Genomic DNA, 144,179 nt, shown 5'->3' on the forward strand with positions numbered 1-144,179 from the left:
TAATGAAAAATATTTTTTATTATTTTATTTTTTAAAATATATTTTTTAAATCATATTTCTATAATTATTAAAATATTAAAAATTATTTATAATTAAAGTATACTAAACTATTTATTATTAAAATTATTAATACTCAAAAATAATTATATTTTTATAATAATATTTAATATTAAAATATTATATTAATATAAAAATATTTAAAATAAAACTATTTATTGTTCTTTATATTATTTATTAATATATTATATTACTAGTATATTATTTATTAATAATATATTATTTATTAATATAATATTATTTATAAGTAAAATTATACTAAAAAATATTGATAAATAATTCTACTCAAAATAATTCTTTTTTAAAAATATATTTTCCCTTTTAAATTGATAAAATAATTTTTTTAAAAATAACTTTATTTTTTGTTGACTATTAAATTATTTTTTATTGACTAATTAATTTTTTGTCAAATAATACCTTAAAAAATACAAAATTTATTTTTTAAAATCGTTTTCTACAAAACAAACGAAGCCTAAATAAACTTTTCAATTTTTTCAGTTACTACTTTAGGTATTCACATCTCTAATCTCATCCTTTGCCCTGTCTTTCTCATATGAATATAAATTATCGCTCCCACCTCTTTTCTGTTTTCTATGTTTCTGGAATATCAAGCTAAAAATAAAGGAGATGGATACAGATTTTCTTTGATTCATGTGAGAAAAAACTGAAAAAGCCTAGAGATGAAAAATCAAAATCTGTTTAATATTGAGCTTTTAGGATTTTTGCTTTTCTCATGTGTGTATATATATATATATATATATATGTTGTAGAATAAATTGAAAATTGTAATCAAATTTTCTTTTTAAAAAATTGCAATCGAAACAGTGAAGTCTGTAAAACTCCATTCATTCAGCCCACATCTAAGAAATTTCTTCCCAAAATCTTTTTTTTTTTTTTTTTTTGCTTAAGTTTTTATACTGGCACTCTTCCGAGCTGACCCGTCAGTCAGCCAAACTCCAAAAGTTCAACCCTTCGATTAGGCCAGGTATGAGAGTTGTACCCGTTGTGGCTGCAATGCGAGCAGCAAAGCATCATTTTCAAGGTTGGGTAGGTTTTTTTTTTAATCAGATCAAACAGGAAAATAAAAAGATAGATATGAATCAGATCTTTGAGAATTCGGATCCGAACTGATGAGAGTCAGGACTTCGCTTTTGAAGAAAAGAATTCTTTATTTGACTCCTCCCTCCGGCAACGTTAGCAGATGCGAGAGAGAAAGAACGACAGACAATATCCATATATCATGTTTTTATTGCAGAAGAAATAATATGATCTGGAGCTTCGTGGTTTTTAGCCTTTTATTTGGTAAAAATTGGTGTGACATGATATGCGTTTGGTGTGGGGATTTGTTTGTTTTCCCAAAATTTGGGAGTTGACATCAACATGAGTCCGCCGTTCTGCAACCATATTTTGTTCTTCTTTAACAATAAATTTTAGTTCTATGTTGTCTCTCCATTTTTAAGACAAAATTTTAAGCAAATAGTTACCAAAATGAAGCAGATATTAGTTTTGAATTATATTATTTTTCTTTTAAATACATCGACGCTACCCAGCTGTCGCACCTCACCAACCATGCAACCTAGGCAACACCCACCTCTGCCTTATTTTTCGCTATAATTTTAACAATTCCCTCATTATTTAATGCTTAGGATTTTTGTTTTAAATTACTTTATTATGCATCTAAATTATGGTTATTGGCAGTACCAATTTGTTATGTTTAGATTCCTATCCAAAAAGATTTAAGGTTATTTAGATGTTGTTTACATGCAACATTTAACTGGAATTTATGAAGTGATACTTGATTTTCTTCAAGAGATCTTTCAGGCTGTGGGCAACATGATTTGATATATCAAGAGCTCTCGTTTCTCTAAAAGCTAATCCGTGAGTTGATACATTACGAATTCTTGCCCCTGATGCTATAGTTTTGATAATTTTCACTTTTTTTAATTTCTTTTGGGGTTGTAACCCAATTACATGTTTGTATATAAAATTATAATTCTTATTCCGTCAAATCTTTTATATTATCAATTTTACTCTTTGAAGTTTGAAACATTTGCATAACACTTGGCCATTATTATTTAGATTAAACGCAAATATCTGTAAAAGTTGAGTTTAAAATCTGTACCCCTAAGTTCTGTCTTTGAAACTATTGACTTTCGGTTATGATGTCTTGAACATATGCCGATTTTAAAATACTAACATATAATCTTTTGTTTATGTTTAAATGCCTTGAACATTTTTTTAAATGCAAACGTTGATGATTGTTCAAGGAGGTTAAAGTTGATTTTCAATGACAGGCTTCTTTGAGCTGTGCGACAAGAAAGAGTAAGACTTTTGAAAAACTAAAGAGGCATGTTTGTTTATGCTAACAAGTTTGTGTTTATAGCTCTTTGTAAATCTGAAACTTATAGTTGGTGTGTTGGTTTGTTCTGGGATTAGTTTACTTATAGATCAATTATGTTTTAGTTAATGTTTCCACTACAATAAAAGTCCAAGAGGAAATGAGAACATTGCAGCTTATAGAATGTGCAAAATTATATATCAAATAATATTTTTTTTCTTTTCAATTTGTGTCCAACTAACAGGGAAGCCATTCCTTGGCAACTTTACAAGAGCACAGTCAAAATACTCTTGACTTAAAGTAATGAAGAGAAGCCAATTTAGATTTTTTATATTTGGTGCAAGTCTACTAGTCGCACTATTCGCTTCTATAGATTAAGTAACTTGAACATAGTTTGCATGGTCAACTTCTGGATTGTATGTGAACGTGCGGAGGTATCATATGTTAATTAATGTCATTTTAACTTATGAGCAATTACTTGACAAGGGAATAGAAATGAGACATTTGTTTTTTTATAGTGAATTTTAGTTATTGAACAATCACTACACATGGGAATAGAAAACATTCTTCTTCCTTAATTCTTTTAAGGTTTGAAGTAGTCATTTCTATTTTTATCTTTAGTGTCATTCTTTCATGTTTTAAAGTTATTAGTTTTGGTTTTAAGTTCTGTTACAACTCTTTAAGTTTAGTTTTCATATTGTTTTTGGTAATTTGACTTTTGTTTTAATTTGTGCTTTAAAAGAAGTTGTTCATCTCCTGTTTTTGTTATACTGCTTGTGATACTGTGCAAGTCAACCTCAACATGCAACCTTAATTTTAACATTAAATATTCATTAACTTTTAAAATTATGCTCTCTTTTTTTCTTTAATGTGATTGTTTCATGTTTTAATGCTATTATTTTTGCTTTCAAGTTTAGTTATAATTCTTGAAGTTCAGCTTTTATATTTATTTTTGTAATCTAATATTTTTAATGATCTGATTTTTAAAGTTGTGCTTTCTGCTTCATGTTTTAATGCAATTGTTGCCAGCAAAAATCAATTAAATTACTCCAATTAAATACCATTATTTCATCACTTCAATAAATAATATGAGTATTCTGTCATCACAAAAACATTATAAGTTTATTGTTGATGTATGAACAGTACAAGTTTCTTAAGTTACTCTTTACCTTGTCATGACTATAGATTCGATTTTGAATCTATTAATCATCCTGCCTTAAATTACTGCATGGGAACTGTCCATAATCTTTCTTTTTGTGTTCAAATGTTAGGTTTTGCTCTGTAGTGAATTGTAAATATAATCATTGATCCCTAATAAAAATATTAAACCCTAAATTTTAAAAATCTTAAAACTCTATATACAACTTTAATTTACTTCCGCAGCAAAGCACGGACTTTCATTTAGTAAAATAAAAAATAAAGCCTCTAATATGGTATAAACCTTTGGGATATTCTAAATTATAATTTATTATAAAAAACTAACAATGAGATTTAATAAAGCTAAAAGTTTAAAGTTTTAACACTTATGATTCCTTTTTTGTTTTATATTGCGATTTTCTATGTAAAATAAATGCAAATTCAAATTCCTACCTTTCCCCATATTATAAATCCCCTTGTCCAACAACCTCCAAGAAGAACTAACTCTATCCGAAACTCACAGCTCACCGTACCAAACTATGTCCATTTCCATATCCACTCAACATCTTCGAGGTTTGCTTGGAGAATTCCACTCTAGCCCCACCTTTTCAAACACCAACTCCAGCAGCTTCTCCGAATCCTGAAAACCACCACAATTCTTCAGATCCTTACACCGGTAATAACAGCTTCAATTCAAACATTGTTATGGTTCTGTCAGTCCTCTTGTGTGCCTTAATTTGCTCACTGGGACTGAATTCCATCATTTGGTGTGCAATATGGTGTTCAAGTTTAGTAGCCTTAGAATCCGGAGCCAGGACCTCAGCTGGGTTACCAAACACAGGGGTCAAGCGAAAAGCCTTTAAGACCTTTCCAATCGTAAACTACTCTGCTAACTTGAAGCTGCCTGGCTTGGACTCAGAGTGTGTCATATGTCTACCAGATTTCACAGCAGGTGACCGCGTGCGGCTTCTATCAAAGTGCAACCATGGATGCCATGTCCGGTGCATTGATAAGTGGCTAAGCACCCATTCATCTTGTCCAAAATGTAGGCACTGCCTCATCGAGACATGCCAAAAGATTGTTGGCCGTAGCCAGACAAGCTCGTCAGAACCTCCTCCAGTGCAAGAAACCATTGTGACTGTAACACCGTTAGATCCTGAAGGTTTGATACATAGTTACAGATGAATTAGCCGAGTCAAAATTTTTTGTTAATTGTATCACAAGCAAACCAGAATTCAGCTCTATGCCATTAAAATTAGCACTAGAAAGATATAGATAAGCAGCCAGAATACCATTCAAAAAGAAGTTATAAATTTGTGCATAGTTTGAAACTTGTTTCTTGTTTTCATCTCAAGTAGAAAAATCAAGTAAAAGAGATGAAATGATGTGATTAAAAATCTGTAATATTTTCTCACATGTATATATTCTGTCCCCAATAGATTTAGCAAATTTCAAAAAAAGAAATCAGCAGATTAATAAACGAAGGAAAAAGCAAGTGAAAGAGCTGTGGTAGCTCACTGTAACTTAATGAGAATGAAAATCACTTAAACCAGCAAGTCTTGAAGGTGCACCTGGCCAATCAGTTTAGTCAACTAACAAAGTTCTTTTGAAGATGAAAATTTAAGAAATGGGCACATTATAATAAGAATGCCTTTCACTTTATTATTTATTATTATTTATTTTGTTCACTTTTTTTGTGAACAATCATATACTTCAACATATTTCATTGTCTGTGGTTAATTACTAAAATATCATAAATCAAAACTTAACTAAATTGGTTCATACAATCACTCCTAAAAATGAATATTCAACAATTTCTAGATTGAAGATTTAAATTTCAATACTTGCAACTCATTTCTCTATTCTTAAATTATCACCTTTTTTGTAAAATAATAATAATAAGGCCATCCCTAAAAATTAATTAAGATAACACCAACTCAAGCAGATCCCACAAAACTAATTCTAAACATGTGAATGAAATTTGACTTATTTAAAACACCTGGCAAAGAGGATGAATACTTTCCTTTGGAGATCCAAATACGTCATAAGTTGAAAAAAAGAAAGAAACTACAATTAAAACAAAATATCTTGAACAAATAATATAGAGCATAAAATTAATGGAAGTTGAAAGTGAATCGACTAATATACCAGTTTCAAATCAGAATAAAATTGCAGCAAAAGGTGGAATTTCAAATTTTTTATAGCATTCACATCAACCATCTCGTAGCGGGAGCTGACTAACAACCACACTAGCCCGGTCAACAAATTTTGATTTATTTAGGAATGAAAATGATATATTAATATTCGTAAATTATTTAAATTTAATTTGAATAAAATTTGAATTCAATTTAATTATTATTAAATCGAGCTCAAACTTGAGTAATTTAATTTATTGATCAAATTAAATCAAATATTTTTATATTCGACTTAAGTAATTCACGCATTTAATTAAATTTTTATATTTTAATATAATTTTATTATTTTAATAATAAAATATTAAAAGTTCGAATTCAAGTTCAAGCATAAATAATTGAACATTTATTGAATATAAAAATTAAATTTATTTTTAAATATTAATCAAATATAATTGAACGAGTTCAAATAACTTGATTTTTATTTTGTGTCAAATTCAAATTAAAAAAATAAAATTTAATCTAATTTGAGTCAAATTTTTAAACTTTAGATTTAAAATCGAATTTAACCTCGAACTTAATACTATATTAACTCAAATTTAATCAACTATACCTTTACTTAAGCTTACTGGCACAAGTTATAGTTTCAGAAGGTGGGCCATTGACGATAGGCGCGAAGCTAAGGGCACAAGCAGACGCAATCTCTGCAATTTGGATGATAATATAATTTTAGAATATGACCCTTATCTACACTAACAATTAAAGTTGCCTTTTTAATTTTTGAAATACTAATTTAAGGATAGTTATTTAATGTATTTAAAAAGAATTCAAAATGAGATTTGAAGACAAAAAGTATAAGATTATTGTATTGTTTACAGATATTGTTTATTTTTAAAAAGAGTTGAAGGTTATTTTTTGAGATAAATACATTGAATTGATGTGGTTATCTATTAGTGTTATGATAAATCATTCATGTGTTCAATATAAAATTAGTCCTTTTCGGTTGATATATGAAACAATAAACTTAACTTTTTGTATGTTATTTTATTTTTTATCACCCATTAACTATTGTTCATTTATTTATTTAGTTCAATTTAAAAATCCGAATCAAATTTAAACCAAATTTACTATTAGATATGATAATTTTAAATATGATATAATAATATAATATAAAAATGATACAAAAATATTTATATATGAGTTTAGTATAATCGTATTTCATATTTTAATCATATTCATATGATTAAGAGACAACATCATTTGTGTTGTATTCATATCATATTCATGTTAAATAGTAATCACATGATTATAAGATAAGATTGTTCATTTAAGCATATATAACTTACAAACTATAAAAATTATTTTAATTTATTTCTTAAATAAATTAATTATCATATTTATCGTATCATTTAAATATTTAAATAGATTATACATATTTAATTTTAAATTTTTTATTTAAATATTAATTTAAATGATTTTTTTATTTAAATAAATAAATTAATCATTTTTAATCAGTTATTTATGTCTAATCATGTCTTGTCATGTTTCTTAGGTTATATTAAATAAATTAATTTTAAACATATTAATCATATCATTTCGTGTGTAACATGTATAATAAACGTATCATATTTGTATTTAAATTATTTGTATCATTTAAATATTTTTATCCTGTTTGACACAAAATACGATATGATAATACAAATTATCAAATCTATTCACTATTGAAAAGCCTAATAGAAATTCAAATCAATTATTTTTTATATCTTTATGTCTTAATTCATCTCGTTACATTTAACGAAAAATCCTTGATTATTTTTCTTTTGCTTTTTTTCACAACCTTAACTCAAACATCACAAGCTTCTACCAATAATTATTGATGGAAGCCACTCGATAAGTCTAGCTTAATAAATCTCGTCCACAACATCTCTTTACTTTAGTAAAATAGGTTTACTCGTCCCCGGCTCATCGCTTTAGAAAAATAATAAGCTTTTCATCCCGATTAGTCTTGAATAATTAAAGCACAATTTTGAAAAGACAAGTAAACAACGATAATAAAATCAGATTTTTCTTAAATTTTTAAATTATATTAGTTTATAATTATATGATTTTATATTTTAAATTAATATGCTTTTTTTATTAATTTACATTAATTTGTTAAATTATTTTAATTTAATATGCACCTTATTTTTTATATATTTGTATTAATCTATTATACTATTTTAATTTAATATTTTTATTTTATTTATTTATTTATATTAATTTATTATATTATTTTAATTTAATCTAATGCTTTCAATGTGACAAAAAAATGAAGAATACAATAATAGTATTTTTATTTTTTTAACTTACAAAGTAGAGCATTAGCATCCCTTTAAAAAAGAAAAAAGTAGAGCATTAGCACTGAAGGTTTTCTGACTGCAATGTTGTGAGTGATAAATATACGTAGAGCATTAGCATCCTCTCAAAAAAAAAGAACAAAAAAGTAGAGCATTAGCATTTAAGGTTCTTCCGACTGTAATGTTCTGAGTGATAAAATATACCGACGAGCAAAGCTTAATGTTAAATCTATATTTCCCAATTCCAATACCCCCAGAACAAGGCACGATAAAGAAAAACTCCAGCTTAAGAGGAGATCCTAATGGATTAGGTAATACAATTGTTACTACAATCACAAAGTCCTGAATACCTAGAAAAATGGTACATTGGGACCCCCAGAGTCCATACCAATCAAGGCATCGTCAAAAAGGGGCAGCTGTATATACTAATTACCATGCTGAACATCATCCAAACTGAAGATAAAAAATGTAATAGCATTGAAAAGAAAATAGCTACGCATATGAAATACCAAATCTACTTGTTCCCTTCATTCTTTGCAACTCTTATTTCATCGGAAGAATAAGCATTCAAAAGAAACAGTGACAAAATATGGATGGCCAAATGAATGAGAGTGGACCACGTTCCATCAATTTACATTTATTGGGTCTGAACCATCCATCACATTATCCACCTACGAAATTTATGAATTCTGTGATAGCAAAATGCATCTTCTAGTAAACAAAACTGATGGTGATGTTAAATTACATTACAGATTAAGGTCCCATTGGGGGTCACCGAAGATAGGCACACATACTCTGGCCAATTAGGGTCCATAACTTACTGTGTTTATCAAATTAATTTCCATCATTATAAATGTAGAACTATGTATTCCCTTCAACATTTCAACTTAGACGGAAATCTACATAAAGAGTCGGGTGGAGATGCCAATAACAGTCCAATTGATGATCAAATCATTTCCTCTTCTTGCCTCAATTGCAGCTGCTTCAGGTTATAGCTTCAAGCATGGTAATTCATAATACATTCCAAATTTACCCGCACATTAAGGCATGCAGGCATTTTATACACAAATGTATTGCAAAAATGAACTGAAAAGAGACCAAAATAATTACAATAAAAATCCTGTTTTCAATATTGATATTAAATTCATATTCAAACACACCTTAGGCATGCAGATGCAGATACACAATCCATTGTAACGATGCACATAAAAGAGACACCAACAAAATTGCAATTAGAATAATATTTTTTTCCTTTTGCCTGGATACGAAAACCAATGGAGAAGCCTCACTGCATAAGATGGCATACTGCCTTGGAATTAGTACCAAATTGAAAGCTCAAGCTAGAGAGGAGATACAATAAGGTGAAGTCAACAGTAAACTTTTAGCATATAGAAAAATTATCAATCCAGATCGTCAAAGTTCAGCCCAATTTGAATAGCTTTCCCTATATGCCAATATGCTGCAGCACGAAAATAAGTACATAATACCAGTGAGATTGATTGAGTTTATTGGGATATGATTTATATGTGAATAAAAAATTTACATCATTAAAAAATTTGAATGAGATGTTATATATATGCATGAAAGATCTAAAACCTTAATAGTTTAAGCTTTTGGGTTCAAGTGGTGTTCAAAATGTATGTATGGGCTCTCTGGTGTGTTTTTATAGGCTCCAAGTGTGGTTTATTTTCCTAACAAATGATATCAGAGTCAAAAGTCATAAGTTTAAGTCCTAGTAGTGTTGTTGGAGGGAAGATTGTTGGTAGATCAGAGGTTGATCACATCCATCAACTCCATGTATTTGAACACCGATATTAAAAATGTTCAACTTGGATGCAATAAATATATGATAATATGCATATGTGTTGAGTCAACCTGAAGTATAAGCTTGAGGGAGTACCGAGACAATCTAAATGGTAAGGTTGAATGCTATGGTCTGGCCCAAAAGTGCATTAAAGATGTAAAGTTATCTAACTCAAAAGGAAGTGTGTTGATTGGATTTGCTTGCACAAGGGAGCCGATGTAAAATTTAATCAGAACTTACAAATGAATGGAAGATATTGTTGAGATATGATTTATATATGAATAAATAATCTTACATCATTAAAAAATTTGAATGAATGATTTATCTCCTCAACGGAGTATGCTAGTGGCGGTATGATTGAATCTGTGGAAGCAATACGGAGGTTGCAGGGCAATACGAGTCAAGCTCCGGTTCTTCGACAACTATAATGGAGGGATTTCATAAAGTAAATTGTAATGGACTGGGTTAACATCAAGTTCTCAAACAGTGATATGAGATGCAAATAGTTTCACAGTGAAATGAAGACCAGAGTAAAAACGCTTTACAAGCACAAGATCACACCATGCTGAAACTTCTGACTAATGATTTAAATTACCAAAAAATGAACAACAACAAATGCACACTGGAATTTTATACCTCCTAAGCTACTGAAGTCCGACAATTTTCTTTCGGATGATTATGCGTCGCTGCTACGTACAGGATAACATCCAAATCTCCAACCCAATGAGATAGGAGGCTTGATAGGATAGCTGACAGAGGGCACAGCGGCATGGCTTGGCCTTTCGTTGCTAGCGAAGTGATTGTTTTTGTAACCACGGAAATTTTGGTTCATAAAAACACCAGCTAAAGTCACTTTATAGATAATGTTAGAAAATTTTAAGAAAGAAGGAATTTCGAGAGGCGAAGAACACTTTGTTAAAAGTTATTATATTTATAGTATATAATAAAATCTAAAAGTTTTCAAATCAAATTAGTGAAAATAGTTATACATAAATATTTATTTATAATAAATAAACAAACATAATTTTTCTATTCAAATAGTTATAATCATTTATGTAATTATAATTTTCAACTCAAATAATTATAATCATTTGAATAATTATAATTCTAAATAATTATGACTATTTACCATATACCCATTCAAAAATAATTATTTTTATTCAAACAAATTTATTCATAATATGAATAAATAATATTAATTTTATTAATATATCAAAAAAGATTAATATCATAAATAACCCTTTAATTATAGTAAAATGTTTAATGTAATATTTTAACTTTAAAAATTTTTAATATGATACATAAATTATGAATTTGTTAACTACGTGATTAACTTTAAATGATGATACGTGAATGACAAATAACCTTCTAAATATAATATTAGTTAATAAATTTACAATTCATATACCATATTAAAATTTTTTAAGTTAAAATATTATATTGAATGTTTCATAATAATTTAAAAATCATTAATGACATTAAACCTTTCAAAATTTTATTAATAAAAAATTTAAAAAATAAATTTTATAACCAAACAAGCCCACTTTAATACTTAGACCAATCACTAAAGATAACTAAATAGTCTCCAAAGCTGAGTTAGTTAGGGGTTGCTTGATAAAGAATCCAGATAAAATTAGGAAGCAAGAACTAGAATAGCGAGCTTGTCAATAACATTAATAGGCAATCGAACATGTTGTCATCCTTTAGTTAATTACTATTATTATCTTTTGCCAAAACAGAATCAATTGTGAAAAAGAAGAGTGGAAAATCATAATCCCCAGAAGTCAATCACCCCCGCATATGCATTTAACAAAATTATGAATCGAACCTGATGGAATTCCACCATAGGCAGAGTGGATCAAGGCATTGAGCTTTGTAGGGGACAACTAAAACTATCTAGATAAGAACATTCTTACTCATTAAAGAGAGATTGTCCATTTAAAAAATTGAAATATTAAAGAAAGGAAGCAGAAGGAGGCTAAAAAGAGAGAGAAGCACGAAAACATCACAAGGTCCACGAAGGAGGAATTGAGGGAAGGTCACGTGGATGGAGAGAAACATGAAAGAAAGAGAAGAAACAGCAGCAGCCATCGAAATTCAGATTGAAAACTATAATTAATTGAGAAATTAGGACATCAGGGTCCCCTCAGATTTTTCTTTAATTTACATGTTTCTGGCCGCTTCCAGTGTATAGTCATTCATTTCTTTTTCTCTCTTCATTTCTCTCACCCCAAACCAAAGCCCTGAGCCAGTGGTTGTCGCCCCCTCCTTAAAACAAATGGACGTTCGCGAACTCACTCTTCCATAATATAAGCGCCTGCGGTTTATATGGGCCTTTTCTTACACATGGGCTTTCTTTTTCTTCTATTTTTTTAGTATTTGCAGGCCAACTCACCAGTTTTCAGCCCATACACTGGATTTAAAAATGATATGAAAACAAAAATATTATTTGTGGAAAACCAAAAATAAATATTACGATTATCACTCTTCTTAAAAATTTTACAAAAACTATATAATGAAATTTTAAATTATGTTAAACTTGGCAAATCATACTCTACTTTTTTTGGCAAGTGATAATTAGGGCCTAAAATTTGAGATAATCAATATGTGTTATTTTCAAGTAGACAAAAAAAAAAAAAAAAGCAATCCATAAAATAATTGTTTAAGCTTTTTATTTTAAAAAAAATAATATAAGCAATAATATTAGAGAAATTATAAAATATAATAACATTAAATTTTTTTAACTTCATGAACAAAGCTAAATGATGATGCATTTTCTTTAATATATTTTTAAAAAATTAAAAAAAAAACTAATTTAAAAATAATGGATATGTGTCACAATTTTAATACTGTTTACAAAGTTAAGATAATGATACATTTTCTTCAGTATTTTTTTAAAAAATTAAAAAAAAAACCAATTTAAAAATAATAAACATGTGTCACAATTTTAATCATATTCATGAAATTAAAAAATTTTCACAGTTGGTATATCAAATAATTTTTCATAATATTAGTTAGTAAAAAATGGAACTTGTAACAATATTCTAACTTATGTAAACAATATATTAAAATAATTGCTAACATCCAACCATATAATGGAAGCTTCATGGACCAAGGCATGGTGTGCCACTAAAAAAAAGAAAATGTCACTTTTTTTTTTCCTGATCTCTGTGGAAGAAATGTCTTATTATAGTGCGGCATAGCTACAAAGGAAAGGCCAAACTTTAATCTGTTTAATTTAGTAGCTATATTAATTATTATCCTCATTTCTTGCTTAAAATGCATCGCTTGTGTATTTTAGGGCCCAACTACTTTTCCAACAACTTGATAAATTTAGCACATGTAAGTGTCACGGACCTAAGGGGGAGTCATGAATCCCACATCGAACATAATAGGAAGGTCCCTGGGGTATAAAAGGGTTCACACCATCTCCGCCTTGTGAGGCGCCTTTTGTAGGACAAAACCGTGAGGCCAGGGGGGGCCAGAGCGGACAATACCTCACAAGGGTGTGAACCGTGGCGGAAGGCTGATCTGGGACGCCGGAAGGGTGAATGCCCGGGTCCCGGAGCCGCGCGGGTTCAGAGCTTAAGTCTCGACCCGTGACAAGTGGTATCAGAGCCAGCCCTAAACCGTTCGATCCACGCCGAGCGCCTCGAGGGAGGTAGGCAGGGTGGCCGGCCTCCGTGACGAAGGCGTCACGAGGTTGGGTGCGGGAGAATGTCACGGACCTAAGGGGGAGTCCTGAATCCCACATCGAACATAATAGGAAGGTCCCTGGGGTATAAAAGGGTTCACACCATCTCCGCCTTGTGAGGCGCCTTTTGTAGGACAAAACCGTGAGGCCAGGGGGGTCAGAGCGGACAATACCTCACAAGGGTGTGAACCGTGGCGGAAGGCTGATCTGGGACGCCGGAAGGGTGAATGCCCGGGTCCCGGAGCCGCGCGAGTTCAGAGCTTAAGTCTCGACCCGTGATTTAATAGTAATTTGAGCATTTTATAGTAATTTAATAGTAATTATATTTAAAAAGGAGTTCCAAGATTAACTTACAAATCTTTAAATAATAAATTTTAGTCTACAAAATTAAATTTCAGATTTCAAAGTGTAGTTACGCGTGAAGAAAGTTATAGTACTCTCACAGTATCCATCTAAATGATGATATCAGTTTGATTTCAAATTATCCAAGCTTTAACCATATTTATGATTTACCAAAATATTTAATATTAAAAATTAATCTTAAAATTACTTCAATAATTTGGTAACAATTTAAGATAATTCTCTCACCTCAATAGTATTTATAGAGACTAGTGTCTCATTTTGAAAAGGTTCTGTTATCGGATTTATTTAAATTTTAGTTAAAGAAATAATTAGTAACATCTTTCAATAGTTTGGTAAAATTTACTTTAATATAGATCTTTCAATAGTTTGATGAGATTTTATTATAAGATTATTTTTAAAAAAAATATTAAATCTTTTAATAGTTTAGTAAAATTTAATTTAAGATGCAAATTTTCTAATAGTTTAGTATGATACAAAATATTTTATTAATAATTTTTTTTAAATTGATTTATGAAATTTTCCAATAATTTGATAAAATTCATAAAAAAAATTAAATTCATAAAAAAACATTCAATAATTTGGTAGGATTCATGAATTCATTTTTAAAAACATTTTTATTACACATTTATTAATTATTATTTTTTTAACAAGAATGAAATTTATGAAAGTATTTAAATCATTTAATTTAAAAATAAGTAGAATACTTAATAAAAAAAAACAACTAAAATGAAATAAATAAGAAAATCTATAAAATAAAATAAAATAAAAATGTACATGAAAAATAAAATGAAAAAAGAAAACCTGCGATCGAGTCGGGTCCAACATACAAGTCATGCGCAAGTCAACAAGTTCACACGCGAGTCATTGTTTGTTCAAAACGCTGTCATTTTAATGTCGTATAAAAACTCAAATTCTGCTTCTTTCCTCAAAAACCAACTTATTCCCCTATCTTTCTGAAAATATTTCTCTGACCTCTTTTTAACCTCTCATTAGAAACTTTAAAGTATCCTAGATTTTGACCAAAAATCTCATTTTTACACACCGTGAAATTCAAATAGCTGTTGAAACTTCAAGTTTTTCCAGAAATAAAATAAACTCAGAAATTGACCGCCATGAATTTTACCTAAAAATTCAAACGCCACCGAAAAGTTCATCCTAAACCTAAAAAAATCTAATTTTTTCTAGAAAAACTCATTTTCTTTCAAATTTAAACCAGAAGATCTCAAAACCAATAGTATTGTCCAACAAAAATCTCAAAAACCAACAAAAAGGGGAATCATACCCAAAAACTTAAATCGGGTTCCCAAAAAACAAACCAAACTCAGAAAAACTAAGATTTCAGAACCAAAATCCAAAGAACTTCCTTTAAGCATTGAAAAAATATTTAGACAACCAAAATCTAAAAGCCCTTTCCTTTGTGTTGATCAATTCCAGTTTGTAAAGGGATTTAATTCCCTTTAATTAAGCAAGCATTAATTCACTTTCAATCACCAGTTTAATCCTCTAAGATTAGGTTTTAAAAATGATTCCAATCAATGCCTTGATTTTATATCAAATTTCATGTAAACAGGATTTTAGGATTGATTTCAAATATCCCTGATTTCATTCTTGAGATTTCTGACCCTTTTTTTATTAATAATAATAATAATAATAATAATAATAAAAATAATAACAACAACAATAATAATAATAATAGTAGTAGTAGTCGTAGTAGTAGTAGTAGTAGTAGCAGTAGTAAATACTTGACGATCTCGAAAAGACCTAAATCGAGAAATTGATCATACCCAAAACAAAAATAGGTATCTATAACTGCTCTTCTTTACACATCCTTGTGAAACAAGAATGATGCAAAGATCTAGATAACCAATTTATTCGAGGCTGAAAACTGAAGTTGAATTAGGATGTGAGAATAGTTGAACTATGTCAAAGTCGAAAGTAATCGAAGTGTGTCAAAATACGGCAATAAAGATGATTGGGACCGAGCTTCAAGTCAAAAAATTAAAATGATTTGGATTGAACCAAGATCGAAATGAGTGATTGGGATTGAACCGCAGATCTAAAAATAAAATGATTTGGACTGAGCTAAGATCAAAATAAAGGATCGAGATTGAACCGTAGGTGTGAAAATAAAATGATCTGGACTAAGCTGAGATCAAAATGAATGATCAAGATTGAACCGTAGATCTAAAAATAAAATGATCTAGATTGAGTCGAGTCGAAATGAATAATTAGGATTGAACCGCAGGTCTAAAAATAAATTTTAAATTTTTTAGCCTAAAATCCAAATATTCACAATTTGAAAATTCAAATATTTGTAAGGTTCCATAATAGAAGTTGAAAATCTCAATACTCCAAGTTTCGCAAAAAATTCACAAAGATTTCAAAATTCGTAAAAAGTCAAAATTCACAAAGGTTTGTAAGAATTCCAAGTTTAGCAAGAATTTTTATTTCGTAAGAATTTTCAAGTTTGTAGGGATTTGCAAACTACATTTAAAAATTTACATTCAAAAGATTTAAAGTTTCAAATAAAAAAATTCATAGATTCACATAAAAAATTGCTCACCTCTAGAATTCAAAGATTCTTATTCAAAAAATTTTGGGATTCACATTCAAAAAAGCTCATTTAAACCAAGGTTCTAGAACTTTAAAAGTTTGGAAAATTTTTCTTATCCAAAAATGAAAGATCTTCCTCATTTGAGAAATTAAAAGTCAAATATTTTTTCCCAACAAAAACAAATGTCATGTTAATAATGCAAATGCCTTCTAAATCAATAATCTAGATTCTCACTAAATGATGCAAATGCAAATGTCATACAATGATTCAAATATACTCCACAAGCATGCCCCAATCATGATGCAAATGCAATTATCATGGATTTAACATAATGCATTAATACAGATGTTACTAAATCAATGCCATGAAATTACAATTGTTGTAGCAAATTTCACAAGACTCTACCAGCTCATATATTCCTTCTCAACTTCTTGGCATTAACAATATCAAAACACATCCCTTCTTTCGATCCATGTTATTTTCTTCATCTAGTCCAACTCGCAAGTTATGTTGACCAATATATTATTGTTTCATTACTGAGTCATTTCACTTACCCTTTTCAAATCACCTTCTCGGGCGTCTTTCATTTTTTCATTTTAGATATTTTTCAAAAAAATAGAAAATATTTATGAACATTGTCATTTCTTTATTTACCATAATTCTAATTAATGATAAATATGATATATTTCTTTGATTCATTAAGAGGATGTACATTTGATAAATAATAAGAAAAAAATGTCTTTATAATCGAAAAGAAATATGGTCAATAACAAATCAAAGGTGAACAAAGGTAAAATATTATGATTGTTCAAATAAGATATCAATATCCAAAATAATAATTATTTAAACAATTTTGAACTCTAACTCAGAATCATTTTTAAAAACACATTCCATCAATATCATCGATTTTTAAGCCAATCATCATCCTCATTCCTAAGATCCTCACATAAAGTTATTTTTTCAAGTTTTCATCTTTACTTAAACTGCCCTTTTAGGTTTCAATTTAAGTTTTTTTTTTGTTTTTTTGCTTTTGTTTGTTTTATTATTTTTTTCATTGTTTTGGCACACCCCTTTTCTAATATATTCTTTTCATTTCATTTTCCTCATTTATCCATCAGTAACACTTTAATCAAAACTCAAACAATCCAATGGCAAATCTACCTTAGTTTAATTCATGATTATCTAATTCAAATATTCACGTTTGATCAAAATAGACTTTTAAGAGACGTAAGTAGGCTAGAGTAAGTGATTATGAAAAAAATAGATGAAATAGGCCCAAATTGTATTTAAAGGGTAATCAAACCAATGATCATTTTTTTATGTAAAGCACCTTGATATTTTACCCCTTCAATTTGTTCTTTGTTTTCTTTTTTTCTTTTTTTTTTCATCATTTTTCAAGAAAAATTTGAGCACCACAGGACTTTGCCCCTAAAATCACTAAGGATAAACAAGCTTTTCAAACCTTGTCTCCAGTTTAGCGGTGACCCTTGGTTAGGATTCCTCAAAAAAAAATTTTAACAGGCTCAAATAAGATAGCAAAAGATAATTTTACTTTTTTTTAAAGGATATAAGGATGGCCATTTCTCATCTTGAACATGAATTTTCTCAATGAAGAAATTTATTGACTAAAAATAAACTTGTTAATGAACAATTGCAATGATCACGTGTTGCATCACTTTTAAAAATTGTTAGTAGATTTATCTTTTTTTTATTTAGCAGTTTCAATGAAACAACAATCTCAACTTATCAATCAAATCATCATGAATAATGTTTTCAAAATCGAATCATCAATTATTTTCATAACTGTCTGAACAATCATTATTTGAAATCAAAAAATGGATATAAGGAAAAGATGTGAGAAGGTAAAAATATGTAACGATGATTCAAACAAAAGGAGAAATGATATAAAAATACATCAAATTTGTCACTTTTATTAAAATGATGAAAAATAAGATAAAATCTAATTACATAAAAGGGATCTATATTTTCAAGAAATCATAAAATGATAAGCAATTTCAATCAATCTTTCCAAAATCATATCCTTAGATGATTAGGCAAAGAGTTTTTACAAACATTTAGTTTTTTTGATTCGTTAAAACTCACTAAGCTTGCTCGAATTAAACTTTGCACCTTATGCTTAAAAGCAAGGCATATTTTTATGGAATGACTCATATTCTCATTATGATAGTCACATGTAGCATTAATATTATATCATTTGGGATAGGAAGGTTTTAATGAGACTGGGGATACTAGGTCATTCTTGACCAACTTTGAAAATAGCTCAATAGGTTATGGGAATATAATCAATATAAGCTCTCTCTTAGTTACCCTTAAATCTTCTTAAACTACTCGTTCAATTGTAATGCCTTAAAATTGTTGTATTAACAAAACTAGGTCTATATACAGATGCTTGAAAAACTGGTTGATAGGGACCTAAAGTGATGTTATTCATGGTTAGGTAATGGAGCTGGTAAGAGAGTTATGCAATATTATTGGCCACTAGATAGTAAACAGGATGAACATATGATAGATATGGAATATAACTTCTGGATTGTTACCCCTCAAAACTCACTGCTTAGGTTTCATCCTTTTCTTTCTTAGGCATCCCACCTTTCTTGGTACTACTAGCCTCTCTCCCCTCAAACTTGCCACTCTTGATGACATTTTTAATAATCTTCATCAAGATCACCATATCAATAAAGTTCTTTGTAGCATTTCTTACGATCATTTTTTTTTCAGTAAGAAGAACTTAAACTTGAGCAATCATATCCCTTTATTATTGGGTATTTTTTTGAAAGATTTTGTTATCTTTTTCTTTATGCTTTGTAAAAAAAGGTAATCAGAGGCCAAGTTTATGATGTAATGATACTGATTAATAAATGAACGGATCAGGTCCTTTCATGTTCGAACATAGGTCATGTCCAACTGAACATACCATCTTGCAATAGACCTAGTAAGGTTGTTTTAGAGCACATGCATGAGTAGCTTTTCGTCACTAGAGTGAGCAGCCATTTTTTGACAATACATAGTGACATGCATGATCAAGCACCTAGTACCATTGTACTTTTCAAATTCAAAGATCTTATACTTGGTGAGATTACAACATTTGAGACTAAACAGAGGCCAACTACATCCATAGAGCCATAAAAGTCTACACCTTCGATGGCTCGTAGTCTTTTCTCTAGCAAGTTCATCTTATGTTTAGACTTTGAGTCCTCTAAACTTTTAACCACATTCAATCTCAACTTTTCATTCTATTTGAGGTCATCTGAGTTAGGGACTATGACTAACTCTATTACCTTTTCAGTGAAGATAGAATTAGCAAAACTTTGAAATTACCTCTGAATTAGGGCATATGGTATTTCTATGTAAGTGTACCTTACAAAAAATATGAACTGCTATGGTGATGTGCCTTGAATTGATTAGGCTTGATATGAACTGTAGCCAAGAAGATACAGAGGGTTAACAACATCCTACAAGGATTGGTTTTTAGGTTTAGCCCGTTCCTCTACAGTTTTCCTTTTGTTCAACTTGCTTAGCTTTTTTAAAATTTTGCTCAACTCTCTTTTAAGCTTTTATTGGGCCCTCACCAACTTCTCAATGAAAATTGCATTGTCTTATTCCATTATTCTAGCTTGAGCCAAGGTATTATACTTGTGGTGAGTTAGTCGAGCTATCCTTGAACCATAATTCTCCATAATTAAGGTGTAGATTTAAAGTGATGTTTATATGACCATCAGATTATGAATGAGAATGAATGCAAAAAAAAAATGCATGAATGTAATAAAGAGAATTTACTACATAACAATTGTTATCAAAGAAAATCTTTATTAAATTAAAAGTTATTTTTAACCAAATCCAACATTACATCCATGAAAAATTTAGAATTTACTGAGGAAAGAAATCTATAACTCGTCAATACTGGCTTTGCACTTCATTAAGATAACCTATCAATTCTTGACCATGTGCTCCTATTGGTGGCACCCTTACTTTCCATTTTTCAATCTTTTCTACCATGTTCTTGCCTTTGTAAATAGCCACAGTGATTCGATCAAGCAAAGACTCTAACTGGTCATGTTTTCTCACATATGCTTCCTTCATTTGCTCACATTTTTCAGTCATAGCCCCCATCTAAGCTCTAATTTTCACCACCACTCCATCCAGCATTTAGATATGCCTTTGTGCTTCAAAAAGTGTTTCATCTTTTTTTTTTTGTAAATTTGCTTGCAACTGTCCATTTTCTTTCAAAAGTTGTGCTAGTTCTTAATTAATAGATGACCATATTATGTTAAAGTCAATGAACAAACTCTTCCAACCATCATTTTCTTATTCAAGTGATTAAAATTCCCTATTTAGCCTTTTGTTTACAAGCTTCAACTCTTCAAACTCTTTTTTTCAGGCTAGTAAAAGATTTTGCTAGGCTTTTCATGGATGTAACTGGGACTTTCCTTGTTAAAATTATTTGTGGCAAATATTCCTTATGATAAATCTAATGATGTAAATGCATAGTTAAAAAAATGGTTAGAAGGCATAAAAAATAATATATAATACAAAGATCAACATATAGGATTAGTATAAAATATGTATATACTCAAAAAAAATAATAATACATAAGCTTACAAGTAAAATAAACATCCAATCATGTGTCCTATTGAAGATTTTCTAACACAAGGGAAGGAATGGTTCTAACTTAAGTTTGGGCCTTTAAGGTTTACTTATATGCTAGGTTCAAAAGTTTAATAATCTAAAGGTTTTCAAATTGTTCTTTATATCATTGACCATTATAGACTAATAAAGCACCCCAATCTTTACCCATTATAGGTTACAAACGAAAAAAGTTTAATTTGAGTGGGAGTATTTTGCTAGCCCATAAGAGACATAAAATCTCACGAAAATGTAGGTACTTTACTCCTTCCTAGGGGATAGACTCGAGTGTAGAGCTCATGTTATGTGTGTGTAAATGAATGATAAATATATGAATAAATAAATAAATAAATATACAAATAAGGAAAGAAAAAAACTCAAATTTATTAAGTTAGGCTTGGATAACATAAAATTATTTATTGGCTTGACTCTTGATGTTCCCAACGGAATCACCAAACTATCATAATATATAGATTCGTAGACCTACCGCTAGACATGGATTAAAATAGTCACCAGTAATTTTTTTTTAGGTGTGATTAACCACCTAATCAAATCTATCCTATTTAAATAAGAGTCCCAAGATTGACTTAGGTATCTTTAAATAGTAGATTTTAGTCTATAAAACCAAATTTCAAATTTAAGAGTGTGATTACACGTGAAGAAGGTAATAGCACCCACATAGCACCCACATAGCACCATCTAAATGATGGTACCAGTTTGATTTCAAATTATCTAAGCCTTAACAATATTTATGATTTACCAATATATTTAATATTAAAAATTAATCTTAAAATTACTCAAATAGTTTAGTAGCAATTTAAGATAATTTTCTCATATCAGGAATATTCCTAAAGACTAGTGTCCCACCCTGAAGAGGTTCTATCGTCAAATTCATTTAAATTTTAGTTAAAGAAATAATCAGTAAAATCTTCCAATAGTTTAGTAAGATTTGCTTTGATGCAGATTTCTCAATAGTTTGGTAAGATTTTATTATAAGATTATTTTTTTAAAAATATATTAAATCTTTTAATAGTTTGGTAAGATTTAATTTAAGATGCAAATCCCCAAATAGTTAAGTATAATACAAAATATTTTATTAACAATTATTTTTTTTGAAAATTGATTTATGAAATTCTCCAATAGTTTGATATAATTAATAAAAAATTAAATTCATGAAGAAACATCCAATAATTTGGTAGGATTCATAAATTCGTTTTTAAAAATATTTTTATTACACATTTTATAATTATTATTTTTAAAAAAAAATAATGAAATTTATGAAAGTATTTAAATCATTTAATTTAAAAAATAAGTAGAATACTTAATAAAAAAATAAAACAAGTAAAATGAAATAAATAAGAAAAATCTATAAAAAATAAAATAAAAATGTAAATGGAAAATAAAATGAAAAAATAAAAAGGAAAACATGCGATCAGTTCGGATCCAACACGCGAGTCATGCACGGATTAACGGGTTCATGCACAAGTTAAGGTTGTTTAAAACGCTGTCATTTTGATTTCGTATAAAAATCAAAATTCTACTTTTTTCCTTAGAAGCCAGCTTATTCCCCTCTTTTTTTAAAAATGTTTTTCTGACCTCTCTTTACCCCCCACCAAAAACTTCAAAGTATCCTAGATTTCAGTAAAAAATCCCAGTTTTTGGCACTATAAACTTCAAATGACTGCCAGAAACTTCAAGTTTTTCCAAAAACTAGATGAATCCAAAATCTGACTGCCGTGAATCTCACTTGAAAATTCAAACATCGCCAAAAAATTCATCATAAACCCAAAAAAACCCAATTTCTTTCAAATTTAAACCAAAAGATTTCAGAACCAATAGTACATTCCAACAAAAATCTCAGAAATCGACAAAAAGGGGAATCAAGCTTAAAAACTCAAATCAGGTTCCCAAAAAACAAACCAAACCCAGAAAAACCAAGACTTTAAAGCTAAAATTCAAAGAACTTTCTTTAATCACTAAAAAAAATTCAAATAACCCGAATCCAAAAGAAAGTAACCTAGGACCAATCCAAAAGCCCCCTCCCATGTGTTGATCGATTCCACTTTATAAAGGATTTAATTCCCTTTAATTTAGCAAGCATTAATTCACTTTTAATCACCAGTTTGATCCTCTGATATTAGGTTTTAAAAATGATTCCAGTCAATGCCTTGATTTTATTTCCATTTTCATGCAAACGGGATTTCATGGTTGATTTCAAAGATCTCTGATTTCATTCTTGAGATTTCTAACCCTTTTTTAATAATAATAATAATAATAATAAATTATTATTATTATTATTATTATTAAATACTCGACGATTCTGAAAAGATTTGAATTGAGAAATTGATCGCACCCCAAATAAAAATAGATGTCTACAATATTTACTTATATATTTTAAATTTTTATTTTTGTTTTATTGAACTTGAACTCGAGTTTAGTTTTGAACTCTTAAGATAAATTATTGATATTCGAGTTTAGTTGAATTAAGCTTAAGTAACTTGATCATTTTTCAAATCAAATTCAAGAAAATTAAAAAAATAAAGCTTAATCAAATTCAAACTTGGTACTATATATGAGTCCAACTCAACTCAATTATGTCCATAATCAAATTTATCACATTTGTGTTAAATGAAAAAATATTTTATATAAATACATTTAAAGAAATCTTCCACTGACATTATAATAATGCCATTTTGATTATTTGATAAGGAGTTTAAGTGTGTCCAAGATTATTATAATTCCTTTTATCATAATTACAGAAATATTTATCATCTCATAATTGGTCAAAATTATTATAATACTATCTTATTATAATTATAAAATTTTCTCTCTTACTATAATTTATCAAAATTACTATAATGACTTTCTTATCATAAGTAACCAAAATTATTATAATTTTTCATCTATTATAATTAGACCTAGCAATTCATGTCACCATATTATGTAAATACTATATTTGTGTCATGTTTTGCATAAAAGTCGCATGTCATAGTTTGTATTAACATGAAAACATAAAATACAGTTTTTTTAGTTTTATTAAACCTATATATGGTTTTTCTATAGTTTCAAGCCGTGTTATTTTCTTATTCTTTATTCGTATCGTTTTCATATCTATCACCATGTCATATTTCAAATTGCTAGGTCTAACCATAATTACGAAAATCCTTTTGTGATTACTTCCTAGGAAATTAACATGTGATATTTTATTTAAAAATTACTATAATACCCTATTAAATTACGAATTAAATTTTAATATAATATAAAATTAATCACATACTAAATTATTAAAATATCTTTTCTATCACTTCATAAAAATTTAATATGTGACATCTTATTTTAAAATTATTATAATATCTTTATTAAATTACATATTAAATTTTAACATAATATAAAATTAACTACATATTAAATATTAACATACCCTTTCATTGTTTAATAGAAATTTGACATGTGGCATGTTGTTTGAAATTTACTATAATATCCCTATTAAATTACATATTAAATTTTGATATAATATAAAATTAATTATATATTAAATTATTAAAATATACTTGCCATTATTTTATGAAAATTTGACATGTGGCATTTTATAAAAATTTCCATAAGATCTTTTTAAATTACATATTAAATCAATTATATGAAACTTAACTATATATTAATTACTATAATAAAAATAATTTTAAAAAATATAATGTGATAAATATAAATTAAAAAACATAACAAAAAAATTAAATTATTTTTTAATTTGTTTTAAATATTTTTACAAAATGTTTATAAACTACAATAAATTGAAAATCAAAATTTGATCAAATGATTAATAAAAGTACAACATTTAAAATATAGTATAAAAATTAACTAAAAACTATAATCGAGGAAATACTATATATTAATTTTAATACTTTTATAGTGTTTTTATTTATTTTATTATTTATTATTTATATATTAAAATAATTATAAATATATTTAAAATAATAAAAAAATTCATAAATAATAATAATAATAATAATAATAATAATAATAAATTTTGATAGAAAAATAGTTCAGCCAGCATACCGGGGTGACTATTTATAGTAAATAAATTAATTCACTAAAATTTAAATTTAAATTCTAACCAAAATATTTATGTTTTGCATAAAAAAGAAAGAAAAAATAACCAGATTCAAACAACTTTAAAGTACTTTGTTTTTCAACTTCAACATTGTATTATGGATGAATATTATAAATGATTTCTTAATTATAAAGTAATGTCTAATATAATATTTGAATTTTAATTTGAAACTATTTTAACCACATAACTTTAAAAAATTTTAATGCGATACTTAAATTAAGAATATAATACATACACCTCTAATATAGTTAGTTTCAAATAGTGACTCATCAAAGACAAATAGTTTTTTAAGTACGAAATTAGTTAATATATTTATAATTCATATATTATATTAAAAAAATTTAAAATTTAAATATCATATTAAATATTTTATTATGATTAAGAAGTTATTTATAATGTATTCCTTGTAGTATAAACTTACCATCTTTTGGTAAAAATTCCATTAAGCCCTTGCTATATTAAGTTCTCCTCGATGCCCTATAATTATAAACTATTTTAATAAAAATTTTAGCCATTTTATATAAGGTCATCAATTAAGAGTCGAAACTAGACTCTCCATTCCTTTTAGTATTTGATCAAATTGCATAAGAAACTAGTAGTAAAAAACTTATATTTGTGAGGTTAATAGTATTAGTAATTCTTAAATTATAAATTAAATTCTATTTTGATCTCTAATTTTTTAAAAAATTAATTAGATTTCTAATTTTTCAAAATTGTAATATTTTGGTCATTTCTTCTATATAACAGTCTAAATAGACTATAAGTGCCAAGTGGCACCATGTTGATGGCATCAAGTGGCATTTTACATGGAAGACAAAGAGACCAAAATAAAATTTTACTCAAAGTTTAAAGATCAAAGGCACTAATATCTCAAATTTTTTTACATTTTAGATATATTTTATAAACTATTAAATTTAAAATAATATTTTTTATTTTTTATTGTAATATAATTTACTAGTTAGTTTTTTTATTTTAATAGAAAATAGGTTTTCAAATTTTAAAATTGAATTAATATTTTCAAAATCCTTTTGAAAAAAATCCATATTATTTTAAACAATTAAGTTAAAATTTAAATATTAGTTTAAAAATTATTTTAAATTATAATAGTTTGAAAATATATTTGAATTACAAAAAATCAAAAAATTTTCTTTAGTTATTTTTATTTTTTTCCTTTTTATTTTTTATAAAATATATTTTAAAATGGAAAAGATATTTTACATTTTTAAAATCAAATTGATTTTTTTGGATAGAAAATGAATAATATTTTTAATATAAAAATTATATTTTTTGTTTTAAAAATGATATGAAATTTTTAAAAAGGAATATGAACATGTTTAACTTAATTTTAATTTTTAAAAATCTATTTTCTATTAAAAAATTAACTAATAAATTTTATTATGATAAAAAATATAAAATATTATTTTAAATTTAATATCTTAAAAATATATTTAAAAGATAAAAAAAATTCAACATAATAGTATTCTTGATTCTTAAACTGTTAGCGAATTTCTATTTTGATCCCTTCTTGCCACTTGAGAAGCCAACTAACTTATATGATATCAACTTGCATTTATTGTTAATTTAGATGGTTTTATATATGAAAAATTAAAATAAGACTTCTTTTTTTTTTTTGTAATTAGGGATCGAATTAAAGCTTTTAAAAATTAAGAACTAAAATAGAATTTAACTCAAAATTTAAAAACCACGTGTGTTATTAACTCTATTTATTATATTGTTTATTCTTATTGGTTTTTTTATTCCATTAATTAGCAACTTTGGTATATTAAATGTTAGAAAATATTTTCGAAAATATAATTAAGTAATAAACTTAATCATAAATGAGATCCATCAACACAACCAAATTAAGAAAGGAAGTAAACCCAAAAAGCAATTACTCCAAAAAAATTCCTCAATCAATTTCAAAAGATAAGAAAAACATAAACCTAGAATTGAAATACTCCTTAAAAGCTCAAAAACATAAATAAGCAATTGATAAAAGGTTTCAAACCCAAAACCCACCAATTTTCAACATACTCGAACTTGACACAATACACAAACAGCAACAGCCCATAGTAATTAATCAGAAACCACAAACACAAAACAACAACTTGAATTCAACAAACAATCCAATAGACACAGACAAAAATTCATCAAGCAGTACCTAAGACCAAAAACAGTAGAAGCAATATGGTAGCAAAAAATTACAAAATAGGGGTTTTTAGGATTCTTTGAGAAGTATACATTTTAAGACTTTGATTAGATTAGAAAAGGAAAAATAAAGAGTTTGTGACTAGTGGTAACCAAATCTAGTGGTTTTTAGTAATGGTAGTTAATTTTGATTTTAAGATTTGAGGTTAGTTTTAGAGATTATGGGCAAAGAATAGAAAAAAAAATATTGCCATTAGTGCAAAAGATGGAAGGACATTAGTGGATGACAAGAGCTAACGACTATGAAAATGGTGGTGACTAGATATGTCAATTTTACCCATACTCAATAAGAAATTTGACTTTTTACCCAATAGGGATGAAAATGAATATTATATTATGAGGATGGAGATTGGGATGAGTATGATTTTAAAATTTTTATCAGGTACGAGGATGGAAACGAGTAATATAGTACTTGCTTCATACTCGTACCCATACTTTACATATGTATTTAGTAAATAAATTTGTTATTAAATATTATAAATTATTATTTTAAATATACAAAATAAAAATTAAAAAAGTTTAAAAAATACATTTTGGTTTTTATTTAAAAAAAACTACAAATACGAGAATTACCCATTTTTATTAAATACTCATGGGGATGGATATGGAGATAGATTTGAAATACTCATTCGGTATGAATACAGAGATGGGTATAACAAAAAAAACTAAAAATGAGGATAAAAAATACTTTACCCCCATTATACCCTATATATTGATATCTCTAATGGTGGCATGTCAGTTCTTGGATTTGGGAAAGCTATTGATTTAAGCAACTTAGAGAGAAGCTAACAATTTTAATTGTAAAGAGAGAAGTTGAAAATACAAAATGAAGCAAAAAGGTTGATTTTAAGGCTTTTATGATAAAAGGAAAATGATAATGTTTTGCCCTAAATAATCCCTAACCCGGGTGAAATCCTTTATCTAATATGAGATCTTTGCATATATTCATCCTTGACCAACTTTTTGTTTTAGTTTTTTTCACATGATTTTTATTGTGACATTATTCCATGATTTTGACTATGATAGTATTACATGGTTTTATTATGATTTTTTTAATGATATTTTTTATGATATTTTTGCATTATATTTTTATAATATTTTTATGATATTTTTTTATGATATTTTGTACGAAATTATTTTGTAAATAAATAAAAGGGAATAAAATTGGCTTCTTTGTCATAAGATATTTAATAGATCAAACAACAAAATCATTTTAAATGAATAACAATTTTATCTTGAATAATATTAAGGTTTCTTTTTTTTTTTTATGAAAACCTAAAGATTTTTTTTAATATTTAAATATTGAATTAATAAAAATATTTTTTGATTAAAGCTTAAATAAGATAACATAAGACTAATTTGATACCAATTTTAGGCATTGTGAGGTGTTAAAATTTTTTCTACATGTAACCGATTCTTGAACCTTATTCTTTTAAGTTCTCTTAGTTAAGTTTAGGATAATATTAAAAAAATAAATTCACTTAAATAATTAACAATACCTAATTAAAAAAATTAGTGACGAATTTATAATTTTTGTATGTAATAATTAAGTTCTCAAATTTAAACATCATCATCATTATTATTATTATTAAGGTTTAAGATTTAGGGTTTACCCATGCTCAGTGCTCATTTCACAAATTTAGAATAAAGCAATTCCTTTTTTTTTTTTTTTTTCAACTCTATCATAAGTATTTCAAGCTTTGTTTGACCCTAATTTGCTAATTGAACCATTTTAAGATTACATCTTGTATCCATTTGACATATACGTTTGAATGATTCACATAAGAATCAAGCTTTGCTTTAAAAAAAAAAACCGTCTTTTTCATACCATTTGCACTAATCCTCATGGATGAATAATTCTTTTTTCAATTTGTAGAATAGAATAATTCTATTTAAAAAAAAATTGAAGAAACAAGGTTAATTCTAGCGCACAAATTATAGAATCCTTAGGTGCATTTGGAATTGTCCTCCCATGAGCAAATAAAGCCAAATATTAGCATTTGCATGTATTTATGTATATTTTTCAGGGAGCTGAAATTTATTTATTTTTTAATACAATGAAAGTAGTAATTTAAAAATAAAAAATATTATATGTGTTAAAATTTAAATTTTATATTTATTGGATATATATTTTTTAAATAATTATATGAATAAATTAGATTAAATTCTGAATTGAAAATTTATTACTTTAGCATTTCATAAAAATGAAACTAAATTTAGATCAAAAATTGAAAAATAATAATTTGTATTATAAAAAAATTAAAAAGATTGAACTTACTGATAGCAATGTAAAAGAAAAACACAGCTTAAGCGAAGCCAATTGAAGCCGAGCAGCAGTGCCGGCCAAAAAACTTCTCATGAGATGCTTTAGATAAAATCCTGACCCTAACAAAACGGAGAGCGAATATATAGCTTAAGCGGATAACAATAGAAGCGTAGCCTGAGGTTTAATCCAACGGTCGAGATTAGATCAAAATCCCTAGGCGAACTAGTGCAGAAAAGGTATTAGACAGTCAGGTCACTCTATCTTTTGCTCATGCTGGTGGAAATGATTCCCTTTAGATTTCCAAATTCTTTAACTTGTACTATTAATTTCTTCCTAATTTCATTTGCATTTCAAAAGTTTCCCCAACTCTCCTTATTATTATTGGAGTATACTCTATAAATACCCGTGTCCTTTCTCTCCCTTTATTCTCCACTTCCGTTTCCACCACCAGCAGCAGCAGCACCACCACCACCACCAGAGAAGAGAAAAGAAAGGGAAAAGAAGCGTCGTCGTTTTCTGCTTCTTCTTCCACTCTCTCTGAAACTCACTTCATTCTTTTCTTATTCAGGTAAGTCTTTTTTCTTTGCTTTTATTTTACTTCAAATCCACCGATCTGTGGATTTTGATGTTTTACCGATGGTGGAACTGAGATCTAGTGTTGTAGAAGTTTCTAGAACGTTTTAGAGAGTTAGATTTAGCTCGATCTGCTTCTTCTTGTATCTGAATCTTTACTTATTTTGATCTCCTTCATTACATTTGCCATTTCTTTATAGATCTTACGGGAATATTTGTTGGCCTTTATTTTGAACTTGATCTTCTTCCAACTTGTAGTGATTAATGCCTTCTTTGTGTAAATTGAATGCTTTTTGACGTTTTTTTGAGGTTAAGAAAATGCTTTAATCTTGATCTTAATTTCTATTTTGATTCATTTTGTTGTCCATCGGATTACACAGTCGCTTGCTTAGATGCTCTTCAAATGAATGTTGCCTACGATTTGAACTGACTATGTTTGGTTGCGCAACTGTGATAGAAAAATTTTCAGTTTTTTAGCTAGCTAGGATACTGAACAGTTTTATTTTCTGTGTTTGAAGAAATTAATGTTGACTTAGAGTGTTTCTGTATTTTCCATATAGAGAAACTAGAACTTGATTTGTCGAAGACTTTCATTTGACTTGTTTAGATAGATGAAAGGGCATAGAATTCCCGTTGATTGGTGATTTTGCTGTACTCACTATCTAATTCTTGTTTGTAGTATTGTAAAAGATGGCCGATGGTGAGGATATTCAGCCCCTCGTTTGTGACAATGGAACTGGAATGGTGAAGGTTAGTTGATTTGTAGACATGAGTTATATTCTCCATTATAGTTTATTTCTTTATGAAAATTGTGTTACTTTATTGTGGTTGATCTGATTTTATTTATCATGCAGGCTGGTTTTGCTGGTGATGATGCTCCCAGGGCAGTTTTTCCCAGTATTGTTGGTCGGCCCCGACACACCGGTGTCATGGTTGGGATGGGTCAGAAGGATGCCTATGTAGGAGATGAGGCACAATCTAAAAGAGGTATCCTTACTTTGAAATATCCCATTGAGCATGGTATTGTCAGCAACTGGGATGATATGGAAAAGATCTGGCATCATACATTCTACAACGAGCTCCGTGTTGCTCCTGAGGAGCACCCTGTGCTTCTCACGGAGGCACCTCTCAACCCAAAGGCCAACAGAGAAAAGATGACTCAGATCATGTTTGAGACCTTCAATGTACCTGCCATGTATGTTGCCATCCAGGCCGTTCTCTCTTTGTATGCCAGTGGTCGTACAACAGGTTCATTAAAACAGAAACCTCTTTGAAATTTTCACATTTTTATAGATCATCTGTAATCAAGCTGACACTGAACTATCTCCCTATCGGAACAGGTATTGTGCTGGATTCTGGTGATGGTGTTTCTCACACTGTGCCAATCTATGAAGGATATGCCCTTCCGCATGCCATCCTCCGTCTAGACCTTGCTGGTCGTGATCTCACTGATTCGTTGATGAAGATTCTTACTGAGAGAGGTTACATGTTCACCACCACTGCTGAACGGGAAATTGTCCGTGACATGAAGGAGAAGCTTGCTTATGTTGCCCTGGACTATGAGCAGGAACTGGAGACTGCCAAGAGCAGCTCTTCTGTTGAGAAGAACTATGAGTTGCCTGATGGACAAGTCATTACTATTGGAGCTGAGAGATTCCGATGTCCAGAAGTCCTCTTCCAGCCCTCTCTCATTGGGATGGAAGCTGCTGGAATCCATGAAACTACCTACAACTCTATCATGAAGTGCGATGTGGATATCAGGAAGGATCTCTATGGTAACATTGTGCTCAGTGGTGGTTCAACTATGTTCCCTGGTATTGCAGACCGTATGAGCAAGGAAATCACTGCCCTTGCTCCAAGCAGCATGAAGATTAAGGTCGTTGCACCACCTGAGAGAAAGTACAGTGTCTGGATTGGAGGATCTATCTTGGCATCACTCAGCACCTTCCAGCAGGTAAAATATTTTTGCTTATATATGGCTTTTGTTTTGCTTTGTTGTAAGTTGGTTGTCCAAGACTGACATTCTTGCTTTACCTGTTGCATCAGATGTGGATTTCCAAGGGTGAGTATGATGAGTCTGGTCCGTCCATTGTCCACAGGAAGTGCTTCTAAGTTTTATTAGTGCTTTGATGGTTAGTTACATTTTCCATGGCTTTTTTGTGTCCTGTGTCAAATGAACTCAAAGTCTGGTTGATATGGGAAAGTGTTGAAGTTGGGGATCATTGAAGGAGGGTGTACTTTGATCTTGATGTATTATATAAGCCTTCCATCTGTTATTACTACTGATGCCCTCTGGTGTCACTGCGATTGAGATGATGGCCCTTTGGATACGGTGGTTGGCAGACAATTGGTGCTTAGTTCCTTCCTTTCCATGCATCTTTCAACCATGTTTCTTAATTGGATGCTTGTAGTTGGAGAGTGATTGTGATGCTTCTTTCCTATATTTCCTTTAATTTCATATTTGAGGCTTTTTTTCCCCCGAGAACATTAATGTTAATAGCTATTGTACGAGAAAATTTAAATTAGTGTCAGTTTGCGGTCATAAACTTTTGTGGAAATTATATTTGATACCTGGTTTTGGAATCTTCTTGTGAATCATTATTGGCTGAATGCATCTGGTGTAATCTGTTTGAGGATTTCTCTTTAATTGTGGTGAACGTGGTTTCTTTCAATGCATGCAACAAAATGACAATATGTCAATTCGGTTGTGATTATGCATATGTTGGTCCTCCGAAAATTCCCAAGTTTAGGTGGTGAAGGTGAAAGTGCGCCTAGAATTGGTTGCTATCTTTTTGTTTTGTTGCGTGCATAGCTTCAAAGGCATCTTTTGGGAAACTATTGCCTAGTTCGAAATTGAAGACGTCAAAACTTGAATCAGGATTGAGTTGGCAGAGCAGTGCCTTCATTTGCGGACTGATCACATAATTCAAGCCGGTGATTGGCATGGCTATACAGGTGGAGCCCATTGTGACTTACATGATGACAACTAATATTCCTTTGTATGGTCGAATCGTTTGGTTGCTTCCTGGGTAGATGATGTCTTTCTGTCTATACACCATTCTTTTTCTTGGCACATGCTCCTCAAAGGTATCGGTTATTTTTCTCATGTTCGATAATAAACCAAGGAAATCCGTGGAATCAGTCACATTAAGACAGTAGGATGGGATTGATGATTGATACGGAAACACCATCTTCAACCTACACATTGCAGATGAGCAAAAAATGACCATATTGGCTAAGCAGAGATGCTTTGAATCAAAGTAATTTAGGTGACTTCAGTCTTGCAGTTGTAGTTAAAAAATGTTAAGTTTGAATTGAAAAAAATATCGTTAAAAATTTTAACTATTTGATATTATTGTGAAAAAAATACTTGAGAGTAATTAGAATGTAATATTTATAAAATAATAAAATATTTAAAATATATAAGTAATATAAATATATTTTTTCAAATGTATTTTTTATTATAAAAACATCTCTTGAAGAATTTTTTAATTTGGGCTAGCAAATTAAAATTTTAAACTAAAAAATTATATATATATATATATATATATTGTTATTTAACGTTAAGGTTTGGTCAAAAACAATTTTTAAATACAAAATCTGTTTGGTTTTGAACATGAATGGGACAGTTGGCAAGACTGGATAAACGCCTACATTCTAAGGTAGCCAACTATATATTTATGGTTAAACGCTTCAATTTAAGATTTAATATTTTAAATTTTTTAATTAAATATGTTATCTTTAATTTGATTTAATGTAAGATTAAATGTTCTCGAGCTAGTCCAAAATAGGACTCCATCACAATGGTGTTATTCATGTTCGTTAAAACAGAGTGATATCCTTAATGGACGAAAAAAATAAAGGTAAAATTGTATTTCTATCATAAAAAATAAAATGGTTGTAAAATAGTTATATTTAATAAATAAAAAATAAAAAATAAAAAAATATTGTAAATAATTGAAAAATAAAAAATAAAAGATAAAAATAAGAAACTTAAAAATATAATTATCAAAATCCAATCAAATATTAAATCATTTAAAATTTCGAATCATTGGGTTAATGGTTCAACTATTGAGTTAATTGTTGGTTCAACAAAATATATTATAAAATTATATATTTTAAAAATTTAAAATTTACAATTTTAACTCAAGTTATAGTTTAATAGTGCTACCATAAAATTATAAATCTTAAAGTATATTATAAACTACAAATTTTAAAATATAAAATTCATAAAACAATTAATTATTGTTAGAAATTAAATTACTTAATATTTTATTAAAATTATATTTTATATTTTAATAGTTAGAAATAATATTTATATTTTAATAAATATAATAAATAATAACTAATAAATAATTATAAATAATAATTATTATTTATATTTATTAAAATATAAATAGTATTTATTAATATATAATAATTAATCTTTAGGTAATAAAAAAGAAATATCTATATATAAAATTAATAAAAAAGAAATTTATATATTTATATGAAAATTAGTAAAAGAAAATTAAAATCATTTTTATATTTTTTATATGAATGTAGATTTTTTTATTAATTTTACACAAACATTTTCTTTTATTAATTATTTTCAATCATGATCAAATAATTAATAATTTTTATTACCATTTTATTTTTTATTAATTTATATATTATTATTTTTATAATTATTTTTTATTATGGTATCAATTAATAAAATTTTTTGCTAGATCCTCTTTTTTTGAAAATTACTTATTTTTACATATATGTAAGTTTTTTTGCAACGTATTATCCACATGTCTCAAAATATGCTAACATATCATTCACATAAAGATATAAGGGCTTTGATAGTAGAAAATAAGAGTTGAGAGGTTTATTTAGATGAAATAGTAGTATAAATATTTAATTAAATTATTTTGAATACTTGAAGGATTTTTTTTTTCTCATATTTTACTTAAATCTATTAGTTGATATTGAACCTATTCGGTTAAAAAAAAAAACCTCATAATTTACTTGTTTATTATATAAATCACCAATTCACAATGATTTAAAACAATTTAATTGTAAAATTAATTTTACTAAAAAATCGGATCAATTTTAACATCAATTCAATCGATTGAATCCACTGCTCAATCCGATTATAATAACTATGCTTAAAATGACTAATCACCAAATTTTACTTTCACAACTGTGTAAATCAAACATAAGAACCAACAAAATTTAACATAACAAAGATCTATAGATGTGGAAATGGTAAGTATATAAGTCACTAATGTCCCTAACACACACCTATTTTAGTCGATTGCAAATTTTAAGTTGGTGAAAACAAAAGAAGTAGTTCACTGTAAAAGAGCCAAAGGAAGAAACAAACAGCTATCCAAAAACTTTCAATAAAAACTCATCGAAATTCAAATTACACTTGAAATATTTTCAAATTTCATCCAAATTTTACACCCATAAAAGTGATCGATCATTAATTAAAGAAAATCTAATAATAAAAAAAAAGACTAACCTGCTCTACTAATAGAGTTGGGGCATACCAATCAACAACAAACTGAGAATTGTCGAGTGTTTGCTGGATTCGACTAAGGTTACACTAGGATTGGGTCCCTGTACTGGAGGCTGGAGCATCAACCAATTTGCTCCATCAATCACTGAAGTTTTTTTTATGGAAACTTGACCTCATTTGTCTCATTCTGAGCCATCCCCACAATCCTCACTAGAAAACAACCACACAAAAAAATCCAATAATTCAAAAATAACCCAAATGAAAAAGAACCAAAACCCAATTCAAAAATACCCTAAAGTTTAATTGTGATAAGAAAATGAAGGGAGTTTTTTATTTACTAAAATTGAAATTGGGTTTTCAAAAATAGAGTTTCGATGGTTTCGACAAAAACCTTTATTTTCTTTCAAACCCATAATTTTCTACCCATTAATCTTCACACCAAGATCTAAACCCAAATTAATAATGCCATTATTGATTCTCATCTCATGCCATTCTCATCATGCAATCGGAGGGTTTTAGACAAAAAAAAAAAAAAGATTTGAAAAACTTGAGAGAGTGAAATTTTAAAAAGAGGATGAAAAAAATGAAAGTGATATAAAAAAATTTCATTTAAAGTTTTTTAGTCAGATTTTTAAATTTTTCATTTTTTTGAACATGTATTATTGTTAAAGAGTTAAGGGAGAATGTAGTTTACACTCGTTAAAAAGTTTTAAATAGAGCAAATTCGAATGTTTAAATTTAATTTGAGCAAAATTAAAAATTATATCCTTAATTAAGAATTGATCTAAACATTATGTTCCAAGTTAAATATTTAACCTATATTTCGGCATTAGGTTACTATTGTTTAAAACCAAATTTGACCTATTTAGGCATTGACTAGGAAAATAAAGAAAAAGAAAAGAAAAAGAAAAAGAAAAAAGTATAAAAAAAAAGATTAAAAAAATAAGAAGTAAAAGAAATAAAAGATTTCAATCCACGTCAAAAAATTGTTCAAAAAACTGATACTAATGTAGTACAAAGACATAAAATGATAAAATTTTATTTGATGATAAAACGGTAAAATTACATATTTTAAATTATTTCAATGATAAATGTAATCTTTACTATTTTTTCATTTTTTAGGGAATAGATATAATTAAATTGAATAACTTAAGGTTCCTATTGATATGAGGTTATTTTTTTTATTATCTAAAATGGAGAGTAATTTAGTCATCATGTTTATTATTAATTCGAAAACTTTATGTAGCAGTAATCTCAGATAAAAAAATGTAATTAAATTATTATCTTATGAGATGATCTAAATCTTATTTAAAAAAATAAAAATTTTTATTATCAATGGAGAGTGATCTTCAAAATCATTTTAGAATTAATTTATTTTCAAAGTGATACCTATCAAAATATGTTTTATACTCAGAAGATTTTTTCCATGCAATACAAAAAACAATAATTTAAAATCATTAATGATTATTTTTTAAAAATTTATTGGTAATCAATAATATTACATCAAATATGATAATGCAAGATTATTAATAATTAAGTCATCTTAATAATTTTATTATCATGATAATTAGATCATCATTGTGATCTTAGAACTAATATCAAATACAAGTAATCATGAGAATCAAGTGGATTGATATTTTTGAAAATTAAGCCCAAGATTAATTCATATAATTCATTCCATGTACGATATATTTTATTGTCAATTATACAATAAGGTGCTTTTATATTAATATTTTAATATTTTGCAATACATTCTAAACTAAAAAAATCAAAATATATATTATTTATTAATAAAATAAACTTTTTTCAAATATAATGATGAAGATAACAAATAAAATCTAAATTTAATATAAATTGAGGTAAGTCTATAAACTTGATTAAGTGGGACAAGATTTAAATGAAATTTTTTAAGTGAAATTTTTAATTAAAAAAATCCAATAAAAAATAATAAAAAATTCAAACAACTGTTTAATATAGTTTAATTACTTTTTTTACTTGTTTTATGCACAAAATTTTTTATTATATTTTTTATAATTTAAAATTTTAATTCATACTAATTTTTATATTATATATAGATAAATAAAAATATTCTTAATCATCTATAATTTGTAGTTTAAAATTATAAAAGTCGTCTATATATAAATTATTATAATAGAATTTAAATAAGTATTATAAAAGCTTTGAATTATAAAAATAAAATTATATACAAACCTTAATGAGAAAATAAATCTCTTATTTATAATTACATACATTATTTTAGTATGAAAAGTAAGATTTACATATGTGATATATCATGAAAGATTTTTTCATAATTGATTTTGAAGCTTTATCATATCAAATTTTTGTGATGAAAATCTAATTGTTCTATCTTTTATAAAGAAGAAAATATTGATTGCGAGAAAAACTTATAAATATATATTTGATAATTATTTAATTTGAAAATATTTTAAATTTTTAAAATTGTAGTTTATCCAAGTTTAATTTTAAATAAAGATAAAAAATGTTAATATAATTTTAAATTTAGATATATCTATAATCTTAAATTGATATAAAATATCTTTTTCTTTTATTTTAAATCATAAAAAAATAAAAAGGTAAACAATTGGTAAATAACAGTAGTTCAACCATAAATTTTATTTATTTAAATTCATGTGAATATTAATTTATATGGTACATGAATTTTTTGTAGTTCCTAAGATTTAGGAATTTAATTTTAAAAAACTATTTGAATTTTGTATTTTATATATATGGATAAAAGTGAGATATGAGATATGTTTTTTCAAGTTTAAATTAGGATAAAACTTAATTACTTTAAAAGATTTAGATAAATGTAAATTTTAAAACTTTAAAAATTTTAAAAATTAAATAATTGATTGAATAAAATCATTTAGAATCATCTTATGTGTCTTTATATATGTTATAATATAATATGATATATGATTATGTAAAAATTATTAAAAATATACTTATAACTCAAATTTGATTAGTAGTAAAAATTTAACAAAAATATGTATTTAGAAAATATATCAAAACTTAAAAAAAAATTTAAGTTTCGCATAATTGGATGTAACAAAATTTTAATTTTAATTTTTATTTACGATTTTAATTTACTCATTTTAAGCAATTTCACAAACTTTCATTAAAAAAAAAAATAAATACTTGATGAAAATCTTTACCGCCCAGTTCGTCGACTAAGTAGTCGGTTGTTATTACTATTTTTTTTTTTTCATTCCCTGGAAGCTACGATCCAACTGACTTATGAGCCAACTTTAAAAACTCGTCCACGTTTTCGAACCCATAAAGCTATCAATCTTCTTCATCTCGTAGCGATTCCAATCGAAATATCCAAATTCTACCATCTAAGTACTTGAAATTTGACAATTTCTGACTAAATTCATTACTTCTCTTTATTTTTGGGCAATATTTCCTCATTTTTAATTTTTGGGTATTGATGTTTTTCGTTTGTTTAGATGTTGGGAGAGTCCTTGCGGAAGATACGACCTGAACTTTTCACCTTTTCAAGCTACGCTCCTACTGCTACAAAAGAGGTATTATCTTCCTGATTTGTCCCTCCATTTTTCTGTTTATAATTTCATTATTTCATGTACTGAGCTAAGGGCCATTGAACAGAATTAGGGAACTGAGAATGTTGTAATAATTTTGTTTCCCAGCAGATGCACCATGCTCTCGCCCAATTAACATCCAGTTCATCTGATGTGCAAGAAATCGTCAGTACCCCAAATATGAATTATTACGGTGACCAGATCTTTGAATTACGTAGATTTGAAGTTGTTCAAACTTTGAATAGTTTAAGGAAACAACCTGATAAGACTTTGTCATTTTTTATCCAATTGAAAGAAGATGGATTTTCTCATGATGTTTGTACATACACCGCTATTGTAAGAATATTGTGTTATTGTGGTTGGGACAGGAAATTGGACTCATTGTTGTTGGAAATCATTAGGAAAGACAAGTGTTTGGGTTTTGAAATTATGGCTTTGTTTGAAGCTCTTGAAGAGGGGCTTGAGGGAGAGGACTCAAACCTTTTGGTTCGATTGTCCAACTCATTGGTGAAGGCATATGTTAGTGTTGAAATGTTTGATGAAGTTATTGATATCTTGTTTCAAACTAGAAGGCGTGGATTCGTTCCTCATATATTTTCGTGTAATTTTCTTATGAATCGTTTGATTCACTGTGGGAAAGTCGATATGGCTGTAGCTATTTATCAACAGTCGAAGAGACTTGGATTGAAGCCAAATGATTATACTTATGGCATTCTAATTAAGGCATTTTGCAAAAAGGGTAGTTTGGGGGATGCTGTTGACATTTTTCGAGAGATGGATGAAGCAGAAGTTAGACCGAATGCCTTTGCTTACACAACTTATATTGAAGGGCTTTGTATGAATGGTAGGACAGATTTGGGTTATGAAGTGCTTAAAGTGTGGAGGGAGGCAAAGATTCCTCTTGATGCCTTCGCTTATTGTGTTGTGATTAAGGGCTTCTGTAATGAGATGATATTGAAAGAAGCCGAAGATGTTTTATTTGAGGCAGAAAAGCATGGGGTTGTTCTTGATGTGTTTCTTTATGGTGCCTTGATAAGAGGATGCTGCAAATGCGGGAATATAATAAAAGCTTTGGCTGTTCACAATGAAATGGTGTGAGATGGTGTCAAAACAAACTGTGTGATTGTGACCTTGATTCTTCAAAGCCTGTGTTAGATGGGCCTGGATTTTGAAGCTCTAAATCAATTTAAGGAGTTTAGAGACATTGGGATATTTCTTGATGAGGCTTGTCATAATGTAGTGGCTGATGCTCTCTGCAAGGTAGGTAAAGCGGAAGAAGCTGTAGAATTGCTTGATGGGAAGAGAGGTAAACAGATTCCCCCTGATGTTATTAACTATACCACTTTGATCAATGGATATTGTCTTCAAGGTAAACTTGAAGATGCATTGAACTTGTTCAAGGAGATGAAGGAGAATGGTCACAAGCCTGATATTGTTTCTTACAGTGTCCTTGCTGGAGGCTTAGCTAGAAATGGCCTTGCACGAGAGGCAATCGATCTTTTGAATTATATAGAGTTACAAGGTTTGAAACGAAACACTGTCATACACAACATGACCATTAAAGGCTTATGTATGGGTCGTAAAGTGAAGGAAGCTGAAGCTTTCTTAGATACTTTGGCAGAGAAGTGTTTTGAAAATTATGCTGCCTTAATTGATGGTTATTGTGAAGCAGGCCTCACAAAAGAAGCCTTTGAATTATTTGTTAAGCTGTCTAAGCAGGGATTTTTAGTGAGGAAGGCTTCTTGCTCAAAACTCCTTAGTTGTATTTGCATGGATGGTGATAATGACAAAGCTTTCATGTTACTTAAGATAATGCTCTTTTTGAAAGCTGAACCTACCAAATTAATGTACAGTAAACTTATTGGTTCATTTTGTCAGGCAGGAAATTTGAGAAAGGCCCGGTTGTTGTTTGATATTATGATTAAGAAAGGGCTAACACCTGATCTAGTTATTTACACAATAATGATAAGTGCCTACTGTAAGGTGAATTTTTTGCAGGAAGCCTTGGATCTTTTCAATAATATGAAGGAGAGAGGGATTAAACCTGATGTTATCACTTATACAGACAGCCATACAAAAATAAATTTAAGGTCTCTTTCTAGTCCTGATGCGACAAAAAACAAAGACAAGATAATAAAGGATGCTTCGACTTTTTGGAGTGAAATGGAGTGCATGGGAGTAAAACCTGATGTTGTTTGCTATACTGTTTTGATTGATCAGTACTGTAGGACAAACAGTCTTCAGGATGCAATTAGGATTTTTGATGAAATGATTGATGCAGGATTGGAACCTGATAATGTGACGTATACGGCTCTTATATCTGGCTTTTGTAGAAAAGGATATGTAGGGAAGGCTGTAACCCTTGTTCACGAAATGTCAAGTAGGGGCATACAGCCAGACACCTCTACCATGTCAGCTTTGTACCATGGTATCTTGAAAGCCAAGAGAGTTGTGAGAAGTAAGGGCCTCTGTGAGTTAAGTGGTTGATTTATCTAAAACATTTGTCCACTCAAATGTTTCAAGATATACTGAATTGTAGAATGCCACTGAGTGCTTTTCACTGTATTTTGTCTTGCAGAGTAGAAATACTCGTACAAGGCATTTGATCTCATCTGTGCATTGAAAGTGTCCTATTATTATGTAGCAGGCCAACGAAAGCTTTCTCAGTATTGTTATAACATCTAAATTTGAGGATATATCGTTAGATCTTGACTTAAAGAGTCGCCACTAATATTTTTTTTTTTAGATGCGATTGGCTACCTAAGTAATTTATCATCTCAAGGAACACCTAAGCTTGACTAAGGGTCCCTAAAAAAAAAGTTCGAGTCTATTAACCAGAACAGGGTTTGGGAGTTCGGTTACGAGTGAGGAAGGTTATAGCACCTTCATAACGCCCATCGAAAGATGGTACCAGCTCAATTTCGTGTTATTCATTAAGCTTTAAAAATTTTATTAAGTATTTAATTATTGAAAATTATCTTTAATTGACTTCAATATTTTTGGCATAAAATTAAGAAAAATTCTTTCACCTCAAGAGTATACAAGAAAACTGTTGTTTCTCTTACAGATGGTCCATCGTCAGATTATTTAACATTAAAAATTTTTCAAGAAAAGAAAAGGATAAGAAAAAAAAGGAATGATGATTAGACTTTTGATATAAATATTTTTTTTTTGTTTTATAAAAAACTTATGCTTTTATACAAGAAAAATTGATACTTTCAACTTTTCCTTAAAGCATTTTAAGATTTTTACTTTCAAAGAAAATTAATACTTTCAATTTTTTCTTAAAAATGCTTTTTTTGAAAATTTTAATTTCAAGAAAAATTGATACTTTCAACTTTTTTTTAAAAATATATTTTTAAAAATTTTAATTTTAAGAAAAATTGATACTATCAATTTTTTTCAAAAATATTTTTTTTGAAAATTTTATTTTCAAGAAAAATTGATACTTTCAACTTTTTAAAAAAAATATTTATTATTTTTTTGAAAATTTTATTTTTAAAAAAAATTGATATTTTCAATTTTTCTTCAAAAATATTTTTTTTTGAAAATTTTATTTTTAAAAAAAATTGATACTTTCAACTTTATTTCAAAAATATTTTTTAAAAAATTTATTTTAAAAGAATCATTGAAAAAATTTGAAGAATGCTTACTTAAATAAAAAAATAATTATAATTTAATCAATAAATAATAATAGATAAAGATATAAAAAAAAACTTTGATACGACTCGACTCGATTGGATTGGGTGCGACTCCAAAAATAGGAACGATTGAGCTGCTCGATCTACGACTCAACAAGGCTGAGTGTACGAGTAAACAGGTCGTGGTGCTGCTGGTCGGGTCAAACCAAAAGAAAACACGCGGATCCTGTTGGGTTCTTAGCTTAAAATGACATCATTTTTGGGCTATATAAAAGGCAAAAAAAATCCTTTGGTCCCCAGATGTTCCTTTCCCTTTCTCTCTCTTTCTTTCAATTTTCTATGCATCTCTCTTTAGATGTGAAGAACACCGATGGAATTCTCACTGATTTTTGGATTTTATTGCCAGAAACTGGGTTTTTTGCCAAAAAAGTTGTCGAAAAACTTAAATTTCACCTGAAAATTCAACGAAATCTAGAATTTTCCAGAAAAAAATCTCAAAAAATTCAAATAAATTTTCTAAAAAGCTTAAGACCATTTCTTAACCTTCTAAACACTTTTTTTTTCATCGTTTTCTTTCTGTTTTATGATTTTTCTTTTTTTTTTTTTGTTTTGTGTGTCTTCTGGCCTTATTTATAGGGCTTCAATTTGAGAGCCCTAAACTAGATGGAATTTCCATCCTTTCTGACTTTTAACTCCAAACCCTAATTTAATTTAAACTCCTCAACTCAGTCTTTCCCAAATTAAACCACTTTTCTCGTTTTTTCAGCCTTTTCATTTTTAATTAATTTTTTTATTTTTTTAACAAAAATCAAAGGTAGACCCCTAGACAGATTGGGGTGTCTATAGCTGCCCTTCTTTGTGCATTTTTTGTGAAACAGGAATTGTGTAAAGACGTAGACAACCCAATCAACTTAACACATTTTTTTTTGTTTTTTTTTTTTGTTTGAAACAGTAAACAAGCTCCTCTTAAACAAAAGTTAAACAACTTTTGAAAATAAATTACTCTTCTAAACAGAGGCATTACAACTTTAAAAAGTAAATTACTCCTTTAAATAGAGGCACCATGACTTTGAAAAAGAAATTGCTCTTCTAAACAGAGAGACCACGACTTCGAAAAAATAAATTGCTCCTACAAAGGCATCACAACTTTAAAAAAATAAATTGCTTCTCTAAACAGAGGCACTATAACTTTGAAAAGTGAATTGCTCCTCTAAATAGAGGCACCACGACATTGAAAAAATAAATTGCTCATTGGTAATCATGTACAAAGGAGTTATGGATCGTGTCTGAAAGAATTTTAACAGATTATGCCTGAAGGTCTTACAAATCATTCTTACTATTGAGAACTATCCTCTTTCAAGGATTAAAATCTTACCTCACAAGTTTATTCTTAAATGAGAATTTGAAACTCTTTCAAAAGTCTTCACATCTATCTTCTTCATGTGGGATCTTGGAACATCCCTACACCAAACCTTTTCAAAGGCAATGTATGCTATGCACTAGATATTTAAAAATGCAAGGTATGCTATGCAAATGATGGTTAATTAATTCCCATTCAATTGTAGTACTCAAGTTTTTTAAGCTCTTTTCTTGGGCTCCGAACCCTTTAATCTTCAAAGACCAAATCAACGTAGCTCTTAACCATCTCTTTCATTTAATTCTCATATTCTTTTTGTAAGAAATATTTTTTCAAATTCAATGTCCTTATCAGGAGTTGAACATTTCACATTTGCCTTTATCATTCTTAACCTTTCTAATGTAATGTAAAAATCTTTCATGCTATTATTCATTTATTAATCATTATTTCAATCTCAAAAAGCAAGAATGCATTCACACATTTCTTCTATTGTAAGGTATTAAAGAGAAAGGAATAGGAATGGTTAGGCAATAACCAACAAAAAGAGAAACACAAAGAATGAAGTGAAATGTTTTTTATTGGCAAAAATACTGGCAAACTTTGGCCAAGAAAGAATTACAAAGATAGGTATGGGGAGACAATGCCCAAAAATAAATAATCAGACAATCATGATAACACATCTTGAAGCCTTTTTGAAAAACTCAACCACACGATGCACTTAACAATATAGAGCCCCTCGAAATATGCTAGTCTCTACGCTAATGAATTTTTAGATTTGATACTATATTCTCTTTATCTAAGCTACCTTCTCGGGTTTTCAACTTAAATAAATCCCCTTAGACTCAAATCGCCTTCTTAGGGTTTTCGCATTGAGTCTTTTTTTTTCAAGCATAATACTTCTTCACAGTATAAAAATTTATAGGATGAGGCAAATCATCTCCATCCATTTCAACTAATATTAATGTTTCACTTGAGAAAGCTCATTTTATGACATATGGCCTTTCTTAATTCGGAGTCAAATTTTTTCCACTATCATGTTGACTCGGGAGAATTTTTTTCAAGACCAACTCTCCTTCTCGGAAACAACGAGGTCGAACCTTTTTATCATGAGCCCTCATCATTTTTCTTTGATATAGTTGACCATGGCATAGCGCTATTAATCTCTTTTCCTCGATGAGATTCAACTGCTCATAATGCTCTTGAATCTATTCAGCTTCTTTCAATTTAACTTCTTTTAGAACCCTCAAGGATGAGATTTCTACTTCCACTGGCAATACAGCTTTTATCTCATAAATCAAAGAAAATGAGATTGTCCCAGTAGAGGTACGCACTGATGTTTGATATGCATGCAGCACAAATGACAACTTCTCATGCCAATCTTTATAGGTCTTGATCATATTTTCAAGAATTCTTTTTATATTCTTGTTTGCTGCCTCAACTGTCTTATTCATTTTTGGTCGGTATGATGCTGAATTATGGTGCTTGATCTTGTACTGAGTACATATTTCTTGCATCATTTTTCTATTTAGATTTTTGGCATTATCTAAAATAATTATATCTGAAAGTTCATATCTACAAATGATTTCTTTCTTTATAAATTTACAGATTATAGATCATGTCACACTTCCAAATGATGCTGGTTCTACCCATTTCGTGAAGTAGTCTATCATTACGAAAATAAACTTATGCCCATTAAAAGCTTTTGGGGTAATAGGACTAATGACATCCATGTCTTACATAGAAAATGGCTAGGGTGGTGCCAAAACATGTAAAGCAGATGGTGGAGTATGAATCTTATCAGCATAAATTTGGCATTTATAACATTTTCGAGCATAGTCAATACAATCACTTTTCATCATTAACCAATAGTACCTTACTCTCATGATCTGTCTTACCATTATATGTTCATTGGCATGTGCCTCACATATTTCATCATGCACCTCATCGATAATTTTTTTAGCCTTGGCTTTATTTACACACCTTAGCTAGTCTTCAGATGACCTATTTTATCATTCTCAGTTGCTTGGACTAGGTATTGTTAGTTTTTAATATACTGTAAAATATCATAATACCAAGGTTTCTCATCTTTCTCTTTTTTACATTAGAGCAATTGACATATAACCTGATGGGCTGAATGTCAACGCTATCATTAATTCGAACCATTGCTGCTAAAGTAGCCAAGGCATCAGCAATCAAATTCTTCTCTCGAGGTAAATGATCAAATTGAATATCTTCAAACTACTTGATCAACTCTAGGATATACTTGCGATATAGAATGAGTTTCGAATCTCTCGTTTCCCATTCTCTTTTTAATTGATATATAACTAGAGCTGAGTCTCTAAACACTTTTAATGCTTTAACATTTCTGTCTATAGCAGCCTATAAACCCATAACACATGCCTCATATTCAGCGATATTATTTGTGTAATTAAAATTCAACCTCGTTGTTATAGGGTAATATTTTTCTTCTAGAGAAATCAAGATTACCCCAATTCCATGTCCTAAGGCATTGGTAGCTTTGTCAAAATACATTTTCCAATGGTTCTCTTCATACCCTTCTTTTCCAACTGGGAAACAGTCATCAGATAATAAATAACTTTCTTATTTCGGCTAGACTCATATTGTTGCCTCAGTACACATCCCATTGAATTCTCGTACACCGTCAGATATAAAATTAGAGGTCTCTCTAGAATAGGCGGCACCAATACTAGAGGATTTGACAAGTATTGTTTAATTTTTTCAAAAGCCATTTGACGTTTTTCATTCCATTTTCCAAGGTTATTCTTTCACAATAGCTTAAATATGGGATCACACTTGTAGGTAAGCTGAGATATAAATCGAGAAATGTAGTTCGATCTTCCTAGAAAACCTCAAACTTTTTTTGGTGTGCTTGGAGGTGACAAATTTTGAATGGCTTGTATTTTATTTAGATCGACATCAATCCCTATTTCACTGACCACAAAACCTAGCAACTTCTCTAATCTTACTCTGAATATGCATTTGGCTGGATTTAGTTTGAGTTGAAATTTTCTCAACCTTCTAAATAACTTTCTAAGGTTGGTGACATGATATTCACTTTCTCGTGATTTTACAATCATATCATCTATATACACCTCAATCTTTTTATGCATCATGTCATGAAAGAGTATCACCATGGCTCTTTGGTATGTTGCCCCAGCATTCTTTAAACCAAAGGGCATGACTTTATAGCAAAACATTTCCTACATGTTCGTGAAAGTGCTCTTTTCCTCATCGTCTTTGATCATCTTTATTTGATTATACCCTGAGAACTCATCCATAAAGGAGAACACCAATTGCTTGGTCGTATTGTCTACCAGTGTGTCAATATGAAGTAAAAAAAATTATCTTTTGGGCTAGCTTTATTCAAATTACGATAATCTATACACATTCACACCTTTCCATCCTTTTTAAGAATTGGTACAATGTTGGCTACCTATTCTGGATACGTGGCCACTTGTAAGAAACCTGCATCAAATTACTTTTTCATTTCTTCTTTGATCTTCAATAACATTTTAGGTTTCATTCACCTTAATTTTTGTTGAATTGGCTTACATTTTGACTTCAAAAGCAGTTTATGCTCTATTATTTTTGTACTGAGCCCAGACATATCTTGATAAGACAAGCAAACACATCTACAAATTCTTGAAGTAGATTTTTTAATCGTTTTCTGTCTATCGACGAGAGCGACATGCCAATTTTAACCTCTTTCTTATTCTCATCATCTCTTAAATTCACCAACTTAGTTGTCTCCTGATGAGGCTCAATTGATTTACTTTCTTGCTCAATCAATCCCATTAGGTCCAGAAGGATAGCATGTTCTTCAAAATCATCTTCATTATTAAGTGCATCAGTGTTAATTGATTTTTCAAAATTAATCCCTTGATCATTATCATGATTATTTTTTTGTTCATTTAAGCACCTGAAATTGAATGAAATGAGATATGTTGGCGAAATGTATGAAAAAATAGAAAAAGAAATGAAAGAACTAGAAAAAATGAATAAAAATGCATCATTCTTAATTTTTATTAAAATAATAAAAGATAAATGGCCCAAACAAGAAAGACTATCCCAAGGCCTTAGGCATAAGCTATTGGGATGTTTAATTACATTGAATTGGTATCAAAGATAGCAGGCATTTCAATAGTGCTCTAATTGTTCAACTCATAATTTGGTTGTCAAAGACAAACCCGTGTTTCCTTCTCATACCTATTCTCATCTTCGATTGCATGGATGAACAACTTAGCAAATGTCTTTTCCATGCTTTATTCTAAATCTTCCTTTGTAGTTAGGTACATGAATCCTCTAGGCCTGAGGGTCTCATATAAGTGTGAGATGATCATTGTCGTTTTGTTGGCTTATCCTCCCTTAATTTCTCAATCTTCTGTTTCATAACCAAGACCCAGTCTCTCCCTGTTATCCATTGTCATTGAGGGTTCTTTTATCCCTTGTAAGTTTTTACCCAACCCCGCTCCAGAATACCAACCCTTATTGATAACTTGGCATATTACTATCTTTGAAAATGGTTGGTTTTTAGGTCCTTCATCCATAAAATTAACTAACTCAAAGGACTGATAAGAGCATTCCATTGCTTCTTCAGCAGCTTCCACATACGAAGCATTTAATGGCTGAGTTACTAACATGTCTTCTTCTCTAATTACTACTACCAACTGACCTTCTATATTAAACTTGATCCTTTGGTGCAGGGTAAAGGGAATAGCACTTGTCATGTGAATCTATGGCATTTATAGCAAGCAACTATAATATGTGAGGATGTCCATTACCTAAAATTTTACATTGAAAGTACATGGCCCAATTTGCAATGACATCTCTATATCTCTCAAAACTTCTTGCCTGGTCTCATCAAATGCTTGGACAACTATTTGGCTATCCTTCATATGTGAGTAATCAATAGGTAGCCTTGCCAAAGTTGACATAGGCTTGATGTTAATAGCAAAACCATTATCGATGAGGACCTTGGCTATAATATGGCTCTTGCACTTGATAGTGATATGCAGAGCCTTAGTGTTTCCTCTTTTTTTTAGAGAAATCTCATCATCACTAAATGAAATGTAGTTTGGCATGACTAGGTTTCCAACTAAGTGGTTCATATATTCAATAGACACATTATGTGCCATATATGCCTTGTTCAATACTTTCAACAAAACATTTCGGTATGGTTTTGAATTCAATAATAGTGACAATAATGAGATTCGTGCCAGTATCTTATTTAACTGTTCCACCACTGAGTATTCACTGTGTTTTATCAATTTTAAGAATTCACAAGCCTATTTTTCTGACACCAACTTTGGGCAATCCTTTTTAGGTACCACTTCTGGGTTATTTTTTTCTTCACATTCCTTGGCTTTTTCTTTTCTAGCCCTCTCTAGCATTTTTTAAGTATAGCATCTTTCACTTCGGGTAATGCCCCATACACCAGTTATATTAGTGGCATCAAACTTAGAGACATTTTTCTTTTGCCTTTGGACTATTGTGTCATAGCCATATTTTCATGGCATAGCCATATTGCTTTGTAAAAAAATGGAGTAGGGACTTTAAAGGTTACAGCCTTGGGGTGAATTTATCTATGGTCAGCCTTGGCTTATCCCCACAGTAAATTATTAATGGCCTTAGAAATAGTTTCAATGACGGGTCAGTCATAAACACTTCAGCATTCTTTGAACCTTCCCTTTCTTCATAAAATTCAATCTGATATAAATTTATGAGCTTTTGCACTTTCTGACAAAACTACTTATAGGCGTTGATAGAGTGGCCAAATGCCCTACTATGATACTTACAGGTTTCACCTGTTACATATGCCTCATGATAAGTATATGAACTTACTGGTTGTGTCATATCAGTCTTTCATAAAGCATCAAATAGTTAGCTAGAGGTGTCTTAATATTTACCATTTTTCTCTTCAAATAATGCTCATATTCCTTACTCAGAGCATTCATGTTATGATTATGCAAATGATTACCACTCACATTTGGGATAGTTACCCCTCTTATATCAAAACTAATCATTTCATCTTTGATCAACCATTACACTTTATGTTTCAAGACAGTGCAATTCTCAGTGGAATGATCAGCAATCCTATAATGATAGTCATAATGGGCTATAGGATCATACCGCTTAAGATAAGGGGCTTAAGTGACTCTAATTTGCTAAGAGCAATCAGATGATTGTTGTAAAGCTCACGATATAACTATGTATAGGTCATACGAATTGGATTGAATATAAGTTTTTCGTGAGTAGTTCGTTGCTCCCGTGAACCACCCATTGGGCTAACCGGACGGGTTTGAGGTATTGGGATAGGTTAAGTATTAAGATTGTATGTGGTATTTTGAGGTCTAAAAAAGGGTTAATATGTTTGGGGGTAAAGTGACTGTGGGATTGGTTGGTATGGGTAAGGGAAAACATTATTCACAGCAGAATAATATGGAGAATATCCTTATGGTGGGTAGGATTGATAACCTTTGAACTATTGTCTATCAAAGCTCACAACTTGAGTTTCAGTCTCCTTCTTCTTTGGGGTTCTTTTAGTAGATGCTTCCCCTTCCTCTAACTTGCCATTATTAATGGCACTCTCAATAATTTCTCTCAAAATCACCATATCAATGAAGTTTTTGATTGCATTCCCTATCATCTTTTCATAATAGGGAGATTTTAAAGTGCTGACGAATAACATTGTAGTTTTTTTTTCAATTAGTGGAGGTTACACTTGAGAAGCTACATCCTTCCACCTCTAGGCGTATTCCTTAAATGACTTATTTGCCTTTTTCTCCATATTCTATAAAGACAAATGATCAAGAGCCAAATTCATGATATGTCGATATTGACTGATGAAGTCATGGGTTATATCGCTCTAAAAATGGATGCGAGTTCTGTCCAACTGAACATACCACCTAACAGTGGAGCCTGTAAGGCTATCTTGAAAAATATGCATTAATAGTTTTTCATTATGCACATAGGCTACCATCTTCTGATAGTACATGATAATATGGGTTTTTGAGCACTTCGTACCATTGTATTTCTTAAATTTTGGTACTTTAAACTTTGGAAAAACAACCACATCCAGGACTAAGCAAAGCCCAACAGCATCATCAAAACCATAAAACCCAATTCCTTCCATAGCCCGTAACTTTTTTTCAAGCATACTAATCTTCAAGTCTTTCTGATATTCAACCACTTTTAACTTTTTTTTTCAAGTCATCCAGATCAGGAACTTGGATCTAATCTACTACTTTTTTAGTAAAGACAGGATTCACATAGCTATGATAATGCCCTGGATTTGAAACTGATAGCATTTCAGGGTATACAGGATATATGAACTACTATGACAGTATATCCTGTGTGGACTGGGCTTGTTGTGGACTAAAATCGAGATGATATAGAGGGTCGACCACTTCTTATAATAGAGGGCCTTGTTGGCTTGTGTTATCTTTTATCCCTTTTTCCCTTGTTTAACTTGTTGAGAGCATCCAAAATCTTACTCAATTCATTCTCAAGCTTTTTTTGTACCTTTTTTATTTTTTCAAGTTGATGTGAGTTTTCTTGCTCCATTTGTCTAGCTTTGGCTTTTATATTATATCGGTGGATGGGGTTTTTACTAGATAGAGCTATCTTTGAACCTTGAATACCATATCTTAGAATGAGCAAGTTTATATGACTATCTCATGATTATTTTGTTAACTGTAATGAATGGGAATGCAATGAATGAAAATGCATGTATGCAAAAAACATTTACGATAAGACAGTGTTCAACCAAAAGATTTCATTTATTTCAAATAACTTTGTTTACATAAAATTTATCATCCTAGAGTTATAACCATAGAATAGTTTGATCTGTATACTGGTATCTTACTTCTTCAATGAAATTTAGCAGGCGCTATCCATGTTCCCTTACTGGGGCTACCACTTGCTTCAATGTTTCTACCTTTTCGACCATTTCTCTTACCTTACATATCCCTTTACAAATTTGAGTTGTTAAGTGCTCAATATACTTTTATCTTCTCAGGTTTTCCCTTTTACCACACCATACTTGGTATGATAACTCTCTATGCTCTCTAACCAATGCAGCAATATAGTCTTCTTGTTCATTCAACCTCTATTTTAACCTACTTAGGTAGCTATTTAACATGTTATTTTTTATTTGTACCTAGGTACTTTTTTCTTCTAATTCAGCATATTCTTGCTTCAACCACTCATTTTCATTAGTCAGTTCAGTGATTGTTATCTCTTTAGCTTTAACCTTTACACACAACTTCTTATATTCATGGTGTAGCTTCGCTAGGTCTTTGAAGGTTGTATCACGTTCTTAGCAATCTTACAAACTTTGACTTCATGTGTTTTAGCTCTATCTCTCCACTAATCTCTCTTCTCTTGAAGTTTCTAGATTTTTTGCTTCAACTCATCTTTTTCGATTTCAAAGTTTTTTTTTGCAAACTCCAATTCTAATAGTATTTCTTCAAGCTTTCCTCTTATTGGTTATTGGCAGTCTTCATAAGTGAATACCACTTCTTGTCATCGTCTTGCTCTTTAAATTAGTACTCATAAGTGATCCTCCAAGATTCACCTTACGGGGGTTTTTTCACGCTTTAATCATATCATTCATCCTTTGAAATGCTTTTGGCTCACTGTAAGAAAATTTTGATTGATAAAACTTATGTGTCATAAGAATGAACTGTTCTGTCCCAAACTATCTTCTCACTAGAAGTGGCGCATAACTTGTTGCTCTCTATAAACCTAGAAGTAGAACCACAGTGTTACCTCCACACTAATATAGCATAGGTTCATGATTCATCCATGGGGCTAACCATCTTACCTTGATACTTGTTAGCTTTTGTAAGAAAGCTATCCATTCCTTTTTAGACTTTTGTTCTGGCCACTCGTTTTCACAAAATTCCTTAATTGAAACTCGGTTATGAAAATACAATTTTGAGCATACACTTTTCTTACACTTAAAATGGCTTTTCATCTATAAATACAATAGCTGTATACAGCTTGTAAAATGTCTTCCATTTTGGTTATAATAACTCAAAGATCTGACAGTCTTTACTAATATTACTGCTAAAAAGTTATAGCCATTGATCACACTTTCGAAAAAGTCAATCACTACTATTTCAATGTAACCCAAAACCTTTGAAAAAATTGTCATTTCGTATATGACTAAGGCAAACACATCTAACCCCCGCTATTCGTCGGCATGTTATACTAAAAAATCATGAAAGAACTTCCAAGATAGGTAAACTTATTCTTGTTTCTTCTTTGTATGCGAATCCACAATCTCCTTGTCTATCCCCATAAGATGAGCTAAATTTTTATGAAATCTCGATTTGTGTTTTTTGAAATATATCTTGCCAGAAGTTTTAAGGTGCAGTCCCAACAAAATTGAGTATTTTTCAATGGTTGGTTTCATATCAACTTTATTAAAGATGAAACATTTGTATGAAAGATCTCAAAATTACACTGCAGCTCTAATTAGTTGATTCTCAACATTCACTGCAAGAAGGTGTGCTATATGTCCATGCCTCTAGTAAAACTCCTCTTGTTTTGATGGACTCATTTTTTTCCATATATCATGTAAATCTTCTAAATTATTTTGTTTAAGGAGGATGGATGTTTCTTGAGACAAGATGAAAGCATAACTGATTGGTAGATAATCCCCTTCTTTTTGCTGAATCCTTTCTGATTGAACCTTTACTTCGTTGGGTGCCTCACAAGGAACTAATAGAGATGAAGAGCAAACTAGTCGTTTTGTGGAGTCCATGAAAAACTCTTTGTTGAAGACCATCTTTCAAGCAAATGTTCTTTATGCAATTTTATGATATGAGTATGAATCAATACAAAGATGAATAAGAGAAGAGGTTATTACACCAAATAAATAACTAATTAAAACATCATACACAATAAAAGGAATGAATCTTATATTTTTGGTCAATTCTAAAGGGAAGGAGATGGCTATATCTATAAGTTAGGTGCTTCTAAGGTTCACTATATGTGGTTCAAGGTTAAAGTCTAAAGGTTCCTAAATTACTCCTTACATCATTGTCCATTACAGACTAGTAAGGCACCCCAATCTTCACCCATTACAGGCTGCTAGTAGAAAAGGTTCAATTTTAGTGGAGTATTTCGCTAGCCACTACGGACGCATTAAAACCTCACGAAAGCATAAGTACTTTACTCCCTCCTAAAGGGATGAAGTTCGGATATAGAACTCATGTTATGCACATGCATATGAATGACAAAGTTAACAAAGCAAAAAAATAGAATGACTAAATAAAAAATCTATACAAAAAGTTTAATTTTATTAGGCTTTTGAATAACACGAATTTATTTGTTGGCCTGACTCTTGGTTATCTCCAGTGAAGTCACAAAACTGTCATAATGTCTAGATCTGAGGACCTATTGTTAGATATTGACTTAAAAAGTCACCATCAATTTTTTTTTTTAGGTGTGATTGGCCACCTAAGGAATCTATCATTTCAAGAAAAACCTAAGCTTGACTAAGCATCCTTAAAAGAATAGGTTTGGGTCTATTAACCAGAACAGGGTTTGGGAGTTCGATTAAGAGTGAGAAAGGTTATAGCACCCTTACAACGCCAATCGAAAGATGGTACCAACTTAATTTCGTGTTATCCATTAAGTCTTAAAAATTTTACCAAGTATTTAATTATTGAAAATTATCCTTAATTGACTCTAATACTTTTGACAGAAAATTAAGAAAAATTTTCTCACCTCAAGAGTATACAAGAAAACTATTTTTTCTATTATACAGGTTCCATCATCGGATTATTTAACATTAAAAATTTTTCAAGAAAAGAAAAGGCCAAGAAGAAAGAAGAATGATGATTCGATTTTTGATATAAATCTCTTTTTTTGTTTTATGAAAAACTCATGCTTTTATATAAAGAAAATTGATACTTTCAACTTCTCCTTAAAAATGCTTTTTTTTAGAAATTTTAATTTCAAGAAAAATTGATACTTTCAACTTTTCTTTAAAAACGCTTTTTTGAAAATTATGATTTCAAGAAAAATTGATACTATTAACTTTTCTCCAAAAATTTTTTTTGAAAATTTTATTTTCAAGGAAAATTGATATTTTCAACTTTTCCTCAAAAATATTTATTATTTTTTTGAAAATTTTATTTTCAAGAAAAATTGGTACTTTCAATTTTTTCTCAAAAATATTTTTTAAAAATTTTATTTTTAAAAGAAATTGATACTTTCAACTTTCTTTCAAAATATTTTTTTTAAAAAAATTATTCTAAAAAAAATTGATACTTTCAACTTTCATTCAAAAATATTTTAAAATTTTTTTTTTTAAAAGAATCATTGAAAAAAATTTGAAAAATGCTTACTTAAATAAATAAATAATTCTAATTTAATCAATAAATAATAATAGATAAATAGATAAAAAAAAAAAAACCTTGATACGACTCGGCTCAACTGGATTGAGTGCGGCTCCAAAAATAGGAACGGTTGAGCGGCTCAATCTGCGGCTCGACTTAGCGGCTCAATAGGGCTGAGTGATACAGATAAACAGGTCATGGTGTTGTGGGTCGGGTCAAACCAAAAGAAAACACGTGGATTCTGCTGGGTTCTCAACTCAAAAAGGCATCATTTTTGGGCTATATAAAAGGCAAAAAAAATCCTTTAGTCCCCAGACATTCCTTCCTTTTTCTCTCTTTTTCCTTCAGTTTTTCTCTGGGTCTCTTTCTAGATGCGAAGAACACCGATGGAATTCTCACTGGTTTTTGGGTTTTATCACCGAAAACTAGGTTTTTCGCTGGAAAAGTAGTCGAAAAACTTGAATTTTGCCAAAAAATTCAACGAAATATGGAATTTTCCAAAACTTTTTCAAAAACAAAATCTCCAAAAATTCAAAAAAAATTTTCTAAAATGCTTAAGACCACTTCTGCACTTCTAAACACCTTTTCTTTTTTTTTTCTCTCTCTCTCTCTCTCTGTTTTCTTTTTGTGTCTTGTGATTTTTTTTTTTTGTTTCGTGTGTGTTTTCTAACCTTATTTATAGGGCTTCAATCCAAGAGCCTTAAACCAGATAGGATTTTCATCCTTTCTGGCTTCTAACTCCAAATCCTAATTCAGTTTAAACTTCTTAACTCAGTCTTTCCCAAATTCAACCACTTTTTTCATATTTGTAACCTTTTCATTTTTAGTTAATTTTTTTATTTTTTAACAAAAATCAAATGTAGACCCCTTAGACAGATTGGGATGTCTACAAGTACACAAGTAGAAATTTTTTGCTTTGTCAGGACTTGGGCATCGAAAAAATGAGGGTGACATTTTAGCACTTGATATGAACTTGTCATACTTTACATGATTTTTGTACATGTGATCTTCACTTAGGTATCTCTGTTTATTTGTTGGGAATTATATGACGATGTAAAAAGTAATTTTTTGGTGCAGTGTTTAAACTGGCTAATGTAAGGGATAAGTCATTCTTTCTTTTTATATTGTTTAATTTCAGAGTAAACATTTGATTGTTCAAAATATGCACTTATAATGGCTTATTAATCCTCTTGCCACATGGAATGATTCAATATGCTGAAATTTTCTTGCAATCAATGTGTGGCTGGGGTAAGTGAAATTTGCCCAAGCCTTACTGTTTCCTGATCTTTCTTTCATGTTCAAGAGCAGACTGATAATGGAGGAAGAGAGATGAATTCTGTTTTTACTTGTATTCCTTTATGATTTTATTTTATTTTTTAATTTTATGGTGTTCTTTCCCCTTGGTTTTTTCAGGTTAGAGAAATTAATTTGCTCGATGAAAACAGCGTGCAGCTTGGTGAGAAGATTCCAAGGAATGCAAGGTATTCTTAGGAGGAAACTCTGCAAGTTAAAATCATTTTTTAATTATGAATTTTATTGCTTTCTGAATAATATTCATGAAATTAACAAGCAGCTCCACGTTGACGCTCAGACGATTTTCAAAAGAGCAGCATCACATCAATATTGAGTAAAATTGGAACTGGTCCAATCCATTGAAACGGTTTTTCAGTTTTGACACATTGGCAGCATTCTTTATTGGTTCTTTTTTCTGCTTTGATATCTTTTCTCAACTGTTGGTGCAACAAGTGCTAATCCTTTCATCAAATCGACCAGCCGGTTGCCCGATCGGAGATCCTTATTCTGGTATGTCACTCAACTCATCAACCAGACAATGCAACAGAAGAGAGGAGATTTGTTTTTCCCACAAACAAATTTGAAACACAATAAAGAGGAAGGAAGCCATTCACCCAACATATTGCCAGTGATAGGAAGAGACTATCTAATAGTTTCTCCTGAATCATGTTATAAATTAATTATATTGTTCACGTAATAAATTACCAACCACATGTTATTTATTGTTATGAATTCAATTGGATTTTTACTTGTAAATATTGACATTTTGTTATATGTTGTATGATATTCCATTAACATTTTTTACCCATATTTTGTTATATTATGAATTATAGTGTTCATCTTTCTATAACCCATGAAGTACTGTTCAAACATAGAAGACATACAAATTATCTAAATTATTTCATTAGTTGTTGTGACATAAAGCATTCCTTACTTCTCTCCAGATAAAGCAAATATCGACCAAACCATAGCTGAGAAGAAATCCCATTTAAAATACCCAAAACTTTGAACCATCAGATATTACAGATTCCTTCAAGCATCTTGTTTTGTCGACTTCATAAGCTCTATGAATTCTCTAAAAGCTGTAGCAAGAAATAACTTTGATTTGAGCAAAAAAGTCTTTTTAACAAACATAGAATTCTCTAAAAAGACTAAAATCAATTTGTCAAGATTAGGTGTAGGAAAGAAATTCATACCACAATCTGAATCATGAGGTCCTGGGGATGCTTCAGGATGGTATTGAAGAGACATAATGTTTAAAGCAGGATACGCTAGACCAGCACAGCTTCCATCATTAAGATTAACATGAGTCACTTCTACACCCTCAGGAAGTGATGCAGGATCAACTGCGTAGTTATGATTCTGCCAAATCATAAATTCTAAGGTGAAAACACAACCCAAAAGATATAGTGCAACTTTAAACACATCTGAGCTGAATAACCTAGCACAAGTACATCCAAACTTATAAATACTGCAATCAATAACATTGTCAATCAATACATGAACAAGATCCACAGTATACAGCGAATATGTCAGAACTTATTTATTTCTTTTGTGTGTGTGTGTGTTTTGTGGAGGCTGAGGGTTGGTGGAGTGAGGTTGGTTCATTCCATAGTAAAATTTAAATCCATGCCGATAACACTATACTTGCAAACAAGGGCTGTATCTATAAACTAATTATTCAATGGAAACAATTTGGCTACTTAAACAAACCTGAGCACTAATCTCAACATGACCATTCCGAAGGTTGCGAACAGGATGATTTCCTCCGTGGTGGCCAAACTTCATCTTAAAGGTTTTACCACCCAAAGCCTGCCCTAGTAACTGATGGCCCATGCAAATTCCAAAAACAGGAACTTTTCCCAGAATTTCCTTGACTGTTTCAACAGCATAAGGAACTGCAGATGGATCTCCTGGACCATTGCTGAAAAGAACTCCATCTGGCTTTAGCTTAAGGGCTTCAGCTGCAGACCATGTGGATGGGACAACAGTGATTTTACAGCCATAAGATGCTAAGCGTCGAAGTATATTATGCTTGATCCCAAAATCATAGGCAATAACCTTCAATTTAAAAGGAAATGGAGAAGTGTAAGAGCAGACACAAAGCAAGGATCTAAAAGCTCCGACTTAAACTTTCAAAAATATAACTAACTCTATAAGTCTCTGGATCTCTTCCATTGGAGTTGAAGTCCCATTCTGATTTTGTTTTATCAACCCACTCATAAGGGGCATTGCAGGTAACGCCACTTATTAAATCAATACCTGCAAAATAAATAAGAGAACAATAGGGATATAACTAATTTTATCCCTTTAAAAATGCTCATGACTTTTAAAATAGATATGGCTATTCTTACCTACAATGTCCCATGAATGTGACATTTCCAAAAGTTCTTCATCACTTCTAGATAGTTCTGTGCTTAAAACCCCAATAAGACTGCCATCTTGCCTCAATCTGCGGGTGATTGCACGTGTGTCAACATCATCTGACATTTTAGGAAAGCATCAAGTTCAAAGGATGCCAAAAGTTACGGCCAAAGAATGAACAAATTTATCATCAGCGTGTCATCTAAAGTTAAGCATTTTACTAACTAGATATCAAGTGCCATATATACAACTTACAGATTCCCATAATATTTCTTTCTGCTAAATAGTCACCGAGGGTTTCCACACATCTCCAATTTGAAGTACTGCAAATATTTAATTAAAATTTGATAAACAAATGAGTAAACTTTTTGTGCCAAAGCTGTAAATTGCATATCTAAGAAATTAAAAGGAGAAAAGTTACTTAATACTTAGACTTCTGATCACCAGACCAGCAAGAAAGCACTGCCTCGATTCTTCATCATCTAATGGGGTAGGCATCAACATCAGATCATATATAGTTTTCAACAAGTCAGAATTGCAATGATTTAGAAGGTAAAATTCACTTACCAAAATTTACTCCAGTATTGCCAATATGTGGATTGGTCATCAGGACAAACTGACCAGCATAACTAGGGTCTGTTAGAATTTCCTGATACCTGCACAACAATTATATTTTGGCCATGCATTAGACAATGCATACAGATAATAAACTTCATTTTCCCAAAGTCCACACTCTATGGAGAAGTGTCTAAACAAAGACATAACAGATATAAAGTTCTACAACTTCACTGCAAAAGAAATGACAATCCTAAAACAATCTTTAAAAACAACAAGGAAACTAAAATTCCTTTGTTCAATACTCAACAATTACGCATCAACAAGTAGGAATTTCTTTAATTTAGTCTAAATTATAAAGAGAAACTAAAATTCAAAAGACTATGTCATCTTACCCTGTTAAAGAAGTGTTGAAAACCACTTCGCCGACTTGGGTTCCAGAGGCACCAAAAGATTTGGCCCTCCAAATGGAACCATCTTCAAGAACCAGCCTAGCATCCGCTAACTTCCATGGCCTCTCCACCAACCCTAAAACCACCCACCACCAAAGATTTTTCCACATTTTTTCAAAACTATAAAGGAAAAAAAGAGAGACAAAATTTAGAAGGAAGAAGTGAAAAAAGAGTTTACCAGTGGCGGCACCGTCAGAGGAAAGAGTGAAGGAACATCTAACAGTGAGAAATCTAAGTTTGGAGGAAGGTTTTGGTGGGTTTTGGGCAAAGCAAAAAGATGGATCGATTCTGAGTGAAAAATCCATTGCTTTCATGCCCATTTTTAATCTGAAAATGGTGTTTCTTGTAGAGTTTTATTCGGTGTGAGTTACAAAGCTACTAATAATAAACCTTCTTTCGGGCTTCGGTGAACGACGGATCCAATATTTCAAGTTAAGGGACGAAATTAAATAACAATTATAATTTAAAATTTTTCGGTTAATATATAATATATTTTATAAAAAATTATAAAAAATTTAAGTAAAATATAATATTTTTATAATATAATCATAATTAAGATATATATAAAATTTAAGTGTTAAAAATTAAAAATTATATAACTATTTAAAATAAAAGAAACTCAGATAATTTTATTTAAAACTATGCATAACAATCTTTTATAAAAAAAAATTTATTAGACTAAAAAATTTTAGTAAATTTTCTCTTAATGTAATTAACAAGATTAAGTTTTTTTTTTTTCAATAAATATTCATAATTTTTTTTCATATTTAAAATTAAAAAGAACTTGTAATTTACGATTAATAGTTTTAAAATAAAAAAAAATACAGTGATCAATGGTTTTATTACGAAAGAAGTTTTAATCATCTTTTGTACCTTCATTCTAATTCACTCTCTAAAAAAAAAAGAATACACCTTTTTTACAATGACTATAATGACCTGGTGCTAGATTAAGTTTTTAAGGAGTAAGATTTAGTGTTAGGTTCAAGGTCTTAGGGAATAAAATTTGTATCTCTTTGTGTTATATTAATCTCACTTGTTTTTGGTTAAATTTCTTTAAATAATTTTAACTTTTTAATGTGTCATATTTAATAAATATATTTATTTTTTTAATTTTTTAATAAGAATTAAATTATAAATATTAATACTATTTACAAATTAATTGAAATTTGAGAACTAAATTTTTTATCTTAAAAGTTTTTTTTTTTGAAATTATAAGTATAATTATAATTAAATAATCAAATAAAGAAACTAATCAAAAAATTAGAATATAATTAATAAATCTAATACAAAATTAAAATAAATCCACTTATAATGAATTTTGAAACTAAAATCTCAAAATTTTAAACGTTTATAACCAACTTTTTATTTTTTAAGAGGAGGGCCATTTTTAATTTATAAAAGAAACACTTATAAATTATATGCACATTGTATCAATACGTATTAGAGGGTTTGAAAAATCCCCCCTCTGCCTTGTTTCGGCTAAAGACAGTTGAACAATGGCAGTTCTGAAGAGTGTGACTGCTCATACAAAAGATTTTGGTCGATTTTTGGAGAGAGATTGGAAAATCAAATGGGTTGGGGCTTCATCAGCAGCCTCTTTCCTTCTTCCGAATCTTATTTGTGATTTTCCTTTTTTTTTTTTTTTCCTGGTATGAGAGACAAGTTCTCTAGTGTTTATTTTTTTCATTTACAAAATTCAAAACTGAAATTTTACTTAAAAAAAATAAAACTTTTTATCATTTGGATCTGGATCAACAAGAATATATGATTTTCATTTTTAATATAAAAATAATGACCCTATTCCAAGAAATGCGGAATAGACCGTAATTGGTGTTCTTGGGTGAGAACCAGGATTGGGGCATTCGTTGATTTCAATAGTGAACATTTCCAAAATGAAAATATTTTACAAGATTAATGGGCCCTAAAAACCCAATATAGGCCATAACAATAATATGGTCCATTGGTCTATTCAGGTTCAAACCAGGTTTCATTAACTCAGTGTTTTTCTGATAAACCCAAAACCCCAATTCTTTCATTATCTTAAACACAATTTCTTCAGTTTCTCTGATAGACCCTTTAAACCCCAGGCGGAAACACCATGATCCGAATCGTTAAAAACCCAAAACCTCTAACAACACTGAGTCACCAGCTCCTCCAACGCTGCACCGTCAGCGGAATCGCCAAAGGCAAATCCAAACTCAAAGCTGGCCAACCTTTAAAACGCTCCAAAATCTCCACTAAAAAAAAAAGGCAAAGTCGGCCCTCCTATCGATGATTTTCTCCCTAAAAGTGGCCGTATCCCCTATGAAAAGCAAAGACTTTACGAGCAATGCCTCAATGCACCCACACCGGTCCGTTACCTCTCACCCAAGGAGAGAGCCCGCGAAGCCAAACGGGAAAAATTGGGATTAATAAACAAGGAAGGGCAAAGGGAAATGGAGATTTTAAAGAAAGGAGGAAGAAAAGCGATGGGGGTTCCTGATGAGCCTATGATAATGGGAACACCTGGGCTGGATTTGATTACATTGGGCCTTGTTGATGCTGATAAGATACCTAAATACGATCTGACAGTGGAGGCTGGACGGAGATTGGCTAAGGAGTATAATCGGGTTTTGATGAGGAAGCATAGGGCAAGGCAGGCGGCTGAGACTAGTTTGTTGAGATTGAAAAAAAAAGGCGATTGAGGCTCTGCCGGAGAATCTTAAGGAGGCGGCTTTGATACCGGATTTGACACCATTTCTAGTAAATTGGTTTATGGCGACTTTGACTCCGCCTATTGAACGGTATATTGAAAAGGTTAAGGAAGCGGCTAAGAGAGTTATGCGAAACAGAAGCTTAGGTAAAGTTTAGGTTGAAGGTAATTTCTTTTGGCTGTTCAAAGTGTTTTAATTTTAAAATTATATGAATTGGGTTCTTGATGAGTTGCTATTTGTTTTAGAGTAAAGGCAGTTTTTTGTGATTAAAAATTTTATTTTTGAGTGACTGTGCATGCAAGTTCTTTTTTGGATTGAATGTAATTCAGTTAAAATGAAAATATGAGTGAGTTGTGTTTTCTTGATATCAGTTAACCCATTTTGTGTTTGGATCAGAATGGTTGGGCAATTTCATTTCAATTAAATAGTAAGCTGATAACATACAGAGTTCTTTTGAAAACACTAAAATTGAATAACCTCTAACTTGTAATTGATTTATTATAGGTAGAAGTGATATGTGGCTGGTTGATTTTTTTACTTGCTACCATTCAAACATAAATTTGTGAAAGAAAGGGCCTGCTTGTATGGCATCCCAAGGCTGGAAGGATACTATTTGTGACTGATTTTGAAAAATCAAAGATGTTCCATTACTTGATAGCTTTGTTTGAAACATTTGTTTCGACAATGTTTACTTGAAAAAGTACACTGTTGGATCACTAGTTCTTGAATTGCCAAATATAACAATATCCATTGTCAAGTTATGTTACTCAAAAAGTGTTTCCTGCTTTAGCTGAGTTCCAAGGAGGGCACCCTGTTATTGATCTTTAAAATCCACCACATTGGCATCCCTAAATTTTGGTAGTATTGGCATCTTGTTGTTCAATCTGATTTCCAATTTGGGAAAATTTTGAACATCTCTTTTGTTCTTTTCTTTTTTTTTTTTTTCATATTTGTTGTGTGTTATAACAGTTGTGGAATTGTTAGACGAATTTAAAAACAAATGGAGTTGTCATCAATCTTTTTTTTGCTAGGTGTGATTGGTCACTTATAAAAACTTATCATTTTAACAAAATCTTAAAATTAAGTAAAATTTATTAAAAAGATAATTTTTTAGTCTGCAAAAATAGTTTGGGTTGTCTAAATTTTTAGTCTTAGCATTCTCAAAGTGCCTATTAAAAAATAGTACTAATTAATTATGTGGTTTCATTTAATTTTGACAAAATAATCTTAATTTTGATATTTATAAAATAATTTCCTTGACCATTTTTATTAATTTATTTTTATTTTCACTTTTATTATTTCACCATTTTTCCTTGTTTTTATATTTTATTTTATTTTATTTAAAGATTAATCCATTTTATTTAAGAAAAATGAGTTAGAATCCTATTATCGAAAAAACTCTAAAAGTGTTTCGGTACGTTGGTAACATCGAAATAATTTTTCTCACTTAAGGTTTTCTTAGAATCACTATTTGAATTTTTTTAAAATCTTATCCTATGAGACTCTTATATAGGCGATGCAAATGATCTAACATTAGTGTCTATGTTTGATTCATCCCTTTTTAAAAAATGTTTATTGAATTTTTTATTATATTTCTTATAATTTTGTTTTTGAAAAAAATAAAAATTTTTATTGTATTGAAATTTTTTATAAATACTCCAATACATTGATAGTATTTTAAAAAAATATTTTTTCACCTAAAAATTTCGTAAGAATCACAATGCGAATTTCCTTAGAATCTCATCATCTAATAAAAGTTTTCTTTTCTTTTTTTTTTTCTTTATTTACTAGTAACCTTTTTTTTAAAACACATACATTGTTTTTGGAAAAATTTATTTATTAATTTTTGCATTTTTATTATTTATTATTTATTTATTATTATTTTTTAAGTAGAAGAAAAGGGAATATTAGTTGTACTGAAAAATTTAATACGTTGATAGCATTTAAAAAAAAAATTTCACCTAGAGATTTCGTATGAATCATTATGCAGATTTTCTTAAATTTTTATCATCTGATAAAATTTTTTTCTTCATTTTTATTATTAATTCTAATTAAAATTTTTTATTTTATGAAAAAAGAAGGAAATTTTTTATTATTATTTTATTTATTACTCTTTCATTTTTTTTGTTTTTATTTTTAAGGAAAATTTTGTATTTTTAATTTTATTTTGTAATAAAACTTAAAATTATAAAAAATTTAAACTCTATTTTTATATAAAAAAATATTTCAAAACATGAAAATATTGGAAAATATAATAATAATAATAATAATAATAATAATAAAATTGGTAAAAAAATAAAATAAAATAAACTTTAAAAATAAAAAAATTTTGGATCAGATTGATCAACAATTTAGGGCAATTTACAAGTGATTCAACGATTTAGGACGATTTTTTACAGTTCAAGCCGATTTAAATTCGGTTCAATATCAATTAGATCAGATCGGTTAAAGCGGGTCAATTGCAAAGTCTTCAGGTCAAGTTACATGATTTTGGGTTGGGTCTTTGGGTTTACGCGAATCCTCCCATTCTCAAACAATGTCGTTTCAATTCTAACCATTTTTTCAATAATAAAAACCAACTTTTTTTTTCAAATAATTTTTCCCCTTTTTACCAAAAAAAAAAAAAAAAAAACTTAGAGCTCACAAAAATTTCCCAAGCCTTTTCCAAAAAATGGTGGAGCACTGGCGCTCACCGTCGTTGTCTCCGGTTACCGGTAGTCACGTCGGTGGCTAAAAAAAATCTTAAAAAAAAACTCTTTGCTCTTTGTAACCTTTTGAACGTCGATTTAGCCTCTCTTTCACGAGAAAAATCCTTTAAAAGCTTAAATTGACCTTTGTAGTTTTGGATGGAAACCTTTTTTCCTTTTATTGGTTTACTATTTTTTTGTTTGTTTTTGCTAGCATTGGCTCCCCGTTTTAAGGGATTTTTTTTTTTAGATTGGAAAAGGTTTTTCTTTTATTTTTTTGAATTTTTGGCAAAGATTTTGCTTCATTCTTTTTTGGTGTGTTTAAGCTATAAATTTATAGAGCAGGGAAGGAAAACGAAATCTTAGGATTTTTGAATTTTTTTGCGGGGTTTAAGGTGTCGTCAGTGGCTTTCATATTGTTAGCGCGGTTGTCGTGGTTTCTTGGTTTTTCATTTTAGTCTAAACTAGGTTTGTTGAAGGCTTGGTTTTACTTGCCATGGGTAAAAGAGGAAGTGGGTACAGGCAAGGGTAGGGTGGCTGCCAAAATGGGGCTTATTAGTGCTACAGGGATTTAGTGTCGTGCATGGCACCCACAATCATGGGGTTTTTTTTTAATTAATTTAATTTTAATTTTTTTTATCTATTTTGATAAATTGAAAAAACATAAATTAAAATAGAAGCCAAATAAGTACACAAAATGAAAAATATGAGCCTATTACATTGGCTTTAGTTTGGGCTTTGATTTTGGGCCTAATATTCATTCAATTGAAATTGAGGCTCGTTTTCAATAATTCAGACAAAATCGGATGTAAAGTTATCCTTTGTTTGCATATTACTGAGAATTAAGAATATGCAAAGACAAATATAACAATTTCGTCCAAAGTCAAAAGAAAAAAAAATTGTTTTGTTTTGTTTTTCATTTTTGCTTTTTTTTTTTTTTTTTTTGCTCATCTTATTAGATGTTTGACAACTTTAAAAATCAAACAATGAAAAGCTCATCTCATTAAAGGTTTGACAACTTTAAAAATTAAACTGGAAGACTCTTCTCACTGAAGGCTTGATAACTTTAAAAATTAAATTGTAAAGCTTCTTTCATCAAATGCTTAACAACTTTAAAAATGAAACTGAAAGGCTCTTCTTATTAAAGGCTTGACAATTTTAAAAATGAAACTGAAAAGCTCTTCTCATCAAAAGCTTGATAACTTTAAAAATGAAGCTGAAAAGATTCTTTAATCAAAGGTTCAACAACGTTAAAAATTTGATTAGCAAACTCTTCTAATCAAAGATTCAACAACTTTAAAAATCTGATTGGAAAGCTTCTCATTAAATGCTTAACAATTTTAAAAATCAAATATGAATGGAATTTGCAGATTATGCACCATGCATTTTCAGTTGTGGTAACAAGGCTCTCAAAATCATCTTTTTTTTTTAACTTTTTTTTTTCTTTTTTAACTTTCCAACATTTAACTTTCGAATTGGCCACTCAAAATCTTGATCGTTGAATAATCAAAGATTCATTCTTTCAAACCCATGGAGTATCAGTTTTTTCCTAAATTTTCTTCTATTCTCATTTTGTTCATTCTTTTATGTTACCCTTAAATTTCTTTTCAATATAGTGCAAGTATTGTCAAGTCAAACCTTTCGTGATTTCAATTTTAAATATAGTGCATCAATGTTTCTTTTATTTGTTTGAGAAAACAACATAATAAAGAGTAAGGTAAGCCAAAAAAAAGAGATATTCATTACAAAAAGATATACAAGTAGATTTTGTGAAAGGTCTACATAATTGGGCATTTAAGAGCAAATTACTAGGCAAGATGTTAGGAAGGGGACAATCAATTTCGAAATAACCAACATTCAAAAACTTTAGACATTTATCCAAAATTCCTATTTTGAAAATCTTGCCATTTAACATTCTTAAGTTTCAAAACACATTAGATCGAACTTTGTCCCAGCGTGACATAATCTTTGATTGATGTTGACACCCTCATGTGCCTAAGTTGTATTTTCGAGTTTTCGACTTAGGTATCCCCATTAAACCCAAACCACCAATTTTTATTTGAGTTCTTATTTTTTTTTCTTTTTTTTTAATGCAAATTCATAGCATCTGAGTTGATTGGATTCGATAATTCATCACCATCCATTTCTGTCAAAATTAATGTCCCACCCAATAAGGCTTTCTTTACTACATATGGACGCTCCCAATTAGGTATCCATTTTTTTCGATTGTTATGTTGGATCGGAAGGATTTCTTCAAAACCAACTCTTTTTCATGGAATTGCTTAGATCAAACTCTTTTATCATGTGTTTGCATCATCCTTTTTTGGTACATTTAATCGTGGCAAAGAGTTGTTGATATTTTCTCTTTGATAAGATTCAATTGTTTATAACAACTTTGAACCCAGTTAGCTTTTTTTAATTTTACCTTCATCAAGATTATTAATGAAAAGACTTCTACCTTAATTGGTAGCACAACCTCTATCCCATCTACCAATAAAAATGGGGTGGCTCCCGTAAAAGTGCAGACTAAAGTTTTGTAAGCGTACAGTGTAAATGGTAACTTTTCATGCCAATCCTTTTAGGTGTCAACCATTTTTTATATTATCTTCTTGATGCTTTTATTTGCAGCTTCCACTACCTCATTCATCTTTGAGCGATATGATGCTAAGTTGTGGTGTTTGATCTTAAACTGAACACAAATTTTTTTAAACATTTTGTTGTTCAAGTTGCAAGCATTATCGAAAATTATCCTTTTCGAAAGCTCATAACGACACACTATCTCATTTTTATGAACTTGCATACCACTATTTGTGTCACATTAGCATAAAAAGCTACCTCCATCCATTTTGTGAAGTAGTCGATCACTACAAAAATAAATCGATACCTATTTGAAGCTTTTGGGGTGATAGGCCCAATTACACCCATCCCCCACATAGAAAATGGCCATGGTGGTTGGAGTAGCGAGTATTTTATTTGAATAAATTTGGCATTTATGGCACTTCTTAGCATAACTAATACAATCATTCTTCATTGTCAACCGGTAATAGCTTGTTCTTATAACTTGTCCGGCCATCATGTAACCATTTACGTGAGTTCCACAAATCCCTTCATGCACTTGTAATATTCTCTTTGGCTCCTCAATATCTACACATCTGAGTAACATTTGATCTTGACATTTTTTATATAAAATCTCTCTATCGAGAAAAAATCCCATTGCCAATCTTCGAATGATTATTTTGTTGTTCTCTGATGCATGCTTCGGATATTGTCAATGTTTGACATATTGCATAATGTCATAAAACCAAGGCCGTCCATCCATCTCTTCTTCAACTCTCGAGTAGTGTGTCGATGACTCATATATGTTCAATTTGATGGGTCAAATCTCTACATTTGCATTTAGCTTGAACATTGCTGCTAATATTGCCAATGCATCAACAATTTAATTTTTTTTTAAAAGGATATATTAGAATTGAACATCTTTAAACTACTTGATTAATTCGACAATGTACATCTAGTATTGGACCAACTTTGAGTCTTTAGTTTCCTATTCACTTTGTAACTGATAGGTTACTAACGTTGAGTCTCCATAGACTTCTAATACTCCAATCTTTTTTCCAATTGCCATTTGCAAACTTATGATGCATATTTCGTATTCTGCCACATTATTACTGCAATTAAAATCCAGCCTTGCTATGCTTGGATAGTAATTTCCTTTCAGAGAAATTAAAATTGCCCAAATTTTATGCCATAAGGCATTCGAAGCTCCATAAAAAACATTCTCCATGGTTTTCCCTCTGGTTCAACCTCTTTCACTTGAAAGACAATCATCAAGTCTTCATAAAAAAGTCAATTTCATGGGTTCATAGTCAACAGTAGCACAATTTAAGAGAAATTCTACAATTGCACTCCCTTTGATTGAATAATGTCATATTCAGAAAGCATGACCTGCCATCTTGTTATTCCTCTTGACAAATATGGTTTCTCAAAAATGTATTTGAAAGGATCTAGTTTTACTATTAGCCAAGTTGTGTGATACAACATATACTGCCTAAGTCTGTGGGTTATCCAAGCTAATGCATAACATTTTATTTGCAGCTGAGAATACTTAGATTTGTAATCAGTGAACTTCTTGCTTAAGTAGTAAATGGCTTGCTCTTTCTTGCTTGTTTCATATCGATGTCGTAATACACATCCCATAGAATTATCATACATTGTTAGATATAGAATCAAAGGTCTTCTTATGACAAGTGGCACCAAAATTAGCAAGTTCGATAAATATTCCTTGATTTTTTCAAAGGCACACTGACATTCTTCATTCCATTTACCAAGGTCATGTTTTCTGAGCATCTTAAAAGTAAGACTACACTTGGAAGTGAGTTGAAAGATAAAGTAAGAAATGTAGTTCAATCTTCCTAAAAAACCTTTTAACTTTTTTTTTATGTTTGTGAAGGAGACAAGTTTTGAATGGCTAGTATTTTGTCAGAATCCACCTTTATTCCTCTTTCACTGACCATGAATCCTAACAACTTTCCTAATTTGACCTTAAATGTGCATTTAGTCAAGTTCAATTTGAGTTAAAACTTTCGCAACTTTTCAAATAACTTTTTAAGATTGACTATATAGTTTTCCCTTTCATGAGACTTCATAATCATATCATCTACATACATTTTTATCTTTTTGTGCATCATATCGCGAAAAAAGGGTCATTATTGCTCTTTGATAAGTGGCTCTAACATTTTTTCATCTGATAAGTATGACCTCGTAGCAAAATATACCTTACATCATCACAAAAGTAGTTTTCTCCATATCAGTAGAGGCCATTTTAATTTGATTGTATTTTGAAAAGTCATCCATTAATAAGAATATGGAATGTTTCACCCTATTGTCCACCAGAATGTCAATGTGAGGTAATGAAAAGTTATCATTCGAGCCTGCCTTATTCAAGTCTTGGTAATCCACACACATTTGAACTTTTTCATCTATTTTAGGGATTGGGAACTATATTAGTCACCCATTCTAGATATTTAACTACTTTAGGAAAATTTGCTTCAAATTTTTTTTCACTTTTTCTTTGATCTTTAGCAGCATTTTCGATTTCATACATCTTAATTTTTACTGCACTGATTTGCATTGTGGTTTTAAATGTAATTGATGTTCTATAATATTTGTTGAGTCCTGGCATATCCTGGTATGATCAAGCAAACACGTCAACATACTTATAGAGTAGTTCTTTTGACCTTTGCCTTTCAAGTACTATACCCACTTTGACTTCTTTCTTATTCTCTTCATTCCTCAAATTTACTTCATTTAGAGCTTCTTCACACGATTCAATTGATTTTTTTTCTTACTTTACTAGTTTTAACAAGTCAAGGGATAAAGTGTAATCATTTGAATTTTTTTTTTATTATCAAGCTCATTAGCAAGAATAAGATTTTGAAAGTTAAATTCTAGATTATTATCATGATTATCTTCATGTTCATTATTTGGATGCATGAATAATGTATATTGAAGAAATATATGTGGGTATAAAGGTGTGAAAATTTTAAATGAAAGAAAAAAAGAAACAAAAATGCATTAATTTTATTGAAATAAAAAGATAATCCCATATACAAAAGCCTCCAAATGCTCTTGGGCAAAAGCATTAGGGAATTAAACTCACTACATTACTTTGAAAAAGACTTAAGAACAGCTGACAACTTCATCATTTTTCAATTGTTGAACTTGGTTCCAAGTGGGCATTGATATGCAAACACCTTATCTTCTTTATTTGCCATCTCTTCCTCATTCACCATGCCAATCTCTAGCTCAAAAAAAGCTTCTTCTGTGTCTAATGTGGGTTATCTATTCACAATCTCTAATGAATCAAGATAAATACATCCACCTAAATGAAAAGTGTTATAGAGGTAAGGGAAAATCATCTTGTCACTTTTTAGTTTGCGTCCATTGAGGTGAGCCATTCTTTTCTCTCTTTTTTTTCAATCATAAGTCCATTCTTTCTGCTGCATTAGCTATGTATCCTAACTTGAATCGTTCTTGGTTCTTAGTTATCTTCGATGACTTCTTGACTCTTTACAAGCTTACCTTTAAACATTTTTCGTAACACCACCATTTCTCAATTGTTTGCTTGACCACCATCTCTATGACTTTCGATAAGCATGGAATTGGTATCTTTGATCCTTTTCCCATATAAGCCATATTAGCAAATTCAAAAGACCCAAAAGAGCATTCTAACGCCTCTTTGGCAGCTTTCACATATGGAGTATTTAAAGGCTTACTCACTAGTAGATTTTCCTCTTCAAATATACAAACATGTTTATTTTCAACCATACCTTTGATTTTTTGATGCAAGAAAGATAGGACAGCACTAGCCATGTGAATCTATGGCTTTCTATGCAAATAGTTATATGATGGTAAATGTTCATGACTTGAAATTTTACAGTAAATGTATATTGCCCAATTTCTAAGGCTATCTCAATATCTCCCAATACTTCGCATTGAGACTCATTAAATGCCCTCACAATTATATGACTTGTCTTTATATGTGACATGTCGATGGGTAACGTTTTCAAAGTAATGATGGGCATGATGTTGATTGATGAGCCATTGTTAATAAAAACCTTGACTATGATGTAGTTTTTACATCGAATGAAAATGTGAAAAGTTTTAATACTTTCTTGACCTTTTAGTGGGATCTCATTATCTTTGAAGGTAATGTAACTCGGTGCAGTGATGTTTACCACGATGTGGCCCACATTTTCGATTGATATATTATGCCTATATATGCTTCATTTAACACTTTTAATAAGACTTTTCAGTGCAGTTCAAAGTTTAACAAAAAAGATAATAGTGAGATGTGGGTAGGTGTTTTGTTCAACTGTTCAACAATGTTGTACCTGTTATGTTTGATCAACTTCAGGAACTTATAAGCTTTTTCTTTAGAGATTGACTTTTTATATTGTATGTTTTAGGTTGCTGTCAGATTTTTTTTCTTCTTTTGACACTTCCTCTCATTCTTTTGCTTTCTTTTTTTGAATCTTCTCTAAGATTTTTAGTGTATAACATTGTCCATTCCTAGTCTTACCACCGACTCTGATAATATTAATAGTACTTGGATTGCTTGAACCTGAACCACCATTCGATCCTTGGACTACAATGCCACAGTCATATTTTTATGACGTTACTTTACTGTTTTAGTATGAAAAAAAATTAGGGACATTGATAGTCATTATTGGTTTAGGAACAAAAGGACATTTTTTTTTATTAGAGTTGGTTTTTCATCATAGAATATAGTTATCAACATGACTTTTGAAAGTGCATTCCTTAAAAGTTTCTCTTTCATGGCATTCACCTAATATTCATCACACTTGTTGACAAATTCAATCAAAGATGAATCCATCATTGTTTGCAACACTTGATGAAATGCATCATAACTTTGAATGGAGTGTCTTATTACCCCCATATGATATTTGTAAGTTTGATTTGGATCATGCTTTATTTGGCCATCATTTTGGTTTGAGGTCGTGGGATGGAAGGCATCAACCTTTACCAATACATTGAACACTTTTTCAAGAGGAGTTTTGATTTCATTCACAAATCTCTTGATGTGTCACATCTCTCCATTATCCACGGTATTACTTACTGGGTTGGCATGATTCGGTAAAAGATTGCCTTTAACACTTAGTTCTCTTCTCTTCTCAAAGTTCAAATAATCATTTTTAATCAAACCATGTGCCTTATATTTGAATGCCGTGCAGTTCTCTAAAGAATAACCCGTAATCCTAAAATGGTATTCACACTTGGCATTGGCATCGTACCACTTCAGGTAAAGAGGTTTTAATAGTTCCTGATGGGTAAGTGCAACAAGTTATTTCTCGAGAAGTAAGGGATACATGACAATATACACTATATGAATTGGATCAAAAGGAGTTTTTCTTGACTATTTTTTTGCACTTCTGGGAAACTATTTGATTATTTGATTGAGTGAAGAGTTGGTTTGTGGATGGATGAATAGGTACTTGAGGGCAAAAACTTGGTCGAAACCATTGTTGTGGCATTGGTTTATAAATGTAAGGGTTTGACAAAACATGGTTTATGGTCAGATAGTAAAGATGGTAAGCTAGTTGGGGATAGTATAGGACAAAATTACTGTTTTAATGCCCATTGTGAGTTATGGCTTGGACATCCTTTTGCTTTTTAGATGCATTACTTTTCTTTGCATTTTTACCTTTATGTTTTCCATTTTTAATTATATTCTAAATCATATCTCTTGATATCACCTTGTCTGTGAAATTTTTTGTAGCATTTCTCACCATATTTTCATAGTATGGCACTCGAAAAGTATTAACAAACAAAATGGTTGTTTCATTTTCGGTGATGGGTGGCTAAACCTAAACGACAATCTCTCTTTATCTTTGTGCATACTTTTTGAAACTTTCAGTGGTTTGTTTTTTCACACTCTATAAGGATAGATGATCCGAAGCCTGATATATAATGTGCCTATAATGGACAATGAAAGCCCAAACCAACTATTTCCATGAATGCATATGACTTTTGTCCAGTTACCATTTAGCAGCTGATCTTGTAAGGCTATCTTGAAATATGTGTATCAGCAGCTTTTCATTATAAGTGTAAGCAGCTGTTTTTCTATAGTATATGATAATGTAGGTCATCGGACACTTAGTCCCATCATATTTTTTGAAGTTTGAGACTTTGAATTTAGGTGAGATGACTACATTTGGCATTAAGCACAATCTAGCTCCATCCATTGAGTCGTAAATGTGCATTCCCTCAATGGTTCGTAGCTATTTTTCTATGAAACTCATATTAGATAAAGACTCTAGGTCTTTTCTCACTTCTAAAGTGCTTGTTTTGAGCTTCTCTTGTTTTCTTGGGTCGTTTAGATCAGGAACATGGATTGGATCTTACAATTTCATTTCTACTGTTGGAGTGGTGGGCCTTTGAAATTGGATAAGTCCCCGTGCTGCTAGCATAGAGTGTAGGCGAATGGATATCCTCCCATAAAAGATGTAGGTTATGGTTGTATTTCTTACGAAGTTTGAGCTTGATGTTGGGTAAAACTTGTGGGATATGGGGGATTATCATCCTCTTGTTGTTGGTGCCTTTCTTGGGGACTATTTTTCCTTGTCACTTTTTTTCTTTATCTATCTTGGCCATCATTGTGGTAAACTATTTATTTATCTTTTCTTATGTTTTCTCAATCTTTTCCATTTGATTGTTTTAATCTTCTTCCATGGCTTTTGCTCATGATCGAGTATTATATGAATGATGGACAAGTTGATTCGAAGATTTTACCAACTAATCTATCTTTAAGCTTTTATTACCATAATTTTTTTGAAAAAAAAAGAATATTATGTTTTGAAAATTTTGGGTCAACTCGTTTTTTTATTCTATTTTTTACTTTTTATTTTTATTTTTTTTATATTTTGAAAGTTGATGCTTATTAAAACAAATATGGTGCACATAACAAAATAAAGCAAGTGAGAGATATTTGTTTTTTGACAAATTTCAACACTATAATTTTTTCATTAATTCCGAACAACTTTGATTACATGAAGTTTATCATTCTATAATTGTATCCATAAAAATATTTAACTTTCTCGTAATGATCCTTAGTTTTATTTAAAAAGTTCACTAGGTGTTGTCCATATTTTTCGGTAAGATTGACTTTTCACCCTAACGCCCCACTTTTTCAACAATTTCTCTTGCCTTTTTCACTGCCTTGCAAACTTGGCTAGTCGGATGCTTGATGTATTGCTACCTACCTAAGCTTTTCGTTTTCTACTTCATACAAGCATCTATTTCCAAGTCACATGTAAAGCTTTAATCCTTTGCTTTTCTTTGCTAGTCATCCATAATTGTTGAAATGTGATTCTTGTGATTTTACAACCGATGCTCTAACCATTGGATCACTTGGCAAAGTGACTCTTTTTCATTCAGCATTTCGAAGAGCTTTTTTTTTCTCTTTTTTGAGCTTGACTTGCAATATTTCTTTTTCCTTTTGACATTTCAATAGTCTTACTAAAGCAGTTGAGTACAATTTTTCCTATTTCTAGCACTCTTAAAAAATTCTAACAGCTTCTTCTTACTTTTCTTGAGCCTTGCTTTTCTAATGATTCACTTCCTCTCAAAGTCCATCCATCTCATATTACCAATTAAAGTAAGATTTAATAACTTTTTCAACCTTGAATTGGACTCGTAATTTCTTATTTTCTTGGTGTAACACCTTCAAATCACTATTAGCCACGTCTCTTTCTTTCATGACCTTTTCTAATCTACTCCCTCACATTTTTGCTTTGTAGTTTAATTGTCTCATTTTCTTGTGAAGTTTCAAATTTTTCCTCTTTATTTCCTCACTTTTAACTTTTAATTCTTTCCTAACAAGCTTAACTTTTGATAACTATGGTTTTGCCCAAAGATTAGCTTATTAACTTGAGCAATCATCGGGAGAAAGTACTACATCTTCAAATTATTTTACCTTTCAAATCTCGTAATCGGGTGTGATCTTGTCGAAGAAAGGCCTTAATCTCGACCTTTATGTCTTATTCCATACTTGGATTAATTGTTTCGATGTTCTCATTGCATTAGGGTCCCCAAAATTGAACTCCACTTAAACAAAGTTGTGAATAGCAGGAACAAACTATTTTGCACCAAATTATCTTAACACTATTAGTGGGGCATAACTCACCATGCCCCATAGTCCTAATAACGATATTCACAGTTCATTTCCTCCTTGATATAGTATAGGCATGCGAGGCATCCAAGACGTCATCCATTTTATTTCATCTGAGGTAAGCCTTTATAAGAACGTGATCCATTCTTCTTTGGTCTTTAATGCCGACCATTGGCTTTTACAAAAATTTTTAATCGATGTCTTGTTTCGGAGATACCGCTTTGAGAATGCACTTTTCCTACACTTGAAGTGACTTATTACCCATACATACAACAATGGTGCATAACCTATGAAGCGACCTTTCCTATTTTATCGACAAAAATTTAACAACCTTACGGTTTCAACTAAGATTGCTCGTGAAAGATTGATTGCTTGGGTTTCCTCTCGATATAGCCTAAAGTTTTTAGGAAAATCACCATGCCATATATTGCCAAAGCAAAGATAACTATCCCCTTATCATCATCTAAAACCCCTTGAATAAAATTATGAAAAAAAATCCCAACGAATACCGAGATATTTGCCTTTGGGTTTTACAAAAGAATCTATAGTTTCAAACTTAATCCCTATAAGCTTTGCCAACATTTTACGGTAACCCGATTTTGGCTTTTAAGTGAACACCTTGTCTGGACATTGTAGTTCTATCATGAGTAAAACCAAGTATTCATCGATGATTGGCATCAAATCCTCTTAGTTAAAAGTGAAGCATCTATGGAATGGATCATAAAATTGTATAGCCATTCAAATCAACTATTCCTCAATCATTGTCGAAATTAAGGATGTAATTTGCCCATATTTTTCACCAAATCTTTTTTTTCTTTCTTCATTTTATTGACCCTAGATGACGGACAAATTTTCTAGATTATTCTATGTGAAATTCAAATGCACCTTTTTGAGCAACCCTGACACATAACGAGTAGATAAACAATCTCCATTCTTTTGTTGAGCTTCCTTTGACCAAATATACACCTCATTATACGACTCACATGGGATACTTACAAATTATAAACATATCTATAGTTCTACAAGATCCATGAAAGGAGATTCTTAGAAGAAAAGTGTGTCAGCATAAATGTCTCAATGGGAAATTGCATGATGTGGTTTATGCAAAAAAGAAAAAAAAAAGAAACAAAATTAAGTTATACAAGAATGTGATTCAAGATTAGAAGAAAAAACTAATTTTTCCTTAGTCATAAGCATTTAAGGTCCTACATAACCAAACGAAACAATAGCCTTTTTTGCTAATCCCTTGTTATTGTTATGTTCTAAAAAATGCTCATTTTTTTTATGAATTTTGTTTGTAACAAAATCTTTTTTTTTTTGTTCTAGTTTGTTTGAAACACACAATTTTTATATTTTACATGTTTTGAAATTGTTATGAAATGTTCCCTTATTTGTCTCAAACTTTGGTGCCTTTTACAACTATGTTGGCAAAGCTCTACCTAAGGTTGGTTTTTTATGGCACCTTATATGCTTGGTTTGGATCAACATATATCTAAAGGTTTCCAAATTGTTATTCACTGTCATCCACGTTGGACTAGTAAGATGCGCTGATCATCACTCATTACAGGTTACGAATGAAAAGAATTCAATTTGAGTAGAAGTATTTCACTTGCCATTGCAAAGGTTATCACTTCACAAAGCATAGGTACTTTACTTCCTCTTATAAGGGACAAAGCCTGGGTATCGAGCTCATGTATGAAATACAAAGTGTTATCGTGTGTGAAAGGAAAATTAACACAAATGCCCTATAATTTATTGAGAATAGTATAATTAAAAGAATAATTAAAAAGAGATGCAAATGATTTTTTCTTTTTCGTAAGTATTATCATTATTGTCTTTGTTTTTGTTTTTTTTTTGTTTTTTAGTTTTTGTTGTTTTTTTTTAGAGAAAATCAAAATCTGAGAAGTTAGTGTTACATACCAATTAAGACCATTAAATCAAAATTAAGGATAGTTCATAATTAATTTTTAGGAAAAAAATCTCCAGTGGAGTTGTTAAGCTGTCATAATGATTTTGGGATAACTAGACAAATTTAAAAACGAATGGAGTCACCATAAATATTTCTTTTGTTAGGTGTAATTAGTCACTTATTAAAATTTATTTTTTTAATAAAATTTTAAAATTAATTAAAATTTATTAAAAAGATAATTTTTGGATCTATGAAAATAATTTAGATTCAGGAGTCAATCACATATGGGGAAGGATTAGCACCCCTACAGCACCCGTTAAAGAACGATACCAATTAATAATGTGTTATCCTTTAATTTTGACAAAATAGTCTTAATTTTGGTATTTAGAAAACAATTGCCTCGACTATTTTTATTAATTTATTTTCATTTTCACTTTTATTATTTCAACCATTTTTCCTTCTTTTTTATTTTATTTTGTTTAAAGATTAATACATTTATATTTAAGAAAAATGAATTAGAACCTTATTATAAAAAAAAAAAACTCTTAGAATATTCCAGTACATTAGTAACATTGAAAAAAATTTTCACATCTAGGGATTATTTAGGAATAATTATTCGAATTTCCTTAGAATCCTACTCTTAGAGGCTAGTATTTATTTTTCAAAAATTAAATGATATGTTGGCCGACAATGCAAATGATCTAACATTGGTGTGCATGTTTGATTCATCCTGTTTAAAAAAATGTTTATTGATTTTTTTATTATATTTCTTAGAATTTTATTTTTGAATAAAATAAAATTTTTTATACTCTAATGCAGTAATAGTATTTAAAAAAAACTTCTCATCTAAATATTTTATAAGAATTACTATGTAGATTTTCTTATAATCTCATCTCAGATAAAAATTTTCTTCTCTTTTTTTTTTCTTTATTTACTAGTAACCCCTTTTTTAGAACACATCATTGTTTTTAGAAAAGTTTATTTATTAATTTTTGCATTTTTACTATTTATTATTTATTTATTATTATTTTTTTAAGTAGAAGAAAAAGAAATTTTTATTGTATTGAAAAATTTTTAAAAATATTTCAATGCACCGATAATATTTAAAAAAAACCTTCTTAACTAAAAATTTTTTAAGAATTACTACACAGATTTTCTTATAATCTCATCATCGGATAAAAATTTTTTTATTTATTTTTTATTATTAGTTATAGTTAAAAATTTTTATTTTATGGAAAATGAAGGAAATTTTTTATTATTATTTTATTTATTACTCTTTCATTTTTTGTCTTCATTTTTAAGTAAAATTTTATATTTTTAATTTTATTTTGTAATGAAACAAAAATTTAAACTCTATTTTTATATAAAAAAAATTTCAGAACATAAAAATATTGAAAAACATAATAATAATAAAAAGATAGACTGACAAAATAAAATAAAATAAAATAATAAAAAAATACTTGAACTAAATCGATCAACGATTTGATCAATGATCTTAGGTAGTTTGCGAGCGATTCAGTGGTTTGGGACATTTTTTGCTGTTCAAGTCAGTTTATATCCAGTTCAATACTAGTTCGATTAGACCAATCAAAGTAGGCCAACTGCAATGTCTTCGAGTCAGGTTATTCGAGTTTTAGGTCAAGTCTTCAAGTTCACATGGATCTTCCCTCTCCCAAAATAGCATCATTTCAATTCTAGCCCTTTTTTTTTTTTTTTCAGCTATAAAATTTTTTTATTTTCATATCATTCCTTCCCTTTCTACAAAAAAAAAAAAAAAAACCTCAAAGGTCCCAAAAATTTCCCAAGCCTTTTCTAGAAAATGATGGAGTGCCATCGTTCACCGTCGCTGTCTCTGGTCATTAGCTATCGCGTCAATGGCCAAAAAAAATCCTCATCCTCTCTACAACCTCATGAATGCCAATTTAGCCTCCATTTAACGAGAAAAATCCTCTATAAGCCCAAATTGACCTTTTGTAGTTCCGAATGAAAGCTCTTTTTCCTTTTGTTGGTTTACTATTTTTTTCTATTTGTTTTTGCTGGTGTTGGTTCCCGTTCCAGGGAATGCTGGCTTTTTTTTATTTTTATTTTTTTTTTTGGATTGGAAAAGGTTTTTTCTTTTTTTTTTTTTTGTTGATAGAAGGGTTTTTTTTTTAATTTTCGGCAAAGATTTTGCTTTCTTCTTTTTTGGTATGTTTAAGCTCTAAATTTATAGAGCAAGGAAGGGAGACGAAATCCCAAGATTTCTGAGATTTTTGAGGGGTTTAAGGTGTTGGCCTTCACATTGCCAAGGTGGCTATCGTGATTTTTAGGTTTTCCATTTTAGTCTAAACCAAATTTCTTTAAGGCTTGGACTTACCTGCCATAGCCAAAAAGAGAAGAGGATGCAGGCAAGGTAAAGGTGGCTGCCAAGAATGGAGCTCGTGGGTGCCAGAGGGATTTGATGCCGTGCATGGCACCTAGTCATAGGGTCTTCATTTTTTAACTAATTTAATTTTAATTATTTATTTATTTTAACAAATCGAACAAACAGAAATTAAAACAGAAGCCAAATAAGTAAACAAAATGAAAATATGAGCTCATTATATGGGCTCTAGTTTGGGCTTTGATTTGGGTCTAATATTCATTCAATTGAAATTGAAGTTCATTTTCGATAATGCGAACAAAATCAGATGTTTATATTGTGGATTAGACATTTAGTTTTATTTGATATAGAAAAAAATTTGCTGAATATAGTTAACAATCCAAATATCACACATACACTTCTTACCCAAAAACGTGTTTATGAGCAGTGATTTTTTTTTTTTTTTGGTGTAGAAAGAATTGGTCAAGCAAGTATGTCTATGGCTCTAAAATTTGGATTTTTTTTTTTGGGCACATACAATTTGTAATTTTAATGGTTTTATGCTACGAACTTGCTTGTTTTTAGTGAAATACTTTCTTTTTCTTCACTGTAGAATCATTTGTGGCTGCAGCCGGCTGGAACAATCCTCACTAATGAAGCCGGTCATCCACTATAGCTGCAGCGTAGTGTGATTTTCTCTGATGGCAGAGGGTTTCAATTGTCAAAGTATTCAAAATATGTAAATGTTGGGTACCTGAAAATAGTTTTGTAAAAACTGATCAATGTCCTATTTTTCTGGTTCAACATTGAAACTGACTTCTTGATGATGTGTTGTAATCCACGCATAGGCAACTTACAATTATGTCTTTCAGGACTTGCATGCAATATAGTCTGATGGCTCAAAGTGATGCCTGTGTTTTTTTACTGAATTTCTACCTTAAAAGCCTACTAAGGTCGTATTAAATTTTGCCTAGTTTTTTCGACGGGGAAGCATTTATTCTTAAAAAACGTGAAAATGAGTCAATAAAATTTACTTGTTAGAATCATTAAAATGATGTATATATTTTTAAGTATTTATCATTTAATTCATTCAAATAAATTAATGTAAGCATTTTTTACAAATTGCACATGCCAATGGAACATGAAATATTTGGTAATGTTAAGGTTTTCATTATAATAAAATAAAATAAAAAATTTAAATTTAAATTTAAATTTCATGCACTAAAAATTGACTTATTTTTATTTTTTAGTAAAATTAAAAGGCTTGTTTAGGTATTATCTTTGTTATTTAAATAACTTTTATTTATATTTTAATATAATAAAATTTTTAGGCTTTATTATTTGGTAGAAAGGATGGAAGAAATTGAAGATGAAAAACTAATTAACATAATTATTGAATTTCAAATTAAAAAAATGATTTATCATTAAATTAACCAATATTTCGTTTCTATCCCTTTCTGTGCCCCCACCAAACAAAGCCTTGAAGAAAGGATTTCGATTTCAAATCTTTTCATTTTCTTTAGGATAATATCTTAAATAATTTCTAAACTATTGTATTTTTTTTAATATAGTATTTAAACTAAATTTTTTTTTAATTGATAGTTAAACTTTATTTCCGTGGAATAATATAACTCACGACCTAACGCAATTAAAAAAATTGCTTACATGGCATCTTAGCCAATTAAAATCTTACGAATGGACAAGAAAAATGTCATGCCATTTTTTATTTGGCGTGACATGTGTTAGATTACTTTTTTTTTTTATTATTGATGATTACTTGAAAAACAAATATAAAACAAAAATAAACAAAATCCAAAATCTCCAAATCCCAACATATCAAAATCCGTTACCTTCTCTTTCCCTTGATCTCTTGGATCCTTGCTAGATTTGGCTTTCCATTGTTCGGTGGCCAGGAGTGGAAATCTGACTCCCATCTCTAATTTCATGTCTAGTTTTTCTTCTCTCTTTCTTAGTCCATGCCCCTTTTTTCTTATTTCTTTTGATTGAGCTTGATGATTAATTTATGGGTGGTTTACAGAACGATGAGATTTTGCAATCTCTTAAGCTTGTATCTTTTCATCATTTTCTTATTGTCTGTAAGGCTAAAGTTCTTTTTTATTTCTTCAGCTTGTGGTTTATTAGCTATGTAATGCAATTCATGTGGTGATAGTGAAACCTTCTCCTTCCCTATCCCATTCATTGGCTTATTCTTATCCCTTTTTTGAATATTCTCTAATTCCCAATTTGACACATTTCTGAGCTTCTCATCAGACTCTGAACCACACCACTGCTTGTCCTTTCAGGTTTCTTTCTTTCACTTTTGCTCCTTAGAAAATCTTTCACGGGAATCCATCTCTTCAAGCTTCTTCCAGCTGAGAAAGACCAAGAAGAAGAAGTTTGTTTCAAGGCAATTTTGTTGGATTTGATTAGGGTTTTAGAGGAAGAAGATAGATTAGGGATTCGGGGGTTTTCGGTATAATAAACTTTTCTGGTTTGTAATTCTTTTGTTTGAAATTCATTTAACAAACAATAAAATGAATAACACCTGACAGGCATATGTCCAGGAAAGTAAAAATGATATACCACTTTTTTTTTTTGTCCATTTGCCATATTTTAATTGGATGAGATGCAAATTTTTTAAGGAAGTTGAATTGGGATTACATTGTTACACAAAAATAAAATTTAAATATTTCATTAAAAAAAATTTAGTTTAAGTATTACGTTAGAAAATGTATAAAAATTTAAGGGCTATTTAGAGTATTATCCCTTTTCATTAATCAAGGTTTTTTTTTTTTTTTTTTAAAGGGTGTATCTCCCACTCTTCGAGGCTCTGTATCTAAACCTTCTGAAAAAATGGCTCGAAACGAAGAGAAAGCTGATTCTATGCTCAATCGATTCACAGCCTTAAAAGCGGAAACCCAAAGAACGACGCCCTTATCTCACCTCGGAGTGTCGCGACCTCGCCGAGGCCGACAAATGGCGTCAGCAAATCATGCGAGAGATCGGCCGCAAAGTCGCGGAGATTCAAAACGAAGACCTCGGAGAACACCGCCTCCGCGACCTCAACGACGAGATTAACAAGCTCATCCGCGAGAAGTCACATTGGGAACGGCGTATCGTTGAACTTGGCGGCCCGAATTATAAACACGCCCCTAAAATGACGGATTTAGAAGGGAATATAATGGATGTCCCAAACCCTAGCGGACGTGGGCCTGGGTATCGGTATTTTGGAGCGGCGAAGAAGTTGCCGGGAGTTAGAGAGTTGTTCGAGAAGCCGCCGGTGTTGCGAAAGAGGAGAACTAGATATGACATTTACAAGAGGATTGATGCGAGCTATTATGGGTATAGGGATGAAGAGGATGGGGTTTTGGAGAGAGTGGAGGCGCCAGCGGAGGCAAAAATAAGCGCTGAAGCGGAAGAGGGGTGGAGGAGAGTGGAGCAGATTAGGAGAGAGGCAAGGAGAGGGGCAAAGGAAGTGGTTAGCGTGGGGGCTGCGGCGAGGTAGGTGCTGTTTGAGGAAGAGGAGGATGTGGTGGAGGAGGAGAGGAGGGAGAGAGAGGAGAAGAAGAGGAAAGATAAGGAGAGGGTGTTTGTTGTGCACGTGCCTTTGCCTGATGAGAAGGAGATTGAGAGGATGGTTGTGGAGAAGAAAAAGATGGAGCTTTTAAGCAAGTATGCGAGTGAAGGGTTGTTGGAGGAACAGAGTGAAGCCAAGGATATGCTTAAAATTCATCCGTAGAATAGATGATGGTAATATCTTTTTTTTTAATTTAGACTCAGATGGTATAACATTCCTGTTTTAGTTAGATTGCTTTTAGATTTTATGTCAATTATGTGCAATTTGAGTTAGAAGAATTACTCGGTGTTTATGTGGAGTGGAAAAGAGCTACAAAATTGGTTTACATTAATTTTCTTTCGTCGATTGAAATGATTAGAATCATGATGCTAATCTAAATTTGGCTAGGCTGTTATTGTTTTTAATCTTGTGATAGCTTTCATTTTCCCTTCTTGACACTAGTTTTGGATGTAAAACCTAGGATTTAAATAGTGATCAAATAATGATATAATGACAGTTATTTTGCAGTAACGTCATCATCCGTTACTGTTATTGAAGAAAAAATAGAAGAGAATTTGAATCTCATCCATATTGGTATATTGTGACCATGAATTGTAGTGTAATGTTGAATAGCGATAATAACAGTCCGTTATTACCAACTAAATTCAACTTCAATCAAGATCAAGTATATGTAGTTTAAGGTAAGTAATTAATTTAGCACTCAAATTATTTTTTTTTTTAATTTCCAAATTTATCGTGATTTTGTGTGTTTGGGATTGTATTAAGTTATGGTGCATTATTAGAAGGGACAAAAGTTGTTAGGACTTAAAATGAGAGGTAAAAGATGAGAGTGAGACTTGAGGTCGAGGGAGACGAGTAAATAGCACACACTAGAAAAACAAAGAGTTGAGAGATGGGGATAGGGATGAGGATGAAGGTCTGAAGAAAAAAATTATTAAATGCAAGGTAAGGGGATGAGAAGTTGTGGGTCTGGGCAATTTAGTCAAAAGACAGAGGAAGTAGACTTGACGTTATTGTTGTTAACGATTGCCCTCACCTTAACTAAATTAAAGATTTGTTGTTAAAGATTGCTCTCAGCCAAAAGGCTGCCAAGTTTGATTTACTGTAAGCCTATAAAAAGTAATTTTTTTGGCTCACAAATACTAATGTTTTTGTTTAATTTATGGATATCTAATCACTTGTTAGTTGATTTATGCGCAATATAGTTCGATAAAAATTTGATGAGTACAACAAATAAATAATTAAATATATCATTTGTTATGATTATTTATCTCTTGTTATTTTTTAATTATTATATGAGTAATTTTTTAAAAATGAATATTTTATTATAAATATTTTTTTTAAATAAATAAAATACATGACAAGATATAAATTACTTTAAAAATTATAAAATAAAAATTTTTATGATTAATAATTAAAATTATTATATTTTATAGTAAGTTGAGCAAAATTTAAAAAAAAATTCATGATCGTAATAACCACAATAATCACAAAGATCTTCATTATATATACACTAATGACAAACGTAACGCCACTGAAAATGTGAGCACTAGTGCAATTTAGGTAAAACTGTAATGGTTATGTAAGTAAAGTACCACTCAACATTGGACGAATGATATTGCTGTAACCTCCTATGAATAATAGGCAGTGAATCAACTATTTAGTTTGGAAGCTGTCAACAAAAAACTAGACAAAGTTATTCTGCTAGACCACTGGTACATCATAAACACATCTGATCTATGATGTTCGGGAACGTGGTTGTTTGTCTGAAATTTTGTTTGAAATTGACATCTGGTGGCAGCTTTTGCCTTTCCTTTGACTGTTTGAAATTGGTGGAAAAAAGGGTGGTCATTGTAAGCACTGATTTTTGCATGTTTACGTGGTTATTGTTGTTATTTTTCGGAGTAGCTTGCATCCTAGATGGGTGTTAGGGTAGTGCTTTTCTTGTGTGTGTTTGTTTGGGGCAGGCGTATGCGGAAGGGGATGGAGAGAGATTAGATCTGTCTCTCCATCGCCAAGTCATTCTTTTCATTTGATAACATGAGGGCTCTCCCTTCTGTCCTCGTATAATTCCACTCTTCCTGGATTTGGAAACTTAACTTTTAGTTTGAGCTGAGGACAATAATTTTTGTGAGCCTGGTGAGATCAGCTGATGCAGAAAATGTTGCTTCTGAGGTCATTCATTCGCTGAAATAAGCCAGCACATGCTCTCAGCCATATGATTTGCTGAGGGCACAAAATTTTGTTGAATGGAATAGGCTTTATATCATGAATCATACTCTGAGAGAGGAATACTTGACTAAAGCTAGTTGTATGAGATGCAAAATGCTTTGTTTGTCATTGAAAAATTGTAAAAAGTGAAAAATGAAAATGCAGAACGCTGGTTTCGCAGTGGCATTCTTCTCGTCTTGGGAAATTTGGTAGTAGTTTTAGATTTAATATCCAAGCAAAGACAATATATCTCATTTAAGTTGCTTGACTCCATTCTGCTAGAATATCTTGCTCGATCTTATTTTTCAATATCAATGGCATATAAGTAAATGGTATTGGACATTAGGATTAAAGATAGAATCAACACCTTTCTGCAGCCAGAACATCACCAAAATGGTTTACAAAAGCGACATTTTTGCTAATTGCTTCATGCTTTTGAATTGGTTTGTTAGAAAGAGTGGTCATTAAAAGGGCAAAATCATTTGGTGCTTCACTAATTCGCGAAAACCAAAACCAGACTTATCGCACTTGGAACGCGAATACCAGACAGAAACAGTATACTGGAGGGTTAGCTGCCAGAACTTTTACACTCTAATCTTTTAGATTGAATTGAATTCTTTTTTTAGACTCTAATCTTACCTATATCACAACATTACTAGTTCACTCAAGAGTGTCGATATTTTATTCCAGATTTCCTGATTGCCCCCCATATAGCCATATTTTAAAACTAGAATGATGCTCCGCTAACAGCTCGAGTACCACACCGAGGAAACTATGTCTTTTATCATGCTTCACATTCCTTTTTCAATGAATAGAATAGATATAATAAGCAAAAATACAAAGAAAAGAAGGCTTTATACTTTAATCAAAATAAACATAACTAAATGAGAGAAAAAAATTTTTCGATTTATAAATAATGCGTTGGGATTTTTGATAGCCAAGTGTAGTACTTTCCTTTCCTGTCTTGCTTTTTTACCTCGAAGAGCTCTGTTCTGCTTATATCTTATTTTCAATTAATAATACAAGAATCAATTTATATAGTGTAATTATTTTTTAATTTTATATATATATATATTTAAAATTTGATTTTAATAAATTCAAAAAATGAGGTAAACAAGTAAAAATGAAAAAATGATTTAATTTTATTAATTAAATATATTGAAATTAATAGTTAAGAAATATGTAAAATTAAAGAAGAATTATACTATGTAAGTAAATATTTTATCGGACATTTTTTAACCCTTAATTTTAATAGATTTAAAGGATGAGAGAGATAAGTAAATATAAAAAAAAAAATAGTTTAACATCATATTTTAAATCTATTGAAATCAATATATAAGTTAATCCCTCGTGTGTGTGTGTGTGTATATATATATATATTGTAAAAGCAATAGTCAATATGCAATATTTTTTACTTTATCTAGCCAGTCTTGTAGTATTATCTACGATATTTCAATAAATTTCTACCGGTTTTCTCACCTGGGCATGCCACTAATTCTTCCTCCACTTTCAATAAATCAAAAGGTAATCTCTCGCGTTCAGCTTGAGATGAAACTACAAAAAGGATAAACCCTATTGGCTGAAGCTACAAATCCTATCCCCAAACATCATATTTTGATTGTGCCTCAACTATATTAATTGTACTTAAACTGTTAAATAATTATAATCGATGATAACATCACTGTTTCCATTGCTAATCAAATAATCAACTCGTAAGGCTCTTCAAATCCTTAGCCCTTCCCCCTTTACTAAGACGATGAAATGTTTATGTGAATTATGACCAATACCAAGTATATAAGCAATGATTTCAAACGCAAAGGTTAGCAATTTTACGTAAGGCAAAGTTTGGTTTTTTTGGGAGTGACAGTAGAAAAATTAACAGATAAATCACCCTATTGTTACTTTACAAAATCATACATGTAACTTTTGTTTTATACGGCTCTTTGTTCAATTCTTTCTAAGCCATTGGGTTGTTAACAGATAAATCACCCTATTGTTACTCTACAAAATCATACATGAAACTTTCATTTTATACGGCTCCTTGTTCAATTCTTTCTAAGTCATTGGACCTTTTTCCTCGTTCGAAAATCTTCTCTCTTCTTCCCCTTTGTCTCAAAAAATAATCGGGAAAGATTATTTCTACCGATAATGACATGATTATTTTATCGGGTAATGAGAATATTCTATGGATTCTATTAGTTATGTATGATAACTAGAAGTTTCAACTAATAAAAGCGCTAATGAACCAAAAAAAAAGATAAAGGCCTAATAAATATTATTTGCTTTTGACCCCACTATAAATTTTATTTATATAAATTTTGATTACCAACTCATACATATTAGATCCAGTTGTATTTTATTCGAACTGAGAGAATAATAAAAAAATTTGACGCAGATACCATCATTTTGCATTCCTTTATTAGCAGTGTCATTTGATAAAGTAACATCAAATCCTATGATTTAAGTAAATCCTACCACCCGAACACCTTGAACACTACCTTTCTCGTATTACCCACTTCAACAATTCAAAATTCTCCATAATTCCAAATTTCTAAATAAATCAGGGAAAAGATTATATCTCGTTGATATATTTTCAATAATGCATTTACTTCCAGAAATATGTGAAGGAAGCCATTAAATTTCAACAATTTCAGAACCTAAATATAAAAATCAAAACAAAAAATTATTGTCCTTACCTTTTCCTCTTCCATGTTCTTTCATCTCAATTTCGTTCAACATCGATTGGTGAGATACCGCACCTTTATGACCCAGCACAAGTGAGTGGAGTTCAATTTGGGGACAGTCAAATGATCTCTCCCTCTCCCTCGCGTCTTTCCTCTTTCACTTTCCAAATCTCTCTTTATTTTCTTTAGAGTCCATTTAAAAAAGCGATGAGATTGTTTATGATAAAAATGAAATTGATAACAACAACGCTAGAGAGATTAATTGCCGTAGAAAGGAGAATAAAAGTAATAATAAAATATGCATTTAAAAATAAAATAATGGCAATGGTGAAGTGAAAATAAAATATGATTTGTAAGCACTTTACTTTAAACGTTTATTAATAAATTATTTTTATATATATTTTAATATTATTTATAATATTAAAATTTTTAAAATTTTAATTTAATCAAAACAGTAATACGTATTATTTATTATATAATAATAAAATTATTTATCAAATAATAGTACAAATTTTTTATTAAATTAAATTATTTTTAAATTGTTTATTTTTATATAATAATAAAATTTATTTCTATTAAATTAAATTATTTTAAAATTTATATATAAAAAAATTAAAATGAAAAAAATAAAGGTTATATGGTATGAAAATCTTAATAACATTAAGGGCAAGAAAAAAAAAGTCATGGGCAAAATAGGAATAATGGCTACGGTGAAATGAAAAAATTTCAGTAGAAGCTCTTACTTCCGGTGGATAAACAAAAGCCATCGTGCCTTACTGGTGTTATCCAAACACCTTGGCAGTGCGATTTATACCCAAAAAAAAAAAAAAAAAAAGGGAATAAACGCACTAAAACGAAGTGCAGTGACTTCCAAATGAGCTCTTGCGGTGTTGCTACCAATGGATTCAGCTATCCATCCTTAACGAATGGCGAATGGTAAAGAAAAGGCCTTGGCTTGACCTCCTTTCCACCTTGCTCCATTTTTCTCCCTTTGTTTTTCCTCACTCATCTGCCTTCAAAAAATCTCTTCTAGCTTTATATTCTTTGTTTCTTTGTTTCTTTGTTTCTGGTCTCCTCTAGAAGCTTCTTGAGCTTCTCTCTTCCTTTTATCGTATTATTAGCTATAAATAAAATAAAAAATATAAAAACGTACAACAGTGCCTATCGAAAGTTGATAGGGAGCGTAAAATTGATAATCTTAATGAACAATACCCAAACAGTAAAGATTGAAAGCTTACTTTTATATTTTGTTACTAAAATTAGAGCTCGCGTTTTGCGGCGGAATATTTTTTCATTTTTTTCAAATGAATGTTAAAAACTACATGGTTGAAAAATATTGATATGTTATTGCTTTTAACTATGAACTAATTTATACTTTAGGCAGTCTATATTATTGTTAAATCTCAAAGGTTGTAGTTTTACAATTTTATAAAGTTCAAAATAATGAAAAAGCTGCAATTTCATATTTATAACTTTATCAAAGAAATAAGATTTAACAATTTAAAAAAAACAAAACACATAATAAAGATGATTACATTTTACATATGCAGCAGAAAAGGAATTGAAATAGTTATATATATATATATATATATATAGTTGTAGTCAATTAAACCATATCCATTTACCTGCAATTAAAAACTAAACATGTAATTAGTGAAAAAGATGATAAATTACATATTAAACATATAAGCATTATGAAACAAAATCTTTTCTAAGTTTCACTAATTAATCATTCATGAACCTTGTAAAACCAATTTTTTTAACTACTCATTTTTCAACACCCTTTTTAACTTTGTAAAGTCTAATATTGTATCAATTCAATATATCTTTCATTTAACTCAATTAAAATTATCACCCAAAATCGATGTCAAAGCTTATACACGAGCAAGGAATACGTGGATGACAAATAAGAAAAATCAAATTCTGACAGAGAAAAAGAAACAAAAATTGCTTAAAAACATAGTTTAGGTTTATATGTCATTCTAGATAGTAAGCTAACATTTAGTCTAAAAGCATAATCATCCTTTCAATTCATCATGATTAAACTGCAAGAAAGTAGTCAGTGTCTTCAATTTCTCATCCGTTCCATCTTATTATGTATTAAAACTGTCATTCAAGCCATCCAATGTAAAAAATGATTCATCCCATGTTAAAAATGATTCATCTTGCCTGCTAAATGAAGAAATTTCATGGTACTCTCAAATTTAAGTCAGCTCAATATTTCAATAAATGCTCCATCAAAAAAAAAAAAGAAAAAGAAAAGATTAAAACCACATTTTCATATCAGGAATGCTCATCAATTCAATTTGTGATGATGAAAACCAAAATAAAATAAAACCTTAAATAAATAAGAACATCCTAAAATACAAAAATAAAATAATGTAATCTTACTTAAACTACCCAAATATTTCATCTACATTTGAAGCCTGATTTTTTTCCTGCAAATAATAAAGCCAAAAGTAATCTAAGGCTATCAATCTTGGAAATAAGTTACTAGAAACAACAAAGAGTTCAAAATATAATTTAAATGCAACTTAAATGCAAAAAGATGTTGCCAAAATGCGATGCTAATCAGTAGCTTGTTTGTTTGGAGATTTATAGTGCATTTTCAAAAATGCAACAGTAAAATGCACCTGGAGATTAATAGTTGTCAAATTGCATTAGTGGGTTGAAAACCCATAAGGAAAATTCATAATTGTCACTAGATCGTATTGTAACAGAATCATCATAAAAAAGATATTTAATCTCATTTAGGAACATGTTGCTTTTCATATTATGGTATAACAGAAGGCTTATATTATAAAGTACTATGATATCAATATGTTTTTAACATATTAAACCTTAATTCTTTTTGAATAAATATCATCAGAATCCCCTAGCATATGAATACTACTTGAGTAAAAAATTAAACTAATTGAAGAATCAATCTCTTCCATGTTGTTTGAGAATGAAAATTCTTTTTGATAATGTATTGCTTCCTATTGATTTGATTGGGAACATTTGAATTTAACCAATCTCTATGTAAAATGAGAAACCCAAGCCCCTGTCACAATAGCATCAAAACATTGTTATTCAATATAGCTGAAACACTTTGAGCGAAAAAAAAGAATATAGCTGAAACAGAGTTAATGTCTCGTGATTCATAACTATTGGCTTTGGGTGCTCATGCACAGTTGATTGCAAATCCTTAATCCCATAACCAAGCTTTGGCTTATCTTATTTTTCTTGACATAATAATCAAATTGACAAATCCCAACAATAAAAAAATTAATGGATTGATCTTTTAGTGCTCTATATACATTTCAGAAAACAAAAGAAACTATTAACGAAGTCAAAATGAGAATTATGCATGGAATTATTAGGCCTATGGCATTGCATCTAATATGCAAAAACCTTGGTAAAATGCAAGTAGATATAATGTTTGACAAATGAGATACCAAAATCTGATTAAACAATCATTTGTGTTTACATAAATCATTATTGAGAAAAAAATGTTTTTATAATTCTCTGGCTCTCCTCTCCTCTGTTTCATGCGTGTTTGGGGAGGAAGAGAATGACATGAAAATCTAATGTTTGAAATGATAAAAAGCAACAATTATTAAGCAAAATTGGGGAGAAATTTTGATCTCGTAACATGGACCTATCACTACCCGAATGTTATTCAAATCTCCTAACAGATTACTACTACTTTAGTTTAAAAGTATTAATTAATTGAAGAATCGATCTCTACTACCTAGAGTACAAATTGCTTCATCTTGATTTGATTGGTAATCAAGAGCTTTCTTTGGTCTTTCAAATGGCTTCTCAAAACAGGATAGATGTTTTCTCCTCAAAATTTGATCGGTTGAGGAGTTTTTTTTTTGCTTTTTGTTTCTGTGGGAGAAATGTCTGGACAATAATTTCAATTGAGGGAGTGAAGAAGATGTGGGATTTTTGGGTGTGTTCGAACCTCTAGATTGTTCTTCTCGCATCTCTTTCTTTCTTTCCCTTTCTCCTTTGATTCTAAAGTCATTGGCTGTCTCTAGAATTCTCATCTTTTTTTTTTTTTTTTCTCTCTCTTTCTCTGTCTCTCATCTCTTTCTTTTTCCTTCCCCTGCTTGGATCCCCTTTCTCTCTTCTTTCTCCTGTTTTTGCGTATGTTTTAACGTTTTTAGAAGCTTCTTCTTTCTTCAACTTAATTACATCTTTTTTTTTTCTATACACCTAATTTTTCATAATTTTTTAAGGTAAATTATTAAAATACTCTTATCATAAATTTTATAACTATTCAAAATTTATTTTAAAAAATGTATTTATGAGAGTGAAATTTTATGAAAATTTAAAAAAATAAATTTTGTTAAAATTATTTGCAAATAAGCATAATAAAAAAGTTATTATTAAAAATAATAAATTTTAAAATTAATAAAAAAATTATTTTTATTATTTTCATCTTAGAAAAAGAATAATATCTTATGAGACTCTAATTAAATTAAAGATAAAATAACAAATATAATATTTTGTAAATTTAAAATTTATCATTTTTAATAAATATTTTTTGTATCAATTATTAAAATTTTATAATAACTTTAATTAAATTGAATTTCTTGAAAAAATCTCCCAATCTATTTATCATGATGAGTTTTTCAATTAATATATTAGATTTTGATAAAATTATGTAATATTTAATAGTATTACTTATATTGCCTCTTTATTAATAAGCATAAAATACTACTCAAGGAAAATCTCTAACTTTGAGTTAGTGCCAATTCTTCCAACTCCTTTCTTATCGATTCTCAAATTCATAGGAGGCTAAAAACATAACAGTGGTGATTTTTCTCTACTTTTTTACTCGTTGAAACCTCATCAAAACATCCAACAAGTATATATAATCATCATATTTAGGGATGCTGACCAAGCTTCTGATTTAACTCAACTGATTATACTCTTATCGACCAATGGTTTAAAGACCTCGCTTGCATTTTCAACAATTAGGTGGATGATTATCTTCATTAAGATTTCAGGGTGCTTAATTAATTCAAAATTGTAGATGCCCATGTACACATCTAAACTCATAACAATAAAAGTAACTTTTTTTAAATTAATTTTAAAATTTATATTTTTTTTAATAATAACTTTTTTTCATTATACTGATTTTAAAATAATTTTAACAAAATTCTTTTTTTTTTGTTTGTAATCTTTTATTCACTTTTCCACTTTCGAAAATGCATCTTTGAGAAGTCATTTTTTAAAAATGTATTTTCGAGAAGTGTTATGATTTTTCGAAAATGGTGGATATCCGAAAATCTATAAGAAAGGTATTTAAGTAATTTTATTTATAAAAAAATTTTGAAAAAAAAAGAGATATAGAGAGAAAAAAAGGTGGGATGCAGTTAAAAGACCCCATATAATAAAAATAAATATAATTTATAAAACAACCAATGAAAAAATAATAAATGGCATAAAATTGGATGCCTTTTAAATGATGCATAAACAACATTAATTATAAAACAACCAATGAAAAACTAATAAATGGCGTAAAATTGGATACTTTCTAAATGACGCATAAGCAATATTAATTGAAAGGCTACTTTTAATAATAAGTTATAGATTATAAATTATAGATGTTATGTTATAAATATTATGCCACCTCTAACCAATATTATCACATCTTGTGTGACATGAATTCGTCAAACCAAATCAATGTAACAAAACTACGCTTAAGAGGTTGAGACTTCAAAAATCAAGTACATACTAAAGTCTAAAAACAAGAAAAACAAGAGTAGTTATGTCTAATATTGAACATAACTAGATATGTACAAAAAACATAATCTAATTTCTTAACCAAAACATTGTAGTTCGAATAGATTTTTTAGTTTTTATTCTATTTTACAACCTTAGATGAAGATGAAAAGAGAACAAGTGTATAAAAAGAGTAAATGATTGAAATCAAAGATCTAAAATGAAGTCCCACATCAAATTGAGAAAGCAAGTGGTAGCTTCGCCTCGAGCTTATGAAGCAACGTGTATCGATTTATTACTCATGGAGCCGTGTGATGAGCACAAAATGAACTATTCTTTCGCCTTTTACTAAAGAATACCGTGTGCTCGTCATTTTAAGCAGTATACATTAATTTATGAAAATGTATTAACTGTCTAATACCTTTACCAATCCTAGTTTCAAAAACCAATCCCTCTTTCAAAGTTATTTGGTTTTTCATAGCTATTAATTGTCTAATACCTTTTACCAATCCTAGTTTCAAAAATCAATCCTGATTTTAAAGTTATTTGATTTTTATATCATTTCTTGTTATTCATTTTTAGACCTTAATATACATGAGTTGGTGATTAAAATGTTGTTTTACTGTTTTGTAAGTTATTTGGTTTTTATATAATTTCTTGTTTTTCATTTTAAACCTTGGTATGCATGAGTTGGTGATTGAAATGCTGTTTTGTGTGGACATGTTTATTGAGTTTCTTTTTAAGTTTGAAATAAAATAAAAATAAACGAAAATTTCAAATAAAACCATTAGATAAAAATGTAAAAATAAAAGAAGTGAAAATTTGTAAATCATCTCGTGTCTTATTCATTCCAATGTTTTTTTTTTTCTATATAAGTACAATAAAAAAACTTATTGTATCACAATAAATTTAAAAAAAAAATCCATTATTTGAATGCAATGAAGTGCCAAACTTGTGAGCGGAGTATACTTGTTAGATACATTGTTGTTTGTAAATTTTAAATATAAATGTAGAAAAAAATAAAAAAATATATAAAAAAATGAAAAAAAAGAATTAAGGCAAATTTTTTTTTTTTATGACTGCTTTAAAAGAACAAATTGTTAAGTCATCAAAAACATGCCTAGAATTGATAAGATCTTATTGGTTGAGCTTCATGTTTGCCTTTAAACCCTATTTGTTGGAGCAAATTGTTAACTATGGAAAACATGCTTAGAATTGATGAGATCTTATCGGTTGAGCTTCATGTTTGGCGAGAAGACTTGTTATTGAAGAAGTCTCAGTCAGGATAATCAAGTGATGAATTGTTTGGACAAATACCAGATTCAGAATGGTCTTACCACCAACATAATAACAAGTCAAGTGAAATAGTTTGTTAAGATTGAAGGGACTCATATATGGTAGTAGAAGTAACAAGTTAAAGTGGTTCCTTTCACGACAAAACCTACAAAATGTCAAAGCATTGCTCTATAGTTTTGCTTCATCCAAGATGAGCATGGGCCTCCTTTAAATATATACCAAATACTTATCAAGACCGATCAATGGCCCATAACAATGTCCAATGCCCTATGGCCTCGATAGTTGGCCTCCTCCATTTCATTGCCAGACGTGCGACTGCTTTGAGTTTAACAGTGGATAAAATTATTCCGACTCAAAAAATTTGTTCATTCAAATTCAAATTTGATTAAATCTGATTAGATTAAAAAAATTATTTAAATGGTCAATCAAATTATATTAAAAAATTGTTTAAATGAAACAATTTAAATTCAAAATAATTTAAATTTAAATTAATTTAAAAATGAAATTATTCAAACTTAAACTTCAATCTTCAACGATTAAAAAAATTTAATTCAAAATAATTTAAATTAATTGATTTAGTTTTAAAATTTAATAATTTCGATTGAAACTATAAACATGAACAACTTGAACGTCATATCCCAATTATTTAAATAAAAATGACTAAAAACCTACATGACCAGCCCGATTGTCACCTCCAATTATAGAAACGTGGCAGCCTACCCAAATTTCCTAACAAGCTTCATATTTGTTTTAGGCTTTGAGGTGTGACTGATTAAAAAGTGAAAAAGAAACTGGTTTACAAATTAATTATGGATTTAATTTTAATTCAATAATAAAGTGTAAGAATTATATTAATGTAAATAGATCTGTTTATATATATATATATATATATATATATATTCAAGATTGGAAAAGATACGTTTATTTGCTACCTTAAAACAGTAAGAAACATTTTTTTTTTTGATTGATGAAATATGAAATTTATTTGCTGAAGTAACAAAAAGAAACAGACTATTTCAAGGAAACAAACAAAAAAAGCAGAAGTTCAGATTGAATTGTGAGTTTTATGGAAATAGAATTTTTAGTACCTATAATTGTGTTGAGATACTACGTGTCAAATGTCAATGGTAAGGTAGCTGTATATCCATTTGGGAAATCTGATCCTTTGTAAATTTTCAACTGGATTCTTTTCAGCCATTTTTTTCCTTTTATTTAGAAGCCGTACCTTGTGAATTTATTTGAGTTAGAAATATTAATAGGTAAGGAATGAGTAGAGCATTTTATGTCTTTATCTTTTAAGTTTTTATATTATATTTACTCTCATCCTCATATCTATATTTACGTTCAAGGAATATTTTAAATTTATTTTATCTCGATTCTATGATTATTTAATAAGTATAAATAATCTCTTTACATATAACTTTTTTAAAAAATAAAAACCAAAATTTATTTTTAAGTTTTTTTATTTTTATTTGATATATTTAGATAATTTTTTATAAATATATATTAATATTTATTTTTTAATAAAAATATATTAATTTTAATTAATCTAAAATAAAAATTTATATTATTTAATAAAAAATTAATTTACTAAAAATATATAAATATATATGTAAAATATAGGTACAAAACGGGTATTATATTACCTGTCCCAATCTTTACACCCAATAAAAATTTAAAAAACATATTTATTTTCATACTCATAATGTAATATCCATTCCTAAAAAATTAGATTTCTATTGTGTATAGATGAGATTGACATTTTTACGTATAGTTTAAATAAAATATTCGAAAATTTATAACATAATTTAGTTGATATATATATATATATATATATATATATATATATAAAACAATCATCCTTCTATTGAAACTGAAGATCATTCTAATAAACATTCTATGTGAAATTAAACGCATATGCTGACAAACTCTCCCGACTAAACCCTGATGATGCCCTTGGGAACTTACACCATGTAAAAAAAAACCCATTTTGAATTTTCTACCCCTTCTCAAACATAGAAAACAAAGTGATATATATCAGAAATTTCAACTGAATTCAGCAAATTTGGAGCTTGTGTGAAATTAAATGTTGAAAAGCTTAAAGTTAACAATAGAATTTATGTCAAGAAATTGATGTCTAGACTGTGGCTTCTTCTGATCTTTCTAATATGAAGATATTCCCTTTGTCATCTCTCCCTATCCTCATGGTTTCATCTACATATCTGCAGTGTTCAAACCAAGTAAAGGACCAACCACTTTCTGCAGCGTCTACCATGCCAATCTCAAAGATCTAGTAAAATGTTGGGTGAGTAAATCAATTGCAATGTATCATAGTACTATGAAAGGATACGTGATCTCCAGCCACCCCTCTGGATTGAAGGTACCAAGCAAAAGATCGTAATTTTTTTGGAAGACATTCATCAGCTATGGTTCTCAAACAAAGAAAAACAAATTCAATTTGAAGTTAAGAGAGTGATAAATTGAGTATTCATCCGCTAAAGTGGCAATAAAAAATTTTGCAGCTTGCCTGGTCAGGAGTTATGGTTGAGTTCTCATAATTTATATCAACTCTCTGCAGATTTTGAGACAGAAAACGGTTCCATCATGATTTATATGTTTGTTGAACATATTGTTAAAGGAAAAGGCAGAAAGTGAGTTGGAGCTTTAACTGATTTGGACGTGATCTTGAAGGAAGCTTCAATTGTCAGCTTCCCATTTAACAATTTCAATCCTCTGGCACTGAATTTGATCACGTTAACTGCTTTGCTCTCCATTTTTCCATGACCAAATGTTAAAGTTTAGTAAAAGGCAAACCACATTACAAACACCGTTTCATATAGAAAAGGCACACCAGTGTTTAAATTCAGTAATATGACTGGATATAAGTCCCTGAAATTTCTCAAATTCTTGAAATTGGAGAAGAAATGTAGTAAATGAACTCGTTACTTTCACAGTAAGAAAATCTCATCATAAATTCATATATATACCTTTTCAACATCAATGGTCTGGAAAAATTCTCCCAAGGTGATGAAATCTCTCAATCCCAGCTTTGTTCTCTTTGAACCCAAGATTGTAATTGTACCGTAAACAAGCTTCCAGCAGCCACCCACCTTCATTCCATTTATAGAAACAAAACTGTAACTATATCCTTTAGTTTACTTCCATAAATAGAATACAACAGAAATTTTACCTTTTCTAGATTCAAGGTAGGATCTGGAGTTGGATTCTGAGATTCTAGCAGCTTCACCAGAGTTTCAATATCAGATTTCTTTGAAGATGGTACTCCAAAAATCCCTCTATTGATTCCTTTGAATAAATACATAAATACAACAAGTTTTTCAATCTTTACCTCAAAATTCTTCACCATGTTATTCTTTTATGTAAAGAAGAGTTAAATAGAAGAAAAAGATGGACTGAAAATTCCAATGGCCCTTACCTTTGGCTTCCTGGAAGAGTTTAGTTTTGAGATGAGAAAGTGTTTTAAACTCTTCTTGTACTTCTTCGTCACCGACAAATCCGGCGTTCTGTTCAGCAACTTTGGTGGTATAACTGGGCCTGAATCTATTGCTCTTAGTCAAGGAATATGTGGTTGAGACCACTCTGCAAGTTTTCATCCTTTCTTTGATTTTGGATATCCGAGGAACCACTTGGGGAGCTTGGCTCGTAGGTTGGATTAGCTTGTTGGAAATGAAAGCAGTCATTGGTGCAAAAGGTTTTGCTTCTCTTGTGTTTTGGAGAGACAAAGAAGCCAAGGTCACGGCCAGTAGCCGAGGGCGATGTCAAGTTTAGCTGGAATGAGACCTGCCGACTAGTTAATTGATAGGTTTGAATTTGCTGTCGCCATTATGTATGTGTACGGTTGTCATTTAATTTTCCTTTTTTTTTTTTTTTTGGTTTGTTTTAGATTTTGGCCCTATCATTTATATATTTTTATTATATTTATTTCATATTAAATACACATAAAATATCAAAATTATTATCTCGAATTTAAGTCCATACACCAAAAATAAAATATATTCTTTTAATTTTTATCAAACCCGTATATAATCTTTTTAATATTATTTATATTATTTTTATATCATATCATTATATCATATTTAATATTTTCATATCTACTCTCAACTTATTTTGAGATTAGAGGCTATATTTTCAAATATTAAGATGCTAATATTGGCAATTTATACTTTGCAATGAGAAAAAAACAATCCAAATCCAAAACCTTGTCAAACAGAAAGGTGAGTAACCCAACTTCGAGATGCATATCCGTAACAAAGACTAAGAGTCATGCATTATTAAAGTCAATATATCTTCATTCTTTAATCAAAGACAGTCAACACTAAACCAGAGCTTTTATTTTTTGGTGTTGGGGCCTTTTAGATTAGGAAAAAGAAGAATGACAATCTTCTTTGGGCCAACTCCTTGCAACTCTTTTAGCATGTCGAGCTTCCATTATTTTAGCATGTCAAATAGATAGTTTTCAACCCATCCCCAGTAAGCCATAAACCCAATTATTTGAATTCAAGTGGCTAAATGAACTCTTATTTAAATGTCTGAATTCCTTGAGCATCTTTCTAAGCATCTGGTTTAGAGTTTTCAGCTTCTTGCTGTTGTTTCCACTGCTCGGGGGTGAGAACTTTCTTTATTGATAAAGCATGGATTTGCTTCATCTCCTCTTCAAGAGCAGCATTCACTATTCTATGCCTCTCCAGAAGCCTCTTCCCTTGGAATTGTTCTGATACAATCTCAATTGCAAAACTTGCACCACACCTGATTCAAAAAGAAAACTCATCATAAAATTTCAAAAAGAAGGATGCATTAGTGAAGAAATTCAAATAAGACACGTTCAGAATAAAGCTCACCCTCCTGATGTATCAATTACTTCCTGAAACACACAAGTAAAAAAAATGAGTCTACGTGAAAATAGCATCAGACTTACAGGTATCAAAATAGAAAACAATTTTTAGGAAGGCTTTTGCCAGTCTAAGTAATAAATAAAATGCACGTGAAAGTAATTTAAAAAAATAATAATAATAAAGTTGGGTTTCATTCCCAGTTAAAATGCAGTTAGATTTCTAGCAAATAGCAATTGCATAAACAAAACTGATCAGGAAATTTCAACAAGGAACTAAGACTAACTGGTTCGGAAGGGAACCCTGCCAGGCAAAGAAGCTGTCAAGTTCAAGTACCTTCCAGGCAATGAAGTTGTCATGTTTGATCGAACATGTAATCTCATACTCCAATTATATTCATAGGGAAAAAGGATACTAATGCCATTAGATATCAACGACCTTCAGGCCAAATCCTCATTCCAAATGAATCAGATGAAGGATGAAGTCATGAGTTCAAAATCATTTGGGAACATGGAGCTATGTTCTTATGGAAGATATCCCTCATAATGCACAAAAGAAACAAAAAAAAGGACAGGTGACACTTCAAAGAGGATAATACAATCTAAATGAGGTGATGAATAGCAAACACCATTAAAAACAATTAATCTTTTCCAGCAAAACAAACACTGTATATAAACCTATTTGGAAAATGACCAGTAACTTTCTTCTATAAGTTGGTCCATAATGTTCATCCGGATCCTAGTCAGAAAGATACAGAATTTCAAAAAGCATGCAGGATACTTTGTTAAGCTTCTTATCAGATGCTTTCGAATAGACTGGAAACTACTACCATGTTCTAGCAATGAAAGTAGGGCCAACGAAAGAATTGCAAATAAACGATCTTACAGTCTTCATAATCATATCAGGCAACAATGAAAAAAAGTTTAATTCTCATCAAACTCAGACAATCATGCTTGAGGATATATCAACTAGAGACTAGACAGGCATCATTACTCCTCATAAATGACTACCAGTGTATTTAAACATTAAGTCTTGAATACTTAACCTGACTTTTACAAATGTTACTGTCAAACCTTTTAGAAACAAAAAGGAAAATTAGCTTTTGATTTTCTCCCCTCAAGTGAAACCAAAGCCAATATTATAGGGTACCATTCTTGACATCACTCAAAACCGGGTCCAAGTAGCTGTAAAATTAAGATTAATTTCAAAACCATTTTCATCACAAAGCTTTCTGTATAAACATGGGAAGACACACTAATGGTTACATATAAATAATGAACTAGGGCCCCCGGAGAGCAGCAAATGATAGCTGAGTTGCCTTGTGAGAAACAAGTACATGTACCCCAGAGATAGAATCTAGGTTACAAGCCTAAATTAGAGCAATCATTCCAAAAGGATGAAGATATTTCCACCGCAATCTCCTCGAAGCTAGAAAGAAATGATTATTTCTCAGACATTTGACGAGTGACAGCATGATTCTCAATTTCTCATCTATTCAAACCTTTCTTTTCCACAAGTATTCAACCAAAAGTTGAAGTTCTACCCATATCCCCTTGCATTTCGCACAATTTTATTTTCACTTATTCATATTAACAAACAGAAAATAATTGTACTACATAAAAGTAACATCATGAATTTTGTTCTAAAAATAGAAACACACTTTTAATCTTTAATTCTTCAAAAAAAAAAAATTTCTTCCAAAGCAAAAAGCAAATAGCTAAAGCATGTTCATGGGTTTATTATATTTGAGGAAACATGATTAGGAAGCAAAAAAAAAAAAAAAAAAGCCCCTTTACTTTACAATTACATGGTTTAACCTAAAATCAATTGAAAACAGGAAAATAAAAACAACCCAGTTGCAGGTTGCTCAAAATTTCCACCTTTACGTTAAATATATAAATGTGAGTGGAATAGAAGGACAAAAAGTAAAGAAGCTGAAATAGAGGTGAAGATACCAGATGAGAAGGCTTCAATTTTGAAGTCAATGAAGATTCAACTTGTTCCTTTGTTACTCCCATCTTCTCTTTATCTCTGTCTCTCTGTTGCCGTTTCTTTCTTTCTATCTTTCTTTATTTTATGGTTTTGTTGTTTGTATTCAACTTCAAGACACGAAACTAGGCCAAAGATTCCTTTACCAGAATACCAAGTGAAGAATAAATATAAAGGAAAGATTCCATTTGGGTGGAGCACACTTTATGGACTATATGTGCTGTGCAAGGCCTAACCTTTCCTAAAAGCCCGTTATAATTAATTTGATATTTTTTTTTTTTGTCAAAACTTATTTGATTTGGTTAAAACCCGGAGCGTTATCCGTTCTCTGATTAGAGAGGGACACAAATATGAAGAGAATTTTGTAATCTAATCTATAAAATATATTAAAGTTATTCTCACTATACAAACCCAACTAAGATTTGGTATAAAATATGATTTGAAGGGTAATTGGGGGTTTTTAATTATATAATTTAAAATCATTTTTGACTTTTAACATATGTTTTTGGGCCAATTGTGCTATTTTATTTTTTTTAGGGGTTATTTAGAATTTTAATTAACTTTAAATAATTTATTTGAGTTATCCCAACTTAATATAATAGTCATTTGGGATTTTGGTGCATAATTTTGTGCCAACTAAGATGTATAAAATATGATTTTGAGGATAATTAAGATTTTTAATTATATAATTTAAGATCACTTTTGATTTTTAAAATATGTTTTTAGGTTCATTGGGTTATTTTATTATTTTAAGGGTTAATGGTTTAGACCTTTAACTAATTTTAATTTAGGTATTCGAGACCTTAATTAGTTTTTTATGAGATTCATTTAGGATTATGATTAATGTTTAATGGATTTGATTTAGATTTTTGAACCATCAATTAAAGAATTTTAGTGAAGATGTTTCTTAAAATATCATAAGAAATATTGTAACAAATTATTATAGTGACTTCACAATCACACTTTATTATGCATGTCGCTTTTAACATTATTTGGTTAATAACCAATGTTACATTTTATTATTTTTATTGTATATGCATGTATTTTGTTATGTGTATATATATTCTCATTTACATTTTTTTATTTATTATTTATATTATTATATATGCATATATTTTGTTATATATATTCTCATTTATATTTTATTTATATTTATTGATGGATATATTTTATTTTGATAAAAAACATATAAAATTTTTATTTCCCTTAGCAAAGCTCGGGCTTTCAGTGGTTATATTAATTGGATAATCAAATTTGAATATAAGCACATTTAAATAAAAAAAAAAACAAATAAGGTAATATTCGTCATCAATTCATCCGATACTCAACATATATAAAATATATTTTTTTATTTTTCTTTTATTTTTATAATTAAAATTTTAAATTTATTACAAAAATATATAAATTGCAAAAAATATTTTACAACCCATTTTTTTATGCTTTTAAGGAACACTATAATTTGACTATATTATATTCAAAGACCTTTTTTTATTATTTTTTATTTCTCCTTTAATTACCATTATTATTTAAAGACCATTTTGTATGCTTTTAAGGACTTTTTTTTTTTCATTTTTGTAAAATGTTTTGTTGGTTTTGTTACGTAAAAAATGGAATTAATTTTTTAATTAATTTTCGGGATTCTATTTATGATTTTTTAATTATTTTATAATTTTTAAAAATTATAGTAGAATATTTGGGTTATTTTCAAGCACGAAAATGTGTATAAATATTATAATCGAATATGAGAACGAAGATGCCATATTTGTTTCAATGGTAACTCATTATTATCCTTAATTTAGATAAAATTCCTGGATACTTTTAATTATTTAAATAAAAGGAAAAAAATTAAAGATTCTTGAATGCAACAAACTAATGTGAATAAATGCAATTTTAAGATTGTTCAAAGAAGGGATTAAATCTAAACAAAAAATGAAGATACCATTAACCATATTATAAAAATACTTAAAAATTTAGATCCCTATTTACTAAAATTTTCTTTATATAAATTTTGAAAGATTTAATATGTTATCTTTTAAACAACCATTCAAGATAAAAAAAAAAAGTTAAATTATTGGGGGAATGTTGTAAGAGTATTTTCTGTTTGATAATATATGTGATTATTAAAACAAAGATATTTGTGGATGCTTAGGTGGATAGTTTTTTTGGATGACATATAATATAATAATAAATAATTATATTAAATATTATCAAAATAGTCAAATATAAAAAAAACTTTTAAACTTAATCATTAAATGATAATAAATATTTAAATATTAATTTGAAAAAAAAAAAAGGTAAAAGGATATATGATAGTTTCCTTTATATGTGATTATTAAATCAAAAGATATATGTGGATGCTTAGGTGGATAGTTTCTTTGGATGACACATAAGATAATAATAAATAATTATATTAAATATTATCAAAATAATCAAATATAAAAAACTTTTAAACTTAATCATTAAATGATAATAAATATTCAAATATTAATTTGAAAAAAAAGATAAAAGGATATATGATAATTTCCTTTATTTAGTATTATTTAAATTCATTTAAAATATTCAAATTAGTTTAAATTGATAAGTGTATGCATGAATTACTATTTAAGAGTTTTGGTTTAAGAAATTAATATCCATCTTAATACAATTTTAAATCTCTAGTTAAATAAGTGGATAAAAATATCTATTTAAATAAATGGATAAAAACATATTCAATTATTTATATTTTAAAATATTTGATGCAGAATTAAAAACATAATAGATTTATTCCATCCAAAACTCTTTTCTTTACTCATTCTGTTCTAGATATCTTTAAATTCTTCATCTAAATGTATTTTTCATTCATTTTTTTATTCAAAACTCTTTTTCTTCCTTTAAATTTTCCTCTTCTTATATTCTTTTTCTTTTTACAATGATTTACACAACTAATAAGAATAAACAATGGATCTTTTTTTTAAAAAAAAAAGCATTTTTTTTGGAGGTATGTGATTTATTTTTAAAAGGGTTTTCATTTCTTGTGTTTTCATGTAATTTTTTGTTAAAATATTGTAGACATCTAATTTTTTTCCAAGGTTTAAAATTTCAGAATTACTTTTGGAGACATATAGATTTTTTATATTATTTGGATCCAATTTGGATCTAAGCTTAAAAACCAAATTTTCCTTATGTTATTTAATTTTTTTTATTATTTATTTTCATTTATTTTTATAGTTTATTTATCTGTATTATTTTTTTTATTTAGTGATTTATTTTTTAGATATCTCTATATATTTTTTAATTATCTTTACTTTGTTTTATCTTTTTTTTTTTTTTGAAACAAAAAAAAAATTAAAAAAAGTTTAAAAAAGTGTGGGTGAGGTTGAATTCTTAAAGGATAGGAATTCATTCAATTTAAAGGTTTTGTACCGAGATCAATTTCTTTGTCAGATACATAATGTTATGATAAAATCTAAAGAGTGTGATTTTGGAAAAAATTGGTGAGGATGTGGATGAAATTCTAAAATTATTTTGAAGATAATTTTTAAAATAATTTTTAATTGAATTATAGTCATTATCAAGTTGGGACTAGGCTCCTATGAATACCCTTTAAGTTAACATAATCAACAGACAACAATCACATAGGAGAATTTGAGACAAAAAATGTTTTAGATAGTTCAAGTTCAAATTTTAGGCTTTTTATAGTTTTCGACAATTTTTCAACAAAATTCCTAAACTCCGATAAGATTTTCGGATTATGGTGGCATTTAGAAGTTTCCAATGGAAATTCCAACAATACTTCTAGATTTCAGCGACAATTCTAGTTTCTCAAGCATCAACCCGATCAGACCCATACCATAGGTTCTGCCTTTTTTTGTCTATTGTGTTTTAATTGGTTTATTTTATGTTATTTTTATCATATATTTACTTAGGATAAGAATTTTTAGGTTTAGGTAAAATTTTTAATTTGATTAAGAAAAATAAATTAAAATAAATTAAAGATAAAATAGAACTTTAACAGAATCTTGAAAAATAAATGATAACTATCCAAATATGAAATTCTTAAAAATTATAAATAGATAATTTTCTAAGAGATTTCTAGGTAAGAGATTTTTTTCTTTTAAATTTGACCTAAATAGAGGAAAAATTTAGATAAAATTTTAACAACAATAATTAGTATTTATTTTTAAAATTAAAAAAAATAAACTTTATAAAATTTTGAAAATGAATAACAATTATCCAATTATGAGATTTTTAAAAATTTCATATGGTTAATTTTCTAAGAAATTTTTAGGTGAAGAATTTCTCTAAATTTAACCCAAATGGTGAAATAATTTAGATGAAATGTCAAAGAATTAATTGCATTCATTTTCATATCAAAGCCAAAAATATAACTTATAATTTTTTTTATAAAGGTATATGACAATTATCCAATGATAAAATCCTAAGAAATCATAAATAATTCTTTTTTTAGGAGTTTTTTAGTTGAGAAATTTTTCTAAATTCAACCCAAATAGTAGAAAAGTTCAGATAAGATTTCAATAAAGATAATTGGTATTTATTTTCAATTTAAAAATTAAAAATGTAAATAAGAATAAGTCTGAGGATGAAATTCTTAGTAATTACAAATAGATGATCTTCTAAGGAATTTTTAGGTGAAAAAATATTTTTATATTTGACCTAAATAGTGAAAAGTTTAGATATATTTTTGATAAAGCAAATCTTAATAAAAACAAAAATGATTGAACCTTTTTTTTTCTGACAATAGAGCGTCTTCAAGAAAATAAATGAAATTCTTGAATACTTTTGCGATAAAAAAATATTTTTAAAAATTGTGCTAGATTTATAGAGAAAACCTAAAAGTAATTTCCAATATTAAATACCAAAATTTAATAAAACAAATAGCCATTTAAACTAAGATTTTTAGGATAATTTAAGATAAATTGGTATCGTCTTGTGGATGGGCATATGGGGGTTGCTATAACCTTCCCTATACGTAATAAAACTCTTGAACTTAGTTCTGAAACGTAAACCAAAACCTATTCTTTTAGGGACTCTTAGTCAAGCTTAAGACTTCCTCAAAGGGATAAATTTACTTAGGTGGCCAATCATACTTACATAGAAAAAAATTTGTAGTGACTCCTTCTATTGTGTTTAATGGTAAGTTTACAATCTATACATTATGATAGTTTGGTAACTCCATTGAAAAATATCAACAAAGAGTCGAGCCATAAAATTTTAAATTTATCCTAATATTTGGTTTAATGATCTTAAATTATAATGATTATTTTATCTGTTTATTGATATTTTTTCTTTTGTTTTTCATTTTTGCTTGATTTAGGAAGAACTGAGGTTGAAAATTGCATTGTTCATTCATACATAATAATCACATTTATTTGCATTACATCAACTTTATACCCAGGCTACATCTTTTTTAGAAGGGATCAAAGTACCTATGCTCTCATGAGATGATAATTTCCGCAATGGCTAGCAAAATACTCTCACTTATCTTTTCTGTTAGTAGCTTGTGATGGGTGATGATTGGAATACCTTACTAGTCCATCATGGACAATAGTAGGAAACAATTTGGGAACCTTTAGTTTGGCTTAACATCCTAACCAAGCATATAGTGAACTTAAAGCTCTCAAGCTTAAGCTATGTCAATCCCATGGGTAGAACATGTTTTCATGTTGATATTGTCTTTGTTGATATTTTTGTTTTTTTTTTTTTTTGTTGAGATAACTTTTTGTAATTTAAATTTATGAAAAGCATTTTTAAAAAGATTTTTTACTTTAAAAAGGGAATATGTGAGATTCTAAGTTAAATTTTTTTTATTTTTATTTACATCACATGTTCTTATTTCATTATATACATGTATTTATACATACATCATCTATTTGTCCATGCATATAAAAGAATGATGTGGATCATCAATCAGGGGCAACTCTATTTTTTTTTCTTTCTAGTTTTAATGTATTTAAAAATGAATCTCATTTTTCATTATATACATTATTTCATTTGCTCTCTTCAATTTTGGTATATAATTTTAAATATAAAATTTTAATTTTCTTTATGTAATGGATACATTTGTTTGTATTTATGAAAACATCTTTGTATGTACATTATTTCATTTGTTTGGGGGCAGTCGTTGCTCTTTTCAGTTTCGCGCATTGTTTAATTAAAAATCATTGATTGTTCTTTCGTTATGTATTCCTTGCATATACATTTTTTTCATCTTTGTATGTATATTATTTTCATTTGTTTGTAGCAATCTTTTTTGTCTTTAACTTTGTACATAGTTTAATTAATTTTTTTTAAAAAGAAAAAACCTTAAGTATTGCGACATGTTGCCTCGAATTGAAAGGGATTTGTAGATACTAAAAGTTATTTTCGTTCATCTTTTGAGTTTTGAATTATTTGATAATGAAAATCCACATGATTTTTTTCCTTGATTAAAGAAAATGATTTTTTTTTTAAAGAAAAAAATCTTTGTGATAACAATCTTGAGGGAATTGATGATTAATGTCAAGAATGGACATATCTAGTCATTTCACTACACATCTCATGTTGAGAACCACACCACTTAGAAACTTTGAATGTCTAATTTTCATAAACCTTATTTTACTTGATCAAGACCATGACCTTTATTAAGGCTGTGAGTAATGAAAGAGATGATTAATTTACAAAATCGCTTTGAAAATTCTTTGTAAGTCAATACATAAGGTATTTTCTAAAAGATTCTGAATTATGGTAGTTTGATAAGTGTTGAGACTATTTTAAACACCCAAGTTTCTCTATGAAATCTAGATTCTTTAATTCCTTATTTAGGGGCGCAATTATTGAAAACTCATATTTTCTCAAGTATTTTTGACCCATATCTAGACCTACTCAACATTCGTTTTTTTTATCCACATCTTGGGCAAATTTATCAAAATAGCCAAATTATCTAATGTCTACAATATCTTTTGTTTTGATTGATGTGACATTTATTGTCATTGAACAAAGATTGTATGAAAAATCTAAATGGACTTGAAAATGAACATTGTTACATTAGGTCTTTGATTAGAAAGTTGAGATGGTGCATTCTAAGCATGAATTGTGAGCAAAACAAAAAAAAAAAGAACAAAAGAAAAAATATGAAAAGAAAAGAGTTGATTGCAATATCATGTTTTTGACACATTCAAATGAATCCAAAATTGAAATAAAATAAAGTAATCTCTTGGGAATTGCTTTTCAATGGAAGTATCCGTGTTTGAAATGATAATGGCCATCTTTCATCATTCTTTTTAGAAAATAAGAAAATGTCCATTTGCTTAACCTTTTTGAGTTTGTTCATTTTTTTTCTTTCTGAATGAACTTTAACCAAGAATCACCCTCCATATTGGAGGCCAAATTCAAAAAAAGATCTCTTCAAAATGCTGTTGGATCCTATGTTAAGTGTTAAAAAAGATACCTTATGTTAAAAGGCAAGTTTGAAGTAAGCTAAGTTCCAAAAATTTTGAACTCATCTTGTTAAAATGAAAGCATGTGAAAAAAAAAGAGAACAAAATGAAAACAAAAAAAGAAAAAAGAATTGATAAGATGAAAAACATATTTGGGAAGTGGAAAAGACAAATGTCCTTATGAAATGAAAATGATAATTGATTTGATTACCTTTAAACACATTTTTGGGGCATGTTATCCTTTTTTTCTGCACCCTAAACTTTTACCTACATTTTGTCATTTGAAAAATCCATTTTGATCATATGGGAATACTTAAGTTGGATAGTTTGTTCCTTAAGAAATCATTACTATTTGATTTTTGATTTGTTTTGAATTTTCAAATGCATGATGAAACAATCCAAAAGAAAAAGAATGAAAAAAACTCTATGGTAAAAACCTGAAATGGGTAGTCTAGAGCAAAATTAAAAGTAAGAGCAATTCATGCATGACACTAAGGCGAAACAAGAAGCCTTTGAAGGAATTGGAGCTTGAATGAATAAATAAGCATTAGAGACCTTTGAAAAATTTAAGAAAATAGATATCACTTTTTAGAAGTGTTTAGAGTTAATCTTTTTCTTTTTTTTTCTATTCCAAAAATTTTGATTCTATCATAACTAGTCTTGACATTTAGTAAAATACCACATATTAAGAAATTAAAATAGTAGCAAAATGGATTGTGGTTTAAAAGATAACTTTCATTTGTTAGCCTAGATGAAGAGACAATTTTTTTCTCATTTAATGACTAAGTCATCTTTGATAACTAAGATTTTGATATGCCAAACCATTTCATTATTTAGGAAAGACCAAGTTGTGATTCACCTTATTTATTATGGGTAGTAATTACTAGTTTTTAAGAGATTTGATCACATGTTTTTAAAATAAAGTATTGATTGGTTTTTGTCTTGTTCATGGAAATATAGTTATGCGGGGTAATTTTCTATTGTCATTCGATAAGATTATGATGCTAATATGAACATTTTAAAGGAAAGATTCCTTTGATTATTTTGGCTAATTATTATTGCCATTCTTTTGGAACTTTTAAAAACCATTCAAATTTGAATTGTTGCATATGGGATGTTAATTGATGAAAATGGATGATTTCCAAACCAACATAACAAAAGTAATTTTTCTAGGGTAAGTAGAATCAATGTTTCGAATATTACATATGCATCATTGTTTAAACCATGCATTTGTATTTTTTGGTGAGTATATAGATGATTGTTTTGAATGTCACATTTGCATTACCATTTTAACCATACTTTTGCCTTATTTGGTAAGTATATAGATCATTGTTTTAAGTATTGCATTTGCATCAATATTTGGACCATGCATTTGTATTATTTGGTGAATATTTGAATATTTGTTTTGATAATTGCATTTGTATAATGGTTTGGACATGTATTTGCATCATGTAGTGAACATTTAAATCATGGTTTAGAGTATGAAATCTACATTATTGTTTAAGAAATACATTTGAATCATTTAGTGAGAATTTGAATTGTTGCATTTGCATCATTTGGAAGGTATTTGCATTATTATCATTCATCTTATACAAAATTTTAACTTCAATGACAAGAAATTTTAAACCTTGGAATCTTTGAATAAGGAAAACTTTTAAAATGATATTTTACTCCTTGGATAAGAAAATATTTTTTCAATTTTAGAGCCTTATTTAAATGAGCTTGTTCAAAGATCGGCATGATTTATAAAACCTTTGGCATAATCTATAAGACCTTCAAGTATAATCTATAAGATCTCCAGACCTAATATTTAAAACCTATGGGTATTATTTTCAAGATCTTTCAATTTCATATTTTGACTTAGGCTCAGGCGAAGTCATACCATTTTGGACCTTAGCTCAATCCAATCACCTTCATGTTCAATCTTGATTTAGTTTGGTCATTTTCACTTTCGACCTTGGTTTAGTTTGGTCACCTTCATTTTTAACTTTCCCTTAGTTTGATCATCTTCATTTTTTACTTTAGCTCAGTTCAGTCACCTTTCATTTTTGAATTTGGCTTAGCTCGACCACATTCATTTTCAACCTTGGTTCAATCCAATCATCTTTATTTTTAACCTTGACTCAGTCTAATCACCTTCCTTTTTTACCTTGGTTTAGTCCAGTCACCTTATTTTTAACTTTGTTTCAGTTCGATCACTTTCATTTTTTACTATAGTTTAATCCGATTATCTTTATTTTTTTACTTTGGTTTAGTTTGGTGATGGCCCATATTTTCAATCATAGTTCAGTCCAGTCACTTTCATTTTCAGTTTGGCTTAATCCAAGTTATATCATTTTTCAACTTTTCTTAAGTTCAAGTCATATCATTTTTCAACTTCGATTGAGTTTAAATCATTTCATTTATTGGCTTCAGCTAAGATCATGTCATATCATTTTTTGACTTCAGCTAAGTCCAAGTCATGTTATTTTATTTTTGGACTTTAGTTCAATCCAAGTCATTCTTTTTTATTTTGGCTCTATTCAAGTCATTTAATTTTCAAACTTTAGAAAAGTCCAAGTCTTGTCATTTTATTTTTCGACTTCAGTTCAATATAAGTCATTCTTTTTTACTTCGACTTTGTCTAAGTTATTTCATTTTGAACTTTGGCTAAGTTCAAGTAATTTCATTTTTGAAACTGGACATAACAGGTGTCTATGTTTTTACATAATTCCTATTGCACAAAAAATGTGTAAATAGGGATAGCTGTAGACACTTCATTTTATCCGGGGTATAAAATTTTAGAATTACTTTTGGGGACGGATTGATTTTTGATATTATTTGGATCCAATTTGAGTTTAAGCTTAAAAACTCAATTTTCCTTTTGTTATTTTAAGTTTTTTATTATTTATTTTCATTTATCTTTATAGGTTATTTATCTTCATTAGTTTTTTTATTTAATGATTTATTTCTTATATATCTTTATTTATTTCCTAATTATCTTTACTTGTTTTATCTTTGTTTTTATTTTTTTTTGAAACAAAGGATAAAATAAAAAATAAAAAAGTTAAAAAAGTGTGGGTGCGGTTGAATTCTTAATGGATAGGAATTCATTCAATTCAAGGTTTTGTATCGAAATCATTTCCTTTGTCAGATACATAATGTGCTAATAAATCTAAAGAGTTTGATTTTAAAAAAAATAGGTGAGGATGTGAATGAAATTCTAAAATTATTTTGAAGATAATTTTTAGAATAATCTTTGATTGAATTAGAGTCCTTATCAAGTTCGGACTAGGCTCTTATGAATATCCTTCAAGTTTACATAATCAACACACAATAATCATAGAGGAGAATTTGAAAGGAAAAAAATTGTAGACAGTTCAATTTCAAATTTTAGGCTTTTTCTAGTTCTCAATAGTTTTTTAACAAAATTCTCAAGCTCTGATAAGATTTCAAATTGCAGTGACATTTAGAAGTTTTCAATGGAGATTTTGAGCTACCTTTAGATTTTGATGACGATTTTTAGTTTCCTAAGCATCAACTCGATTTGACCCATATCGTAGGTTCTGTATTTTTTTTTTGTTTTTTTTGTTTTTGTTTATGGTGTTTTTATTGGTTTTTTTATGTTAATTTTATCATATTTTACTTAGGATAAGAATTTTGAGGATTAGGTAAAATTTTTAATTTGATTAAGAAAAATAAATCAAAATAAATTAAAGATAAAATATAACTTTAACAAAATCTTGAAAAATAAATAGTAACTATCTAATATCAAATGTTTAGAAATTACAAATGGATATTTTTCTACGAGATTTTTTTCTTCTAAATTTGACCCAAATAGAGAAAAAATTTAGATAATATTTCAACAATAATAATTAATATTTATTTTCAAAATTAAAAAATAATAATAATAAACTTTATAAATTTTGCAAATGAATAATAATTATCTAATGACGAGATTTTTAAAAATTTTAAATGGTTAATTTTTAAGAAATTTCTAGATGAGGAATTTCTCTAAATTTAACTCAAGTGGTGAAAAAATTTAAATGAAATTTCATAAAATTAATTGCAATCATTTTCAAATCAAAGCAAAGAATATAACTTATAATTTTTTTAATAAAAATATATGACAATTATCTAAGGATGAAATCCTAGGAAATCATAAATGATTGATTTTTTTTGGAGTTTTTAGATGAGAAATTCTCTAAATTTAACTAAAATGGTGTAGGAGTTTAGATAAGATTTTAATAAAGATAATTGGTATTTATTTTCAATCTAAAAATTAAAAATGTAAATAAAGAATAAGTCTGAGGATGAAATTTTTAATAATCATAAATGGATGATCTTTCAAGAAATTTTTAGGTGAGAAAATATTTCTAAAATTGATCCAAATGGTGAAAAATTTTAATATATTTTTGATAAATCAAATCTTAATGAGAACATAAATGGTTGAACCCTTTTTTTCGATTGTAGACACCAAATTTTGTTCGAAATAGCTTAGCATGGTTAACCCAAGCCCATTTGCAACCAAAAAAGCCTATAGGTTGGCCTATTTCGAGACTCAAACAAAGCCTATTTAAAGCCCGTAAAAAGGCCCCTTTAAGAGCCCATAAAATACATCGATATTTAGGCTTGTAATACACAAAGCAAAAAGAGATTTGTATGGTTATTGTCAAACTCTTTTGCATTAGATTTATATGGATGATAACTTTTTACGTGGATGCATAAAGAATAAATGAAGCAAGCAAATCCCAAAGTCAGCTCTGATTAAATCTGGTCAAACTTGGTCAATAAAGTTAAAATTAGTAAAATAAAGCCAAAATTGCATAAGACTTAGTCAAAATAGATAGAATTCAAGACAATTCTCAAAATTCACAACCTAATTGAAATCAATATGGCTTAAAGTTAAAATTGGTGATTATTTTAAAGCATTAAAAATTTTTTGTTGCATTTGGAGAAGTATAAAATTACCAAAATGCCTTTTAGTGGTATTTTCATAATTTGAATTTTTCAAGATCGAATTTTGTAAAAATTTTTAGATTGTAGCTGAATATTTTTTATTGATTTTTTATGCATAGAAAACCTAAATCACACTTTGGGATGTACAAAATTATCAAAATACCTTATAAGGTTATTTTCATAATTTGACCTTCCCAAGGTTAGATTTTCTTGAAACTTTTCAGATCTCAATTTTATATTATTTCATGATTTTTAGTGTATTTGAAATCACGGCAATACCCCGTGATTTGTGAAATTACGAAAATACCCTTTAAGGGTATTTTCGTAATTTGGCCTTCTTGAGCTAAGATTTTCATGAAAATTTTTAGATATCAATTTTATAATATTTCATGATTTTTGGTGCTTTAAAATCCCAAAAATGAGCATAGCAACATTGATTTCTAAGAACATGACCTAAATATCAAAAACTTTGTATTAAGGGCAAAATGGTTTTTTCATATGGTTTAGGGTCTATAAAAACTCAAAATTTTCAGGGAATATTGTGGACCAGTAGATCTCATATTGAATCTTAACCCAATGGCTAAAGATTACTCCTTGAAAAAAAATGATGAGGAATTTTTGCCTTTGGATGAGATTTAATTTAAGGGGTTATATTCAATCTTTCAAAGATATTTTGAGGGGCTTTCTTCTTTACAAAAAGAAAAGAAGATCTAAAAAGAAAATGGGGAGTGAAGAGGAGGAGGGTTTTTTTTTTTTGAGAGGAGTAGTCTGGGAGAATTTTTTTTTTTTTAAGGTTGGAAGTTTTTTGAAAAAAAAAAAGAAAAAGCAACTAAGGAAATGGTTTTCTTTAAAAAAAAAAACTTTGCTTAAAGAAAAAGCATAGGACATGAATAAAGGGAGTTGGGAGGTCTTTCAATTTTTTTTTTTAAAAGAGCAAACAAAGAGGAAGCAAGTTGAAAGCAACAAGAGAAAAGGTTTTCAGGCAAAAAATAGGGTAAAAATAAAGGAAGCTTAGGAATCTTACAAAAAAAAAAGAATACAACCTTGTTGAAATCGAGAAAAAGGTAATGTCATTACCTTTATTAACTACTTGATGTACATTTTCTATCCCATGCTATTTTCATGATCAATAGAAGCTGGTTTAAGGAAGAAAAACATGTTTTTTAGGCTCTTGTTTTTTAGGTATAAGAAAAGAGAAAACTTATTTAAAAAATTTATAACTTGTGGCTATGGATCATCCCCATTTCCAAACTTTCTAAATAGTGTTTTAAGACCATGATTGTCAGCTTTAAAATGGAAAAAAAAAAGGAAAGAAAGTTTTTTTTTATGATCGAAAATGGTATCCTAAAACATGGGGTGATAGGTTATGAATGGGAACAAATGTAAAGGTCATTTTTTGGATTATTATTTTCGTGAGTGAATGACCAACATGAACCCTAAAGTTTGTACTCTTTCATGTTGTTTTTCTTGTTTTGAGGTGTGTGGGTTGAAGTCAAAAGCTCCATTACATGGTTGATTTGTTTGTAAGAGACTTAGTTGCATTCTAAACCTAGCAAGCATTCATTTGTCTATTTTCTTTTCGTTACATGAGTGTGGTGTTCTTTTATTCTTTTGTTTCTATGATAACTTGAGATTTTTCTTACCAACCTATTCATTTATGATTCCCATCAGATTAAAACAAGAAAAAGAGAAAAGCTTTCAAATCTTAATAGTATAGAAACCCCATAAGAACTAAAGTTTTAATAAATAAGTCTCAGTGTTGTTTGAAGGGTTAAAAAACTTATATTTCTTTTGATACCTAAAATTGATTCCAAAGTTTTTTTTTTCTTTTCCTTTGCTATTATGTAAACCCAAAACTTTCTTCTTTGGACTGTCCCTTCTCATTTGATATTTGCCGTTTGGGTTTGTTGTATGCAACCTAAGAGATGATTCTTTTCTTTTCTATACGTGTTGTTCACGTATAAAGTTGGCTTACCATGTTTTGGTTATTTCTTTTTCCTTATAACATTGGTATGAAATATGGAATGTCCTACCAATTTTCACGTTTGTTGTATGGATTATCTAGGGAAAATTGGTGCTTCATCATTCCATGCATGTTTTCTTTGCATATAGGTCATGTTTGATACTTTGACATAGGGCCATTCATAAAAACCAAGAATTGTGGGCAGGTTGTTTACATGTTTTTGCTCTTTCTACATGATAGCCATCCATAGAGGAAGGAAAAGTCCAAAGTCTTTCCTTTATTTGGGAACATACTGCTATGTTTGTTTTTTTGCTTTGGGCTTGATAAATCTTAGATATGGGCAATTTAACAATTTTTTTTAGGCCCATATACATCTCTTTTGTATTACTTAAGTTAAAATTAAATTCTTTTTTGGAGTAATTAGTTGCCTATGCCTATTTTAATTTGATGCAATTTAATGCTTCATATTCTAATTTGTTTGCAATACACTTTATTCTCTACATTCTTTAGATTTGTGAAAAAAGTAAAGAACATAATAATAGTAATAATTAAATGAAAAAATTTTCAAGGATGAGATTTTAAGGAACTTCAAGTAGCGGACTTCTTTAAAATCTTCAGGTGAGAATATTTTTTTAAAAATACTACCAAAGTAATGGAGTATTTAGAAAAATATTCAATACAAAATATTTTTATTCATGTATTTTCCTAAAAATATATTAGATGATAATAGAATAATGCATAATTCTTTTAGTAATGAGATTAATAAAATAATATGTGAATATAATGATTAATTAATTTTATCCTTAAAAAAATTAATTCATTAAAAATTTAGAATTAGAACTAGAATAAATTAAATAAGAAAGGAAAAAGTAAATGCAATCACTAAGGATGAGATTTTAAAGAAGTTCGAGTATCTAGGAAAATTTTTAGTAAAAATTTTTATTGTTCTTTTAAAAAATTTTAATGATAATTGTAAAATAATTAAAAAGATTAAAACAAAATTAAAACAAGTAACGAAAAAAATGATAAATATTATATGTTTTTGGATGCATATTTTGCTTTGTTGTTTTGCATTACATGATCTTAAGTGTGAATGAAATTTTCAATGATGGGATTCTGGGAAGTTCGAGTGATGATTCTCGAGAGATCCTTAGGTGAGAAAATTTTTTTAAAAATTACCAAAATATTAGAATATTTAGAAACTCTCTTTTCAATATAAAGATTTTTATTTTTCCCTAATTTGATTTTTTTTATGTTTATAAGAGCATGCATTTTTTTAGATAATTATATCATTACATATTTTTTTAAAAAAATTAATAATAAAATTAATTACTAAGAATTTTTAATGATTGGACTCTGAAAAATTTGAGTATTGATTCTTGAGAATTTTCTATGTTAGAAAAGATTTCTAAAAGTTACCAAAGTAATGGAATATTTAGAAATTTCTTTTCAATACGAAAAACTTCCATTTTATCATTATTTTCTTTAATTTGAGTAGCTTTTAATATAAAAATATGCATTTTTAAAAAATAAATCATATTGTTACATGATTTTTAAACATTAAAGCAAATGAAAGATCTTAAAAAATGAAATAAAAAAAAATTCGAGTAGTGATTCTTTAGGAATCTCTAGGTAAGAAAATTTATCTAAAATGCTGCTAATGTATAGAAGCATTTAGATTAATTTTTGATAAAGATTTTTTGTTTTTTGGGCAAAAGAATGATTTATTAAGAAAATATTATTGGGTTTTAAATTATAGATATTATACTTTATGGTTTTTTTAAATATAAATATTAGAAACAAATATGAGCTGCCGATGATAGGATTTTTGAGAATTTGAGTAATGATTCTTAAAAATTTCTTAGGTGAGATAGTTCCTTTCAATATTGTTAGAATATTGAAATATTTTTAGAAAATTTTCAATATGCAAGGTTATTATTTATTTTTCAAGCATACTAAAAAATAAAAATATGGTTTTTTTACAATAAAGAAAATTAGGAAAATTAAATTTTAAATACCAAGATTAAGACCATTTTAGTCAATATTAAAAGATAACACATAATTAATTAGAATTGTTTTAAACGGGCACTGTGGGGGTGCTAATCCTTTCCTAAAATTATCTTTTTGATAAAATTTTAATTAATTTTAAAATTTTTATTAAAAAAATAAATTTTAATAGGTGACCAATCACACATAGCTAAAATAGATTGGTGGCGGTTCCATCTTTTGTTTTCAAATTTGTCTAGCGGTCTTCAAAACTATTACGATAGCTTGACAACTCCGCTAAGGATATTATTATTTAGAGAGTCAGGCCAAAAGTTAATAATATATTATTTTTAGTTCTACTTTAATGGTTTAATTGGTATTTAATCTTAATTTTCTTAGTCTTAATTTTGTTTAATAATAACAACAAGAATAATAAAAAAAGAAAATAAAAAATTGCATTTCATTTTAACCATCTCATTTATTATTTGCTCATTTATTTTTTGCTCATTTATTTTATGTCTTGTATGTATTATTATTGTTACTATAAAGCACCTAGAATAAGGATTATAATACTCTGTTCCTTTATTCATAAATGACACATTCATATCGTGCCTGAGCTTTATATCCAAGCTCTAACTTTTTTAGAAGGGAGTAAAGTACCCATGCTCTCGTAAGGTGATAACTTTCACAATGACAAGTGAAATACTCCCACTAATCTTATGTGGATGCTAGTATGGAGCAATTTGGGAACTTTTTAGACATATAAATCCTCACTTAAATTGTAATGAACCTTAAGGGACCGGTTTTAAATAGAGTCATGCCAACCATTTTTGCAGAAAATTACTAAATTATGGTACGAGAGAAACATTCCAATAAATACTATATTTAGGTGTATAAATGGTGTAAATAAAAATAAAATAGTGTAAAAGAAGTGAAATAAAAACAAAATTCTTTTAATAAATTGACATATAATTCGATTTGACTAGTGTTTATTTAAAATTTACATTTTCAAAAAATATTTTTCAAAAAAATAAAAAAAAAGAAAAGACTTTTTTTAGTATTTTTCATCAAACAAAAATAAAATTTTTAAAAGGTTTTTTTTATTGTTCTTTGACCAAATAAGAAAACAAAAGTTTTTTTTCTTAAATGTTGGTAATCTTATGTGTTGTTTTTTCATAGAAAATGTTTTCTTGAATTATTACTTCTTTTTACAAAAAAAAAAAAAAAAAAACAAAAACAAATGTTAAAATAAAAAATATAAAAAGAAACAAACAGAAAATGGTTTTCGTAATTTCTTTGTTTGACAAATAAAAAGCAAAAACATGAAGAAAAGATAGATTTTACTCATTTTGCTCCAACCCAAATTTTCTTTTGAATTTAGAATCAAGTTTTTATGTATTTATTTTGTTTGTATGTTTCCAATTTTTAAAAATAAAAAATAAAAAAGGAAGTTTTAAAATTGATCAAGCTATTTGGTGTGCTTTGCAAAAATGTCCCAGCAATGGAACTTGAAATAAAAATACACATCCAATAAATTTTTTTTAGGCATATTATTAGTTTAGTGTTTGTTCAAGATTTGCATTTGTAGGAATTTGCAAGAAATAGAGTTGTGATTTTGAATTTTATCCTTGGTATAATTCTTTTTGTGGTTATTTCCATTATGTTTCACTGTTGAAAATAAAAATATAGTACATGCACTCAAACTTACGCCCAAATGTTAATGTCAATTTTATTCGATTTGCATTGTACATGCTTTGAATTCCTTGCATAAAATATGTTAGTGCATCTCATATAAGTATATTTCATCAATCATGTGCATGCATCCTGTTACTTATGTAGTATGCCATTGTGTTTCATACATGCAAATTCATGATTGATATGATTCTATAAAATGTGCATTGTACAAATAGCATATCATGCAAGCACACCATCTCTCATATAATAGGACATTGCATTCCATACATACACATTCACATGGTTTCTATTCTGCATATAGTGCATTTCATCTAAATGTGTCTCATCACTCATACATTTGGTTATTACATACACTTGAAAAATGATATGATTCTCATTGTCCTCGCATTATAGATACATTTCATTTCATGTAAATATGTCCTGTTACTTGGTGAACATATGTGAAAAAATATGATTCTCATCAAATTTTAATGGTGCACACATTGTATTTCAATGAGGTAGGCCTCATACATTCACAAATTCATCATGGAAACAACATGCCATTCATGTATTCTCATAACATCCCATCATTCAATGAATAAAAAGTGCTCCCTATAGGTAAAAAAAAAGGTCCTAAAGTTTTGCAAGAAAAAAAAATCATGACGGAAGAAAGTCTGATGGAGCCCAATTTTTTCAAATTATTCTTATTTTCATATGAATTTGGCAAGAGCATCAAAAGGTTGAATGTAGGGGAGGATTGGGCATCTCGAAGTGAATAAGCCCTAGATGAAAGATAACATTGTGGAAAAACATAGTTGATGGTCACAAACAAGATTTGCCTTTCTAGCTTTATACCAATTCTTGAAAGTAAATTGTTGTTTTCCAAAAAATAAAAGCTTTTAGTTTTTGGATTTTTGTAAATAATAACATATTGATTGATCAGATTTGATTTGTAAATATTATTTTTTATATTTTCTAACTCTTAAGTGAGGTAAATTAAAAAAATTGATTTGTAGTTGTTTAAGAATAAAGTCCCATATAAGTGGTTTTCGAGATCTTCAAATTTTTTGAAAAAAAATAGCAATTTCAAAAGGAATATATGTTTTCTAAATGGCGAGAATCTCAAAGTAATTGGTGATTACTATTAAAAAATAAACTCATCCAAAACTTTCACATCTTTTTTTGACTGCTCTTATGTTTCAATCCTTTTGAATAATTTCGCTCACCAATCATAATCCTTTAAAGGCATGAACTTCAATTTGCAAACCTTGACATCATTTAATATATTGAAACCATAATTTTTTCTTGGGCAATGAACAAAAGAGGTCAATTTTGAAAATTCATTTTGAATTTCAAAAACTAAGCAATATACTCTTTCAAATTTTTGCTTGATAATTCAATGTGTGTCAAATTTTGCCAATATGATTGAACCATCCAAATTTTTTCAAGGACCATACACATGGAAAATGCTTAAACTTTCTTTCTCAAATAACCCTTGTTTCATTTTTTAAGGCACATTGACTAAAAGAAGCAAAATTCTTTCGCACCTAAAGACAATTTGTTTCATGCATTAATACATTTTTCCCTCATTTTATCAAAAATGCCAGACAATTGAAACCAAAATGAGCCTTTTATAAACTGTGCAATCAAATTTAAGACATCCTATACAACCTGATTTTCATCGTTCTAAGAACCTGGAGTGAAAAAACAAGTTGGGTATCAATCACGAAAAAAGCAATGGTGGTTATAACATAAAAACAAAAAACAAAAAAACAAAATGAAACCTTTTATTTTTTTCTTTAAATAATTTGCTTTTCTAACTAAGTGATCATGGTTGAAACGATGAATGGCCATCTTTCTCTATCTTTCGCTTATAGAAAAAATTATCTGCTTGCTACCCATTTGAGCTTATTAAATTTATTGTTATAAAAATGAACCCTTGCCGAAGGTTCTTTTTTTACATTAGAGGCAAAATAAGGATATCTTAAAAAGTCCAACTTCAAGATATTGAGAATGTCTAACACACCTCGAAGATGAGAGGTTGAGGCAAAAAGTAAATGAGGCTTCAGTTGGAATCCCTAGAATTCAAGAAAGTAGATTGCTAAAGATGAAATCAAATGTTTCAAAAAAGAAAAAGAGCAAAGAAAGAAAGATATGCAACTCGAAAATGAAAGGTCAAGGCAAAAAGTGAATAGAGCCTTAGGAAAATAGAATTCAAGAAATTCGATTGTTAAAGATGAAGTTAAATATTCCAAAGAAAAAAAAAGAGAAAGCAAAGAAAGAAAGAAATGTACCTTGGAAATAATAGTCTGGGGCAAAAAGTGAATGAAGCTTCAGGAAAATAAAATTGAAGAAAATAGAATGCTAAAATTAAAGTTAAATATTTACAAACAAAAACAAAAAAAAAAAAAAGAAAAAGAAGGAAAAGAGCAAAGAAAGAAAAGGCATGCACTTCAAAGATGAGAATCCAAGGCAAAAAGCAAATGAAGCTTTAGTTAGAATCCTAAGTAAAAAGAGAGAATTCAAGAAAAAAGAATGCTGAAGTTGTAATCTAATGTTTCCAAAAAAAAAAAAGCAACAAAAGAAAGACACATGGCTTTTTGTCCAGACAATACCCTATAAGATCCTTGGCCTAATTACCTTGAATAATATTTTTTAAGCTTATTTATCCATTCTTTCAAAACCCCGAAGCTTAGCCTACATTACATATCTTGAAAAGTCCATTCTGATCAAATATGAACACTTGAATTGAGGAGCTATATCCTTGAAATTTTGTATATACTTGTTATTTGGTAAGATTTTACCAAGGCCTTCATTGTTAAAAAATATAGCTCTAAGGTGAAAACCCAAAAAAGGCAATTTAGAGCTATAGCCACTCTTAAGACCCTAAAAGAATTTTAGAGTTCCAAGGTTCTATCCAGAATAAAAAGTCATGATGCAAAACCTTTTGAAGGATCAATAATCATTAAAGACTTTACATTTTACCAAAATGTGAAAATAAAAAATTAGCCTTTTTTTCTTCTCAAAATTTTCTCGAAAACTAATGATTAGTTTTGACACCCATTGAAATATTATGTTCTCAATAAAGAAAGTTATTTTAGAAAAATTATCTCTTTTGTGAGCTTAAGAGAAATCCTTGCAACACTCATTGAACCTTCATTTAAATATACCTACCAGTGAAAAAATTGAATTGCCAATCTCTCATCCACAAGCATTCCAAATAGTAATCATCGAGACTTCCTTGAAATATACTCACTAGTGAAAAAATTGAATTGCCAATCATGCCATCCACAAACATTCCAAATAGTAATCATCAATTTACAAGAGATTCGAAAGTTATGTGCTTTTAATTTTTTTTTATTGATTATGAAAACAATTTATGTGGGATAATTTTGTGATTACTTTGAAGAAGTTTGGAGATTAGTTAAGCATTTTTGTATAAGATATTGAGATTATTTTTGGTGAAAAGTGAACTTTGAAATTTTGAACAAAGATTTTTTGAAAAAAAATATTTGCATTTCTATCAATTGCAAAAAACATTTGACCAGCATGTTGAAAAAAAATTGCATTTGCATCAATTAGATGTGCATCATCAGAAAGACATTTGATCTGCATGTTGCAAAAAAAAAAAATAGTCTTCACATTTGCACCACTTATGTTCACATTTGTATCATGAAAAGGTTATTTGATACGTATACTGCAAAAACAAAAAAGGACATTCACATTTATATCAGTTGCGTTTGCACTAGCTTCTATATTATGAAAAACACATTCACATTTGTATCACTTGCATTTACATCATGAAAAAAACATTCGCATTCGCATCTACATCATGAAAAACACATTCACATTTGCACCATAAGAAAGATATTTGACTTGCAAATTACAAAAAGCAAAAAAAAAAAAAAAAGACATTTGTATTTGCATCACTCGCATTCATACTTGCATGTGCATCATGAAAAAGACATTTGCATTCACATCTACATCACCAAAAAGACATTTGCATTTGCATCACAAAATTTTGCATTACTTGTATTTGCATTTATAGTGCATCATGAAAAAGACATTTGCATTGACATCATCTACATCCTAAACAAGACATTCGCATTTACATCATAAGAAAGATAGTTGCATTCGCATCATGGCATCTGCATCATAGAAAAAGTATTTGTAGAGGCATTTGTATTGTAAAAAAGTCACCTTTATTTGCGTCAAGCTTTTGTATTCTTGCATTCGCATTAAGATTTGCATTTGCATCGACATTTTATGGAAATAGACATTTGTATCAGGATTGCATTTGTTGCATTGTAAATATTGAAAAAAAAAGAAAAGAACAAAACAAAAAAAAAAAGAAAGGAAAAAAAAGGTGTAAAAGTAGAATAATAAGTCTATGATGAAAAAAAAGAGAAAAAAAAAGAAAATATTTTGATAAATGACCAAAATGTCACAAAGTTTTAAAGAGTTTTGCAAAAATCAAAAGGGTTGATGAATGAAAAAGATGAGATATGGTACAAAACCTAAACCCAATCTAGTTGGCACCTAAGCTTAGTCTAGCTGGCACTCAAGATAATTTTCAAGACTTTTAGATATAATTTTCAAGACCTTCGGGTGAAATATTTTAAATTTTCAAAGTTTCAATGCCTTTGTTTGGGAGGACCCATTTTCAGATAAAATTTTAAAGTTTCAAAACTTCTGTTTAGGGGGAGCCATTTTCAGACAAGACTTTAAAGTTTCAAAATCTCTATTTAGGGGGTTTTATACAAGATTTTAAAAGTTTCAACGCCTTTATTTGGGAGGAGCCACTTTCAGATAAAATTTTAAAGTTTCAAAGCCTCTGTTTAGGGGGAGCAATTTTTAAACAAGATTTTAAAGTTTCAAAGCCTTTTTTTTAGGGGGAGCGATTTCCAAACAAGATTTTTTTAAATTTCAAAGCCTCATGTTTAAAATGAGCCATTTCATATAATATTTTAAAGTTTCAACATTTTTGTTTGAGATGAGCCATTTTCAAACAAGATTTTAAAGTTTCAAAGTCCTATTTAGGGAAAACCATTTTCAAACAATTTTAAAGAACTAAAGTAAAAAAAAAATCTCTAAAGCATTATCTAGATAAAATTATTGTCTATATCTTTGCATTATTTTTTATTGTAAAAATATGCAAAGAATGACAGTTGTAGATATTGAGTTTTATCTAAAACATTTTAGCATGGTTAACCTAGGCCCATTTATAACCCATAAAAAGCCCCCAAGTTGACCCATTTAGAGACAAAAAAAAGCCTATTTCAAGCATATAAAAATGCCCTTTTAAAAGTCCATAAAATATGTTGATATTTAGGCTTGTAATAAACAAAGAAAAAGAAGACATGTATGGTTACTTTCAAACTCTTTTGCATGGGGTTTATATGGATGATACCTTTTCATGTGGATGCATAAAGAATAAATGAAACAAGTAAATCTCAAAGTCAACTCTAGTCAAATTCGATCAAACTTGGTCAATAAAGTTAAAATTAGTCAAACAAAGTTAAAATTGCACAAGACTTGGTCAAAATGGATAGAATCTAGGATAATTCTCAAAATTCACAAGTTAATTGGAATCAATGTGGTTTAAAGTTAAAATTGGTGATTATTTTAAATCACTAAAAATTTTTTATTGCATTTGGAGAAATACAAAATTACCAAAATGACCTTTAAAGGTATTTCATAATTTAACATTCTTGAGATCAAATTTTCACAAAAAATTTTAGATCATAGCTGAATATTTTTTTACTAATTTTTGATGCATTGAAAACCTAAATCATACCTAGGAGGTATAAAATTACCAAAATGTCCTTTAGGGGTATTTTTGTAATTTAACCTTCCTAAGGTCGAATTTTCATGAAACTTTTCAAATCTCAATTTCATAATATTTCAAGATTTCTAGTGCATTTGAAATCATAGCAATACCCCGTGAGGTGTGAAATTACCAAAATACCTCTTAGGGGTATTTTGGTAATTTGACCTTCCCGAGATCGGATTTTCATGAAAATGTTCAGATCTCAATTTTATAATATTTCATGATTTTTGGTGTATTAAAATCTCAAAAATGAGCATGGAAACATTGATTTCTAAGAAAATGACCTAAATATTGAAGACTTTATATTAAGGGTAAAATGGTCTTTTATTTGGTTTAGGGGATATAAAAAACCAATATTTGTAGTAAATAATGTGGACCAGTAGATTTTATATTAAATCTTGATTCAATAGCCAAAGATTGCTCTTTAAAAAAAATGACAAAGAACTTTGGCCCTTGGATGAGAATTGATGCAAGGGCCTATATTCAATCTTTCAAAAATATTTTGAAGGGCTTTCTTCTTTACAAAAAGAAAAGAAGATCTAAAAGGAAAAGGGGCAGTGAGGAGGAGGAGGTTTTTTTTTGGGGGGAGTAGTTTGGGAGGTTTTTTTTTTAAGGTTGGAAGTTTTCTAAAAAAGGAGAAAAAACAACTAGGGAGAGGGCTTTCTTTAAAAAAAAAAAAACTTTGCTTAAAGAAAAAGCACATGACATGAAAAAAGGGAGCTGGGTGTTCTTTCATTTAAAAAAAAAAAAAAACAAAGAGGAAGCAAGTTGAAAGCAATAAGAGAGAAGGTTTTCATGCAAACAACAGGATAAATTAGAAAAGAAGCCAAGGAAGCTTAAGAAAAGAAAAAATACAACCTTGTTGAAACCGAGAAAAAGGTAACGCCATTATCTTTCTTAACTAGTTGATATACATTTTCCATCCCAGGCTATTTTCATGATCAATACAAGCTGGTTTGAGGAAGATAAACATGTTTTTTAGGCATAAAGAATGAGAAAACTTATTCAAAAAATTTATAATTTGCGGCTATGGATCATCCCTGTTTCCTAACTTTCTAAATAATGTTTTAAAACCATGATTCTCAGCTTTAACATGCAAAAAGAAGAGGAAAGAAAGTTTTTTTTGACCGAAAATGGTATCCTAAAGCTGGGGGTGATGGGTTATGAACGGGAACAAATGTAAAGGTCATTTTTTTTGGATTATTATTTTCGTGAGTGAATAACCCACATGAGCCCTAAAGTTTATACTCTTTCATGTTGTTTTTCTTGCATTTGAGGTGTGTAGGTTGAAGTCTGAAGCTCCATTAGGTGCGTGATCTATTTTCAAGAGACTGAGTTGCATTCTAGACATAGCTAGCATTCATTTTTCTATTTTATTTTCGTTACATGAGTGTGGTGTTCTTCATTTCTTTTGTTTCTATGATAACTTCAGATTATGCTCGCCATCCTGTTCACCTATTACTCCCATCAAATTAAAACAAGAAAAAGAGAAAAGATTTCAAATCCTAATAGTCTAGAAATCCCATGAGAACTAAAGTTTTGAGGAATAAGTCTCAGTGCTATTTGAAGGCTTAAAAAACTTATATTTCCTTTGATTCCCAAAACTGATTCCAAAGTTTTTGTTTCTTTTCTTTTGCTGTTATGTAAACCCCAAAACTTTCTTCCTTGGACTTTATCTTTCCAAAATTATCATAGCTTACATTTATTTTGAAAAAGTTTAAAGTCCCTTCTCATTTGATATTTGCCGTTTGGGTTTGTTGTATGCAAGCTAAGAGTTGGTTCTTTTCTTTTCTATGCGTGTTGTTCATGTATACAGTCGGCTTACCATGTTTTGGTTATTTCCTTTTCCTTATAACGTTGGTATGAAAAATGGAATGTCCCACCAGTTTTCACGTCTGTTGCGTGGAATATCCGGGGAAATTTGGACTTCATCATTCCATGCATGTTGTCTTTGCATATGGATCCTGTTTTGCATATGGGTCATGTTTGATACTTTGACATAAGGCCATTCATAGAAACCAAGAACTATGGGCCGGTTGTTTATATGTTTTTGCTCTTTCTGCATGGTAGTCATCCATGAAGGAAAAGAAAGTCCAACGTCTTTCCTTTATTTGGGAACATGCTGCTATGTTTGTTTTTTGCTTTGGGCTTGATAAATCTTGGATATGGGTAATTAATAAATTTTTTTAGGCTCATATGCATCTCTTTTGTTTTACTTAAGTTAAATTTACCATTAAATTTTTTTTTTGGATTAATTAGATGCCTATGCCTATTTTAATTTGATGCAATTTAATGCTTCATATTCTAATTCGTTTGTGATACACTTTATTTTCCACATTCTTTAGATTTGTGATAAAAAGTAATGAACATAACAATAGTATAATTAAATGGGAAAATTTATAAGGATGAGATTTTAAGGAAACATAAGTACTAATTCCTTAAAATCTCTAGGTGAAAATATTTTTTTAAAAATATTATTAAAATAATGGAGCGTTTTAAACGAATATTCAGTACAAAATATTTTCATTCATCTATTTTCTTAAAAATATATTAGACGATAATAGAATAATGTATAATTACTCTTTTAATAATGAGATAATATAATAATATGAGAATATAATGATTAATTAATTTTATCCTTCAAAAAAATTTAATTCATTAAAAATTCAGAATTAGAACTAGAATAAATTAAATAAGAAAAGAAAAAGTAAATGCAATCTCTTAGGACGGGATTTCAAATAAGTCTGCATAAAGATTCTTAAGAAATCCTTAATTGAAAAAATTCTTCTAAAATTTCATTGAAGTATCGGGGTATCTAGAAAAATTTTCAATAAAAATTTTTTATTATTCCTTTCAAAAATTTTAATGATAATTATAAAGTAATTAAAAAGGTTAAAAAAAAATTAAACAAGTAACGAAAAAACAATAAATATTATATTTTTTCGGATGCATATTTTTCTTTATTGTTTTGCATTACATGATCTTAAGTGTAAATGAAATTTTCAATGAAAGGATTCTAGGAAGTCCAAGTGGTAATTCCTGAAAAATCCATGGGTGAGAAAATATTTTTAAAAATTATCAAAGTATTGAAATATTTAGAAACTCTCTTTTCAATACAAAAATTTTCGTTTTTCTAAATTTGATTTTTTTTTATGTTTATAAGAGCATGCATTTTTTTAGATAATTATATCATTATATATATTTTTCAAAAATAATAAATAATAAAATTAAGTAATAGGAATTTCGATGATGGGACTATGAAAAATCCAAGTAGTGATTCTTGATAATTCCCTAGGTGAGAAAAGATTTCTAAAAGTTATTAAAGTAGTAATTTAGAAATTTCTTTTCAATATGAAAAACTTCCATTTTATCATTATTTTCTTTAATTTGAGTAGCCTTTTATATAAAAATATGCATTTTTTAAAATAAATTTAAGGATAATAATATTATTACATGATTTTTAAACATTAAAACAAATGAAAAATCTCTGAATATGAGATATAAAGGAAATCCAAGTAATGATTCTTTAGGAATATTTAGATAAGGAAATTTATCTAAAATACCCCCAATATATAGGAGTATTTAGATTAATTTTTTTAGAAAAATTTCTAATTTTTTTGGCATAAGAATGATTTTTTTAGAAAATATTATTTGATTTTAAACTATAGATATTATAATTTACGATTTTTTTAAATATAAATATTAGAAATAAATATAAGCTGTCGATGATAGGATTTTTAGAATTTTGAATAGCAATTTTTTAAAATTCCTTAGGTTAGATGTTTCATTTTAATATTGCTAGACTATTGAAATATTTTTAGGAATTTTTCAATATGTAAGGTTCTTAATTATTTTTCAAGCATACTAAAAAAAATAAAAATATGTTTTTTTTACAATAAAGAAAACTAGTAAAATTAAATTTTAAATACCAAGATTAAGACCATTTTAGTCAATATTAAAAAAATAACACATAATTAATAGGTACCATTTTAAATGAGCACTATGGATGTGTTAATCTTTCCCCATACGTAATCAGTTTTCGAATCCAAATTATTTTTGCAAACCCAAAATATCTTTTTGATAAAATTTTAATTAATTTTAAAACTTTTATTAAAATGATAAGTTTTAATAGGTGGTCAATCATACTTAGTCAAAAAATATTGGTAGCAACTCCATCTTTGGTTTTCAAATTCATCTAGCGGTCCTCAAAACCGTTACAACATCGATGATAGAGCATCTTCAAGAAAACAAATGAAATTCTTGAATACTCTTAAGGTAAAAAAATATTTTCAAAAATCCTATCAGATTGATAAAGAAAACATAAAAGTAATTTTCAATATTAAATCCAAATTTTAATAAAACAAAAGACCATTTAAACTAAGATTTTTAGGATAATTTAAGATAAATTGACACTATCTTTTGAATAGTCATGTAGGGGTGCTATAACCTTTCTCGTATACAATCGAACTTTCAAACTTAGTTTTGAAATGTAAACCAGAACTTATTCTTTTGGAAACTCTTAGTCAAGTTTAAGATTTTCTCAAAGTGTTAGATCTACTTAGGTGGTCAATCACACCTACATAGATAAAGATTGGTAGTAACTTCTCTTGTTGTGTTTAACGATAGGTTCACAGATCTATTTGTTATGACATATATATATATATATATATCAATTTTATTGGTTATACTATAAATTTGATTCTATTATGGTGATAAAAATTTTAAATTGGAGTTTTATGATCATTTTTTTTTTGTAAGGAAAATTAAGGAATGGCTTGAATCTAATGAACTTTTCTCAGTTTGACTTCCTAAATAACATTTTTGCCTTCAATTTCAAATTCCTTTATTTTTTTGATTGAATTCATTATTTATTTTCAATTACATGTTATTTTAATTATCAATTTTTTCTTATAATTTCTTGAAATCTATAAATACTTACTACATTTGGATTTAATGTAAATTTTTTTTTTATATATAGCAATTTCTCTTTTTTTATCAATTAAGCAATCAAAATTATGAAATGAATTTAATTAAAATTTTCAATGTCTTAAATACTTACTAATATACTTTTCTAAATTAAGATATGGGTCAAAAAATTATTTGAAAATTTTGTTGATAAATTATATTTTTTATTTTGGAATTTTTATACTTTCAATTTATGAAATTAAAAATCAAATCAAATAATTTTAATATTAAAAATATAAATTTAATAAAAAAATAAAAGAGAGAAGATACAAATATTTAATGATAAAAACAAAATTTTAAATCTACAAAAATTATATGCAGATTTTTTGTGAATTAAATTAATTATTATTATAAATATAAAAATCCCATGCATTTACACGGGTAAAAAACCAGTTTTTCTCTAAACCATGCTTTCTAGGAAATTTTTTTTCAAAATTGGATATCCAAATTAATTAACGAAATTGAATAATTTTTCAACTTTTCAACTCTTTGTATGCATTACCAAAAATTATGAGTGATCATTAATTTTTTTCTTTTCTTTTAAATTTGATTTCCAAATAAATGAAATTGAACAAATTTTTATCCTTTTTCTATTGTCCTTTCTCGCAATTCAAACACATTATTTATTGGAATTTGACTACTTGTAGAGTTCTTATATTCATTTAACCTTATTCTACTATGAATTTTTATTGGATAAAGATTAGGTTATAATACTAAAAAAAGCTTATGAACTATCCTATTTTTTTAAGTAAAATTTTATTTTTAATCGTATTTAAATAAGTTTTATCTTTTAATTTATAGTTAAATAAATTCCTATTTCAAACGAAAGATTGACGTATGTTACAGTTATAACAGTTGAATTTTTTTGTCCTTTTGAATGATGAAGTGATTTTTTTCCACAAATGGTGTGGCTTGATAATGTTAAAAAACTAAAATCGAGAAAAAAATTATTTTTAATAGTGGCCTAATTACAAGAACGAAAACAAAAAATGAAAAGAATTTATTTCTTGAAAAATAAAAAGAATATTTGATATTTTCTTTTCTACCTCTCTATTTCTTTCCCTTTTCTTATCACCTTAACTTTCAACCCTCATCCATTTTGGCCATGATCCAGCTAAAGCAAGTGAGTTGATGTTGTATCTATCGCTACTAGTAAGGTCAGAAAAACCTCAAATTGGCTCAAACAACTTGAAAAGTCAAATCTCAAACTAGATCCAACCTACTTTTGGTTGTTTTGAAGTTGTTTTTGACTTTAAAAGCCCTAGACTTGGCCTTGATTAACTTGATCTAATTGGAAAAGGAATGAAACAAATATGGGTTGAGGGATAGGCTTAGGAATTAAGAGGAAAAGAGAAATAAATAAATAAATATTTTTATAATCTATTAATAATTCCTAATTTATAGCTTGCAAAAAAAGAAAAAGATTTTTTTTTAAGATTTGACTTCACAATCATAAAGTTATGATATTTTATTTTATAAATGTAGATACCTAATTTTATTCGAGACAATTTGATCGCATTCGATTTTGATTTTAGTACGAACGTAATGATTTCGAAAGATTCAATTGTTTTAATTTGATAGGTTCATTTTGATTTCGTATTAAATATTTGAGATTATCTTATGTGGGTTGAAGCTTGATCAATCTAATTTTAAGTTAATTGGGCTTAGGGCCCAATAAAAATTTAAGTTGATTGTTTTAGACCAGATCCAATTTTGGAATCCAAATTTCAATTTTAGATCCACTTTAAGTCAAGTTTGGGCTAATCTTATATGAGTTTGGAGGGAAATTAAAGCCTAATTTTAACTTAAGGCCTAAATTCAATTTGGATTAATTAAAAATTACAAAAAAAAAGCTTGGTCTACCATTGCAGATAGATTCCCTAGCTACATGCCCATTTTTAGCCCTTTGTTTTTAACCTACAAATTCACCTTCAAACCCTAGCATTAATTTAGTATACTTTACTATACCAAATGCAGAAGCCACTATTGCCTATTGCCATAACACTCCAAAAACCACAATTAAGCTTTCTCAAAGGTTGGTGAATAAAACCCATGACACACACAACACAGGGGTGGGATTCATAGGAAAAAAAAAACACACACGCATACATAGGGAAGAAACATGTACAAAAAAAATCCTAGGAGCTCTAGATTGAAGAACTCCTTTGGATCAACCTCCATTCGACCCTCACCCTACACATCACCAAAAATCATCAACCTTTAATACATTGTTGCCACAGCTACAAACTGAAAATCACAATAAAAAAGACCTTAATCGAATAATAACACCACTCATCCTAAACATAGATACTAACCACCGCACCCAAAAAAAGAAAAAAAAAAACACATCCTTTGGGTACAAGGAACAGTAGCGCCAACAACAGTGATAAACATCCATATTTAAACAATATAAAAGGGGGATGACTAAGGGGAAAGAAAATTTTTCAGAAACATAAAAATGGCTCCACCAGTTTCACTCTACCTACGATCCTCAATAGAACCCAAGCAACCATGAACCACCCTTTCCATTGCTCACCACCAACACCTATATTACTAGGTTAAGAGAACCTAAAGTATACCCTCTTTTCCATTACCCAAAAAATCCCAAATCAAATAAATCCTTTTCATTTTTTTCTTGCAAATTTCATTAGAAAAACAAAAAAATGCATACACAAAATTTAAAACCACAGTTCTCACAATTTGTGAAGAACCCAGTAGAACAAGAATAAAAAAAAAAAAAGCTTGTTCCATGTCAATTGTCATAACATATAGATCCAAAAATCTATGCTAGACTTAACAAATTAAAGAGTCATCACCAATCTTTTTTATCTAAGTGTGATTGGTCACCTAAGGAATCTATCCCTTTAATGAGCTCCTAAGCTTGACTAAGGGTCCCTAAAAGAATAGGTTTGGGTCTACAAACCAGAACAGGGTTCGGGAGTTCAATTACATGTGGGGAAGGTTATAGCACCCCACATGCCTATCTGAAGGATGGTACCATATTATTTTAAATTTATCCTATGATCTTGAGTCTAATGGTTTCAAACTTTTCTGTTAAATATTGGAAATAATTTATAAGATTTTTTCATCAATCTGGTAGAATTCTTAAAAATATTTTTTCACCTCAAGAGTATTCAAGGATCCTATTTGTTTCTTTGAAGAGGTTCCGTCATCGGAAAAATGTTTATTTATTATTATGTTTGGTTGAAAATATATTCAATTATTCCACCATTTAGGCCAAATTAGAAATATTTTCTCTTTTTGAATTTCTAAATTTTTTACCATTTGAGCCTATTTAGAAATTCTTTATTTTTTCATTTTTTTTATTTCTAAATTTTTCACTATTTGGGTCAATTTAGAAATATTTTCTTTTTTGGAATTTCTAAATTTTCCATCATTTGGGCCTATTTAGAAATTCTTTTTTTTTTGGAAAGAAAATAATATGATAATTATTTTTTATTGAAATTTCATTTAAATTTTTCCACCATTTGGGATAAATTTAAGGAAATTTCTCACTTAGAGATTTCTTAGAAAATTTACCATTTGAAATTTCTAAGAATCTCATCCTTGGATAATTATTAAATATTTTCAACAAAATTTTTTATTTTTATATTTTTTGGATTGAAAATAAATATTAATTATTTTTATTGAAACTTTATCTAAATTATTCCACCATTTGGGATAAATTTAAACAAAATTTCTCACTTAGAAATTTTATAGAAATTTACCATTTGAAATTTTTATAAATTTCATCGTTGGTTAATTAATATTTATTCCTAAAATTTTTTATTTTTTTATTACATTTTTATTAAATTAAATCATGCAAAAATTCTTCTAAAATAAACAAACACATAAATAAAATAAATAAAATGCCAAAAAAAATCAAAACGGTTCGGCTTGAGACACAGAAAATGGCTCGAAAACATGGCTCGGAGGTGCATGGCTCGACTGGCATGTGAGTCAGACGCGAGTTGCAATTGGGTTGGGTTGGTCCGATGACAAAACGCGTGAATCCTCTGGGATTAGTGAGGTCAAAACGACATCATTTTACAACGGTATAAAAGGAAAAAATCCCTAATTTTCTTCAGATATCTCGTTTCCTACTCTCTCTCTCTTCCCCTATTTTCTCCTTTTCTCTCTCTACACAAAAAAAACCAAAATTTGGTTAAATTTTCACCGAAAACTAGAAACACCAACCAAAATCTGAAAAAAAACACATCGAAAAATTCAAGTTTCGTCGAAAAAGTTCACTGGAATCTGGAAATTCCAAAAATTTTCCAGAAAAAATTTACCCAAAAATTTTAAAAAAAATCCTAAAATTTCTAAAATTTACCTCTGCTCTTTTAAAGATATTTTTTTTTGCTTCTATTTTCTTTCTATTTTGTGTGTATTTTTTAACTTGATTTTTGGGTTTATTTATAGGGCTTTAAAACCATAGATTCCAAACACTAATTCAACCTTTTTTTTTTTTTTTTTCATATTTTCCATTTTTATTATTTTTTAATTAATTAATAAAACTAAAAAGTAGACCCCGGATAGATTGGGTGTCTACAACTGCCTCTCTTTGCACATTTTCTATGAAACATGAATTGTACAAAGACGTAGACAACCCCAATCAACTCAACACATCTTTTTTTGTTTCTTTTTTTGAAAAAATAAACAAAGCTCTTCTAAACAGAGGCTTAATGACTTTGAAAAAAATAAAATGCTCCTCTAAACAGAGGCACCATAACTTTTAAAAAATAAATTACTCCTCTAAACAGAGGCACCACACTTTGGAAACATAAATTGCTCATCTAAACAGAGGCACCACAACTTTGGAAGAATAAATTGCTCCTTTAAATAGAGGCAACATGACTTTGGAAGAATAAATTACTCCTCTAAATAGAGGCACCATGACTTTGAAAAAATAAATTACTCTTCTAAACAGAGGCACCACGACTTTGAAAAAATAAATTACTCCTCTAAACAGAGGCACCATAACTTTAAAAAAAAAAAAAAAAGGTTCCTTGACAATCATGTCCAGAAGAGTCATAGACCATGTCTGAAGGAATTTTAAGAGATTATGCCTGAAAGTCTTACAAATCGGTCCCAATACTGAGAGATATTCTCTTCCAAGGATTAGAATCTTACCTCATAAGCTTTTTCTCAAATGAGAATTTGAAACTCTTTCATTGAAAAGTTTTCACATTTGTCTGCAGTGTATGCTATGCACTAGATATTTAAAAATGCAATGCATGCTATGCTGGTTAATTAATTCTCATTCAATTATGGTATTCAAGTTTCTTAAACTCTTTTCTTGGGCCCTAAACCTCTCAATCTTCAAGTACTAAGGCCTAATCAATGTAACTCTCAATCATTTCTTCATTTAATTCCCATATTCTCTTTGTAAGAAATCTTTTTCCAAATTCAATATCTTTATCAGGAACTGAACATTTCATATTTGCCCTTATCACTCTCAAACTTTCCAATGTAATGTAGAAATCTTTTATGCTATTATTCATTTATCAATCATTATTTTAATCTAAAAAAAATAAGAATGCATTCACATATTTTTTCCATTGTAAGGTATTAAAGAGAAACACAATGAATGAAATGAAATGTCTTTTATTAGCAAAAATGATAGGAAGCTTGGCCAGTTAGAAAAGAAAGAATTACAAAATGGGTATGGGGGTACAATGCCCAAAAATAAATAGTTAAACAATCATGATAACATATCTTGAAGTCCTTTTCAAAAACTACTCGATACACTTAACAACTTAGAGCTTTTCAGAACATGCTAGCCTCATTGCCAATGAATTTCCAAATTCGATGCTGTATCCTCTTTATCTAAGCTATCTTTTTAGGTTTTTCACTTAGATAAACCCCCTTTTGACTTAAATTACCCTTTTTAAGGTTTTTTCCTTAAGTCTTCCTTTTTTTTCATTTTTTATTTTTTTTCAAGCATAGGACTTCTTTACAACATCAAAATTTATAGGATAAGGCAAATCATCTCCATCCATCTTAGCTAATATCAATGTTCTGCCTGAGAAAGCTCGTTTCACGACATATGACCTTTCCTAATTTAGAGTATATTTTTCTTTGTTATCATGCTGGCTTGGGAGAATTCTTTTTAAGATCAACTCTCATTCTCGAAAACAATGAGGTTAAACTTTTTTTATCATGAGCCCTCATCATTCTTCTTTTATATAGCTGACCATGGCACAAGGCTATCAATCTCTTTTCCTCGATGAAATTTAACTGTTCATAGTGCTCTCGAATCCATTCAGCCTCTTTCAATTCAACTTCTTTTAGAACCTTTAAAGATGGGATCTCTACTTCTACTGGCAATACAACTTTCATCCCATAAACAAAAAAAAAATGAGGTTACCTCAGTGGAGGTACGCACCAATGTTCGATATGCATGTAATGCAAATGACAATTTCTCATGCCAATCTTTATAGTTCTCGATCATCTTTTCAAAAAAGTTTTTTATATTTGTGTTACTTACCTCAATTGCCCCATTCATTTTCGGATGGTATGGCATTGAATTATGATGCTTAATCTTGTATTAGGCACATATTTCTTGCATCATCTTATTATTCAGGTTCTTGGCATTATCTGAAATAATTTTTTCTGAAAGTATGTATCTGTAAATAATTTCTTTCTTTTTAACTTATAGACTATAGATCATGTCACACTTTCGAATGATGCTACTTTCACCCATTTCATAAAGTAATCTATCATCACAAAAATGAACCTATGCCCATTAGAAGCTTTTGAGGTAATATGACCAATGACATCCATGCCCCATATAGAAAATGGCCAAGGTGGTGCTAAAATATGTAAAGCAGATGGCAGAGCATAGATCTTGTCAGCATAGATCTGGCACTTATGACATTTTTTAGCATAGTTAATGCAATCACTTTTCGTCATCAACCAATAGTACCTTACTTTCATGATCTATTTTACCATCATATATCCATTGACATGTGCCCTACATATTCCATCATGTACTTCATCAATAATTTTCTTAGTCTTAGCCTTATTTACACATCTCAACAATACTTGATCATGGTTTCTTTTGTAGAGAACATCTCTATCTAGAAAGAAACTCATAGCTAGTCTTCAGATGACCCCTTTATTATTCTTAGTTACTTGGATGGGATATTACTGATTCTTAATGTACTGTAAGATATCATAATACCAAGGCTTCTTATTCTCTTCCTCTTCTACATTAGAGTAGTGAGTCGACACATTTTTAATATCTAACTTGATGGGTAAAATGTCAGTGCTACCATTAATTCGAACCATTGCTGTTAAAGTAGCCAAGGCATTAGCAATCAAATTCTTCTTATGAGGTAAATGATCAAACTGAATATCTTTAAACTACTTGATCAACTCTAGGATATACTTACAATATAGAATGAGTTTCGAATCTCTCGTCTCCTATTCTCTTTTCAATTGATATATAATTAGAGCTGACTCTCCAAACACTTTTAATGCTCTAACTTTTTTGTCTATAGCAGCTTGCAAACCTATGTCACATGCCTCATATTCAATGATGTTATTTATGTAGCTGAAATTCAATCTTGCTGTTATAGGGTGTATTGTTCTTCTGAAGAAATCAAGATTGCCCCAATCCTATGTCCTAAGGCATTAGTAGCTCCATCAAAATATATTTTCCAATGGTTCTCTTCATGCTTTTCTTTTTTTAGTTGGAAAATAATCATCAAGTTTTCATTAAAAAATTCCAATCTCATTGGCTCATAATCTTCAGCAGCACGATTTGCAAGAAACTCGACTATAACACTTCTTTTTATTACCTTTTGGCTTATATATACAATATCATACTCTGAGAGCATTACTTGCCATCTAGCAATTCTTTTAGACAAAAAAGGCTTCTTGAAGATGTATTTAATTGGATCTAGCTTTACTATAAGCCAAGTAGTATGGTATAACATATATTGTCTAAGTCTTTTTGCAGTCCAAGCTAATGCATAACACATTTTCTCCAAAGAAGAATATTGGACTCGTATTCTATGAATTTTTTACTCAGATAGTAAATAGCTCTTTCCTTTCAACTAAACTCATCTTGCTGCCTCAACACACATCTCATTGAATTCTTGTATACCATTAAGTATAAAATTAAGGGTCTCCCTGAAACAGGCGACACCAATACTAGAGAATTTGACAAGTATTGTTTAATTTTATCAAAAGCTATTTGACATTCCTTATTCCATTCTTCAAGGTTATTATTTCGAAGGAGCTTAAATATGGGATTACATTTGTAGGTAAGCTGAGATATAAACCGAGAAAATCTTGAACTTCTTTTGATGTGCTAGGAGGTGACAAATTTTGAATGGCACGCATTTTTTTTAGATCAACTTCAATCCCTCTTTCACTGACCACAAAGCCTAACAACTTCCCTGACCTTGCCCTAAAGGTATACTTAGTTAGGTTTAACTTGAGTTGAAATTTTTCAACCTTTCAAATAGCTTTTTAAGGTTAGTGACATGATTTTCGCCTTCTCGAGATTTTGTAATCATATCATCTACATACACCTCAATCTCTTTGTGCATCATATCATGAAAGAGCATCACTATGGCTCTTTGGTATGTTGTCCCAGCATTCTTTAGACCAAAGGGCATGACTTTATAGCAAAACATTCCCTACATGATCATGAAAGTGGTTTTTTCCATGTCGTCTTCGACCATCTTTATTTGGTTATACCTTGAGAACCCATCCATAAAAGAGAACATTGAATGCTTAGTCGTGTTATCTACCAAGGTGTCAATATGAGATAAAGGAAAGTTATCCTGTGGGTTAGCCTTATTCAAATCGCAATAATCTATACACATTCACACTTTTTCATCTTTCTTAAAAATTGGTACAATGTTGGCTACCCATTCTTGATATTTGGCTACTTGTAAGAAACCTGCATCAAATTGCTTCATCACCTCTTCTTTGATCTTCAATAGCATTTTAGGTTTCATTCACCTCAATTTCTATTGGACTGGCTTACATCTGGCTTCAAATGCAGTCTATGCTCTACAATTTTTATACTGAGCCTAGGTATATCCTGATAAGATAAGCAAACACATCTATGAATTCTCGAAGTAGATTTTTCAATCGTTGTTTGTCTATCGACGAGAGTGACATGCCAATTTTAACCTCTTTTTTATTCTCTTCATCTCTTAAATTTATCAATTCAGTTGTCTTCTAATGAGGCTTAATTAGTTTACTTTCTTGCTCAATCAATCTCATTAGGTCCAGAGGGATAGCATATTCTTCAGAATCTTTTTCATTATCAAGTGCATTAGTGTTAATTGATTTTTCAAAATTAACCCCTTGATCGTTATCATGATTATTTTTCTGTTCATTTAAGGACCTAAAATTGAATGAAATGGGATATGTTGGCAAAATGCATGGGAAAAATGGAAAAACAAAAAAAAAAGGTACTAGAAAAAATTAATGAAAATGCATCATTCCTAATTTTTATTAAAATAATAATAGATAAATGGCCCAAATAAGAAAAACCACCCTAAGGCCTTGGGCATAAGCTATTGAAATATTCAATTACATTGAATCGATATCAAGGATAGCAGGCATTTCGATAATGCTCTAATTGTTCAGCTTATAATTTGGTGGACAAGGACAAACCCATGTTTCCTTGTCATACCCACTTTCATCTTTAATCGCATGGATGGACAACTTAGCAAATGTCTTCTCCATGCTTAGCTCAGAATCTTTTTTTGCATCTGAGTACATGAATCCTTCAAACCTGAAGGTCTCATATAAGTGTGGGATGATCATTGTTGTCTTATTGGCTTGTCTTCCTCTAATTTTCTAGTCTTTAGTTTCATGACCAAGATCCAGTCTTTCATTATTATCCATAATTATCGGAGGTTCCTTTATCCCTTGTAAGTTTTTACCTAGTCCCACTCTAGGATACCAGTTTTTGTTGATGACCTGACACATCACTACTTTTAAAAATTATTGGTTTTTGGGTCTTTCACTCACAGAGTTGACTAATTCAAAGGATCGGTAAGAACATTCCCTCACTTCTTCAGCAGCTTTCGTATATGAAACATTCAACGGTTGAGTTACCAGCATGTCTTTTTCCTTAAACACTACCACTAACTGGCCTTCCACATTAAACTTAATAGTTGGTGCAAGGTAAAAGGGACAACACTTGTCATATGAATCCATGGCCTTCTTAGCAAGCAACTATAAGATGATGAGATGTCCATCACTTAAAATTTTATATTAAAAGTGCATGGCCCAATTTACAAGGGTATCTCTATATCTCTTAGGACTTCTTACTTGGTCTCATCAAATGCTTGGACAATCATTTGGTTATTCTTCATATGTGAGTAATCAATAGGTAGCCTTGCCAAAGTTGACATAGGCATGACATTGATAGTAGAGCTGTTGTCGATGAGGATCTTGGCTATAATATGGCTTTTACACTTGACAGTGATATGCACAGCCTTAGTGTTTCCCTTTCCCTCTAGAGGAATCTCATCATCACTAAATGATATGTAATTTGGCATGATCAGGTTTTTAGCCAAGTGATTCACATATTCAACAGACACATTATGTACCATATATGCTTGGTTTAGCACTTTCAACAAGACATTCTGATGTGGTTCTGAATCAATAATAGTGATAATAATGAGATTCATGCTGGCATCTTATTTAACTATTTAACCACAGGATATTCGCTGTGTTTTATGAACTTTAAGAATTCATAAGCCTTTTTTTTTATCGATTTCGGGCAATCCTCTTCAGTACCACTTCTGGGTTATTTTTTTTCCCTTCTTTGGCTTTTTCTTTTCTAGCCATTTTTAGCAATTTTGGAGTGTAGCATCTTCTGCTTCGGGTGATGCCCCTCACACCAGTTATATTGGCAGCATCAGGCTTAGAGACATTCTGTTCTTGCCCCTGGACTATTATGTCATAATCGTATTTCCATGGCACTGCCCTATTGCTATTGTAAGAGAATGGAGCAAGAACTTTAAAGGTTATTGGCCAAGAGCGAACTTATCTATGGTCAACTTCGGCCTATCCCTACAGTAAATTGTTAACGGCCTTGAAAATAGTTTGGATGGTTGATCGATTGTAGACACTTCAACATTCTTTGAATCATATTTTTCTTCATAAAATTCAATTTGGTATGAATCCATGAGCTTTTATACTTCTTAGCAAAATTGCTCACAGGTTTCAATAGAGTGACCAAATGCCCCACTATGGTATTTACAACTTTCACCTGCTACGTATGCTCCATGATAAGTATATGGACTGACTGGCTGTATCATATCAACTTTTTATAAAAAATCAAATAATTGACTGAGAGGGGTCTTAATTTTTGTCATTTTTTTAGATGATGCTTTCGTTTCTCATTTAGAGCATTCACATTGTGGTTGGGTAAAGGATTGGCATTAACATTTGGTGTAGTTATCCTTCCTATATCAAAATTGATCATTCCATCTTTGATTAATCATTGCACTTTGTGTTTCAAGGCAGTGCAATTCTTAATGGAATGACCAGCAATCCCATAATGATAGTTATAATGGACTGTAGGATCATACCACTTGAGATAGGGTGACTAAGTGGCTCTACTTGACTAAGAACAATTAAATGATTATTGTAGAACTTTTGATACAATTCCATATATGTCATAGGAATTGGATCGAAAACAAGTTTTTCATTAGTAGTTTGTTGTTTTCGTGAACCACCTATAGGGCTAGCTGAACGAATTTGAGGTCTCAGGGAAGGTTGAGTATAAGACCATATGTGGCAGTTTGTGGTCTAAAAAAAGATTGATAAGTTTGAGGGTAGGATGGTTGTGAGTTCAACTGGTACTAATAAAGAGAAACATTATTCATAGTGAAGTAATATAGAGAGTAACCTTATGGTGTGCAGGGTTGATAACCCCTGAACTACTGTCTATCAAAGCTCACAGCTTGAGCTTCAGTCTTTTTTTTTTTTGGGGTTTTTTTAGTGGATGCTTCCTTTCTCTCTAACTTGCCATTCTTGATGACACTTTCAATAATTTCTCCTGAAATCACTATATCGATGAAATTATTGGTTGCATTCCCTATTATCTTTTCATAACAGAGAGATTTCAGAGTGTTGACAAATAACACTGTAGTTTCTTTCTCAGTTAAAGGAGGTTGCATTTGAGAAGCTATATCTGTTCACCTTGAGGCATATTCCTTAAAGGATTTATTTACCTTTTTTCCATGTTTTGCAAGGACAAATGAGCAGGAGCCAAATCCATGATATGTCGATATTAACTGATAAAGTTATGGGCCATATCGCTCAAAAAATGGATGCTGGTTCTATCCAGCTAGACATACCACCTAGCAATGGAGCCTGTAAGGCTATCTTAAAAAACATGCATTAGTAGTTTTTTATTATGAGCATGGGCTGCTATCTTTCAATAGTACATGATAATATGAGTTTTTAGGCACTTCGTA

At 29.2% G+C, this 144,179-nt stretch overlaps 4 protein-coding genes, 1 non-coding gene and 4 pseudogenes across 7 annotated transcripts; 6 read left to right on the forward strand and 3 right to left on the reverse strand.

The window, feature by feature from the left end:
• The first annotated feature begins 4,017 nt into the window (after positions 1-4,017).
• Positions 4,018-4,795, forward strand: LOC111316087 (RING-H2 finger protein ATL78 pseudogene; annotated as a pseudogene).
• Positions 4,796-30,048: 25,253 nt separating this feature from the next.
• Positions 30,049-32,797, forward strand: ACT8 (actin 8). Its single transcript, XM_022919134.2, has 5 exons — positions 30,049-30,209; positions 30,894-30,964; positions 31,069-31,462; positions 31,555-32,168; positions 32,261-32,797. Exons 2-5 carry the CDS (start codon positions 30,905-30,907, stop codon positions 32,324-32,326), a joined length of 1,134 nt encoding a protein of 377 aa, XP_022774869.1. The 5' UTR covers positions 30,049-30,209; positions 30,894-30,904; the 3' UTR covers positions 32,327-32,797.
• Positions 32,798-38,906: 6,109 nt separating this feature from the next.
• Positions 38,907-41,876, forward strand: LOC111316088 (uncharacterized; annotated as a pseudogene). Its single transcript, XR_016333230.1, has 3 exons — positions 38,907-39,065; positions 39,173-39,250; positions 39,374-41,876. The product of XR_016333230.1 is annotated as an uncharacterized LOC111316088 (transcript).
• Positions 41,877-57,787: 15,911 nt separating this feature from the next.
• LOC111316089 (carbamoyl phosphate synthase small chain, chloroplastic-like) lies at positions 57,788-60,725 on the reverse strand. Its single transcript, XM_022918104.2, has 10 exons — positions 60,478-60,725; positions 60,243-60,375; positions 59,860-59,948; positions 59,714-59,774; positions 59,548-59,615; positions 59,283-59,411; positions 59,081-59,190; positions 58,642-58,989; positions 58,125-58,290; positions 57,788-58,010 (listed from the first exon to the last, which is right to left on the reverse strand). Exons 1-10 carry the CDS (start codon positions 60,617-60,619, stop codon positions 57,961-57,963), a joined length of 1,296 nt encoding a protein of 431 aa, XP_022773839.2. The 5' UTR covers positions 60,620-60,725; the 3' UTR covers positions 57,788-57,960.
• Positions 60,726-62,299: 1,574 nt separating this feature from the next.
• Positions 62,300-63,906, forward strand: LOC111316090 (uncharacterized; annotated as a pseudogene).
• An 18,509-nt stretch (positions 63,907-82,415) lies between these two features.
• LOC111316091 (uncharacterized) lies at positions 82,416-84,582 on the forward strand (annotated as a pseudogene). The gene is made up of 2 exons (XR_016333415.1): positions 82,416-82,565; positions 82,923-84,582. The product of XR_016333415.1 is annotated as an uncharacterized LOC111316091 (transcript).
• A 10,532-nt stretch (positions 84,583-95,114) lies between these two features.
• Positions 95,115-95,233, forward strand: LOC149511945 (U5 spliceosomal RNA). The gene has a single exon (XR_016333430.1). It is a non-coding gene; the product is annotated as a U5 spliceosomal RNA (small nuclear RNA).
• Positions 95,234-98,111: 2,878 nt separating this feature from the next.
• Positions 98,112-99,942, reverse strand: LOC111316092 (fibrillin-5, chloroplastic-like). Its single transcript, XM_022918106.2, has 7 exons — positions 99,542-99,942; positions 99,296-99,411; positions 99,093-99,215; positions 98,775-98,873; positions 98,633-98,677; positions 98,456-98,529; positions 98,112-98,327 (listed from the first exon to the last, which is right to left on the reverse strand). Exons 1-7 carry the CDS (start codon positions 99,804-99,806, stop codon positions 98,243-98,245), a joined length of 807 nt encoding a protein of 268 aa, XP_022773841.1. The 5' UTR covers positions 99,807-99,942; the 3' UTR covers positions 98,112-98,242.
• Positions 99,943-100,325: 383 nt separating this feature from the next.
• Positions 100,326-103,172, reverse strand: LOC111316093 (protein BOLA2-like). The gene is made up of 3 exons (XM_022918107.2): positions 102,911-103,172; positions 100,965-100,987; positions 100,326-100,872 (listed from the first exon to the last, which is right to left on the reverse strand). The coding sequence occupies exons 1-3, from the start codon at positions 102,971-102,973 to the stop codon at positions 100,677-100,679; spliced, it is 282 nt and encodes a 93-aa protein (XP_022773842.1). The 5' UTR covers positions 102,974-103,172; the 3' UTR covers positions 100,326-100,676.
• Between the last annotated feature and the right edge of the window lie 41,007 nt (positions 103,173-144,179).

The sequence above is a fragment of the Durio zibethinus genome, chromosome 24 (genome assembly GCF_047325235.1).
Source record: "Durio zibethinus cultivar Kanyao isolate XHJ-2024 chromosome 24, ASM4732523v1, whole genome shotgun sequence".
Lineage (NCBI taxonomy): Eukaryota > Viridiplantae > Streptophyta > Magnoliopsida > Malvales > Malvaceae > Durio > Durio zibethinus.

Coding starts and splice junctions, on each gene's coding strand:
- LOC111316093 (XM_022918107.2), bottom strand. CDS start 102,973: ATGGGAGTAACAAAGGAACAAGTTGAATCTTCATTGACTTCAAAATTG. Junction 100,988..102,910: donor AATTGAAGCCTTCTCATCTG/GTATCTTCACCT, acceptor TGTGTGTTTCAG/GAAGTAATTGATACATCAGG. Junction 100,873..100,964: donor GTAATTGATACATCAGGAGG/GTGAGCTTTATT, acceptor TTTTTGAATCAG/GTGTGGTGCAAGTTTTGCAA.
- ACT8 (XM_022919134.2), top strand. CDS start 30,905: ATGGCCGATGGTGAGGATATTCAGCCCCTCGTTTGTGACAATGGAACT. Junction 30,965..31,068: donor ATGGAACTGGAATGGTGAAG/GTTAGTTGATTT, acceptor TTTATCATGCAG/GCTGGTTTTGCTGGTGATGA. Junction 32,169..32,260: donor CACTCAGCACCTTCCAGCAG/GTAAAATATTTT, acceptor CTGTTGCATCAG/ATGTGGATTTCCAAGGGTGA.
- LOC111316092 (XM_022918106.2), bottom strand. CDS start 99,806: ATGACTGCTTTCATTTCCAACAAGCTAATCCAACCTACGAGCCAAGCT. Junction 99,216..99,295: donor CTACCTTGAATCTAGAAAAG/GTAAAATTTCTG, acceptor AATGGAATGAAG/GTGGGTGGCTGCTGGAAGCT. Junction 98,874..99,092: donor AGACCATTGATGTTGAAAAG/GTATATATATGA, acceptor GGAAAAATGGAG/AGCAAAGCAGTTAACGTGAT.
- LOC111316089 (XM_022918104.2), bottom strand. CDS start 60,619: ATGGGCATGAAAGCAATGGATTTTTCACTCAGAATCGATCCATCTTTT. Junction 59,949..60,242: donor TTCAACACTTCTTTAACAGG/GTAAGATGACAT, acceptor ATTGTTGTGCAG/GTATCAGGAAATTCTAACAG. Junction 59,412..59,547: donor AAGAAATATTATGGGAATCT/GTAAGTTGTATA, acceptor CTAAAATGTCAG/ATGATGTTGACACACGTGCA.